Here is a 144,179-nt window from a genome sequence, read left to right as displayed (position 1 = left end):
ATTATCTAGCAATTTAGTAGCTTCACCCAAAGTAACTTCCATAAAAATACCACCCGCGACAGATTTCTAGAAACAAAATTCAATCCCGCATAAGATTTTTGTATAATCATCCAAAGATTTAAACCATGAGTAGGACAATTTTTTAGCATTAATTTCATTCTTTCCCAAGACTGTGCAACATGTTCATGCTCAAGTTGCTTTAAAATTCATGATCTGAGTTCTAAGTGAAATAATCGCGGGCGGAAAATACTTAGTAATAAAAGCATCTTTGCACTTATCCCAAGAATCGATACTATTGCGAGGCAAAGAAGAAATCCAAATTTTGCATGATCCCGCAAAGAGAACGAAAATAATTTCAACTTGACAATATCATTGTCCACATATTTTTTATTTTGCATACCGCATAATTCTACGAATGTGTTAAGATGAGAGGTGGCATCCTCATTAGGAATACTGGAAAATTGATTTTTCATAACAAGATTCAACAAAGCGGCATTAATATCACAAGACTCCGCACTAGTGGCGGGAGGAGAAATCGGAGTGCTAATAAAATCACTATTATTGGTATTGGAAAAATGACACAACTTGGTATTTTCTTGAGACATTGTGACTATGCAAACAAGAATGCAAACAAACAAATCTGACGAGAAAACGGCGATCGAAAAAGAGAGCGAATAAAATGGCTTTTTTTGTGAAGTGGGGGAGATGAAAACGAGAGGCAAATGGCAAATAATGTAAATTGCAAGGATATGAGATTTGTGATTAGGAACCTGATAGATGTTGATGATGTCTCCCCGAAAACGGCGCCAGAAATCCTTTCTTGATGGCTTGTGTCTACATCAGTTTTTCCCCGAAGAGGCAGGAATGATGCAGCACAGCTACGGTAGGTATTTCCCTCAGTTATGAGAACAAGGTTATCGAGCCAGTAGGAGAACCAAGCAACACTATGTAAACGGCACCTGCACACAAAGAACAAATACTTGCAACACGACGTGTAAGATGGGCTGTCAATCCCTCATGGGTAAAAGATAGATTGGTTTGTAGTAGTGGATAAATAGGTCTCGATAAAACACAAAATAAAATATTTAACAAACAAATGCAGGGTTATTAGAATAATAGATCTGAAAATAAAATTGGCAAGTAATAGATTGGAAAGCAAATATGATAAAGAATAGACCCCGGGGCCACAGATTTCACTAGTGGCTTCTCTCGAGAAAAATAGCAATACGGCGGGTAAACAAATTACTGTTAGGCAATTGATAGAACTTCAAATAATCATGACGATATCCAGGCAATGATCAATATATAGGCATCACGTCCAAGATTAATAGACCGACTCATGCCTGCATCTACTACTATTACTTCACACATCGACCGCTATCCAGCATGCATCCAGTGTATTAAGTTCATGGAGAAACGGAATAATGCAATAAGCACGATGACATGATGTAGACAAGATCTATTCATGTAGGAATAGACCCCATCTTGTTATTATTAATTGCAATGATCAATATGTATCTTGCTGCCCCTTCTGTCACTGGGAAAGAACACCGTACGACCAAACCGATCACAAAGCACCTCTCCCATGGCAAGAAAAATTGACCTAGTTGGCCTAACTAAACCAAAGATTTGAAGAATAAATATGAGGCTATAAATAATCATGCATATAAGAGATCAAAAGAAGACTCAAATAACTTTCATGGATAAAATAGATCTGATCATAAACTCAAAGTTCATCGGATCCCAACAAACACACCGCAAAAAGAGTTACATCAAATATATCTCCAAGAGACCATTGTATTGAGAATCAAAAGACAGAGAGGAAGCCATCTAGCTACTAACTACAGACCCGAAGGTCTACAATGAACTACTCACACATCATCGGAGAGGCACCGATGAGGATGATGAACCCCACTGTGATGGTGTCTAGATTGGTTTTGGTGGTTCTAGAACTTGCGGCGGCTGGAATTGTGTTTCGTCAACTCCCCTAGGTTCTTTGGATCTTCGGGGTATTTATAGAGCGAAGAGGCGGTGCGGGAGGCGGCCGAGGTGGGCACAACCCACCAGGGCGTCCCTAGGTGGGTTGTGCTCCCCTCGGAGCCCACCTCTGGTACTTATTTGGCCCAACAGGTGTCTTCTTTGCAGGAAAATTCTGCAAAAAGTTTTGTTGCATTTGGACTCCATTTGGTACTGGTTTCCTGCAAAGTAAAAAAACAAGCAAAAAACAGGAACTGACACTGGGCATTATGTCAATAGGTTAGTCCCCAAAAAATGATATAAAGTTGCTATAAAATGATTGTAAAACATCCAAGCATGATAATATAACAACATGGAACAAGCAAAAATTATAGATATGTTGGAGACGTATCAGCCATATTTTGACCCATTTTACTAACAATCTTTATCAGCTTCCTCACTTGATATTGGTTCATCAATATCTCATTGCCCCATACGCAAAAAGGGTGGAAGCGGATCTTTACCAATGACATATGTACCTAAAAGCACCAAGTTAATATTAGAAGCTAAACAGCAATTGCACAACAATGTAGTACAACACTCCCTCCGTCCCATTATATAATATCTTATAACATCCAATATACTCACATATTGGATGAATTAACATCTTATATTATGGGCCGGAGGGAATTTATTGCATTTTCACAAATTATTGCCTGATTAACTATAGTTAACTGCTGCTATATTGTTGTTGTTTTTATTGTTGCTGCTCTTCTACGTACATCTAGACATCATCAGAACATTAAGGTAACACTCTTCCTTGTTGCTATGTAGCCTAGGATTGCATATTTAGGCGTTCAGTATAGTTCATGTTGCTATGTAGCCTCAGATATATTAGATATGACCCTAGTTAACCTGCCGATAAATGGGTTAGAGATATATTCAGTTAAAAGTCTGTATCACCGATTAATCCCTTATCAGCCCCCAGCCTATATGGTACCAACTACCGACATCCTGAACAGTGAGTATATATAAGCCATGGGATGAAACTAACCTCGATGGAAAACAACAGTCCTTCCCAAAATTTTCATGTGTAAGTACATCGAGAGGCATGTTAAGCAGAACAGGCTAAACATCAACCAAATATATCTATGGCAGACAAAATAATCTCCAAATGCTAGCTTAAGTGTGCAGGTTTAAGCACGCTAGTTAAGCAAAACAAGTAGAAAGGTGTGTTAACTCCACAGTTCATACTTGCAGATATAGAACATCACGTTGTGAATAATTGCAATAAAAAAGGCATACTGCGAACAACCAAAGATAGCATTTGAAACTGGACATATGCTAACTACAAACAACCGAACAACCAAAAAACTGTAAAAGAGCCATATGCTAGCTATAACAGGCTTAACAGCAAGCAAATATATGCATTCCTATCGGTATGTTTAAAACAGGTATTGAGGAAAATGTACTGCACAGTAAATAGTTGCACAGTTCATACTTGCACATATAGAACATCACGTTGTGAATAACTGGAATAAACAAGGCATACTACGTACAACCAAAGATAGCATTTGACATATGCTAACTACAAACAACCGAACAACCAAAAAACAGTAAAAGAGCCATATGTTAGCTATAAGAGGCTTAACAACAAGCAAATATATGCATTCCTATCGGTATGTTTAAAACAGGTATTGATGAAAATGTACTGCACAGTAAATAGTTGCACATATAGATCATCACATTGTGAACAACTAAAATAAACAAGGCATACTGCATACAACCAAATATAGCAATTAGAACTGGACATATTCTCACTACACTACAAAAGGGACCCGACAAAACAAATCATGGGTTCCCCTGTGAAGAGGCACGACAAAACAAATCATGGGTTTCCTCACTTGTTACAGATGGGCTCGTTCCCGTGGGAAGAGCACGAACCCTGGGTGCGCTTCATGTTGTCGCAGATGGGCTCCTTCCCCCTGCAAGAGCATGGCTGTAGGGTGCCCTCCCTAATGTCGCAGATGGGCTCTTACCCCTTGGAAGAGCCGGAGAGGGTGCCCTCCTCGTGGCCGCCGTTGATGAGGTCTGACTTGGAAGCTGCGGATCCCAAGCCAGCGTGCAGAACTTGTCCTTCAGAAATGACAAAAGGGGCTCGATGGCTATGTAGGATGGCAAATTCTTGACAGCGAGCCAGAGGAGATCAGCGGCTAGGCCATGGATGAGATCGATGGCGGTTGAATCCGAGGGGTTGGGGTGGGCCACTTAACCTGTGTCATAGCCCACGTCAGGCAAGCGCTGTCAATGACCTCGATGTCATAGCTGGCATCCGTGACATACCCGCATACTTTAGCCCACTAATTGAGAGCCTGCGGCCAGTAATGGTAGCTTGCTTCCTCGGCGGCCACCTCCGCGACGTCGGCGAAGAGGTCATGATACACCTCTTTTCGGCGAGTCGTTCCTCGAGCTCCACGGGAAGCGTAGCTGGGCTTAGGCTACGACGCTCTGGAGTGGGGGACTGGGATCTGTGGGAAAGGGGGCATTTGGCACGCGTCATCTAAGAAACTCAGGGCGGCTAGGATATGGAGATCGATGGGTAAGCTGCACGGGAAAACCGGGAGATGTTGACAATGGAGGCCTTGCGGCGGTGATCTTGCTGGGGTTTCGAGCGAGGGAGGGGTTGCGTGTGTGTGTGTGTGTGCTCGCGCGCGCCCGAGGAATTTTTGGGGTGTGTTTGTGCAGGGGGTGTTTGAGGAAATGACGCGGTTACTGAAATTTTTACTACGCGGGAGTAAAATGCCAGGGCTATTGAAAATTTGGATGATGGTGCATTGCACATGGTCTCAAAATAACAATCGTGTGTTATGAAACAGAAAAACCCTCGAGCCGGGCAGATATTTTCGAGGGATGCAGGTGGCAGCGGGTAGATATTTTTGGGAGGGAAGCCTCGTGGAGCCCAATGTACTGTGCTGACGTGCGTGACAGGGGGCGTGGTACACGGTTAGTGTGACTGGACTGTGTCTGTTGCGTCATCTGACTTGTCTAATGTTCATAAATTGGGCGAAAATGATGCGAGAAAGGGTCAGAACATGAACACACATGCATGTGGGCCAAATATATGTATGAAAAGGGTGGTTCGATGTTCAAATATCAAATGCACAACTTCGATGTGGCACCTGTCTCAGAAAGCGAACGGTTTCGCTTGCCCCTTCCTTCGTGTCGGCGGGAGGGGAACCCTAAGCTATGAACGCATGCCCGCCCCCATGGAGGTTCACCTAGCAAAGTGCGAAGTAGCGCCCCCCCACATCACACACACACACACACACACACTTTCAGTCGGTGGGAGAGGGCATCTCACCAAGATGTATCGTAAAACGGACCAAGAAGAATCCACCTTGGTCGTACAACCTCTCTCTTGTTGTTGGTCAAAGTGATGGACGTCCATGCGACCCCAGAGATGGGCTAGCTTGCTAATAATCACGCAAGTAGCTATTGCCCGAAGACAACCACTGCCCGCATGTGGCCCAAACATATGTATGGAGTGTTGATGTTTGAATACACAATGGAACAACTTTGTTGTGGCACCCTGCTTTGGAACCAGAAATCCCCACATGAAGCGAGGTCAGTTGACGACGCATTGTATGTATGTCACACCACACTTCGAGCTGATGATGGGGATTTATGCATGCATGCGTAGTATGCGCTCAAACTTAGGTCTGAATCTCACAATGACCTACTACGATAACACGAACAAAAGGAAGAATCCACCATGCTAACCTATCTCGTTGTTGATCAAAGTGATCATAGATGTCCACGCTAGGCTTGTCGCCGATAACCACATGAGGGAGTGTACCGTTCGAAGACAACCACTGCATGCATATGTATGCATATATGGAGGTGATGCGTGCATGTTTGAATACCATGCACAACATTGATGTGGTGCGTGCGTTGAAAATCGTACAGTCCCCACACAGAGCGAGACCATTCATGACGTGTCGTCACTATTAGGGAAAAGCCTAGCGGTAGCGGGGGTCTAAGGGCTATCAGTAGCGTGGGGCACCGCGCTACTGATACGGCGCTATAGCTAAAGCTTAGCAGTATCGCATTACTACTATAGCTACTTAGCAGTAGCGCTCTCCATACCAGCGCTACTGCTAAGTGGCTTAGCAGTAGCGTTTTCCTGTTCAGCGCTAAAGAGCGCTACTACTATATTTTCACATATCTTTTTTTGCTGCGTATTTGCGATGTTTTTTTTACAGATTTTATACAGTATTCTAATCATATCATAAACTGGAAATATGCTCATCATATCATACACATAATAGTCTCATCATATCATCCAACATAAATCATGTCGTCACATCATAATCATGATATAGCTATACAAGTTACATGGCACGTCTCATCATACATAATGTAGTACTTCTTGATGCACCGGTTCGTGTCCCTCTCTCGCACTAGCGTGAACCTAAACAAACTACTTTCCGCTTTAGCTCTGCTATCGAACCCTCTCTGGTTGTCGCTCGGAAACCGGTACACCTAGACCTGACACTCCGGCCACTCATCGTATACTCCTGGCGTAGCACTTCTTTGCCATCGATGATCTATGTACCTGCATCGTCACATGAGTCGATAATATGCAACATATATAGTTGAGCAACAGAAAGGGACAGACTTGGAAAAAATAGAAGCAACACATCATAAGCATAAATAACATAGTTCATCGTACCCAAAATGCCCTAACTAGAGTGATCTTCGCTAGTTGAGCAGGATGGTTTAATTACATCACAAATAAAGTTTCGTCGTGCATAACTCAAAGTTTCGTAATAGATAAAGTATGGACTAAATGGACAGTTTGTCATATATCGTCAATCACTCCAACATGTCGTGCCATCCATCCAAGTCAGGGAGATAGTCCCCGAGTGCAGTGAAAGGCTTCAGGTCAAGACGCTAAGCCGATACGCATGTTCGGATGTCTTCCCGCGACATTTTCCCTTCTTCGTAGAACATCCCTATTTTATCGACGGCCTCCTTCACGATGATTTGGGCAAGTTCATGTTGGATGTGATAGAACTCAGCTCAAAGTCGATGATCCGGGATATCCCCTAGGTTCCTTGCCAATTGCAGAATATGGGCATCACCGGATCTAGGTGATATGCGAAGGTTCTGCTGATCCCGTCTGTACTCCAGCATGTGGTGGAGGAAATAGAATCCATCACTCAGAGTACCACTCGGTTGCTAGATGCAGCAGAAGTCAGTCTTATGGCCGAAGGCGGGTGATAATCCCCAAGTGCAAGGAATCATCATAGCAATTTCCAAAGGTGGAAGTGATAAGTATGGAGTGTCGAAACCACAAGGAGCTAATGGTAAGATCAATATTCTCTCAAGTCCTATCTACCACTGATACGACTGTACGTACACCGAACGTTTGCTTCCAACTAGAAACAAGAAATAAAACTATGTTGTGGGTATGCAGAGGATAACTTTGCATGATATCGGAGAACTAAAATATAAAAGTAGGTGTTGTTATCATAAAGTTAGAACATATTACTATATATTATAAATAGCGAGTGTGGAATAATGATAGGTCGGTGTGTGGAATTATCCTAGGCAATTGTTAACAAGATTGGTAGTCGTCATTGCAATTTCATATGAGGGAGAGGCATAAGTGAAAGCACAAGTGCTCCCTGGGTGATTTTGGTAATTAATGTCAACACATCTCTTGTTGGACTAATATTTTCATCTAGTATATTTCAGAAAGTTCAACAAAGGCGTGGCATGGACAAGAGGATGTGGAACCCCTTCAAGAAGCTAAGGACAAAGATTGGCAAAAGCTCAAGACTCTTGATTTCTATTTTAGTGATCCAAGATCACATTGAGTCCATAGGAAATCCAATACTATTAAAAGGGGATGAGGTGTTGCTTAATGGTCTACTTGCTTAAAGTGCTTAGTCATATGCTCCAAAGCCCTCAACCAGTTTCTCATTTCCACATATGTCCTGAACCAAAAGTCAAACTCGGCCCCACCGATTTGATATATCCGGCGCCACCGAGTTCACTTGTCATAACCACTGCCAGAAACCCTAATCAGTTCGGTCTCACCGATGGGATCTCGATCTCACCAAGATGGGCTTCCAAACTCGCTGTTACCTGTTGCAATTATTTCGGTCTCACCGAGATATGCAGTCGGTCCCACCGAGTTTGCTCGACCAACTATCTGTTTGCTTATTACCAAAATCGGTCTCACCGAGTTTGTGTAATCGGTCAAATCGAGTTTAGGTTTTACCCTAACCCTAGCACATCGGTCCCACCGAGTTGATCATATCGGTCCCACTGAAAATCCTAACGTTCACATTTTGAACCAGGTCGGTCTCACCGAGTTTTACTATTCGGTCCCACCGAGTTTGGTAAATTGTGTGTAATGGTTAGGTTTTCTGTGGAGGCTATAAATACCCCTCCACCCCCTTCTCCATTTGTGACAGAGCCGTTATAACGTGCCTACACTTCCACTACTCATTTTCTGAGAGAGAACCACCTACTCATGTGTTGAGACCAAGATATTCCAATCCTACCACAAGAATCTTGATCTCTAGCCTTCCCCAAGTTGCTTTCCACTCAAATCATCTTTCCACCATATCCAAATCTATGAGAGAGAATTGAGTGTTGGGGAGATTATCATTTGAAGCACAAGAGCAAGGAGTTCATCATCAACACACCATCTATTACCTTTTGGAGAGTGGTGTCTCCTAGATTGGTTAGGTGTCACTTGGGAGCCTCCGTCAAGATTGTGGTGTTGAACCAAGGAGTTTGTAAGGGCAAGGAGATCGCCTACTTCGTGTAGATCTACCCAAGTGAGGCAAGTCCTTCGTGGGCGATGGCCATGGTGGGATAGACAAGGTTGCTTCTTTGTGGACCCTTCGTGGATGGAGCCCTACGTGGACTCGCGCAACCATTACCCTTCGTGGGTTGAAGTCTCCATCAACGTGGATGTACAATAGCACCACATATCGGAACCATGCCAAAAATCTCCGTGTCTCCAATTGCATTTGCACACTCAAATCTCATCCCTTTACTTTCTTGCAACTTGCATGCTTTACTTTCTGCTGCTCATATACTCTTGTCATGCTTGCTTGAAATGTATTGTGAATGTTTGAATTTGTGCTAAAACTCCACCTTAACTTGAAGAACTTAAAAAATGCTGCTTTTCTTTATTGAGGGTCTAATCACTCCCCTCTAGACACCTCCTCTCGATCCTTCAATTGGTATCAGAGCATTGGTCGCCATTGCTTTGGTTTAATCACCTTTGGAGGAAGATGGATGAGTCTATGATGGGGAGTTTTAGACGTAGAGTGCCTATACTTGATGGAGAGTAATTTCATGCTTGGAAAAATGAGATGCTTGAGATTTTCAATGAATATCATTTGAACAAGTACATTACTAGCCCTTGTGCGCCCCTTGTTGACCCCTTGCATCCTACCCCCGATGAGTCACTTGACATGATCCGCAATCTTAGGACTATTAACCTTATCATTAGAGGATTGCCTAGAAATTTGATTGGTTGCTTGCCTACTCTTGATTGTGCTTACACTATATGCAGATTTCTTGAGGAACGTTTTCCAAACTATTCCTTGCAAAATCTAGATGTGATTCTTCAAAAGTCCATTGCTTTAAATAAAATGAATCCTAATGATCCTAAGTTTGGTGATTGTCTATTTGAGCTTCGTGGCCTTATGCGTGCCAAAGGAGATGTTGGAATCATTAGTAATATCATCTCGGAAATCATTAGAATTCATAAAGATGAACATTGCTATGGTCATACATCTAATGAATCACCCACTCTAGGTAATGATCAATCACAAGACGATGTTGAACATGGATACTATGATGAGGATGATGATAGTGACTTCGATCTCGATGAATCTATGAGACACTTTGGTCTTATGGCTAACCTTCACAACTACATGGCTGGAGGAAAGGAATGGGTTCTTGATAGTGGATGTACCGATCACATGACTGGAGACAAGGATATGTTTCGTGAGCTTGCTGAAAATGACGGCCCTCGAAAGTATGTCACTTTTGGTGATAACTCAAAGGGTAAGGTGGTTGGCCTAGGTAAGGTGGCCATCTCACATGACAGCTCCATCCAAAATGTTATGCTCGTTGAATCTCTTAGCTATAATTTACTTTCCGTATCTAGACAAGCTGACTTTGGATTCAATGTCCTATTTACTGAAGTAGATTGCCAAGTGTTTCAAAGAGATAATCATAATATGGTCTTTACCGGTATACGTAGAGGTGATCTGTACATTGTTGATTCCACTAATTGCTTAACCTAGAACTTGCTTAATTGCTAACTCTTCTAAAGGTTGGTTGTGGCATAGAAGGTTAGGTCATGTGGGCATGCGAAATCTTGATAAGCTTATTAAAGGTGATCATATCCTTGGAGTGAAAGATGTTATATTTGACAAGGATAGATTGTGCAATGCGTGTCAAGCAGGAAAACGGGTTGGAGGAAGCCACCCCGTGAAAAACATCATGACCACGAGAAGACCGCTCGAGTTGCTTCATATGGATCTTTTTGGTCCAAACACCAATAAAAGTCGCGATGGAAATTCATTTGGTTTAGTCATAGTTGATGATTTTTCAAGATTTAAGTGGGTGTTCTTTCTTGATGATAAATCTCAGGTCCAAAAGATCTTCAAGAAATTCGCTAGGAAGGCCCAAAATCAGTTTGAAGTGAAGATCAAGAAGGTCCGCAGCGACAATAGAACGGAGTTCAAGAATGCAAATGTGGACACCTGATGTCTGATAGGACTACATCGGTATTTCCCCAAAGAGGAAGGGATGATGCAGCACAGCAGCGGTAGGTATTTCCCTCAGTGATGAAACCAAGGTTATCGAACCAGTAGGAGAACCAAGCAACACAACGTAAACAACACCTGCACACAAATAACAACTACTCGCAACCCGACGTGTTAAAGGGGTTGTCAATCCCTTTCGGGTAACGGCGCCAGAAGTTGGCAAAATGGACGTGAGACAAATTGTAGTAGATTGATAGATCGAACGCTAAATAAAATAAATAATAATAAAATGCAGCAAGGTATTTTTGTATTTTTGGTTTAATAGATATGAAAATAAAAGGAAAGGAAAAGTAGATCGCAAAGGCAAATAATATGAGAAAGAAACCTGGGGGTCGTAGGTTTCACTAGTGGCTTCTCTAGAGAAAACTAGTAAACGGTGGGTAAACAAATTACTGTTGGGCAATTGATAGAACTTCAAATAATCATGACGATATCCAGGCAATGATCATTATATAGGCATCACGTCCAAGATTAGTAGACCGACTCCTACCTGCATCTACTACTATTACTCCACACATCAACCGCTATCCAGCATGCATCTAGTGTATTAAGTTCATGGAGAAACGGAGTAATGCAATAAGAACGATGACATGATGTAGACAAGATCTATCTATGTAGAGATAGACCCCATCATTTTATCCTTGGTACCAATGATACATACGTGTCGGTTCCCCTTCTGTCACAGGGATCAAGCACCGTAAGATTGAACCCACTACAAAGCACCTCTTCCCATTGCAAGATAAATAGATCAAGTTGGCCAAACAAAACCTAAATATCGGAGAAGAAATACGAGGCTGTAAGCAATCATGCATATAAGAGATCAAAGAAACTCAAATAATTTTCATGGATATAAAACGATAGATCTGATCATAAACTCAAAGTTCATCGGATCCCAACAAACACACCGCAAAAAGAGTTACATCATACGGATCTCCAAGAGACCATTGTATTGAGAATTTAGAGAGAGAGAGGAAGCCATCTAGATACTAACTACGGACCCGAAGGTCTACAAAGAACTACTCACGCATCATTGGAGAGGCACCAATGGAAGTGGTGAACCCCTCCGTGATGGTGTCTAGATTGGATCTGGTGGTTCTGCGGTGGCTAGAATTGATTTTAGTCGACTCCCCTAGGGTGTCTAGAATATTGGGGTATTTATAGAGCAAAGAGGCGGTTCGAGGGGCACCCGAGGTGGGCACAACCTACCAGGGCGCGCCTGGGCCTCCTGGCGCGTCCTGGTGGGTTGTGCTCCCCTCGGAGCACCCCCCTGCCACAGCCTTGGCCCATTGGGTGTCTTCTGGTCCATAAAAATTCTCCGTGAAGTTTCGTTGCATTTGGACTCCGTTTGGTATTGATTTCCTGCGATGTAAAAAACATGCAGAAAACGGCAACTGGCACTTGGCACTATGTCAATAGGTTAGTACCAAAAAATGATATAAAATGACTATAAAGTGATTATAAAACATCCAAGATTGATAATATAACAGCATGGAACAATAAAAAAATATAGATACGTTGGAGACGTATCAGCATCCCCAAGCTTAACTCCTACTCGTCCTCGAGTAGGTAAGTGATAAAAACAGAATTTTTGATGTGGAATGTTGCCTAACATGTCATATCATATTATTTTCTTTATGGCATGGACATTTGGACTTTTATGTGATTCAAAGCAATAGTCTAGTTTTGACATGATAACTTAAATACTCAAGCATATCAACAAGCAACTATGTCTTTCAAAATATCAACGCTAAAATAAGTTATCCCTAGCCCCATGCTCAATCATTGATCCATTCATGAAACATACTCGCATATTTACTACACCCAATACTCAAGTACGATCATATTGCCTCCTAGTTGGTGCTTTTATAAGAGAAGATGGAGATTCAAATTCAAAAAATAAAAATTGCATAAAGTAAAAGAAAGGCCCTTCGTAGAGGGAAGTAGGGATTTGTGGAGGTGCCAGAGCTCAAAGCAAAAAACTTAGAGATAAAAACATTTTGGGAGGTGTGTCTTTCTCACCAACGAAAATGACTTAGAGTTCCCAACACTTTCCATGCTAGATATATCATAGGCGGTTCCCAAATAGAAAATAAGTTATATTCCTTTTTCAACCATACTTTCACTTTCCATGGCTAGTTGTATCCACGGTTGCCCTCCATACCAACACTTTCCAAGGAATTTATTATTTGACAAGATAAAGAAAATTCATTTTTTTCATTTCGGGACTGGGCATCTCTTATACCTTTGCCTTACTCTCGTGCAATGACAAGTGAACAAACACTCATCGTGAGAATAACACATCTCGCATGGAAAATATTAGCCACCCCTCACCGCTCCGCGAGCAGTACGAACACACAAAAGAGAAGTTTATTTTGAAAATTAGAGATGGCACATAAAATTTTCTTCGAACGACAAAAGAGTGCCGCAAATAGGTAGATATAGTGGACTCATGTGGCAAAACTGGTTTAAGGGTTTTTGGATGCACAAGTAGTGATCATACTTAGTGCAAAATGAAGGCTAGCAAAAGATTGAGAAGCGACCAACCAAGAAACGAAAAATCTCATAAGCAAGCATTAAGCATAATTAACACCGAATAATGCACCACAAGTATGATGTAATTTCATTGCATGACTATTGACTTTCGTGCTTGCACAGGGAATCACAAACCTTAATACCAATATTCTTACTAAAGCATAATTACTCATCAACATAACTCACATATCGCATCATCATATCTCAAAACTATTACTAAGAATCAAGTTTATTTTTTCCAATGATCTTCATGAAAGTTTTTATTATATCCTTCTTGGATATCTATCACTTTGGAACTAATTTTCATGTGTTGCTTTTAATAAGCTCAAACAAAAATAAGTGAAGATCATGAGCATAATATTTCTTTCTCTCAAATTAATTTAAGTAAAGCAAGAGAGAATTTCTTGAAAATTTTACTAACTCTCAAATAAATCTAAGTGAAGCAAGAGAGTATTTCTTCAAAAATACTAAAGCACACCGTGCTAAAAAAGATATAAGTGAAGCACTAGAGCAAGTCCATAGCTCATAAAAATTTAAGTGAACCATAGAGAGCAATTTTAACAAGTCATGACATAATTTTGGCTCTCTCAAATAGGTGTATCCAGCAAGGGATCAAGACCAAAAACACAAAATAAAACAATCAAAGACTCATATCATACAAGAAGCTCCAAGCAAAACTCATAGTATGTGACAAATAAAAGTATAGCTTCGAGTAAAATACCGATGGTCGTTAGAAGAAAGAGGGGATGCCACTCGGGGCATCCCCAAGATTAGTTGCTTTCTCTCTTTTAGATAATAGCTTGGGATGCCAGGGCATCCCCAAGCTTAGGCTCTTCTTACTCCATATTCCTTCATCCATCGTAAGATAACCCAAAACTTGAAAACTTCAATCACACAAAACTCAACAAAACCTTCGTGAGATCCGTTAGTATAAGAAGATAAATCACCACTATAAGTACCGTTGCAACCTATTCATATTTTGTTTTTGCATTGTATCTACTGTATTCCAACTTTTCTATGGGAAAAACTCATCAAAGAAAACCATAGAGCCCTCAAAACAAGCACACAACGCAAAGAAAACAGAATCTGTCAAAAATAGAACAGTCTGTAGCAATCTAAATTGTTCGAATACTTCCGTAACTCCAAAAATTCTGAAAAATTAGGACGACCTGAGAAATTTGTATATTAATCTTGTGCAAAAAAAATTGGCATTTCATCACGCTTTGGTAAAAAATAAGAATTGTTTTCGTGAGCGAAAAAGTTTCTGTTTTTCAGCAAGATCAAACAACTATCACCCAAGAAGATCCTAAACGCTTTACTTGGAACAAACACTAACTAAAACACAAAAAACACAATCATAACGGTAGCATAATTGTGCAAACACTCAAGAACAGAAAGCAAAAAGCAAAAATAAAATTTATTCATTGGGTTGCCTCCCAACAAGCGCTATAGTTTTATGCCCTTAGCTAGGCATAAAGCAAGGATCTAAGTTTTGTCATCCTTGTCCTTTTGAAAGAAAATAGAAAATTTCCTATCAATGGAATTTAATTTTCTATTTTGTGAAAGCACATGGCCATTGATAGCAGAAGAAAGATTAAGCACCTTGCGAAAATTCGTATCTAAACTAGCCTTAATCTCTTTGATTATTTCATTTTGATGAAAGCACAAAAGGGTAGTTGATTCAACCTTATCCCCCTTTGGGTGCCCAAAGATGATTTTCATATTTTCATAAGTATCAATGGCATCCCCTCCAAAAAAACATTTTCAAATATAGAATCCAAAACTTGTTTGAAGGAAGAAGGTAAACCAACATAAAAACTTCTCAAGTATATCTCTATCTGATATTGGGGCACATAGCTAGCTCGAATTCTCAACAGCCTATCCCAAGCATCTTTCAAAGATTCATCAAGTAAATAACGAAAAATTCCGGGATCATCTTCATCAAAAAATTTAAGATTTTCCTTAACAACCCCGGTAAGTCCTTCCATAGCATCATTGTTATGAGCTTAGAGAGGACAGAGGGGCTATCCAAAGCACTAAAACTCGGGAGAAAACCCCTAGCCTTTTTAGGATCGGTCATGGCGACAGAGAAAATAACTGAAGTAGATGAGAAAATGGCGAGCGAAAGAGGGGCGAATAAAATGGCAATTTTTTTGTGAAGTGGGGGAGAGGAAAACGAGAGGCAAATGTAAAATAATGTAAATTGCGAGGAGATGAGATTTGTTATTAGGAACCTGGTACATGTTGAAGATCCTCCCCGGCAACGGTGCCAGAAATTGGTGCGTGGCCGGGAGACTATCTTGACTTGATCCTCCTCGGCAACAGTGCCAGAAATTCCTTTTGATGTCTGCTAGGACTACATCGGTATTTCCCCAAAGAGGAAGGGATGATGCAGCACAGCAGCAGTAGGTATTTCCCTAAGTGATGAAACCAAGGTTATCAAACAAGTAAGAGAACCAAGCAACACAACATAAACAGTACCTGCACACAAATAACAACTACTTGCAACCCGACGTGTTAAAGGGGTTGTCAATCCCTTTCGGGTAACGGCGCTAGAAGTTGGCAAAACGGACGTGAGATAAATTGTAGTAGATTGATAGGTCGAACGCCAAATAAAATAAATAATAATAAAACACAGCAAGGTATTTTTATATTTTTGGTTTAATAGATCTGAAAATAAAAGCAAAGGAAAAGTAGATCGCAAAGGCAAACAATATGAGAAAGAGACCCGGGGGTTGTAGGTTTCACTAGTGGCCTCTCTAGAGAAAAATAGCAAACAGTGGGTAAACATATTACTGTTGGGCAATTGATAGAACTTCAAATAATCATGACGATATCCAGGCAATGATCATTATATAGGCATCACGTCCAAGATTAGTAGACCGGCTCCTGCCTGCATCTTCTTTTCCTTTTATCTAAGGAACTTAGCTATAGCGCGGTCCTGCATAGAGCGCTACTGCTAAAGTAGCTATAGCGATGTGTGAGAGCAAGCGCTACTGCTATGCCTTTCTATTTATTTTTATTTTTCTTTTGTTTTTCTTTACATTTTCTTTTTTTCCATTTCTCATTTTTCTATTTATTTCATTTTCATTTACTTTTCTATTTATTTTATTTTTCTTAGCAGTAGCGCTCTACACCAGAAAAACGCTGCTACAAGGCACTTAACACTAGCGTTCTTTCCGCGGAATCATTGCTACTATTCTTAGCCTACTCGCAACAGTGTGGGAATTGTAGTAATAGCGCTTTTGCATGCAGACGCGCTACTGCTAGAACCATATATGTAGCGCCCTCTGTTGATGAACGCTACTACTAAGTAGCAGTAGCGCTTTGGTCTGACCAGCGCTACTGCTATACCTATGTGTATAAGGTTTTTCCTAGTAGTCTGCCCACTTCGACTCGATGGGTGGGACTCATGCGTACACATGCATGTGTGCTCAAACTATATCATGTCATCCCAGAGCGTGACCTATATATATATACCGTAATACAAACCAAAAAATAATCCCCTCCTAAGTCAAATTAACCTCTCTCATTGTCGAGCAAAGTTGTGATGGACCAAGCGGGCCCACAGATGGAAAGCATCGATATCGCTGATAACCGCGTGAGTGGATGCTAGAGGACAACTGCAATCGCTTTGCATGTGGCCAAACATATGTATGGAGAGGTGTGTGTGGTTGTGATGTTTGAATACCCAGAATGCACAACTTTGATGTGGCACATGCCTCAAAAACTGGAAAGTCCCAACACAGAGCGAGGTTCATGAAGCGTACTACATATGTTGGTCCCCTTCCCCCTCTTCGAGGCATACTATATGCTCCTACCGTAATACAAACCAAAAAGAATCCCCCTTGATGGTGAAATTAATTAACCTCTCCTGATGTAGGTCAAAGTGATGCATGCATGGTCGACGACCTCGCGGGCCCATGGATGGAAGCGTCACACGTGAGTGTCCAAGGATAACCACCATCTGCATGCATGTGGCCCAAAGAGGTGTTGTGTGATGTTTGAATAGCCAATGCACAACTTTGATTTGGCACGTGCCTTGGAAACCCTAAAGTCCCGACACTGAGTGAGGTGTGTTCACAGACACGTACGTAGTATATATGCTGGTCCCCTCCCACCTCTTCGAAGCGTACTATATACTTCCACCGTAACACGAGCAAAAAAGAATCAACCTTGCTGGTCAAATTAACCTCTCTATCGGCTGTTGGTCGAAGTGATGGACGACGACCTCGCGGGCCCACAGAAAGCGTCACACGCGAGTGAGTGTCGTGCAGGACAACCACCGACTGCATGTGGCCCAAACATGTATGTATAAAATGGTTGTGTAATGTTTTAAATAACGGATTCACGAGTTTCATGTGGGACCTGCCTCACAAAATGGCCAACCCACACGGTGGCTCATGACTCGTAGTGTACTGCCAGCCCCCCACCCAGACGCACACACACACACCACGCATCCACCATAACTACGATGCATGTTAAATTTTCCCACGGTGAACATATGTTACCAAAGGAGGGACATTTTAATTAAAAATAGAGATCATTAAGACGTGTTAGTACATTGATTGATTTTCTAGGGGTATAATGTGCAAAATCCAAATTTGAGCTACATGCACACGTGACAGTGCACCTGAATGGATTGGAAAAACACATGTGTCTCACTAGGTGCATGTTTACTCCTCGTGCAAGAAATTTCAAACATTTAGAATCTTGATTTTTAAAATCTAGTACATGATGTAATCTTTATCTTCTTACAAACAGGAGATTATTAATAATTGGGAACCAATATTGCAAACGGATTATTTGTTCGAACCATGGGCATTAGACCAACAATGGATACGTGTCATGCTTTGGTTAAGCAATAAAGCGGCAACATCAATCATCAAAATAGAAAAGCAATATACGTGCCGCCACGCGACCCGTGTGCCGTGCAAGCAAGCGTGAGTTGACGGGACGCATGCGAGCAGTTCGCCGCGCAGGCAGGCCGGGAGGCGTGCGTGCAGGTGTGTGAATTACGGGAGGCGTGCTCGCTGTGCAGTGTCATCGGGAGGCGTGCAAGTAGCTATGTGAAATGACGGTAGGCATGGCAGTAGTCCGGTGCGCAGGCTCCCCGAGAGGCGAGCCAGCAGTTTGACCGCCGCCCGCCTCTCTTCCACTACTCCATATTAATGGCGCGCCCGAGGGGCCGCACCCCCCATCCTTGCCACACACACAATCCTCTCTCTCCACCTGCATCCTCGATGCTGCCCTCAATCCTCAAAGTCGTTAGTGTAAAGGATGTCGCCGAAGCGCCCCATCGAAGGGAGTGGCGACGCCAGGATTGCTGAAGCACCGGATCACGGTGTGAAGATGGAGATAGAGGTTGTCGTCGCCGCCGGCGAGGTATCGCTGCACCTTGACATTTTCGACGGCGTCCTGCTTCCATAGCCGAGCCGGAGGTCCACACCGACTCCCGCGATGACTCCGGTGACGACTCGGGTGACTACTCCGGCAAAGACTCCGACGACGACGGAGAACCGGTTAGTCATCTATACCCATTTATGTGTCAAATACATCCTAGGGTTTCTCTGGTTACTCCCGCCTCCCCCTTTTTGGAATAGAAATCTTATGGTTATGTTCTCTCAATCCATGAAATCTAAGTAAGATTCGTTAGATCTGTGTAGTGTATTGATTGTTTGAATGGTACAAATGATAAGTGATTAGTTGTTTTATCTGTGCAAATGATTTCTGCTAATAATTCGACTAGGGTTAGTGTTCATGCTAATAATCCCTAGCCAGGTCTTGACAATTGATTTTGAATGACCTACATATATGTTTGTGCCATTTTTTTCAAGATTGGTCTATACATAGACGATTGTGCTTAAAAATTGAACCATAATCTCTGGATATGTCTAAAGAAATAGCCATAAGTTCCTAATCCTACTTTACGGCATGTAAAAATTGATTTGATGCCAAATTTTGGCAACTGAAAAATGTTCGCTAGACATTAGTTTGTATTCCAAATTTGACGCCACATATTTTTTACTATATTTATAGGTGCTATCTGACGATGTCGACAACGAGGATGAAGATGTCCAGAGGAGGTACAAGAAGCAAATCCTCAGGGAGCTTTATGCGGGAATGCATAACAGTCGTATTAGGACCTGGAACGGGGGCTTTCGATGCCCATTTTGCAACCAAAAGCTTCATGACGGGTATCAAAGTGTTCTGGCGCATGCAAGAGGATGAGCCGTTGGCTCCTTCAGACAGAAGTATTCTCGCAGGGTGGCGCACGCCACGTACTCTGAGTACCTGGAGAAGCTTCAGGATCGTGTCGGCAGATGAGATGAGATGTGGGATTGAACTATGTATGATTGAGTATGCTTAATGACGGTTGAACTATATACTTATGGTTGAACTATGCTTGCGTACTCTTATTATCTATGCCTAAGTATGTTTAATCTGTGTTTACTTATGTCTAAATGTGGGATATGGATACAATCAGTTCGGTTGATGGAATCTACCTCCATCCTAATTTATTGGCTCCTTTGTAATTTGTGTTAAATTTTGACCAAAGATTTAACTGACAAAATGTCGGTGCAGGTCAGAAAATTATATTATTGGATTCGTATTTGAACACGTTGTTCAATGATATAATTTTTTGTGACATGCATAAACATTTGTTAGTTAAATCTTTGGTCAAATTTTGGCACAAAGTACAAAGGGGACCAATAAACCAGGACGGAGGTAGTACGTCAATCACACACAGTTCCCAAACTGGAACCGTGTGCAATGAATTTCATTTGCCCAGTTACGTCAATCATACACGGTTGGTTCTGGCAAACCGTTGCCTTCGAAACTCTTTGTGGGAAAGAAAACCCTCACCACCCAATTCAAAAAAGAAAAAGAAAACCCTCACCATCCCCATGTCACAAAAACCCTCACCCCGCCCGCCACCCCCTCCTGTCCCCATTCACACCTGCACAAGCTCCTCCGTGACTCTGCATGGCACCGCCTATCACCGTGGCAACCACTTAGCTCTACGCCTATCACCGCCACTAGGCTACCAGCAAACCCCACCGCATTTTGCCACTTCCGCTTGCCGCCGCCTATCGCCATCGACTTTCTCGATGCTACTCGCGGTTGACCCAGCTCCGCCCGATTGGGGAATCCGCGGTATTGAGGGTTTTTTCTCATGGAGAACAAGGTAACTAATTTACTCAGATGTTCTCTAATTTCTTATCCTAGTTCATCTGCCTTCTTTAATCACCCGGCCGAAATCGCCGTGAATTCATTTTTATTCCAGCTGATTTTAGGGTTTTCTTTCATTCATATAGTGTACAGTGCGTGGACAGATCAGGACTTTGCGGCCTCAGCCAGGCATCCATGGAGTTCCATCTCACCGTACCAGATGACTTCAGGATGCCCATGGTATATTCAATCTCACCCTACATCCGTTGGCATGGCCTACTTTCCTGAACATATACTTTTTTCTCGAATATGCACGAGTGTGCATATCATATATTAAAGAAGAAAGGCAAAGAAAGCCTCCATGACAATTTACATGTAATGGACAGTGCGGCTTTTAGCCCGCATCCACTCCACTTACAAGCAAGTACCCTACTCCTCCCTGATACCCCACCTATACAATCTACCTAGAAAACCCTCCAACTCCCTCTTGATCAGCCCTGTCATAGCCCACACTTCCGCGATGAGCCTCTCGATCGATGGGGAATCGACATCAAAGACAATGGCATTACAATGCTTCCATAGCTCCCACATGACTAGTAGCAACACGGTATAAGTCCTTGGTGCGGGTAGCACTATCTGCATTTCTACTACACAGCCAGGCCCCAAGAGTGTCTTCCTGGTTCGGCGTCCAGTCAGTCCTGCCAAGAGCCTCTCCAACCACCGTCCATTCCATCCTGGCGAACACACACATGGGTAGGATGTGATTTATCGTTTCCTCTTCCTGATCACAAAACGGACACGCATCCTGGTGTGGCAAATCCCTCCTGGCTAACCGGTCCGAGGTCCAACATCGATTCTTGATTGCCAACCATGCAAAGAAGCGGCATTACAAAGGTGCCCGTGATTTCCAAGTCAGCTTCGATGTTGGCACCACCTCATGTCCCCAAACCGGCTCGCATACGCCGATCTCACGGAGAACTGACCATGTGTCTCCCAAGACCAGGAGACCGTGTCCTGCTCATTATCACATGACTCCCAAGCCTCCACCCTCATCCACAGCTCAAGGAACTGCTGCAGAGTAACCTCATCGATGTCCGACCCAACAGCTTCCGCCCATTCTCCACTAGCGGCGACCTGACCAACCATAGTGCCTCGTATGATCCTTGCTGAAATCCTCTTATACAAGTCCGGAGCCAGCTCCTGAACCCTCATGCCATCCAACCACCTGTCTTCCCAAAACAAGGTAGTCCTCCCATCCCTAGCCTCCACCCTACTTGCAGCCAGGAAGAGTTGCATGGACTCCTTAGGCACCTTTACAGTGAATTCACTCCACAGTCTACTACTATCCACCCGTTTCAGCCATGGACACTACGCCTGCATGGCCACATTTAACCAGTGTAAGTTAGGGATCCCAAGCCCTCCTACCCACTTAGGGACCACACCGACTCCCAGGCCACCACCCACTTAGCCCTCCTGAACATATACTATATATTGCTACATTTGTATAAAAGGTGCCACATGCAGCATATACGTCAAAGGGGATTCACTACAAAAAAAGACATATCCGTGACATTTTGGGCCGAATGAATTTTTTTTCTTCATGCTTATGACACTTCTATGATAATAATTGTGACAAAACCCAGTATCATCATAGATGTGGTGGGCTCCTACTTCTATGACAAAAAATCATGACAGAAAATGGGCTTTTCGTCCTGGGCGGGCCGGAGACGCACCTGCATGACATTTATTGGGCCGTCCATGAAGGAAAAAATCGTGGTAGAAGCGAGGGCAAGGAAAATTTCATGGAGTTCCCAGTTACGGTGGGTGGTCGGGGCCGAGCGATGCACGGAGGTTTGCGTGTTTCTCTCATACACGTACGTGCGTGTGTGCGAGGCGTTGCGCTCTAATTGAACTCGAGCGAGGCGTTGGGCTCTTACTGAACCCGAGCGATTGCACTAGCTACATAACTGAACCCGGATCGATCCCTTGCTGTTAACTGAACCCGAGTGATTGCTACTTCTGCTAACTGAAGCCGATCGAAGCTACCTCTTGATGAACAGTTCCTGGTGGGGGTTGGATGAACAGTTCCCGGTGGGGGTTGGATGAACAGGATCCCGTGGTAGTAGAGGCTGTTGCCGCTGGATGAACAGGACCCCGATCGAGGAGGCGAGGGTGGATGAACAGTATCCGGGGGAGGGACCCCGTGGAGGGTTGGTTGAACGGGACCCCGTGGAGGGCTGGTTGAAGAGGACCCAGTGGTGGGCTGGTTGAACAGTAGCCGATGGAGGCTGGATGAACAGGACCCCGTGGAAGGCTGGATCAACAGTAGCCGGTGGAGGCTGGATGAACAGGACCCCCTAGATGAACAATAGCTGGTGGAGGCTGGAGGAAGTCGACGATGGACGAACAGTAGCAGGTGGAGGCTAGAGGAGGTCGACGGTGGATGAACAGTAGCCCGTGGAGTCCCGTTTTGCGGTACACCACACCCCTCTTGATGAACAGGACCCCGTTTCGACCGTACGCAGTCAAACAGAAGGCCAGTTTCCTCCATTCTGCCGTAAGCCAGACCTTGTTTCAGTTGTTCCGTCCAAGCCAGTTGGCTCCCGATGAACACGACGTATTCCGTTGCCTCCCAATGAACACGACGCATTTCGTTGCCTCCCCATGAACACGACGCAGGTTCTCCGTTCTGACCTAGCCGGTTGGCTTCCGATGAACAGGACGTTGTTGCTGCCGTCCGTGGCCACTCCATGTACACGAGCCCTGGGCGTACGTATGCGCGAGTACGCGTTCGAGACCCCGCCCATATGTACGTACGTGGCCATATTTTTTGGCATCTGGCTATACGTACGTGTACACGATTTGGACTAGACTGCCTGAACTGCTACCGCTCCTTACTCGGCCACGGTTCATCGTGGCAGATAGACCGATCGACCAATATGTACACAGAAAACGCTACGTACGCTTCGACCGGGTGGGTCCCAGCTGTCATGGAGGATAAGGACACACTTCCTTGAGTGTGAAGATATAGCTAGTGGATCCCAGCTGTCAGGGGAAAGAATCATTTTTTCCCGTAATAAGGATGCACGTCCTTGCATGCGAAGATGTAGCTGGTGTGTCCCAGCTGTCAGGGGGAGAAAACATTATTTTTAGGGTAAAAAGGATGCAGTTGCATGCATGCGTCCATGGGCGTGGTGCGTCCCCATTATCAACCTCTCCACGTATAGTCATCTTCCGATGACTCTCATTTGTTGACCATGTTGACCACACCGTGCAGCGCGCACCAAGCCGGTGGACGACGACGAGGCCCCAGACTAGAATGCCCCCGAGATGGGGAAGGCGCGATAGTGGATTCGCAGGCGAAGAGGAGTGGGAAACTTGACTAGTTCGGGTGCGGGGTGGGCCTACACTCAGCAGAGAATAACAGGAGGTGCGGAGGAGTGGAGGGATGGCCTGGCCGTCGGTGGGGTAGCATTTCCCTGCGAGGCGCGCAAAATAGCGCCGCTGGAGGATGGAGCAGGCGGTCCCAGCCGCGCTGGGGGAAGAAGACGAGAGATTGAAGAAGAATGTCGGCCGTTGGATGTAAATCCAACGCCTTGCTTAGGCTTCGACCTCTGTATTTTTATTTTTTGCCAAAGTGCTTGGGCTTCGATCTACTGGCCCACATGTCAGCTAGTCCATTTGTTTTTAGTCCATTTGGTGGGCTGTGTGAAACAATGATGTAGCGCCTATGCAGCCTGTTTATATATTATGGTAGAATTTAAAGCCCATTTGCATTTTTCTCGAAATCCGCGGACTTGCTGGGCTGGGTGAAAATATCATGTTGGGCTGGACAGAGAATGTTATAAAAACATAAACACATGATTGCACGTCTATTACTGCACTGGTCAGTAAAATCTTTGCAAGCTTATGTACGCAATCACCAGGAGTTAACTTGCCAAGTTATATAAACAATTATTATTATTATTTTGTAAGAACTTTTGATTTACGAAATAAAATATCATTTTAATTTGATGAGTTAATAGGACCTGGGGTATTATTATATTTTAGGCTAGACGTGGGACAGTTGAGTTGGTTCTAGGGAAAAGTACTGGGAGAAAACTTAGATTACATCAAAAAAGAAAGTGGGAGAAAATTTAGATATAGGATTAATGAAAACGAAAATAAAGGAAGTGGGAAAGTCTATAAAATGGTTGGAAGAACGACAGGTTTAACGGAACCTTATGTTGTTTCTATTATATATATGTAATAAAATAAGATATAAATATATATACTATTATAGAAGGGAAAACATAGATTCAGTTTTGCATTCTTATAGAAAAATAGAACTGAGCCGTGCGTCGTCTTGAAAAAACAAACATAACTTGGGCTGCTGATGTTAATGACAAGCTAGGCTGGGAGGCCCAGAGGCCGCTTGATACTTGCTGGATCCAAAAAAAGTTGAGACATGTCGTGGGATGCGCATGTTAAACAACAAAACCTAGGCCATGGACCTGGTGGGCCCGGGACTATCAGCCTCTCAACGAACAGTCGTCTCCCGATTCCTCTTGTTTTGCTGACCATGTGGGGTATGACAGACGGTGGAGCCGCGGCGAGAGCACCAAGGCGGGGGACAACATCGAGACCTCGGATTGAACAACTGAAGCGGGGGAAAACGCGGGCGGAGGGGAGTACGAGGGTTAACTTGTTCGGGTGCAGGGTGGGTTGGTGGAGCTGCCTCCGCCGGACAATGTGTGGTAGTAGAGGGATGGCCTAGCCAACGCCATAGGCTATGATGGGGTCACCGATGCATGCGCGGCAGCGCCGCTAGCCGATGTATAGGAAGAGGACAAAATATTGAACAAAATAAAGAAATACAAATGGATAGGTGGTTGGTCCCAGATGTTTGTGTACGAGACCTACTGGGTCCACCTGACAAGGGGAATATGTTGGGAGGAAGGAGATTCAAAGCACGACAGCCCAATGAACTTGTTACATACATAAGCAAATAGCCACTAAAAAAAGCAAACAGGTTAATGGGTTCTTAGACAAAATATTTCAGACAAAACAGATAATTACAACACATAGGCTAATGCATGAAACACTCAGATGATAAAGGTGCTTAAACAGATAAAGTACATCATCTAGACCTTCCTGGCATGCTTGATCAAGACGCTGCGGCTGTCCGTGTACTTGTCGGTTATGGGAAGCAGACACGCCCTCATGTCCAAGATTCGCCTGTACATGTCTTAGCATGCGTATGCGTCCTGGGTCGCGTAGGTTATGTAGGCTAGATTCAGAGGTACCTCCCACATGTTCAGGTCCTTGCTATCGTTGTCTTCTTTCATGTTAGCATGGTAGGGGTCGATGATGGTCTCGGCGAGGTCAACCACGGAGTCCTTCTCCTGCCCGTTGCCGATGATCCTATATTGCTTCTAAATATCGACAAGCTTGTTACACCAGATGGCCGAATTGTTGCATTCTTCCTTCTCTCCAGCATAGCGAAGGTGCAGTCGACGCTGCCGATGAAAGGGGCGAATGCTCCAGAACCTCTGATGGCCCTACAGTAGTGGTAGACGAGAACCTCGTCCCACACGCATACCTAGGCAACGGCGATCCGCTGGTCCCTATCAGGAGACGAATGGATGGGCACAAGGTCCAGTCCGACGACCTTGTGCTTTCTCGTCCTGTAGGTACTGCTTGAACTCGGCGAGGCAGAGCTTCACCGAGTCCGGATCGTTGGTGTACATCACATTCAACTTGGTGCAGCCATGGGACTGAACATCAAACTCAAAGGTGAACTCCTTGCAGAAGTCCATATCCAGCACGCTCACCGCTCGGATCGCCATTGGAGTCTCTTCAAGTGAACGAGTGGGTAGGCGGCGGCAGCAGTTCGTTTTACAGCTCTTGGGGAACTGGATTCAACAGTAAACTGAGTGTGTAGAGGCCACAACAGTTACTACCCCTCCCTCGCCCGCTGCACGCCCGGTAGAACGTGCATCCTCGGCGCATTCAAACGCCTCCATTAAGAAACCTATTTCGGCCACACGTCGGTTCACGAGCGGGTCTGTATTGGTACTGTAAAAGTGTTAGTGGTCACTTTACTTAAATTTAATTAGCTTTAATTAAAATTTATTCTTTAAACAAGCAATGCATTGGCTCGTTCTATCAGTGCCACAGGATCAACATGCACAACAATTAGAATGATTATTCTCAGGACACACACGATCAACACATTTGTCGCACTTTCACACATATAATACTACCAAGTTTGAACTGTTTGTTATGGTTGCTGTCCTCTGCATCATCATGCCGTGTTTCCCAGCTTGCAAGATTCAAAACCAACAAATAAGATTCAAATAATAAGTACAACAAAGATGCCTACACATCTCGTTGATTCCCAGCTTGCAAGATTCGGAACCAACAAATAAGATTCAAATAATAAGTATAACAAAGATGCCTACACATCTCATTGATTCCCAGCTTGCAAGATTCAGAACCAACAAATAACATTCAAATAATAAGTACAACAAAGATGCCTACACATCTCATTGATTCCCAGCTTGCAAGATTCAGAACCAACCCTTTAGAGCCTTTTGATAAAGTGAATATCGGGATTAAATCCATCTTGGCTAGTCGTGTCATACAACCCAAGAACTTGGCGAATGCTCTTGACCATCACAACATCTGTAGTTGAGTATTCCTATTTGCACAGATAAGAAAGAGCATGATTAATAGTGGCACTAGTTGAAGTCAACCTGCAGCTCCACTCGATGATTCAATTCATGCGACTTTTTCTGCAGTTCACCTGAAATGAGGCAAAGATTGCATCATTCAACTAGCAAGAAGTACTTGCTCTCGTGAGCTGGCAGGTTCTTCTTTATTGGTTGCACCAAAATTGAGCAACATTAAGGTTGGCTGTCCTGCTCATGTAAGGTGCAACTATAATTTGCTTATCCTTTTGTGCAGTTCCACTAAAATAAAGTGCCATTGTGGTGACAGTGATGGCTCATCTTACAAAGGCTAATAAAATGTTGCACGAGATTACCGGCAGAATTTGACGGAGATTTTGGAAACTCCAATCACCATTTTGTGCAGTTCCACCAAAATTGAGGGATGTTGCCCATGTGACATTTTAGTTGAACTGCACAAGAGACTCATTCCAAAAAAAAGCGTTTTGTGCAGTTCACCAAAAGGTCACAATAGCAACAAGGTGAAATGGATATTCCTATCTACACAAAAAGATAGAAAGAGAACAGTTGCTGGCCAATAAAAAGATACGACATATACACGAAATGAAAAGAAGCATCTTGATTATGTTCATGGCAATCACGCAAGGACAGTAGAAATTTTAAAACGTCAGCAATGCTTCATGCTACCGGAAGCATTACGATCAACAATGACATTCGTCAAATATGGGATTACTTTAATAGTGACATTGCTTGTTTACCAGATACATTAGATCAACAACAGCTAAAGAATTGGTTTAAGGGCATGGGACCGTGGGGACACCAGGACACTCAACAGCGTAAAGAAGCAACTTACTTATCATACTGGGGAAAACAACAGGAGTACCATTTGTAACATAGTTTAATTGCATCATATCACTAGAGGCATTAGATTAACAATAACACTGGCTAGACATGTCCTTAAGGTAACAGTGTGATTGCTTCATTTTACATGTGCCCTTACATTAACAACAGCAAAAGGTTGGTATAAGGACATGCAACAGTGGACGCATCAACACAATGTACCTATAAGGAGGCATAAAGTGGTGATGCCGAGTTTGTTCATACTCTGTGATGGCAGCAAATCTAATCTTGGAGACCTTTTACTATGTGAGGGTAGCAAATCTAATCCTAGACATACTCTGTTGACTTGTCCACCAGCCATCACTTTCTATCCTTTTTTCAACCAATAATAGATATGTTCCCTATCCAGTTTGTACTGGCTTTTCCTTTTATTTCCCTTTTTAACCAAGAGTCCAGTTGGGTATCTAGTCTCTACTACTTTCCCCATGTTATTTCCTCTTTGAATCAAGTCCTAGATTCATGCTACGACTTTCCCCCTTTCTTCATTGTTTGAACCAAGTCCTAGATTCGACTGCATGAAGTAGCTTTACCTCCAATAATACTAAAACTTTAGGTGGCTTCGGAGGAGCTGGTGGAAGTAGAAAAAGATGCACATGCAGACACGTGGGGAGCTGGGGCAGTAGAGCAAGGCCGCTTTCGAAGAACTTATACCTGAGGGTCGTCGGGATGTCAGTGGCGGTAGGTCGGATCTGCGCACAATACACCAGGGAGGAAGAAGAGTCGGAGGACCTCCCGAGCCGGCGCTGTGTTGGAGAGAACGGCACGGGCAGAGGATCGGGACCTGCCGGCAGCTGTGGGTTTCCTCCCTCGCCGCCGATGACCACATGAACGATGCACCTAGTCCTCTACACACACCGGCCGAAGGGATCCGACCGGATCTGTGACCAGCGGTGAGCAGAGAGAAAATGTCGCTACCCTTGTCTTGTTTAGATCTGGAGAGGATGAGAGAATGAAGAGAGCAACCATAGTAAAGCAAGCGCCCAGGCCCCTTCCTATTTATATAGTGGAGTGATTATCTTTTTCTCTCCATAACAAGCGTTTCAATTTGTGTATGTGGCATTAAAGAAAAGAAACTCTCTATTTAAGGTGACTAACTGTACGACTCCTACTTACCAGTAGTAGTATTGTTCACTTGTGCCCCCCAGCCCTCCATTCATTGAACAACCCCACAGGTGAATAAACATATAGTACTAGTATTTATATAGAACGAACAAGCTCGAACTATTTTGGCTTTGAGATATCAATGGTACAGTTTGACCACATTGCATCAATGGACTCCGTACTTTGAAGTAACCTATACATATAAACACATGCACGGCTTACATACTGAATCGCTGGCTAGAGCTTGAACGGTATTTGTTTACATGTACCACATTTTTCTTTTGGTTTTCTGCTCCATGGCGCAATTCATCGATACAAAATTATACTATGAGTAGTTAAAAGTTCAGGGCGGGGCTTTTCCCGGGCAGTACGCGCGGCAGTTTTCGCGTAGGCGGTTTGACAGAGAGGCCAGGAGGGTGAGGGAGTGTCGGATTCAACTTACTGCTGGAAAGGTAGGGCTGTGCAATTTGACGGCGCGTTACTGCTGGAAAGGTGGGGTCTTGTGATATGACTACTCACTATAGTCATGAATTACTAGCGCTATGAGCGGGGTGATGCCCCCCTTCCGTTCCCCACTCTAATCTGGTGCATGACACGTCGACTCGGATGCTGGCACTCCCACATGTCGGCGAAGTACGTAAGAAGGAGCAAAGAATCATGCGGTATATATAGTGTATATAGTAGTACTAGTACTCATGTCAGAGGAGTGCAAACCAAGGCAGCCCAATGAACCAGCAGGCAATAGGCCATAGAAAACAATGTGGTGATATGGCCATAAAAAACAATGTGCTACAGTCCAGTCTGTAGAATGTACAGTACTACTCCTCTTCCTCCTCGTCTCGGTTCATCGCCATCATAGTTTCCCCATTCCTGTGTTTTCAGTATCCTGCGAATCAAAGAGGCCCTTAGACTGGTTTAAGCCGGGTCGTTTTTTATAAACGTGTTATGTCCAAAATTTAATGAAAGTGCTCCGATTTCTATGAAAATAATCCGGTTTGCATGTAGTAATTCATTTATTTATTTATTCTTCTGCAGGGGGTTTGCATGTAATTCGTGAGGTCTGAAATGTAAAGTACGCCGGCATGGTTGCATATGCTCCGAGTCGTGCATGCACTACGACCCAGATGCTCTATGTTCCACATGTCGGCGAAAGGGAGCATGTGGAAATAGCCTAGGAGTACATATAGGAGGATAAATGCGTGAAAAAATATGTACTATGAAGCATAGTTGTGGTTCGAAAAGGAGACCTAAAGTGATGGCAGGTATAGGTCGCACGCACCCAACTAGTGGTACTAGATGTACGATTACTTTTTCCCTAAAAAAAGAGGTACGAGTACTCAGTACTCCTATTCTATCAACATGAGTCCTATCTGATAACAGCGTCCGTGCTACAGGTAGCTCTTCTCCCTCGTTTCTCTCTTCTAATTCTAACTCACCGACACGCGGTGGGTGGGGTGGGGATTTGCCGATGGTCAGTTTGCTCAACTACGGCCCCACCTCACAGTGAAAATGTTACGACTAGAATAAAAATTCCATACACTAATAAAACATTAAGGCCACGAGGTGATGCAGTGCTGGTTACAGGAGGCAAGAAGAAAGATGCATCCATCGACGACGTCCACCTCCTCGACTCAGGGCGCCGGCCCACCAAACAGCGGCTAAGTAGCAGTGGCTTTCGTGGCCAGGTCGACATGCTTCTGAACAATCGCGTGCAAAGATTCCGGCCGATGGAAGAAGGCCAACGTCTTTCTATCCTCGCTGGCCTTGTAGTGGCCTATGTAGACGATTTCCTCGTAGACGTGGATGTGCAGGTCGACGGTTTCTTGCATGGCGAGGCGCTGCGCGGCGAGCACAGCCTCGAGGTGCACATTCTTCGTCGCGATCTCCGGCAGCTGCAGGACCACCAGTGCTTCAAAGGGTGTGTCACCTTGGAGGCCTATGAGGGTGGCAGGCAACGAGGAGCCTAGGCGCGCGGTCTAGAGCAGTATGGCAAGGTCGTCTGCGCGCTTCTTGACGGCGGTGAACTTGCGGATGGAGTCAACCATCATCTGGCACATGCGAGAGGTGAAGCCGGCGTCGATGAGGGCTATGACGCCGGCGGTCGCCAGCACCGTCTGGAAACACTGTGCGGTGCGGGGGTGCAGGCAGCGTCTTGGACGATCCGGCACAGCCGACTGTCGCTCGTGTCCGTCGACACCATGGGTGCTTGTGGCTTCTGGTCACTTGGTCTTGGTCTTGGATGGAGTGGGCAGTGTTGCGCGGAGACTAGGAGTAGATAGATTGGAGTGGTAGGGCGCCTTTATATGAGAGTCCAAATTGCGTTGCATTCACATCGTGCTGGCTCCATCCTGCTTCTCCAATTACTTACTCCTACCTCTACATGCTAATTGAATGCGGAGGCATCATTGACCGTTCAACATTTCGGGAACCGCTACCCTCTGCCTTGCTGGCATTCAAGTCGTATCAACGTAAATGCATGTTAAAAAGAGACTAGTCAGTAGTAGTATACTCAATATTGTGCACCGCGGCCAAGGCGGGGAGGAAAACGAGAGAACTACGTATTTATTTACGGTGTAGATTCACTCATTTTGCTCCGTATGTACTCATTTAGGGTGTAGTCACTTGTTGAAATCTCTATAAAGGAAAATACTCCCTCCGTTTTTATTTACTCTGCGTATTAGAGTTGACTGAGGTCAAATTTTCATAAAGTTTGACCAAGTTTATAAAAATCAATATAAACATTTATCATAACAAATATATATGATGTGAAAGTATATTCAATAATAAATCTAATTGTATTGATTTGTTATTGCTTATGTTAATTTTTTTATAAACTTGGTCAAAGTTTATAAAGCTTGACTTTTATCAAAGCTAGCTAATACTAGGACTAAATAAAAACAGAGGGAGTATTTAGGAACGGAGGGAGTAGTCCCTCCTTTTCGGTTTACAGGGCTATACTATTGAGAGCAAGTACAATAGTGGGCTTATAGCATGCTTACATTGCAATTTTGTCTCATGCAAGAGCCTGGCTATATGTGTGTTCCAAGGGTCCGCACCACGCCCCACCCCTACACAAAGCCTGCCACGCGAGCGTTCGCAACTGCCACGTTTGGGTTGTGCTTGGCTCTTCGCCTCTTCGAGAAGACGAACAATGATGCTACTACTTCTATAGTATCGAATCAACTGATGCATGTCCGTCCACCGCGTGCTTGAGGGATAGCTTGTTGTAGTAAGCAAAAACACGTCCTCGTCTGTGAGCGACCGCGCGCATGGGCGAGGGAGAGGGCGTGTATTAGTAAAATCAAGCTTCTCCTCGTTGTACAAGTTGACGCGACACATCATAGCACTGGCCCCGCATGCTTTCCTCTAAACTTGGCTAAAAGACCCATAGTGTACAATATATTTGCTGCAACCTCTAACATGTACCCCACCACAAATTAAAATATATATTCCTATCTTGTCCAGATGAGCGTGCAAACTACAATCACCAGGATGATAGCTAGGGCCAGAAGATTATTTTAATCAAAAAATGCTTCGAGACGGCCTCATAGCATGGAGCCGACTCCAACGATATTAAGCTTACGGGCATGGTACACGCTATCCTAGACTATGTCACTATACCTCCCCTACACATGAAACTGCCACACGAGCGTCTGGGTTGCACTTGGCTCTTCGCCTCTTCAGGAAGTCGAACAATGATGGTACTACTGCACTGGAGTACTACTAGTATGGTTCTGGCCATCTGACACCGAATGAACTGCTGCATGTCCACCGCGTGTGGGAGGGAGAGCGTGTAGCGAAAGCTTCTCCTAGTCTTGCGAGCCACCACACTCATGGGCGAGGGAGAGGGTGTTGTAATCAAACTTCTCCTTGTTGTACGAGTTGACGCGACACATCAAAGCAGTGCACTCGATATATTTCAATAATTTGCATTTACCGATGCATTAATTACAATGCATGCATGCATGCCGTGACTTTCCTTTTGATACTTGCATGTGTTGATTTAATGCACCTTGAAGTAGTAAGTATGTGACGGTAAAACTTTGTAGTGCCCCGGCCATAAAGCAAGAGATGGTTGTGCACGAGGAGGGCGAGATCATGCCGATGGAATAGGACCCGACGATGGAGCTCTCTATGGTCTCTATGGACCTCACCTTGCTCCATTGCCCCTTGTGCCTCCGCCCCTTGAAGCCTCCAGTGTATGAGGTTCGAATACACCTCATCCGTTTGGCTGATCGAGCAAGGTGCAGGTTTCTTGATTGGTGTGTTGTTCGATTGATTTGTGCAGTGCAAGGGAGTGCACCTAGCCTGCATGGACTGCCGCGGCGAGCACCACGGGAACCAGCGGCAGTGCCAGAAGTGCGAGCGCGGCGGCGGCTTCGACATGCGGAATACGGCGATGGACGTCGTCCTCTCCTCAGTGAGGGTGGAGTGCCCGCACGAAGGATGTAGGCTCTACGTCACTTACCACAAGCTCGCCAATCACCAGAGCGTGTGTCCGCTCGCGCCCTGCAAATGCCCCGTGCCCGTCTGCGGCTACGACGGCCCGCCGCTGGCACTCTCCCACCACATCAGCGCCATGCATCCCATGCCCGTGCATAGGATCCATAGGATCCATGTAGCGACCCAACCTCAAACGGTCAAGTCTCTGTGCTTCAGTGTCATCCCTGGATCGGTAATGCTGACACACACAGTACTCGAAGGATTTATATCAGAGTAGCAATATCACACTTATTACATCGAATGTCTCAAAAGAGAACTTATTACAGTAAATATGGCTTAAGGCCATCTATAACGATAACAACGGAAGACTTGGAAGATAAAGTGAGTCCATCAACTCCAACGGCATAGCTGAGTTGCACGGAAACGACCTAGCGAACCTTATTCCTCGTATGAAAACTCTGCAACATCATATGTCGCAGCCCGAAAACGAGTCAGCACACAGAATATGCTGGCAATGTAACACAGTAGAGCAATGAACAGATAAATGTTATCACTACATGCATATATGGCTGGTGGAGGCTCTATGGTTACAAGGTTTTTGCGAAAAGCCAATTTTCCCTACTTCAAAGGAATAAGTTTTATTTTAACTATCATGGTAGTTGAAACATCATTGAGAAGGCACCCCCATCTCAATCCCAATTAAAGTAATCATTAACCCAACAAATTAAATTAGAGTGATGAGATACAATAGGATAATCCAAGTACTAGATACTCAAGATGTCCATAACCGGGGACACGGCTAACCATGATTAGATTGTACACTCTGCAGAGGTTTGCGCACTTTTCCCCACAAGACTCGATCTCCTCCGTTGGATTTCTCGCACTACATGATGTTTGAGAACGGATGACCGAGACACAGTCTTTCAGAAGCATTAACTCTTTACTCCGGGTGGACAGTTACACCTACTTTCCCTCTACATCTGCTAGCCCACCACTGAAAGAGGTCACAGAACATACTCAACTATGCCAGAGCCCATAATGGCTTGTGGCTGCACACGGAAGTTTCTAGCATGAATAATCTCATGATCCCTTTGAGCCTGGGTGGCGGACCATAGGAGGATCACACGGTATATCCCCGGGATCTCCTAGGACAACACTGGTATATCCCCAGGTGCCCAAACGGGCAATCCACCCAGATGTGTATTAAAGTTGCCACCTTAAGTTGAACCATTAATTAACAATCTCACATCTGTCATGGATACACTCAAAACCCAATCCACGTCTACGAGCATAGCATAGCAATAATAGCATAACGTAGAAGTAACTCCCAAGGGTTTGATAATAAACAGGGCAATAGGTTCTACCTCATCAACTACTTCCCAAACCCACAAGTTAAACACATCCTAATCATGCAGTGTTTGAGGATTGGAACTAATGCATAAAAACTAGGTATGAAAGTGTATGATCAATGTGTTACTTGCCTTGCTAACGATCCGCAAAACCTAGGGACTCGTAGTAGCACGCTTCGCACTCCGGGAACTCTATCGCAAACAAACAATAGCATACATAAGCAATCAATCATAGATGCATGGGCAAAACTCAAATAAGAAGATCTAACCTGAAAGTTCAACTTAAGAACTCCGGTTTGCAAAAAGAATCAAATCAAACGGAGCAACGAAACTCAAACTGCGAAAGAAACAAGATCTATTTACTATTATGGACTAAGGTCAAATTTTACAGTACCAAAATCTTGTTCAAGTTGTTTAAACAGAAAGAGGGCTTCGAGACGAAGATCTAGGCGCTTGAATCGCCTGATCCCGATAAACTAGCGAAAAGTTATACTAGAAAGAAAATCGGATCAGAAATCACGATCGAAAAAATCGCGAAAAACCCAAGAAAAAGAAAATCCGACGAACAGACTAACGAACGAACGTTCGCTGTCTGCGATTCACGGGCGAAAACCGTTCGTTTAAACGAACATACGGACGAACGTTCGCTAAATAAATAAATCGACGGAAAAACCGATTTAACGAAATAAACCGGAAAAAATAAAAAAAACTGGGGGTTAACCGAAGAAAACCGACCGGTCAACGGCGGTCAACAGCGAGATCCGACGCGGCGGCGGCGGCTCCGGCGACGGCGGGCGGCGGGGCAGCGGCATGCGGCGGCGGCGCGCGAGGCGGCGGCTAGGGTTAGGGCACGGGGTGGGCTGGCGGCGGCGGTGGGCTGCGGGGGCAGGGGGCCGGCTTATAAGGGGGTCGGCTTATGTCGGTTACACTTTTTAAAAAAAAATTACGACGTGCAGAAAAAGAAAGAAAAGAAATACTAAACGGACTCTAAAAATTCCGAAATAAATTTTGTCCGTCCTCTAAAAATATGCCGGACAAGGTGAACATTTATTTGGGCCTATAATGCAATTTTGAAAAACGCATATTTTTCCTATGCAAATAAAATAGCAATAAAATCCCAAATAAAAATGTTTATTTGTTTTGAATATTTTTCCTCCAATATTTCATTATTTTTGGGGAAGTCATATTATCCCCTCTCATATATTTTAATATGAAATATTTTTGGAGAGAAAAACAATAAAACAAATGATCCTCGTTTTTTCGATATTTGATAAAATTCAAATATGAAAACGGTGAAATCCCCAACTCTCTCCGTGGGTCCTTGAGTTGCTTAGAATTTTGAGGATCGCAAAACAAATATGCAATAAAATATGATATGCAAGAATGATCTATTTATAACATTCCAGGGATGTTACAAACCTACCCCCCTTAAGATGAATCTCGCCCTCGAGATTCGGGTTGGCTAGAAAATAGGTGTGGGTGGTCTTTGCGAAGATCATCTTCTCGCTCCCAGGTGGCTTCATCCTCGGTATGGTGGCTCCACTGAACTTTGCAAAACTTGATAACCTTGCTGCGAGTGACTCGGCTGGCAAACTCGAGAATCTTGACCGGTTTCTCCTCATAGGTCAGATCACTGTCCAACTAAATCGCTTCCAGGGGCACTGTATCTTTCAGAGGAATATCGGCCATCTCTGCATGACACTTCTTCAACTGAGAAATGTGAAACACATCATGTACTCCTGACAGCCCTTTGGGTAATTCCAACTTGTAGGCAACCTCTCCCATACGTTCCAAAACTCGGTATGGTCCTACAAATCTCGGGGCTAACTTTCCCTTAACACCAAAACGTTTCACTCCTCGCAAGGGTGACCCTCGCAGATATGCTCTGTCTCCAATTTCAGAGTCTACCTCCTTGCATTTCAAATATGCATAACTCTTCTGCCTGGACTGAGCTACCTTCAGTCTGTCCCGAATCAACCTAACCTTCTCTTCAGACTCTTTGATCAAATCTGGTCCGAACAACTGTCGGTCTCCAACTTCATGCCACATCAACGGTGTTCTGCACTTTCGTCCATCCAGGGCTTCAAACGGTGCCATCTTCAAACTGGCCTGGTAGATATTGTTGTATGAGAACTCCGCGTAGGGAAAATTCTCATCCCAACTAGATCCATAATCTAGCGCACAAGCTCTCAACATATCCTCCAGAATCTGGTTTACTCTCTCGGTCTGTCCATCTATCTGCGGATGAAAGGTTGTACTAAACTCTAGCCTCGTACCCAAAGTTTGGTGCAACTGATGCCAAAACTTTGAAGTAAACTGTGTTCCTCTATCTGATACGATGGTCCTCGGAACTCCATGCAGACATATGATCCTGGTCATATATATCTTGGCCAACTTCGCACTGGTATACGTGGTCTTCACTGGAATAAAGTGAGCCACTTTGGTCAAGCGATCAACTACTACCCATATAGAATCATATCCTGATCGGGTCCTGGGTAGTCCGGTGATAAAATCCATGCCAAGCTTATCCCACTTCCATTCGGGTATCGGCATAGGTTGTAGCAATCCTGGTGGCTTCTGATGCTCTGCCTTCATTCTCTGACATACATCACAAACGGCTACATACTCTACAATATCCTTCTTCATACCAGTCCACCAGAAACGCTCCTTCAAATCCAAATACATCTTGGTGTTTCTGGGGTGAATCGAGTATGGTGAGTCATGAGCCTCTTGTAGTATCAACTTTCTGAGCTCCGCATTGTTGGGTACATACATACGATCTTCAAACCACAAGATGTCGTGCTCATCCTCACGAAAAGCTTTGGCCTTTCCTTCGCCCATTTTCTCCTTTATCTCTGCAATCTCCTTATCATCCTTCTGAGGTTCTCGAATCTTCTCCAATAGTGTTGACTGAACTGCCAATGTTGCAACAAAACCTTTAGGAACTATCTCCAATCGAAGCTCCCTGAGATCCTCGGCTAACTCCTTTGGCATCCCTCCGCTTACGAGGGTGTTCACATAACTCTTACGGCTCAAAGCGTCTGCTACGACATTGGCCTTACCTGGATGATAATGAAGCATCATGTCATAATCCTTTATAAGCTCCAACCATCTCCTCTGCTTGAGGTTTAGCTCCTTCTGGGTGAAAATGTACTTCAAACTTTTGTGGTCCGTGTACACATCACAGCGGTTACCGATCAGAAAATGTCTCCAGGTCTTGAGCGCATGCACCACAGCTGCTAACTCCAAATCATGCGTGGCATAATTCAATTCATGCGGTTTAAGTTGCCGTGAGGCATACGAAACAACTCTTCCATCTTGCATCAGTACTCCTCCAAATCCTAAGCGAGAGGCGTCGCAATACACTTGGAAATCCTTGCGTATATCCGGCAGAATCAGCGTTGGGGCTGTAGTCAAACGTTTCTTCAACTCCTGAAAACTTGCTTCACATTCATCAGTCCAATGGAACTTGGTGTCCTTCTTCAACAAGGCCATCATTGGCTTTGCAATCTTAGAGAAATTTTCAATAAATCTCCGATAATATCCCGCGAGTCCGAGAAAACTGCGGATCTCTCCAACTGAGGTGGGTGCCAACCACTCGGTGACTGACTGAACTTTGGTGGGATCCACTGCTATACCTTCTCCCGATATAACATGTCCAAGAAATCCAACTTCCTTCAACCAAAACTCCCATTTGTTGAACTTGGCATACACTGATGTTCCCTGAGCTTCTCGAGAACTAATCGCAAATGCTCCTTGTGCTCCTCTTCATTCTTCGAGTATACCAAGATATCATCTATGAACACCACGACAAACTTATCCAAAAACTCCATAAACACTTTGTTCATCATACTCATGAAATAGGCAGGGGCGTTAGTCAATCCAAATGACATAACCGTATACTCATACAGCCCGTACCTTGTAGTGAAAGCTGTCTTTGGTATATCCTTCTCTCGAACCTTCAGTTGGTGATATGCTGATCGCAGATCGATCTTCGAAAACACTTTAGCTCCTATCAACTGGTCAAACAAATCATTGATCATCAGCAGTGGGTACTTATTTTTGATTGTCACTTCGTTCAACGCACGATAATCAACAACCATCCTTAACGATCCATCCTTCTTCTCAACCAAGAGCACAGGGGCTCCCCATGGTGATGAACTTTGTCGCATGTAACCCTTCTCCAACAATTCCTTAATCTGCTTCTTAATCTCCTCTAGATCATTTGCGGGCATCCGGTATGGTCTCTTTGATATTGGCCCGGTGCCTGGCAATAGCTCTATCAAAAACTCGATGTCTCGATCTGGTGGCATGCCTGGTAACTCCTCTGGAAAAACATCCGGATAATCCTTCACTACAAGCACTTCCTCCTGAACAACTCCCATGAGAGAATTTACTTGGTTCCTCCTAGGCGCATGCCTAGATACATACTTGATCCTTTTTCCCTCCGGGGTGGTGAGCAAAATTGACTTACTCGCGCAATCGATGTTTCCCCCATACATCGATAGCCAATCCATGCCTAGAATCACATCCAATCCTTGTGACTCCAAAATTACCAGGTCTGAGGGGAAAACATGGCTTCCAATGGTTAATGGCATCTGAAAACATCCTTGTCTTGTCGTATACTCAGCTCCTGGCGAACTTACTAACATGGGTGTCCTAAGTACCTTAGTGGGCAACTTATACTTATCCACGAATCCCCTTGATATGTATGAATGCGATGCACCAGTATCGAAAAGAACAATTGCAGTAAAAGACTTAACCAAAAACTTACCGATGACTGCATCAGGCTGCTCCTCAACCTCCTCCACGTTCACGTGGTTCACTTGTCCCCTATTAAAAGGGTTGGGCTTCTTCCCAGCGCTTCCATTACCATTGTCGTTCTTCAATTCCGGACAATCGTTGGCGTAGTGCCCAGTCTTCCCGCACTTGAAACAAGTAATGTGACTTTGATCCTTCTTGGCGGGTGTGGCTGGGTTAGAGCGGTTCTGATTGTTGCCTGCTCCATTCCCGTTTCCATTCTTGAGACCACTGTGATTATGGGAACTTCCTCCATTGTGAGTGTGGCCTCCATGGTTATGAATAAGTCCTCCCGAGTTCGGGGTTAATCGGGGCTTCTGCTGAGCTCCTGAGTTGTACCTTCCTTGCCCATACTTCCTCTTGCGGCTCTCAATCTGCTGTTGCTTCCCTTCCATCATAAGGGCCTTGTCTACCAACTCCTGGTAGTTGGCAAATGTTGCCACCATCAACTTCATGCCCATCTCATCATTCAGCCCTTCCATAAACTTCTCATGTTTAGCGGCATCTGTGGCTACATCATCAGGGGCATAGCGAGATAACTTGCTAAACTCATCCACGTACTGGGCTACAGTACGGTTCCCCTGGCATAAGTTGCGAAACTCACACTTCTTCATGCTCATAGATCCAGTTGAGACATGGGCTGTGCGGAATGCTTGCTGAAACTGATCCCAAGTGATATTGGCTATAGGGAAAGTGGCTGTGTAATTCTCCCACCATGAGGCTGCTGGTCCATCCAACTGATGTGCGCCGAAATGCACCTTCTCTGCATCTGTGCAACCAGCGGTGGTCAACTCCCTTCCAATCTTGCGTAGCCAATCATCCGCAACTATCAGCTCGGCGCTACTGGAAAACACCGGCGGCTGCAAACTCAGGAAACGAGCTAAGTTGTCAACTGGTGGTGGTGGCGGAGGGTTGTTGTTGTTGTTGTTGCTGCTGCTGTTGCCTTTGTTCTGGACTAATATCTGCGTCAAGGCATTCTGTTGTTGGATCAACTGGGTGATCTCCGGTGGGAAGACAAATCCGGTGTCACGTCTCGGAGGCATCTGATGGGTTTAGAGGGGAGAGATTAGAATAGAAAAGGGGTCTAGTGAGAAAGCACTACCCATATGCACATGAGACAAGCACAAACATATCACACCAAATCAACAAGCAAGGGCATACAAACGGTCTAAAACTATCGTTAAAACTGCTCAAACTACTACTATATACATGGGGGAATACTACTAATCATATGGTGGTTGCTACCTCTTGAGCACTGCGTTGGATTTCCCCGAAGAGGAGAGGATGATGCAGCAAAGTAGCGTAAGTATTTCCCTCAGTTTTTAGAACCAAGGTATCAATCCAGTAGGAGACTACGCACAAGTCCCTCGCACCTACACAAATAACAAACTCCTCGCAACCAACGCGATAAAGGGGTTGTCAATCCCTTCACGGCCACTTGCAAAGATTAAAACTGATAGAGATGATAGATAATATTTTTGGTATAAGGAAGCAAGGTAAAATAAAAGGCAAAGTAAAAAAGCAAAGCAATAATAAAGTGATGATAGATTAATATGATGAGAATAGACCCGGGGGCCATAGGTTTCACTAGTGGCTTCTCTCAAGAGCATAAGTATTCTACGGTGGGTGAACAAATTACTGTTGAGCAATTGACAGAATTGAGCATAGTTATGAGAGTATCTAGGTATGATCATGTATATAGGCATCACGTCCGAAACAAGTAGACCGAAACGATTCTGCATCTACTACTATTACTCCACTCATCGACCGCTATCCAGCATGCATCTAGAGTATTAAGTTAAAACAGAGTAACGCCTTAAGCAAGATGACATGATGTAGAGGGATAAATTCATGCAATATGACAAAAAACCCCATCATGTTATCCTCGATGGCAACAATACAATACGTGCCTTGCTGCCCCTGCTGTCACTGGGAAAGGACACCGCAAGATTGAACCCAAAGCTAAGCACTTCTCCCATTGCAAGAAGAACCAATCTAGTTGGCCAAACCAAACTGATAAATTGAAGAGACTTGCAAAGATAACCAATCATACATAAAATATTTCAGAGAAGAATCAAATATTGTTCATAGATAGTCTTGATCATAAACCCACAATTCATCGGTCTCAACAAACACACCGCAAAAAGAAGATTACATCGAATAGATCTCCACAAGAGAGGGGGAGAACATTGTATTGAGATCCAAAAAGAGAGAAGAAGCCATCTAGCTACTAACTATGGACCCGAAGGTCTGAGGTAAACTACTCACACTTCATCGGAGGGGCTATGATGATGTAGAAGCCCTCCGTGATCAATTGCCCCCTCCGGCGGAGCTCCGGAAAAGGCCCCAAGATGGGATCTCGTGGATACAGAAAGTTGCAGCGGTGGAATTAGGGTTTTGGCTCCGTATCTGATCGTTCGGGGGTACGTAGGTATATATAGGAGGAAGAAGTACGTCGGAGGAGCTTCGTGGGTGTTGGGGAACGTAGCAGAAATTCAAGATTTTCTACGCATCACCAAGATCAATCTATGGAGTTTACTAGCAACGAGAGGGAAGGAGTGCATCTACATACCCTTGTAGATCGCGAGCTGAAGCGTTCAAGAGAACGGGGTTGATGGAGTCATACCCGTCGTGATCCAAATCACCGATGATCCTAGCGCCGAACGGACGGCACCTCCGCGTTCAACACACGTACGGAGCAGCGACGTCTCCTCCTTCTTGATCCAGCAAGGGGGGAGGAGAGGTTGATGGAGATCCAGCAGCATGACGGCGTGGTGGTGGAAGTAGCGGGATTCCAACAGGGCTTCGCCAAGCGTTGCGGGAGGAGGGAGATGTGTCACGGGAGGGAGAGGGAGGCGCCAGGGCTTAGGTCTTGCTGCCCTCCCTCCCCCCCCCCCCCCACTATATATAGGGCCAAGGGAGAGGGGGGCGCAGCCTTGGCCCTTCCTCCAAGGAAGGGTGCAGCCAGGGAGGAGTCCATCCTGCCCAAGGCACCTCGGAGGTGCCTTCCCCCTTTAGGACTCTCCCTTTCCCTTATCTCTTGGCGCATGGGCCTCTTGGGGCTGGTGCCCTTGGCCCATATAGGCCAAGGCGCACACCCCTACAGCCCATGTGGTCCCCCGGGGCTGGTGGACCCCCTTGGTGGACCCCCGGACCCCTTTCGGCACTCCCGGTACAATACCGATAATGCGTGAAACTTTTCCGGCGACCAAAATAAGACTTCCCATATATAAATCTTTACCTCCGGACCATTTCGGAACTCCTCGTGACGTCCGGGATCTCATCCGGGACTCCGAACAACTTTCGGGTTACCACATACTAATATCTCTACAACCCTAGCGTCACCGAACCTTAAGTGTGTAGACCCTACGGGTTCGGGAGACACGCAGACATGACCGAGACGACTCTCCGGTCAATAACCAACAGCGGGATCTGGATACCCATGTTGGCTCCCACATGCTCCTCGATGATCTCATCGGATGAACCACGATGTCGAGGATTCAATCAATCCCGTATACAATTCCCTTTGTCAATCGGTATGTTACTTGCCCGAGATTCGATCGTCGGTATCCCGATACCTTGTTCAATCTCGTTACCGGCAAGTCTCTTTACTCGTTCCGTAACACATCATCCCGTGATCAACTCCTTGGTCACATTGTGCACATTATGATGATGTCCTACCGAGTGGGCCCAGAGATACCTCTCCGTTTACACGGAGTGACAAATCCCAGTCTCGATTCGTGCCAACCCAACAGACACTTTCGGAGATACCTGTAGTGCACCTTTATAGCCACCCAGTTACGTTGTGACGTTTGGTACACCCAAAGCATTCCTACGGTATCCGGGAGTTGCACAATCTCATGGTTTAAGGAAATGATACTTGACATTAGAAAAGCTCTTAGCAAACGAACTACACGATCTTGTGCTAGGCTTAGGATTGGGTCTTGTCCATCACATCATTCTCCTAATGATGTGATCCCGTTATCAACGACATCCAATGTCCATGGTCAGGAAACCGTAACCATCTATTGATCAACGAGCTAGTCAACTAGAGGCTTACTAGGGACATGGTGTTGTCTATGTATCCACACATGTATCTGAGTTTCCTATCAATACAATTCTAGCATGGATAATAAACAATTATCATGAACAAGGCAATATAATAATAACCAATTTATTATTGCCTCTAGGGCATATTTCCAACAGTGGGGCCCACGAGACAGGGGGTGCGCCCTAGGGGGGCGCGCCCTCCACCCTCGTGGCCACCTCCTGGCTCCCTTGGCATAGGGTCCAAGTCTCCTAGATTGCTTTCGTTGAGAAAATCACGTTCCCGAAGGTTTCATTCCGTTTGGACTCCGTTTGATATTCCGTTTCATCGAAACACTGAAATAGGCAAAAAACAGCAATTCTGGGCTGGGCCTCCGGTTAATAGGTTAGTCCCAAAAGTAATATAAAAGTGAATAATAAAGCCCAATATGGTCCAAAACAGTAGATAATATAGCATGGAGCAATCAAAAATTATAGATACGTTGGAGACGTATCAGCCATCCCCAAGCTTAATTCCTGCTCGTCCTCGAGTAGGTAAATGATAAAAAAGAATTTTTGATGCGGAGTGCTACTTGGCATAATTTCAATGTAATTCTTCTTAATTGTGGTATGAATATTCAGATCCGTAAGATTCAAGACAAAAATTCATATTGACATAAAAATAATAATACTTCAAGCATACTAATAAAGCAATCATGTCTTCTAAAAAAAACATGGCCAAAGAAAGTTATCGCTACAAAATCATATAGTCTGGCTATGCTCTATCTTCACCACACAAAGTATTTAAATCATGCACAACCCCGATGACAAGCCAAGCAATTGTTTCATACTTTTAGAATTTTTCAAACTTTTTCAATCTTCACGCAATACATGAGCGTGAGCCATGGACATAGCACTATATGTGGAATAGAATGGTGGTTGTGGAGAAGACAAAAAGGGAGAAGATAGTCTCACATCAACTAGGCGTATCAACGGGCTATGGAGATGCCCATCAATAGATATCAATGTGAATGAGTAGGGATTGCCATGCAACGGATGCACTAGAGCTATAAGTATATGAAATCTCAACAAATGAAACTAAGTGGGTGTGCATCCAACTCGCTTGCTCACGAAGACCTAGGGCAATTTGAGGAAGCCCATCATTGGAATATACAAGCCAAGTTCTATAATGAAAAATTCCCACTAGTATATGAAAGTGACAAAACGAGAGACTCTCTATCATGAAGATCTTGGTGCTACTTTGAAGCACAAGTGTGGTAAAAGGATAGTAACATTGTCCCTTCTCTCTTATTCTCTCTTTTTTTTTCTTTGGGCCTTTTCTCTTTTTTTATGGCCTCTTTTTTTTCGTCCGGAGTCTCATCCCGACTTGTGCGGGAACCATAGTCTCCATCATCCTTTCCTCACTTGGGACAATGCTCTAAAAATGATGATCATCACACATTTATTTTTCTTACAACTCAACAATTACAACTCGATACTTAGAACAAAATATGACTCTATATGAATGCCTCCGGCGGTGTACCGGGATATGCAATGAATCAAGAGTGACATGTATGAAAGAATTATGAACGGTGGCTTTGCCACAAATACGATGTCAACTACATGATCATGCTAAGCAATATGACAATGATGGAGCGTGTCATAATAAACGGAATGGTGGAAAGTTGCATGGCAATATATCTCGGAATGGCTATGGAAATGCCATGATAGGAAGGTATGGTGGCTGTTTTGAGGAAGATATATGGTGGGTGTATGATACCGGCGAAAAGTGCGCGGTATTAGAGAGGCTAGCAATGGTGGAAGGATGGGAAAAAGTGCGTATAATCCATGGACTCAACATTAGTCATAAAGAACTCATATACTTATTGCAAAAATTTAGAATTCATCAAAAACCAAAGTATTACGCGCATGCTCCTAGGGGGATAGATTGGTAGGAAAAGACCATCGCTCGTCCCCGACCGCCACTCATAAGGAAGACAATCAATAAATAAATCATGCTCCGACTTCATCACACAACAGTTCACCATACGTGCATGCTACGGGAATCACAAACTTTAACACAAGTATTTCTCAAATTCACAACTACTCAACTAGCATAACTCTAATATCACCATCTTCATATCTCAAAACAATTATCAAAGATCAGACTTTTCTTAGTATTCAACGCACTCAAAAGAAAGATTCACAAATCTTGAATACCAAGCATATTAAGATTATTTAGGCAATTTACCATGCTATTTAAGACTCTCAAAATAATCTAAGTGAAGCATGAGAGATCAATAGTTTCTTTAAAACAAATCCACCACCGTGCTCTAAAAGATATAAGTGAAGCACTAGAGCAAAATCATATACGTCAAAAGATATAACTGAAGCACATAGAGTATTCTATCAAATTCCAATTCATGTATGGCTCTCTCAAAAGGTGTGTACAGCAAGGATGATTGTGGCAAACTAAAAATCAAAGACTCAAATCACACAAGACGCTCCAAGCAAAACACTTATCATGTTGGTGAATAAAAATATAGCTCCAAGTAAAGTTACCGATGGAAGTAGACGAAAGAGGGGATGCCTTCCGGGGCATCCCCAAGCTTTGACTTTTTGGTGTCCTTGGATTATCTTGGGGGTGCCATGGGCATCCCCAAGCTTAGGCTCTTGCCACTCCTCGTTCCATAATCCATCAAAAGATTTCACTCAAAACTTGAAAACTTCACAACACAAAACTCAACAGAAATCTCGTGAGCTCCGTTAGAGAAAGAAAACAAAAGACCACTTCAAGGTACTGTAATTAACTCATTCTTTATTTATATTGGTGTTAAACCAACTGTATTCCAACTTCTCTATGGATTATAAACTCTTTTACTAGCCATAGATTCATCAAAATAAGCAAACAACTCACGAAAAACAGAATCTGTCAAAAACAAAACAGTCTGTAGTAATCTGTAACTAACGCAAACTTCTGGAACCCAACAAATTAAGCCAAAATTGGAAGACCTAGATAATTTGTTTATTGATCAGCAGAAATTGGAATCAGTATTTTATCACGTTCTGGTGATTTTTAACAATTCGGGCACTGAGAGCAAAGTTTCTGGAAATTACAGCAAGATCAAATAACTCTTAATCCAAGAAGATCCTATAGGTTTAACTTGGCACAAACACTAATTTAAGCACAAAAACACAACTAACCAGAGACTAAACAAAATTTATTTTGACTAACATAAACAAAAAACAAAAAAAAAAATTTGGGTTGCCTCCCAACAAGCGCTATCGTTTAACGCCCCTAGCTAGGCATAAAGATACGGATAGATCTAGGTATTGCCATCTTTGGTAGGCAATCCATAAGTGGCTCTCATGATAGATTCATATGGTAATTTTATTTTCTTTCTAGGGAAGTGTTCCATGCCTTTCCTTAAGGGAAATTGGAATCTAATATTCCCTTCTTTCATATCAATTATCGCACCAATCGTTCTAAGAAACGGTCTACCAAGAATAATAGGACATGAAGGATTGCAATCAATATCAACAACAATAAAATCCACAGGAACATAATTCCTATTTGCAACAATAAGAACACCATAAATCCTTCCAATAGGTTTTTTAATAGTAGAATCCGCAAGGTGCAAATTTAGAGAGCAATCTTCAAATTCATAGAAACCTAGAATATCACATAAAGTTTTTGGAATCGTGCAAACACTAGCACCCAAATCACACAAAGCATGGAATTCATGATCTTTAATTTTTATTTTAATAGTAGGTTCCCACTCATCATAAAGTTTTCTAGGGAAAGAAACTTCTAATTCAAGTTTTTCTTCATAAGATTGCATCAAAGCATCAACGATATGTTTTGTAAAGGCTTTATTTTGACTATAAGCATGAGGAGAGTTTAGCACGGATTGCAACAAGGAAATACAATCAATCAAAGAACAACTCTCATAATTAAATTCCTTGAGATCCAAAATAGTGGGTTTAGCAACATCTAGGGTTTTACTTTTTTCAATCCCACTTTTATTAATTTCATCATCAAGATCTAAAAACTCCAAATTTTTCGAACGCCTTCTAGGTAAAGGTGGATCATATTCAGTCCCATCATTATCAAGATTCATATTGCAAAACAAAGATTTAATAGGGGACACATCAATAACTTTTAGATCTTCATCTTTATTTTCATAGGGATCGGAAGAACACGCTTTAATAAAGGCATCTTTTGAAGCACGCATCCTAGCGGTTCTTTCCTTGCACTCATCAATGGAAATTCTCATGGCTTTGAGAGACTCATTGATATCATGCTTAGGAGGAATAGATCTAAGCTTTAAAGAATCAACATCAAGAGAAATTCTATCAACGTTCCTAGCCAATTCATCAACTTTAAGCAATTTCTCTTCAAGCAAAGCATTAAAATTCTTTTGCGAATTCATAAACACTTTAACACTAGTCTCAAATTCAGAGGGCATCTTATTAAAATTTCCATAAGAGTTGTCGTAGGAATTACCATAATTATTAGAAGGATTACTAGGATAAGGCCTAGGATTAAAATTCCCTCTATACGCGTTGTTACCAAAATTATTCCTACCAACAAAATTCACATCCATAGATTCATTATTATTCTCAATCAAAGTAGACAAAGGCATATCATTAGGATCAGAAGAAACACTCTTAGTAGCAAATAATTTCATAAGTTCATCCATCTTTCCGCTCAAAACATTGATTTCTTCTATCGCATGCACTTTTTTATTAGTAGATCTTTCAGTGTGCCATTGAGAATAATTAACCATAATATTATCTAGGAGTTTAGTAGCATCTCCTAAAGTGATTTCCATAAAAGTGCCTCCCGCGGCCGAATCCAAAAGATTTCTAGATGCAAAATTCAATCCGGCATAAATTTTTTGTATAATCATCCACAAGTTCAAACCATGAGTAGGACAATTACGTATCATTAGTTTCATTCTCTCCCGAGCTTGTGCAACATGTTCATGATCAAGTTGCTTAAAATTCATAATATCGTTTCTAAGAGAGATGATCTTAGCGGGAGGAAATACTTAGAGATAAAAGCATCTTTGCACTTGTTCCAAGAATCAATACTATTTTTAGGCAAAGACAAAAACCAAGCTTTAGCACGATCTCTAAGCGAAAAAGGAAATAGCTTCAATTTAACAATATCATTATCAACATCTTTCTTCTTTTGCATACCACACAAATCAATGAAGCTATTTAGAAGAGTAGCGGCATCTTCACTAGGAAGGCCGGAAAATTGATCTTTCATAACAAGATTCAACAAAGCAGCATTGATTTCACAAAATTCAGTATTGGCAAGAGGAGCAATCGGAGTGCTAAGGAAATCATTATTGTTGGTATTGGTAAAGTCACACAATTTGGTAGTATCTTGAGCCATAGTGACAAGCAAGCAATCCAACACACAAGCAAACAAGAAGCAAGCGAGAAAAGGTAAACGGAAAGGAGAGGAGGAGGAAAAAGAGGGCGAATAAAACGGCAAGGGTGAAGTGGGGGAGAGGAAAACGAGAGGCAAATGGCAAATAATGTAATGCGGGAGATGAGATAGTGATGGGTACTTTATGTTGACTTTTTGCGTAGATCTCCCCGGCAACGGCGCCAGAAATTCTTCTTGCTACCTCTTGAGCACTGCGTTGGATTTCCCCGAAGAGGAGAGGATGATGCAGCAAAGTAGTGTAAGTATTTCCCTCAGTTTTTGAGAACCAAGGTATCAATCCAGTAGGAGACCACGCACAAGTCCCTCGCACCTACACAAATAACAAACTCCTCACAACCAACGCGATAAAGGGGTTGTCAATCCCTTCACGGCCACTTGCAAAGATTAAAACTGATAGAGATGATAGATAATATTTTTGGTATTTTTGGTATAAGGAAGCAAAGTAAAATAAAAGGCAAAGTAAAAAAGCAAAGCAATAATAAAGTGATGATAGATTAATATGATGAGAATAGACCCCGGGGCCATAGGTTTCACTAGTGGCTTCTCTCAAGAGCATAAGTATTCTACGGTGGGTGAACAAATTACTGTTGAGCAATTGACAGAATTGAGCATAGTTATGAGAGTATCTAGGTATGATCATGTATATAGGCATCATGTCCGAAACAAGTAGACCGAAACGATTTTGCATCTACTACTATTACTCCACTCATCGACCGCTATCCAACATGCATCTAGAGTATTAAGTTAAAAACAGAGTAACGCCTTAAGCATGATGACATGATGTAGAGGGACAAATTCATGCAATATAACAAAGACCCCATCTTGTTATCCTCGATGGCAACAATACAATACGTGCCTTGCTGCCCCTGCTGTCACTGGGAAAGGACACCGCAAGATTGAACCCAAAGCTGAGCACTTCTCCCATGGCAAGAAGAACCAATCTAGTTGGCCAAACCAAACTGATAAATCAAAGAGACTTGCAAAGATAACCAATCATACATAAAAGATTTCAGAGAAGAATCAAATATTGTTCATAGATAGTCTTGATCATAAACCCACAATTCATCGGTCTCAACAAACACACCGCAAAAAGAAGATTACATCGAATAGATCTCCACGAGAGAGAGGGAGAACATTGTATTGAGATCCAAAAAGAGAGAAGAAGCCATCTAGCTACTAACTATGGACCCGAAGGTCTGAGGTAAACTACTCACACTTCATCGGAGGGGCTATGATGATGTAGAAGCCCTCCGTGATTAATTGCCCCGTCTGGCGGAGCTCCGGAAAAGGCCCCAAGATGGGATCTCGTGGATACAGAAAGTTGCGGCGGTGGAATTAGGGTTTTGGCTCCGTATCTGATCGTTCGGGGGTACGTAGGTATATATAGGAGGAAGAAGTACGTCGGAGGAGCTCCGTCGGGCCCACGAGCACTACAAAAAAAAGACACATCCATGACATTTTGGGCCGAACAAAAAAAATTCTGTCATACATATGACACTTCTATGACGATAATTGTGACAAAACCCGGTATCATCATAGATGTGGTGGGCTCCTACTTCTATGACAAAAAATCATGACAGAAAATGGGCTTTTCGTCCTGAGCGGGCCGGAGACGCAGCTGCATGACATTCTTTGGGCCGTCCATGATGGAAAAAACCATGGTAGAAGCGAGGGGGAGGAAAATTTTGGGGAGTTCCCGGTTACGGTGGGAGGTCGGTGTAACACCCCGGATGTAACTTTCCATATTTGTAACTCCAACTCTTGCCATTTTCGGCTATGTGCTATGATATTCCCTCCATGGTTGGGTTCTTGTCTTTCGTTTTGCATTTTTGTTCATGTCATGCATTGATCATGTCATCATGTGCATTGCATTTGCATACGTGCTCGTCTCATGCATCCGAGCATTTTCCCCATTGTCCGTTTTGCAATCCGGCGCTCCCATCTCCTCCGGTGCACCCCTCTTGTTTTCTTTCGTGTGCGGGTGTCAAACGTTCTCGGAATGGACCGAGCCTTACCAAGTGGCCTTGGTATACCACCGGTAGATCACCTGTCAAGTTTCGTGCCATTTGGAGGTCGTTTGGTACTCCAACGGTTAACCGGGTAACCGTGAAGGCCTTTTGAGTGTTGCAGCCCAACCCTCCTCAAAACCAGCCCAAAACCCACCAAACTCTCTTCCATGCTGTAGGTCGTTCGATCACGATCGTGTCGGCGAAAACCGCACCTCATTTGGACTCTCCTAGCTACCTCTACCTATTTATAGATGACCCTCCCGAAAAAACGAACGCAGATGAAACCCTAACTTCGTCCCCTCCGCGCCGCGGGACAAAAATCGCCACTGACGGACACGTCCGACTCCACCGCCGCCGCCACGTGGCGCGCCACCGCTCTCCGCCGACGCAGACCCGCGAGCCCGCGCGGGGCCCTCCCGGGCCCGAGCGCCCGCGCGCCCGACGGCCTTCCCCTGCTCCCGTGCGCTGCCGCCTGCCCGCGCCGCCGCCGTGCAACCGCCGCCGCGCGCCGCCTCCCCGCCGCCACGCCTCCCCGCGCCGGCGCCGGCGCCGGCCACCGCCGCCTCGGGTCACCCCCTCGCCGGCCACTCCGACCGCCGGGCTTCCTCTCCTTCCTCTCCCGTCGGCCGGCGAGCTCCCTCGAGCCGGCCCCGATCTGGATCCGTTCGAGCACTATAGCAGGTTGACTTTCCCCGAGACCCTGAAAATCTTCCAAGTCTTTATTTTTTTTCCAGCATATACCCATGTTCATCATTGCATAACTCTCTGCATATAGCTCCGTTTCGTGCGTGTAATATGTCAAATTGTTCATCACGAGATGCTCTACATTTTGTTCCATTGCACCATGTTCATTAGAGGCCATCTTGATGCCCAAATCTCTGGTGCAAGAGTGCTAGTTGCTGTTATCTGCTGGTTCTTAGCCGAACTTGGAGATTTGTTATTTTTTGTATCATTTAATCTGTGCATCTTATGGGTATGAGCTCTACATGTGTTTTGTTATATGCCATGCCATCTTTCTAGTGGTGTATGCCATGTATTTTTGTGATCTCTGTGGTGACTAGCACAAGCATGCAAAGTAGACTCCGTAATGTTTCTGATTTCAGGGACTTAGTGATTTCTCTAAGTCCTTGTCTGCTGTTATTTTGTTGCCATGTAAACTTGAAGCTACAGAGAGATCCATGCTTATTTTGAGATACTTCATTAAGGATGTTTTGGACATATGGTTATGCTCTATTCATTCATACCCTTGTTTGAAATTATGGAGTAACCTAGCATGTCTAAATCGTGCTCTTCTTTTGCTATAAAATGTTCCTGGCAGAATGTTAACATGATATTTAATCTTTCCATGGTTGTTGCTAGTGATACAAGCATGCTATGATTTCTCTCTTGCCATGATTAGCTTCATAAACATGCCATCTTGCCGTGTGTATGCTTGTTTTGTCATGCATTGCTTTGTGGTGAGTGCATCAAGCTCACAAAGATGCCATCATAATGTTGTTTCTGCCATGCTCTGTTTTCTGCCAAGTCTGAAATCTGTTAACGAAACTTGCTATGTTTACATGAGTGCAATTGTATTTTATGATCATTTTTGGCTCATGGTCAGTAAGGGCCTTTTGTCATATGTATTTAGTAGAATACTACCATGCCTTGTTTTACCATGTTAAGTTCCTGTAGCATGTTGATTTCGTGCTCTGAACATTGCTACCTGATGCTGTTTATGCCTTGTCCAGTATTTTCACCAAGTCTGTGATGCTGATATCTTTTGCACTTTTACCACGCTTATTTGAACCTGTTATGGTGTGATCTAGCCGTAGCTCAGTGTTCATCTTTTGTCAAGCATTTCCTGTAGATCACTGCCATATGCTTTGTTACTATGTTGGGGTGCTGTAGCTTAGTTTCTTGATGTTATCTAAGTGCTATCATGCTGTTAATCTCAAATTCGTGTCATTCTTGTTTTGCTTGCCATTTGCAAACCGTGCATCCGTTTCCGGTGTTCTTTACATCGATTTCAAATGAAATCATCTCTTCTTTCCAGCGGCATACTTGGTTTGCCAAGTTGATGCCTTGTTCATCATTTTTCCTTCCGGAGCACGCATATGCATGCATATCACATCTCGCATATCATGGCATGTACTGCATCATGCTGCTTGCGCATTGCACCATGATTGATTGTGGTTCCATTGCTTGTGTTCTTGCTTTGGGCAGAGCCGGGAGACGAGTTCGTGAATGAGGAACCTGTTGAGTACGCGAACGAGGATCAAGCTTTCGACAACTCTGAGAACTTTGCAGGCAAGATGACCACCCCTCGAAATCACTTCTATCTTTGCTTTGCTAGTTGTTTGCTCTATTGCCATGCTGCGCTACCTATCACTTGCTATATCATGACTCCCATATTTCCATGTCAGCCTCTAACCATCCTTTCCTAGCAAACCGTTGTTTGGCTAAGTTACCGCTTTTGCTCAGCCCTTCTTATAGCGTTGCTAGTTGCAGGTGAAGATGAAGTTGGTTCCATGTTGGAACATGGATATTTTGGGATATCACAATATCTCTTATTTAATTAATGCATCTATATACTTGGTAAAGGGTGGAAGGCTCAGCCTTATGCCTGATGTTTTGTTCCACTCTTGCCACCCTAGTTTCCGTCATACCTGTGTTATGTTCCTTGATTTTTGCGTTCCTTACACGGTTGGGTGATTTATGGAACCCCCTTGACAGTTCGCTTTGGTTAAAACTCCTCCAGCAAGGCCCAACCTTGGTTTTACCATTTGCCACCTAAGCCTTTCCCTTGGGTTTTCGCGAGCCCGAGGGTCATCTTTATTTTAGCCCCCCCCCCCCCGGGCCAGTGCTCCTTCGAGTGTTGGTCCGAACCGGGCAGACTGTGGGGCCACCACGGGGCAACTCGAGGGCTGGTTTTACTCGTAGGCTGACCTATCCGATGTTGCCCTGAGAACGAGATATGTGCAGCTTCTATCGGGATTTGTCGGCACATCGGGCGGCTTTGCTGGTCTTGTTTTAACGTTGCCGAAAAGTCTTGTAGACCGGGATTCCGAGACTGATCGGGTCTTCCGGGAGAAGGAATATCCTTCGCTGACCGTGAGAGCTTATAATGGGCTAAGTTGGGACACCCCTGCAGGGTATTATTTTTCGAAAGCCGTGCCCGCAGTTATGAGGCAGATGGGAATTTGTTAATGTCCGGTTGTAGAGAACTTGTCACTTGACCCAGCTAAAATACATCAACTGTGTGTGTAGCCGTGATGGTCCCTTCTCGGTGGAGTCCGGGAAGTGAACACGGTTTGAGTTATGTATGACGTAAGTAGGAGTTCAGGACCACTTCTTGGTCATTACTAGATGACGACCGTTCCGTTGCTTCTCTTCTCGCTCTCTTTTGCGTATGTTAGCCACCATTTATGCTTTTTGCCTGCTGCAGCTCCACCTCACTACACCATCCTTTCCTATAAGCTTAAATAGTCTTGATCTCACGGGTGTGAGATTGCTGAGTCCTCGTGACTCACAGATTCTACCAAAACAGTTGCAGATGCCGGCGATGCCAGTGCAGATGATGGGATCGACCTCAAGTGGGAGTTCGATGAGGAACGTGGTGGTTACTATGTGTCTTTTCCTGATGATCAGTAGTGGAGCCCAGTTGGGACGATCGGGGATCTAGCATTTGGGGGTTATCTTATTTTCATTTGGATCTTGACCGTAGTCGGTCTATGTGTGTATTTTGGATGATGTATGAATTATATTTATGTATTGTGTGAAGTGGCGTTTGTAAGCCAACTCTTTATCCCATTCTTGTTCATTACATGGGATTGTGTGAAGATGACCCTTCTTGCGACAAAACCACAATGCGGTTATGCCTCTAAGTCGTGCCTCGACACGTGGGAGATATAGCCGCATCGTGGGCGTTTCAAGTTGGTATCAGAGCCAGGTGCTCAGCTCAAGTGTGAGGCTTCTAAGAAGAGAATCAGGGATGCAGTTCAGTCTTCTTCTTCTTCTCAAGTGGCTGCTAAACAACAGAAGTTCTACCTTCCTCCTCCTCCGTTTCGTCAGCCTTTCCAGCATAAGATCAAAGGTGGCCATGGATCTTCCCACCCACCCAACCCAGCTCATCAGAACAAGCCTCAGAATCAAGCTCCAAGGTCAAGTGCTCCTTATCATCGTCTGCTCTCGGAAGTGACTTGCAACAAGTGTCAGCAGAAAGGTCACTATGCTAACAAATGCTTCAACCAAAGGCGTCTTCCGCCTCCTCCTCCTGTGAGATCTTCCAGCAATGCAGTGGTCAAGCACAATTCCAAGTTTGCAAAAGTCAACATGATGAATGCAGCTCAGGCAGAAGATTCTTCAGATGTGATCATGGGTAACCTTCCAGTTAACTCTATTCCTGCAAAAGTCTTGTTTGATACTGGGGCATCGCATTGTTTCATGTCAAGACCTTTTTTGCCAAGCATGATTTCACTTCGGAATATTTGGATAGACCTCTAGCAATTGTTTCCCCGGGCAAGCACATGAGTTCTAGTTTGATGGTTCCGAATGTCGGTATCAAGATGGGCGACTATAAATTTCTGGCTAAACCAATGGTTCTTGGTGACTCGGATATTGATCTTATTCTCGGGATGGACTGGCTTTCTAATCACAAGGCTCTACTTGATTGTGCTGCCAGGGAAATTCAATTGACACACTCTTCTGAGGATGTGATTATTTATGCCGCTCGTGATGAAACCATTCGGTTATTTTCTCTCAATGAGAAGGGCGAATTGAATGCCATCTCTCAAATTCCAGTCGTTTGTGAGTATCAAGATGTCTTTCCAGAAGAGCTTCCGGGTATGCCTCCTCACCAGCCAGTTGAGTTCGTTATCGATCTTGAGCCTGGCACGGAACCCGTTTGCAAGCGTCCATACAAGCTTGGACCCAAGGAGCTGAAGGAATTGAAGAAACAGCTCGATGAACAAGAGCGTCTGGGTTTGATCAGACCGAGTTCATCTCCATGGGGTTGTGGTGTTCTTTTTGTAAAGAAGAAGGATGGCACGGACCGACTTTGTGTCGACTACCGTCCATTGAACAAGAAGACAATCAAGAACAAGTATCCACTTCCCAACATCAATGAGCTATTCGAGCAACTCAAAGGTGCTAAAGTATTCTCCAAGCTTGACCTTTGTATGGGTTATCATCAGATTCGCATTCGTGAAGAAGATATTCCCAAGATAGCATTCAGAACAAGTTTTGGTTCTTATGAATATACTGTCGTGTCTTTCGGCCTTGTCAATGCTCCTCCAACTTTCTCTCGAATGATGAACTTCATCTTCAACCCCTACACCAATGAATTCGTCCTGGTGTATCTCGATGATATCTTGGTCTTCTCCAAGAATAAGAAGGATCATGCCATACATTTGCGATTGGTGCTCGACAAGCTCAGAGAGTATCAATTCTATGCTAAGTTTTCAAAATGTGAGTTTTGGCTTGACGAAGTTCTTTTCCTTGGTCACATCATCTCTGCCAAGGGCATCGCTGTTAACCCAGAGAAGGTGTCTGCAATTGTGAATTGGGAACCTCCTCAGAATGTCAAGCAGCTTCGCAGTTTTCTTGGTCTTGCAAGCTATTGCCGAAGATTCGTTGAGAATTTCTCTAAGATTGCAAAGCCTCTTTCCAACCTCCTCCAGAAGCATGTGAAGTATGTCTGGTCTCCTGAGTGTGACGTTGATTTCAACACTCTCAAAGAGAAACTAGTCACAGCTCCTGTCCTAACTCCTCCTGACGAATCCAAGCCATTTGAAGTTTTCTGTGATGCTTCTCTTCAAGGTCTCGGTGCTGTGTTAATGCAAGAGAAGAAAGTTGTGGCCTATACCTCTCGTCAGTTGAAGCCCAATGAAAAGAACTACCCCACTCACGATCTTGAGTTGGCGGCAGTTGTCCATGCATTAAGAACGTGGAGACATCTCTTGTTGGGAAGACAAGTGGACATATTCACCGATCGCAAGAGTCTCAAGTATATCTTCACTCAGCCCAACCTCAACCTCAGGCAGACTCGATGGGTCGAAATGATTCAAGAGTACAACCCAAGCATTGAGTATACTCCAGGCAAGGCCAATGTAATTGCAGATGCTTTGAGCAGAAAGGCGTATTGCAATAGCTTAATTCTCAAGCCTTTCCAACAGGACCTCTGTGAAGCCTTCCGCAAGCTCAATCTTCAAATTGTTCCTCAAGGGTTTCTTGCCAACCTCATTGTCACTCTAATTTTGGAAGACCAAATTCGTGAGGCCCAACTCCTAGATGCCATGGTGAAAAAGGTGAAACGTGGTATCGAAAAGGGCATTTCCAAATATAAGTGCTTCCACATTGATGACAAAGATACTCTTTTCTTTGAAGATCGAATTGTGGTACCTAAAGGCGATCTGAGAAAAGTCATTATGAATGAGGCACACAATTCCCTTCTATCCATTCATCCTGGAAGTACGAAGATGTACCATGACCTCAAGCAGTCGTATTGGTGGACTCGAATGAAGCGAGAGATTGCTCAATTCGTGAATGAATGTGATGTCTGCCGAAGGGTGAAAGCAGAACACCAACGACCAGCTGGTCTCCTCCAACCTCTTGCTATTCCAGAATGGAAGTTTGATCATATCGAAATGGACTTCGTGACTGGATTTCCAAAGTCCAAGCGTGGAAATGATGCTATCTTCGTTGTCATTGACAAGCTTTCTAAGGTGGCTCATTTCCTTCCAATCAAAGAATCCATCACAGCAGCTCAGTTGGCAGAGCTATACACCTCCAGAATTGTCTCCTTGCACGGCATTCCACAATTGATTTCTTCAGATCGTGGAAGCATCTTCACCTCTAAGTTCTGGGACTCCTTCCAGAAGGCCATGGGCACAAATATTCGCTTCAGCACAGCTTTCCATCCTCAAACTAGTGGCCAAGTCGAGCGAGTCAATCAAATTCTTGAAGATATGCTCAGGGCTTGTGTCATTTCTTTTGGCATGAAATGGGAAGATTGTCTTCCATATGCTGAATTCTCCTACAACAACAGCTTCCAAGCGAGTTCGGGCAAGGCCCCATTCGAAATTCTCTATGGCAGAAAGTGTCGTACTCCTCTCAATTGGTCCGAGACAGGTGAACGCCAACTTCTTGGCAACGACTTGATCACGGAGGCCGAAGAAATGTGCAAGGTCATTCGTGAGAATCTCAAAGCCGCGCAATCGCGCCAGAAGAGCTATTATGATGACAAGCACCGTGATGTGGCTTTTGAAATCGGAGACCATGTCTACCTCCGCGTCTCTCCAATGACACTCGTCGCTTTGGTATCAAAGGGAAGCTTGCCCCTAGATACGTGGGTCCCTTCAAGATCATTGGCAAAAGAGGCGACCTCGCCTATCAACTTGAACTTCCCTCAAACTTTGCGAATGTGCATGATGTCTTTCACGTGTCACAGCTTCGCAAGTGCTTCAAGACGCCTGAGCGCACCATCAGCTTTGAAGAGATTGACCTCCAAGAAGATCTCTCCTACCATAAGCACCCCGTTGCTATTCTTGAAGAAACTGAGCGCAAGACTCGCAACAAGTCAATCAAATTCCTGAAAGTGAAGTGGTCACACCATTCCGACCGAGAAGCCACCTGGGAACGCGAGGACCACCTCCGTTCCGAATATCCGGAGTTCTTTCAGTCCTAGATCTTGGGACGAGATCCTCTTGTAGTGGTGGAGTGTTATAACACCCCGGATGTAACTTTCCATATTTGTAACTCCAACTCTTGCCATTTTCGGCTATGTGCTATGATATTCCCTCCGTGGTTGGGTTCTTGTCTTTCGTTTTGCATTTTTGTTCATGTCATGCATTTCATATCATATCATCATGTGCATTGCATTTGCATACGTGTTCGTCTCATGCATCTGAGCATTTTCCCCGTTGTCCGTTTTGCAATCCGGCGCTCCCATCTCCTCCGGTGCACCCCTCTTGTTTTCTTTCGTGTGCGGGTGTCAAACGTTCTCGGAATAGACCGAGCCTTGCCAAGTGGCCTTGGTATACCACCGGTAGACCACCTGTCAAGTTTCGTGCCATTTGGAGGTCGTTTGGTACTCCAACGGTTAACCGGGTAACCGTGAAGGCCTTTTGAGTGTTGCAGCCCAACCCTCCTCAAAACCAGCCCAAAACCCACCAAACTCTCTTCCATGTTGTAGGTCGTTCGATCACGAACGTGTGGGCGAAAACCGCACCTCATTTGGACTCTCCTAACTCCCTCTACCTATTTATAGATGACCCTCCCGAAAAAACGAACGCAGATGAAACCCTAACTTCGTCCCCTCCGCGCCGCCGGACAAAAAGCGCCACCGACGGACACGTCCGACTCCACCGCCGCCGCCACGTGGCGCGCCACCGCTCGCCGCCGACGCCGGCCCGCAAGCCCTTGCGGGGCCCTCCCGGGCCCGAGCGCCCGCGCGCCCGACGGCCTTCCCCTGCTCCCGTGCGCCGCCGCCTGCCCGCGCCGCCGCCGTGCGACCACCGCCGCGCGCCGCCTCCCCGCGCCGGCGCCGGCCACCGCCGCCTCGGGTCACCCCCTCGCCGGCCACTCCGACCGCCGGGCTTCCTCTCCTTCCTCTCCCGTCGGCCGGCGAGCTCCCTCGAGCCAGCCCCAATCTGGATCCGTTCGAGCACTATAGCAGGTTGACTTTTCCCGAGACCCTGAAAATCTTCTACGTCTTTATTTTTTTAGCATATACCCATGTTCATCATTGCATAACTCTCTGCATATAGCTCCGTTTCGTGCGTGTAATATGTCAAATTGTTCATCACGAGATGCTCTACATTTTGTTCCATTGCACCATGTTCATTAGAGGCCATCTTGAGGCGCAAATCTCTGGTGCAAGAGTGCTAGTTGCTGTTATCTGCTAGTTTTAGCAGAACTTGGAGATTTGTTATTTTTTGTATCATTTAATCTGTGCATCTTATGGGTATGAGCTCTACATTTGTTTTGATATATGCCATGCCATCTTTCTAGTGGTGTATGCCATGTATTTTTGTGATCTCTGTGGTGACTAGCACAAGCATGCAAAGTAGACTCCGTAATGTTTCTGATTTCAGGGACTTTGATTTCTCTAAGTCCTTGTCTGCTGTTATTTTGTTGCCATGTAAACTTGAAGCTACAGAGAGATCCATGCTTATTTTGAGATACTTCAGTAAGGATGTTTTGGACATATGGTTATGCTCTATCCATTCATACCCTTGTTTGAAATTATGGAGTACCCTAGCATGTCTAAATTTTGATCTTCTTTTGCTATAAAATGTTCCTGGCAGAATGTTAACATGATATTCAATCTTTCCATGGTTGTTGCTAGTGATCCAAGCATGCTATGATTTCTCTCTTGCCATGATTAGCTTCATAAACATGCCATCTTGCCGTATGTATGCTTGTTTTGTCATGCATTGATTTGTGGTGAGTGCATCAAGCTCACAAAGATGCCATCATAACGTTGTTTCTGCCATGCTCTGTTTTCTGCTAAGTCTGAAATCCATTAACGAAACTTGCTATGTTTACATGAGTGCAATTGTATTTTCTGGTCCTTTTGGCTCATGTTCAGTAAGGGATTTTGTCATATGCATTTAGCAGAATACTACCATGCCTTGTTTTACCATGTTAAGTTCCTGTAGCATGTTGATTTCGTGCTCTGAACATTGCTACCTGATGCTGTTTATGCCTTGTCCAGTATTTTCACAAAGTCTGTGATGCTGATATCTTTTGCACTTTTATCACGCTTATTTGAACCTGTTATTTTGTGATCTAGCCATAGCTCAGTGTTCATCTTTTGTCAAGCATTTCCTGTATATCACTGCCATATGCTTGGTTACTATATTGGGGTGCTGTAGCTTAGTTTCTTGATGTTATCTAAGTGCTATCATGCTGTTAATCTCAGATTCGTGTCATTCTTGTTTTGCTTGCCATTTGCAAACCGTGCATCTGTTTCCGGTGATCTTTATATCGATTTCAACTTAAATCATCTCTTCTTTCCAGCGGCATACTTGGTTTGCCAAGTTGATGCCTTGTTCATCATTTTTCCTTCCGGAGCACGCATATGCATGCATATCACATCTCGCATATCATGCCATGTACTGCATCATGCTGCTTGCGCATTGCACCATGATTGATTGTGGTTCCATTGCTTGTGTTCTTGCTTTGGGTAGAGCCGGGAGACGAGTTCGTGAATGAGGAACCTGTTGAGTACGCGAACGAGGATCAAGCTTTCGACAACTCTGAGAACTTTGCAGGCAAGATGACCATACCCTCGAAATCACTTCTATCTTTGCTTTGCTAGTTGTTCGCTCTATTGCCATGCTTGCGCTACCTACCACTTGCTTATCATGCCTCCCATATTGCCATGTCAGCCTCTAACCATCCTTTCCTAGCAAACCGTTGTTTGGCTAAGTTACCGCTTTGCTCAGCCCTTCTTATAGCGTTGCTAGTTGCAGGTGAAGATGAAGTTGGTTCCATGTTGGAACATGGATATTTTGGGATATCACAATATCTCTTATTTAATTAATGCATCTATATACTTGGTAAAGGGTGGAAGGCTCGGCCTTATGCCTGGTGTTTTGTTCCACTCTTGCCACCCTAGTTTCCGTCATACCGGTGTTAAGTTCCTTGATTTTTGCGTTCCTTACACGGTTGGGTGATTTATGGGACCCCCTTGACAGTTCGCTTTGGTTAAAACTCCTCCAGCAAGGCCCAACCTTGGTTTTACCATTTGCCACCTAAGCCTTTCCCTTGGGTTTTCGCGGGCCCGAGGGTCATCTTTATTTTAGCCCCCCCGGGCCAGTGCTCCTTCGAGTGTTGGTCCGAACCGGGCAGACTGCGGGGCCACCACGGGGCAACTCGAGGGATGGTTTTACTCGTAGGCTGACCTATCCGATGTTGCCCTGAGAACGAGATATGTGCAGCTCCTATCGGGATTTGTCGGCACATCGGGCGGCTTTGCTGGTCTTGTTTTAACGTTGCCGAAAAGTGTTGTAGACCGGGATTCCGAGACTGATCGGGTCTTCCCGGGAGAAGGAATATCCTTCGCTGACCGTGAGAGCTTATAATGGGCTAAGTTGGGACACCCCTGCAGGGTATTATCTTTCGAAAGCCGTGCCCGCAGTTATGAGGCAGATGGGAATTTTTTAATGTCCGGTTGTAGAGAACTTGTCACTTGACCCAGCTAAAATACATCAACTGTGTGTGTAGCCGTGATGGTCCCTTCTCGGCGGAGTCCGGGAAGTGAACACGGTTTGAGTTATGTATGACGTAAGTAGGAGTTCAGGATCACTTCTTGGTCATTACTAGATGACGACCGTTCCGTTGCTTCTCTTCTCGCTCTCTTTTGCGTATGTTAGCCACCATTTATGCTTTTTGCCTGCTGCAGCTCCACCTCATTACACCATCCTTTCCTATAAGCTTAAATAGTCTTGATCTCGCGGGTGTGAGATTGCTGAGTCCTCGTGACTCACAGATTCTACCAAAACAGTTGCAGATGCCGATGATGCCAGTGCAGATGATGGGATCGACCTCAAGTGGGAGTTCGATGAGGAACGTGGTCGTTACTATGTGTCTTTTCCTGATGATCAGTAGTGGAGCCCAGTTGGGACGATCGGGGATCTAGCATTTGGGGTTATCTTATTTTCATTTGGATCTTGACCGTAGTCGGTCTATGTGTGTTTTTTTGGATGATGTATGAAATTTATTTATGTATTGTGTGAAGTGGCGATTGTAAGCCAACTCTCTTTATCCCATTCTTGTTCATTACATGGGATTGTGTGAAGATGACCCTTCTTGCGACAATACCTACAATGCGGTTATGCCTCTAAGTCGTGCCTCGACACGTGGGAGATATAGCCGCATCGTGGGTGTTACAGTCGGGGGCCGAGCGATGCACGTTTCTCTCGTACACGTACGCGCGTGTGTGTGAGGCGTTGGCTCTAACTGAACCCGAGCAAGGCGTTGGGCTCTAACTGAACCCGAGCGATTGCACTGCAGGCTACGCGTTACTGAACCCGAGCGATCGATCGATGGCTGTTAACTGAACTCGATCGAGTGATTCCTTCGCTACTGCTGCTAACTGAAGCCGATCGATGGGAAGAACAGTGAGCGTTGCGGGGGGGTTTGGATGAACAGTGAGCGGTGGCGTTGCCTCTGGATGAACAGGACCCCGTGGTGTGGTGGAGGGCTGGATGAACAGTAGACGGTGGAGGGGTGCCCGTGGAGGGGTGGATGAACAGGACCCCGTGGTGTGGAGGGCTGGATGAACAGTAGACGGTGGAGGGGTGCCCGTGGAGGGGTGGTTGAACAGGACCCCGTGGTGTGGAGGGCTGGATGAACAGTAGACGTTCATGATGTATCATACTTTTGACGTTCTCAAACCTTTTCAACTTTCACGCAATACATGAGCGTGAGCCATGAACATAGCACTATAGGTGGAATAGAATATGATGGTGGGGGTTATGTGGAGAAGACAAAAAAAAAAGAAAGTCTCACATCAACTAGGCGTATCAACGGGCTATGGAGATGCCCATTAATAGATATCAATGTGAGGAGTAGGGATTGCCATGCAACGGATGCACTAGAGCTATAAGTATATGAAAGCTCAAACTGAAACTAAGTGGGTGTGCATCCAACTTGCTTGCTCATGAAGACCTAGGGCATTTGAGGAAGCCCATCGTTGGAATATACAAGCCAAGTTCTATAATGAAAATTCCCACTAGTATATGAAAGTGATAACTCAAGAGACTCTCTATATGAAGAACATGGTGCTACTTGGAAGCACAAGTGTGGTAAAAGGATAGTAACATTGCCCCTTCTCTCTTTTTCTCTCATTTTTTTATTTTCTCTTTTTTTATTTTTTTTTTATTTTTTTGGTGGGCTTCTTTGGCCTCTTTTTTTTATTTGGGCTTCTTTGGCCTCTTTTATTTTGATAACCTCACATGGGACAATGCTCTAATAATGATGATCATCACACTTTTATTTACTTACAACTCGATATTACAACTCGATATCTAGAACAAAGATATGACTCTATATGAATGCCTCCGGCGGTGTACCGGGATGTGCAATGATCTAGCGTAGCAATGACATCAAAAAACGGACAAGCCATGAAAACATCATGCTAGCTATCTTACGATCATGCAAAGCAATATGAAAATAAATGCTCAAGTCATGTATATGATGATGATGAAAGTTGCATGGCAATATATCTCGGAATGGCTATGGAAATGCCATGATAGGTAGGTATGGTGGCTGTTTTGAGGAAGATATAATGAGGCTTATGTGTGATAGAGCGTACCGTATCACGGGGTTTGGATGCACTGGCGAAGTTTGCACCAACTCTCGAGGTGAGAAAGGGCAATGCATGGTACCGAAGAGGCTAGCAATGATGGAAGGGTGAGAGTGCGTATAATCCATGGACTCAACATTAGTCATAAAGAACTCACATACTTATTGCAAAAATCTATTAGTCATCGAAACAAAGTACTACGCGCATGCTCCTAGGGGGATAGATTGGTAGGAAAAAACCATCGCTCGTCCCCGACTGCCACTCATAAGGAAGACAATCAATAAACACCTCATGCTCCGACTTCGTTACATAACGGTTCACCATACGTGCATGCTACGGGGCTTGCAAACCTCAACACAAGTATTTCTCAATTTCATAATTACTCGACTAACATGACTCTAATATCACCACCTTTGTATCGCAAAACTATTGCAAGGAATCAAACATATCATATTCAGCGATCTACAAGTTTATGTAGGATTTTATGACTAACCATGTGAATGACCAGTTCCTATCATCTCTCTAAATAGATATAAGTGAAGCAAGAGAGTTTAATTCTTTCTACAAAAGATATGCCCACGCTCTAACAAATATAAGTGAAGCAAAAGAGCATTCTACAAATGGCGGTTGTCTATGTAAAGAGAAACAGGCAATCCAAACTTCAAATGATATAAGTGAAGCACATGAAGCATTCTATAAAGCCAAGGACCATCTCATACCAGCATGGTGCATAAAATAAAAATAAAAACCTAAATGCAAAAGACGCTCCAAGACTTGCACATATCGCATGAACGAAACGAATCTGAAAACATACCGATACTTGTTGAAGAAAGAGGGGATGCCTCCCCAGCATCCCCAAGCTTAGACGCTTGAGTCTCCTTGAATATTTACTTGGGGTGCCTCGGTCATCCCCAAGCTTGAGCTCTTGCCTCTCTTCCTTCTTCTCACATCGAAACCTTCTCAATCATCGAACACTTCATCTACACAAAACTTCAACAGAAAACTCGGTAAGATCCGTTAGTATAATAAAGCAAATTACTACTCTAAGTGCTGTTGCAAACCAATTCATATTTTGTTTTTGCATTGTGTCTACTGTAACATAACTTTTTCATGGCTTAATCCACTGATATAAATTGATAGATTCATCAAAACAAGCAAACTATGCATCAAAAACAGAATCTGTCTAAAACAGAACAGTCTGTAATAATCTGAACATTCACCATACTTCTGGTACTTGAAAAATTCTGCCAAAATTAGGAAAAATAAACAATTTGTACCGAAAGACAGTGCAAAAAGAATCAGAACAATTTGACGTTCCAGCAAAAAATTAAATTCGCGCACTACAGCCAAAGTTTCTGTCCTGCACCGTACCAACCAACAAGCATTGTAAACATCCTAAAGGCAATCCTTGGCACATTATTTTTATAATACAATGGAATTGTACAAGGGGATAATTATTTTTGTTGAAAAGTTTCTATAATCGAGATTTACAAAGTTTCCGTGAGCATGAACAAAGTTCAAGGCTAGCTCCCACTTCAACAATGCTCGTCTTTCTCACTTTCGCTTTTCTTTTTGAAAAAGTTTGGGTTCCCCTCTTTATTTTTGTTGTTTTTAAACTATATGAAAGCACTCAACAGAAATAAATGACTCTCTAAAACTTCCGGGTTGTCTCCCTGGCAGCGCTTTCTTTAAAGCCATTAAGCTAGGCATATAGTGCTCAAGTAGTGAATCCACCCGGATCCCAACGTATATCAAAGCCAATTTTAATTAACAATGATTTGTAATTTAGTAGGGAGCACAAAGCAACATATATCAAGTAATGACGAAGTCTAACTCTCTTCCTATGCATCGGCATGTCATAAAAGAACAATTCATGCACACCTTGTAAAGGCCAATGCATAGTATAAACAGTTTCTTGCAATTTTTTCGTGTGGGAAACATAGAGAGGTGGAGATATAGTTCCTCTCTCATAATAATTGCAAGTAGGAGCAGCAAGCACATGCATATTATATTCATCAAAATCATCATGTGCAACGGTAAAAGGCAACCCATCAATATAATCCTTAATAAGTGCAAACTTCTCCGATATAGTGTAGTCGGGAGAATTCAAAAAGATAATAGGACTATCATGCGTGGGTGCAATAGCAAAAATTTCATTCATAACATAAGGAACTATAGCAAGTTCATCTCCATAAGCATAATTCATATTGGCATCTTGGCCACAAGCATAGCAAGCATCATCAAAAAGGGATATTTCAAAAGAATTCAAGGGATCATAGCAATCATCCTTCGGTAAGCACGAAGGGAAATTAAACAATGTATGAGTTGGAGGGTTACTCTCATTAGAAGGTGGGCACGGGTAGCTAATCCGCTCTTCATCCTTTTGTTCTTCGCTCTCCTCCTCATCTTTTTCATCCAATGAGCTCACAGTTTCATCAATTTCTTCTTCCATAGACTCCTGCAAAATATTAGTCTCTTCTGGACAGCGGAGTAGACCTCAATATATGGTTCAACATAGGGATTAGAAAGCATAATTATCATAGCAATATTTAAGTATGGCAAAATTTTCAGATTTGTGAAAAGTAGCATCATATTTTTCAATCAAAGAAGCAATTTCATAAGCACCCTTAAAAGCAACAAATTGTTCAATTTGTTGAACATCATAGTAATTGTAAACACCCTTAGCATACGAAGATACGATTCCATTATCACTAAACTCACGTTGATAGGGAAGGTGTTTCTTAGGGTTTTCAGAACAACAAGTAAAATCATAAATTTCACATAAATTCCAAGCATAGCATTGCAAACGATGAATTTGATCCAATAAAAGTTTCCCTTTTTGAGATATACGGTGTCGCACATAACAAGCATGCTCATCTAAAGATTTTCCCTCAACCAAGCTAGTTGGGGTTTCAGCACGAGCACATAGGGATCGAAGATGATCCAAGTAATAAGCTTCAGGAGTGTGATAGATTTTGAGTGGTTCTTCAACCATTGGTTCAGTAGGTACAACTAATTTTTTTGGTATTTTGCGTTTCCTACCCATAACTAAAGATAGAAAACAACTAAGAACAGCAAATAAAAATTACTTAGTGATAAAGCAAACAAGCACACACGAGAATATTCACCCCACGCTATGACTCCCCGGCAACGGCGCCAGAAAAAGGGTCTTGATAACCCGCAAGTATACGGGATAGTTGTAGCCTCTTTTGATAAGTAAGAGTGTCGAACCCAACGAGGAGCTAAAGGTAGAACAAATATTCCCTCAAGTTCTATCGACCACCGATACAACTCTACGCACGCTTGACGTTTGCTTTACCGGAAACAAGTATGAAACTAGAAGTACTTTGTAGGTGTTTTTGGGTAAGCTTGCAAGAAAGTAAAGAGCGAGTAAATAAAGACTAGGGGCTGCTGTAAGTAAGGAAGCAATAAAGTAAATATAGCGAGTGTGGAAAAGTGGTGGTAGGAATTGTCCCTAAGCAATTGACTACTTTACTAGACCGATAGCAAGTATTATGTGGGAGAGGCCACTGCTAGCATGTCATCCCTGACTTGGAATTCTATGCACTTATGATTGGAACTATTAGCAAGCATCCGCAACTACGAACGTTCATTAAGGTAAAACCCAACCATAGCATTAAGATATATTGGTCCCCCTTCAATCCCGTATGCATCAATTTCTATGCTAGGTTGAAGCTTCTGTCACTCTTGCCCTCCAATACATAGTCCTATCAACATAAAACTAACCCTATGGTGTGATCCACGCGCACGCTCATATGATGGGCACCAAAGGACAGCAACATAACCACAAGCAAATTAAATCAATCATAGCAATTCATCAACCACTGAATAGGACAACGAAAATCTACTCAGACATCATAGGATGGCAACACATCATTGGATAATAATATGAAGCATAAAGCACCATGTTCAAGTAGAGGGTACAGCGGGTTGAGGGAGAGTGGACCGCTGTAGATAGAGGGGGGGAAGGAGATGGAGATGTTGGTGAAGATGGCGGAGGTGTTGGTGAAGATCGCGGTGATGATGATGGCCCCCGGCGACGTTCCGGCGCTACCGGAAGCGAGGGGGAGAGAGCCCCCCTCCTTCTTCTTCTTCCTTGACCTTCTCCCTAGATGGGAGAAGGGTTTCCCCTCTGGTCCATGGCCTCCATGGCGTGGGAGGGGCGAGAGCCCCTCCGAGATTGGATCTGCCTCTCTGTCTCTCTCTGTTTCTGCGTTCCCAGATTCTGGCCCTTCACCGTTTCTTAAATATCCGGAGATCCGTAACTCCGATTGGGGTGAATCTTTCGCTCAGATCTTCCTTATAAAATTATCTTTCTTGCGGCAAAAGAAGAGCATCAACCGCCTTACGGGTGGACCACGAGGGTCAGGGGCGCGCCTGGGGGGTAGGGCGCGCCCCCCTACCTCGTGCCCACCTTGGACTCCGTTTCGCGTGGATTTTTCTTCCATAATTCTCCATATATTTGAAAAATATTCTCCGTCCGTTTTTATCCCGTTTGGACTCCGTTTGATATGGATATTCTGCGAAACCAAAAACATGCAACAGACAGGAACTGGCACTGGGCACTGGATCAATATGTTAGTCCCAAAAATGGTATAAAAAGTTGCCAAAAAGTATATGGAAGTTGTAGAATATTGGCATGGAACAATCAAAAATTATAGATACGACGGAGACGTATCAGCAGCAGAGCCGGCCGCGGGGAGGAGGGAGCAGGCAGTCCCGCCGGCGCGTGTTTGAGCGGCTGGAGCAGGAAGAGCAGAGATTGAAGAAGCACGACGGCCGTTGGATGGCCATCCAACAGTCACTGCTTGTGCGTCAACCTTTTTTTTAGGAAAGCCTCAAATCTGTGGGAAACAGCGTACAGCCCATCTGCCATTATTTCTAATAATATACAGCCCATTTGCTAATTATTAAGGTTTTTTTTGGAGCCCATATTCTTTTTGTTAGCATCACAGCCCATATTGTGGCCACGGTTAAAAAAATTATACGTAATTTTGCATATTTCGGTGCGGTCCGAACTGTTTTTAATCCCAAAATTTCGACTCACATTCAAACTGATTTTAAAAATAAATGTATATCAATATAAAATCCAACAAATTCTCCACGCATAAAATTAATGTAATTTCAAGTCTCGAAATGAAAAAAAGATATTTGAAACTAATTGCCGGTTTGATGTGTTTTAAAAATGTACAGCCCATTTCTCATTACTGATGGGCCATTTTCTCGGCCAGCCGAATGAAAGCTCTCCTCGTCTTGAAAGATTTGCAGCCCAACAGGCCTGACAAAGTGACTTACTTGGCAAATCACAAAAAAACTGGGCTGTGGCCGTGGACCCAGCTGTCATCCTCTCCATGTACAGTACTCTTCCGATGGAATGTCGTTGACCACGTTGACCACGCCGCGCCGAGAGCACCAAGGCGGTGGACGACGGCGAGGCCTGGGAAGGGGACGACGTGGAGCCAGGGAAGACGCGGCAGTGGATGCCCACGCGGAGAGGAGTACGAGGGTTCACTGGTTCGGCTGCGGTGTGAGGCTGCCGTCGCCATAGGGCCTGGCTAGCGGTGGGAGTAGTAGGGGGAGATGAGGCCTCATCGGCAGCACAGCCGGCCACTGGAGGCAGGAGCAGGCGGTCTCCCCGGCGCTGGTTTGGGCGGCTGGTGCAAGAAGAGCAGCGATTGAAGAAGCAGCAGGACCGTTCGATTCAAATCCAACGGTTACTGCTGCTAGAATCGTTGGTTGACTAAGTTGACAAGCCCTGCGTACGCGTCAACTTAGTAGGCCCATAGGTCAGCCTCCCAACCGATGTGCCCCAGATGTCAGTGGGAGGAATCATTTTTTTCGCGTCGTAAGGAGGCAGTTGATTGCGTGCGGCCAGGCCAGCGGAGGGAGTAGGGTGGGCCGGGGAAGCCTGTGCGGCATCACAGCGGGCCACAAGAGGAGGGAGCAGGCAGTCCCGCCGGCGCTAGTTTAGGCGGCTGGAGCAGGAAGATCAGAGATTAAAGAAGCACGTCGGCCGTTGGATGGACATCCAACACTAACTGCTGCTATAATCGTGTGTTCACTGACAAAGCCTTACGTAAACAAGTCAGCCTCGAAATCCGTGGCGTGTACAACCCATTTGCTATTATTTTTATAATTTTTACTCATTTTCTAATTCATATGGAATTTATTGCAGCCCGTTTTCCATTTTTAGAATTGCTGGCCATTTTCTGGTCAGTACCAGGGTCAAAAAAATTAACTAAATATGTGGGAAATTTTGAAAATTCGCAACTTTTTGCTGGGGAACGAAATATTCTTAATCCAAAAATTAATAGCCATAGTAAAACAAATTTAAAAATAAATTAGTACTATGTCATGTTAAATCCAATGAAATACGTATAAGATATCAGTGAAGAACAAAAACAAAAAAAGAAACTTATATCCCATTTGCTATAAATTTTTTGGAATTTTCAACCCCTTTTGATATTACTTTTAACAGACATTGACCATACTCTTAAGCCAGGCCGGAATGCATCGCTCCTCGTCTTGAAAGATTTGCAGCCCAGTAATTCGGAGAAAACAAATAGGCCTAGCTTGGGTATTCTTCAAAAAGAAATACTGGGCTACCTATTTTCCCAAAGAACTGGTGCATGAGCATTTAGCTTTATTTATTTATTTATTTACTTATTTATGTTTAGGGGACCATGAGCATGTACCTGGGCCGGATTCATGTGAGAGCCTCCCTTCTAGTTAATTATGGGCTTCTCTATTGGGCCTTCATCAGTGGGCTGCATGTTATCAACAAGTGGAAAATGTGTTCCGAGTTTCAAAAAAATGTGTTCCGTACGATAAATAGTATGCGCTACGTACGGTACGGGGCACTAAAGGATTGAACCGTGCAACGACTTCCAAAACAGTGTGTTTGTCGTTCTAACAACACATTTATTCAACCAACAGACGAAATATACTACTGATTGTACATTGAAAACAGCAGCAGCAGCAACCAGGGCTGGGGGTGCAATAGAAGCAGTAAGCAGGCCAGAAGAGTGAAGATGCAGCTCTCTCTTCCAAACCAAACATCAGCCATCATTACAAAAGGGCTACCAAAAAAGAACAAGTGTATGCATCAAACTAAATAAAGATCCTACTACACCAAGTGTGCGCATCTAACTAACTGTCTCAGTTAGACATTACTATTTATTAAGCTGCAGTGGAGTCGCAGATGGAGAGGAGTGGGAAACTTCACTGGTTCGGGTGCGCGGCAGCATAGCCGCGGTGCCATCCACGGGAGACAAGAGCAAGAACAAAGGTTGAAGAAGGAGCACGGCTGTTGGATTAACATCCAACGGTCCAGCTGCTAGAATCATTTGTTGATTAAGTTGACAAAGCCGTGCGTACATGTCCGCTTAGTAGGCCCACAAGTCAGTCACCAAATCTGACGGGTCCCAGCTGTCAACGGGATGAATAATTTTTTTCGCAAAACAAGGAGGCACTTCCTTCCATGCGAAGATACAGCCGGTGGGTCCCAGCTGTCAGGTGGAGGAAACATTTTTTCAGCTTAATAAGGAGGAACTTTCCTTGCGTGCGACCATGGACCTCGTGGGTCCCAGCCGTCAGGCTCTCCACGTAAAGTCCTCTTCCGATGACTCTCGTTTGTTGACCACGCCGCACCGAACGCAGCGAGGCGGTGGACGACGGCGAGGCCCCGGACGGGAACGACTCGGAGATGGGAAAACGCGGCAGTGGAGTCGCAGATTGAGAGGAGGAGAAGGGTTATAACTTGTTCTGTTGCGGCGTGGGGCTGTAGTCTGTGAAGAATAACAGGAGGTGTCAAGGGGTGGAGGGATAGCCTGGCCGGCGGTGGGGTAGCGCTTCGCAGCAATGCATGCTAAGTAGAGCCGCTAGCCGCCGGAGGCCGGACCAGGCGGTCCCGGCGACGCTGGAGGAAGAAGACGAGAGATTGAAGGTGCATGCCGGCCGTTGGATATAAATCCAATGGTTGTGGATGACACAATCATTTGTTTACCAAGTTGACAACGCCCTGCGTAGGCTTTGACCTATTGGCCCACATGTCAGCCTGCAAAAATGTGGCATATATTTAACCCATGTTTTCTAGAATGTACAGTCCATTTGATGGGCTGGGTGAACAAATAATTTCGCGTCAATCAGGCCCATTTATATTTTCTAAGAAATCCCAGCCCATTTGCACTTCCCACGTATTAGGTGGGCTTGTTATATATACGTATAATGTTATGTTAGAAGGAGCAATTAATATCAAAGAATAAACCGGAGAGGCACATTAAATATATATATATATAATTAAGAAATTAGCGAGTTATTGCTCAAAATAAAAATCAGCGCGTTATTATTAAATTGGTCCTTAAAATCTTCGCAATCACCAGGATTTTCCTTGCGTGTGAGTCAAAAACAACCAGGTTTTCCTTGCCTGTCAGTCAAAAACAACCAGGATTTTCCTTGCCAACTTCCGTTAAACATTTACTTTTATAAGTTGGGATGTTTTTATAATGTATATATAAGTCTCTATAAAATATACGATAATAGTAATAATATAAATATATATAATGTGGTTAGAAGGCAAAACATAAATTGGACACAGCATTACTTTTATAAGAGACCTGCGTTTTATACCCCACAGTAGGCATACTAACAAGTTCACACACAAATACAACAGAAAAGGTAAACATTCATATCAAACTCAGGTTCACAGGACACGTTCATATCCATAGCCAACATTCACAATCAACAACTCAAAAGATTCATATAAACACAAGCTCAGCATATCTATGCATCCAAATGATTGATAGATCACACGACAATATTCATACATAATTACAAAAAGATTCAGATATACACATGTTCAGTATGTTTATGCATCCAAATGATTGAGATCACAGCCAATATGATCCATGGACGAACTTTAATTACCTAGGGTACAGACTGGTAAATGGTGTTCAATCGGAGGTACTTCTTGCTAAAATTAGTTCTTGTACGAGTAAACTTTCGAGTACATAAGAGGCAGCACAGACAATCTGAACTTTGCTTGTAGGTTTATCCTCAAATAGTGGCCTCGTGCCAAGGGAGGTGTCACGACCGGATTTTGGGATATAAATTCCCAGAAAAACGGCCTGTGTGCTCACCAGCCCCAGGATTACTGTTAGCTGATGAGGCACCAACTTGATACAAGAATATCCAAGCAAGCACAAAAGTATGTAGTACAAGACCATTTAGGCCTAGGAGTACAACAATCGGTTTCTAATGGTTGAGGGCGGAAGCGGTTGGGTACATCTGCGTCTATGGGACTCCATTTCCCACAAGAACAGCTGACCAGGATAACGCCTATCTTCGCGAGGCTGCAAACGTCAACACGTAGGCTCCGAGGTTGTCACCGCGTGGCTCGCCTCCGAGCGAGAAATCTGGCCAAGACAATAGCCAGGGACAAGCCAGTGAGTACGTTTGAATGTACTCGCAAACATTAGGAACACGGGTATAATATATCAAACATGCTCCGAGTTAAGCTAGATAAAACACACATCTACCACGAAATATATGAAAGGTCATGATGCACACATATGGTTAAATTATACCAAAATAAAATACTGGGTGCCAAGCGAGTGTCTGAATGACTCCTCGAGCGGAAAATGCAGAAATAATAATACTGGTGCCAAACGAGTGTCTGAATGACTCCTCGAGCGGAAAATGCAGAAATAATAATACTGGTGCCAAACGAGTGTCTGAATGACTCCTCGAGCGGAAAATGCAGAAATAAAAATAATGCCGCAGTCGGACGTCTGAGCGACACCACATAAAGGGCTTATAAGAAAAATAATTACAGTGAATATCCAAGAGGTAGGACCATCCCAGGGATACTCAATAATATACATAATATAAATGGTTAGTCCAAAATATAATAAAGATCACAATCCATACGTGTCATAGTCATAAACAAAATTTAGTACAGTCGTTTCTCCATCCGAAAAACCGATAATTTAGTCAGGCCGTATCTCCATCCGAATACCGTTACAGAGTTCTAGATGAATCGTTCTCCATCCGAACACCGTTACAAGACTCAACTCAGACTGTGGTTTCTACTCAAGAAGATGACTATCTGACAGGATGTATCCTCTGCAGAGGGAGTACCATTTTCCACGAGTAACGGGTTTACTTAGTCCCTCTGGACTAATTCCGTCTACGGTCTTTTGATTGAAAACACGCCCAACCTGCACACACCAGCTTAACTCACCAGTGCCTGGAATCACCCACGACACCTGCCAAGCAAAACTCTAAGTGGGGAGGCTACAACCTCGACGTAGCATGGGATCACAAAATTTATACCGCGCGCAAACTGGGGGAAGCTATCCCCTTCGGCTACAACCGAAACACCCATGCCCCCGGACCGAATGACAGGCTTTAATCCGTGGCCACTGGACCTTCATCACGGCCTCTCTGTACGGTGTGTGCTTTGGACAGGGGTTGACAACCTACTGAACCATACCCTGTCCCTGCAGGGACAAGTGGTGGTACCGACAAAGAAGGAAGCTATTGATCAAGACTTGGTCTACCACCGACTCAGGTGGTCCACGCACCCACCAAACACATCACCACTAGTGAAATAAATCATCACTCCTTGAGCCTCACCAAGCTATGCCGGGCATACTCGTCTCGACGAGGGATTAGGGACGAGCTCGTGTCTACCCAAGACCATGACTCTCCCGGCTTCCTACCGGTGTGCAAGAGAAACTCACGAGGATGACCCAAATCACTAGTGTATCCACCTGCTGACCACAAAACAACTCCAAAGTGCACTTATGCACGAGACTATATCGGCACATAAACTATCACACACTCCAAGTCAAAAGGTGTTGTGATCACATCCAAACACCACAACAGAATATTATGCCAGAGTTCAGAAATGCTTGCCTTCAAAAGTATGCAAAGGATGCACTTATTGGAAGCTTTCCTTTCCCTCCAAAAATCCTATTTTGCAAAATACACAAATACAAATATTTCAAACACAGTACCAAAACTTGTCTCAAATATTTTTGAAATAAATCTTAAAATAAACTAGATAAAATTTGAGAGAGGTAGGAAAAAGAATCAACTCATTTGGAGTTTTATTTTAAAAGTTATAGCCAGTCAAAGTTTGGTCAACTCTGTTTTTAAAATAAAACCAGAAAAAGGAAAACGCTTCGAGGGAAATACGCTTACGCAACAGGGAAAACGCATTCGGGGTTTTGCGCCTTCACTTAACCAGAGAGAGGGCGGACGTGCGGGTCACTGACAGTGGGTCCAGAGGGCCCACTAGTCAGGTTTGACTGGTCTCCCTCTCCCTCCTTTCTCTGTACCCGAACGGTGGCGAGGCTCCGGCGGTCGCCGGCGACGAACGGCGGCTCCTCGAGGGCATCCAAGGGCGGGGATGGAACGGCCGGACCGAGGCGGTCCTCTGGGTGGTCGTTGGGTCGGCGGAGGTGGAAGGAATCGTCGGCGGCGAGCTCCGCGGCGGAGGAAAGCTACGGTGGTGAAGTGACTTTCGTGCTCTGGTGGTCTCCGATCGAGCTTGGGCAGCTGGGCAGCTCCGCAAGGCTACGGGGAGGATCTTGGTGGCGCTGGATTGGCGAATGGGTGGCCGGTTGCGACGAATCGCGCCGGGGCTTAGCGGCGGCCGAGCTGGCCGGAGTTGGGGAGGGCGGTCCTCTCCGGTCAATCTACTGCTAGGGGAGCTCTATGGGGTGGTTCTGAGGTCGCGTGAGTGCTCGGAGGGGCTCGGGGACCCTTTATATAGCGTGGCGAGGCTGGACCGTGGCGGTAGAAGATAGGATCGCCGGCGACAGCCGTTGCTGTAGTTGCAGGGCATCTTGGCGGCGACGAACGCGTTCCGACGAGTGGGAGGATAAGCACGGCCTGTGCTCTGAGGCAGCTGTTGTGCGCTGGTGGCTTGGGCGGCCAGCGGTGCAGCAGGACGCCAGAGGGATCGTGGAGCAGGGGGGCGGCTAGTGTGCGGCTCAGCGATGCAGAGGGAGCCAGGGTCGGGTCGCGTCGAGCGCGGCAGTGCGGCGTGTCGGCGTAGTGCACGCGCGTGCAAAACGTGCGCTCTGGGCGCGCCCAGAGCACGCACGGCACCTGCTCGACGAAATGCCAGCGCGCTCTAGAGCTCGAGGGTGGAGCTGGCACTGCACAGGATGGAGGTAGGGGTAGCAAGGCATTCAGTGGACAAGGTGGATAGGTCAGGGGTTCAAGTCCACCATGCAAACCAGATAGCTTGCCAAAAATGACTGTGCACACCAGGTGTTCGACAGAATGCCAGATGCACTTAGGCAACTCTTGGAGTGGCCAAAATCTCCAGATCAGTGTCTCTCTAGATGCAGGAGATGATGGCAAGGTTAGTTTGGCAAAGACAGAAAGTTGATAGTGCAAGTTTTGCAAAACACCAGTTTTGGACAGAAAGAAAAAGGGTTTAGAACATGCACTTCAAAACCTCCAATGAGCCCAATCTCCTGGACTTAAGAGTTTGGTAGGGAGGGCTACAAGTAGGAGAAAGCTCAGGGTTATTAGGGCAAAGAAAAACATGGTTGCAGTACAAATCACCAAATTGGACCAGAATGCAAAAGAGGCTGATCCACTCAAATTTTCCAAGGGACATCACTGGGTTTTTGCTTGAAGATGAATGGTATGCATCCACTGACATCTCCAAACACTTGGAAGAATTTTCAGAAGAATATTTAAATGGGTTGCAGTGCAAAAGTGCCTACTGGACCAGATTGGAAAAGTTGGTGTAGAGCTCAAAATCTCCAATGGCCAAGAGGTATTTCTGCATGAAAGTGATGTGGAAACATCACATGACATCTCCAAATTTTGGTGGAAATTTTGAAAGCATTTATCAAATGGTTGCAGTGCAAAGCAGGCTCCAAATGCAAAAGAAATCATTTTAAAGGAATAAAGCTTTGAGTAAAATAAGCTTTGCAAATTTGGATCCACTGATGAGGAATTGTTTTATAAAAGAGAGTAAACAAATCCAACAATACCTTTGAAGGTTTTTCCTACTTGAGGTAAAAATCCAGGGTCACAAAAGGTAAAACTTGACAATAATGGAAAAGTTTTATTCCCTGGCAACATTTTAATAAATAAAACAAGGCCAAAATTTTGGGGTGTCACAGGAGGTTTGAGCAACTTGGCCACTACTTTCATCCAACCAGTTTACTGGCTCATCTTGGTCCTGTATCGCGCCAAAATTCTACATTGCAGACGAGAAAGGAGGCGGTTGAGAAAATGAACCACCCAAAGTTTTTGTGCAGTTCAACTGAAATGGAGCATCCTTGGCGTGCAGACTGATTAAGTGCCAGATGAATGTCTTATCAACATCGATGCTTGTCTGAGTGAACTTTGGAGTACATAGCAGCAGCATAAGTACCTGTCCATCTGATCATTTTGTGCAGTTCTACTGAAATCACCCGATGTAATGATTTGCCTGCGAGTTCAGGCTCCAAATTACTCCTTTATGAAATCGGCAAACAATAGCACAATACCAAATTACCAATACATATGACAGGCACAATAATCAGGATAAAGACCAGTACCAACCTGTGTGAGGTAGCATATCAATTACTATTGTCTTTGACTGGAAGCCGAGATAAGCCAAGCGACTGACAGCAAAGGAAGAAAGCATGCGGAGTTTAGCGACTGACAGGAAAGGACGGAAGCTGTCGAGGCAATGAAGCACCCAAAGTTTTTGTGCAGTTCCACCAAAATCGATCATCCCTGTTGGCACATATATTGAGAGAGTGAGATTACTGTAATAGTGGGACTAGTTTATGAAACATACACTAACAAATAGAAGCACCCTCATTATCTTAATGGGTAAAGTTAGCAACATAGTAGTCTTGCTTAAAGAGAGGTATTAGTTTATTTAATCAGTGCCAATTAGCTCAACTCAACACTCAAAGCATTGTCATTTATCATAGGTTGCAAAACTTTAACGTGCAAAGATAAAGGAGTTTCTCATGACAGTAGCACGATACAAATAGAGATGACAGCAAACTAATATGGATGAAGGCCTTAGGCCCGTACCAACCTAAGAAAAAAAGCTTATTCATGTAGTCCCATAAGAGATGATAAAGCACTCACTGGAATCACACAATAGTATATATTTTTGTGCACTTCAAATGTATGGTTGAAATCACTCTTGTTTACCAGTGCTGAGATTATATCAAAAGATTATCAAGAACTTCCAGCAGAGTTAAAGCACTGGCTGGGATACAGTTCATTGTATTGTCTTGTGTAGTTCCATTTAATGTATGATTGGCACAACATGATCCCTGTTTGCACAAGTAGGAACAAGGTGAAACCTTCATTAGCTTAGTGAGAAAGGATAGGAAGACATTAGCATATTACTCAACCAGTAGCATCAAATTCATGATGAACAATACGCAAAACATTGCCTCATTGAACCAATGGCAATAAATTGACATGCAAAACAATAGCACTATTATGTCATGACACTAATAATATTCCCTCCCTGCTCCACCACATGATTCACCTCCATAGACAAACATACACACGTACATGATTCAGCATAGGGTCCTACTAAAGATTTGTTTAACTCCAACAGGAAAATTAGGCAGTAATAAATTAGTGGTACTTAAGTACTCCTAATTAATTAAGTGAGACAGCAGAAGTGGAAGGGCTCCCTGGAGGATCGTCTCACATGTAAGGTAGTCGTTGCCGGAGCCCTTGAATGGCCTCGACTGAGGCCTCTGGCTTCAGCAAGATCGCCTTGGCACTGTTTATTCTTCTTCTTCCTCTTCATGCTCTGTTTCTCTTTCTCCTCACCAGTTGGTGAAACCAAGTACATGATTGGCCTTCTAATTCAGAATTGGTTTTGTCAGTGAGGGAGTACAAGTGTGCTAGTAAAAAACAGCATTATTTTCTCATGGCAGTCGGAAAATAGAGATGAACACATGCATTAAATATCATTCTTACCTAAAGGAAGGTTATGGCGCCAATATGGATGATGAGGATTGGAACACAGATCTCCCTTTGTGCAGTTCCACCAAAATGAACCAACTGTTCCATTCTGACATTCCAGTTAAACAGCGCAAAAGTCACTTCTTTTAAGAAGAGTTTTGTGCAGTGCACCAAAAGCTCCAACCTAAGGAGCTCCATGTCTGATAGAAGAGAGCACCTGGTGACCCTAAACAATATCTTCCTCTTGCAAAAGCTCCAACCTAAGGAGCTCCATGAGGGAAGTGTACAATGGAGTTGTGTAGAGGACTGCCTCTCTCACAACAGAAGCAAGCTGTTAAGTGCAAGATTCTCCCAAGAAATTGCACATCTCGTAGTTTTGTTTATCCTGAATGGAATGGAGTTCAGCATCAAGTTGGTAGAAGGCAATATCATCTATAGAAATCACGGGAGGCCAAGCGCGTTGCAATCTTGATTAGTTGAGTATTCCTATTTGCACAGCACAAACAAGAAGAAGATCCACTCAGATGAGGCCTGCCTGGAGTACCATGATTCAATTCATGCTCCTTTTTCTGCAGTTCACCTGAAATGAAGCAAAGATTGCATCATTCAGCTAGCAAGAAGTACTTGCTCTCGTGAGCTGGCTGGTTCTTCTTTAGTAGTTGCACTAAAATTGAGGAACATTAAGGTTGGCTGTCCGGCTCATGTAAGGTGCAACTATAATTTTGTTTAGTTCCACTAAAATAAAGTGCCATTGTGGTGACAGTGACAGCTCATCTTGCAAAGGCTAATAAAATGTTGCACGAGATTACCAGTAGAACTTGACAGAGATTTTGGAAACTCCAATCACCATTTTGTGCAGTTCCACCAAAATTGAGAGATGTTGCCCACGTGACATTTTAGTTGAACTGCACAAGACACGCATTCCAAAAAAAGTGTTTTGTGCAGTTCACCAAAAGGTCACAATAGCAACAAGGTGAAATGGATATCCCTATCTGCACAAAAAGATAGAAAGTAAACAGTTGCTGGTCAACAAGAATATACGAAACATACACGAAATGAAAAGAAGCATCTTAATTATGTTCATGGCAATCACGCAAGGACAGTAGAAATTTTAAAACGTCAGCAATGCTTCATGTTACCGGAAGCATTACGACAGTGGGTGCACCAGCAGTCCAGCACCATGTACGTAAACAGGGACTGGGATCAGGTGACATGCAGCTACGGTGACATGCACGGTGACATGCAGCCCAAATTCAAATTTAAACATTGCGAAAAAATCTGAAAAAAATCATGCATGTTCACAGCACATATTAAGATAACCCCTTAAAAATTTTAGATCAAAATTCGAAACATACATCGAGAAATAAAAAAGAGAAAATCAGATGTGAATAGTCTACATAGAACCATTCGGGAACTATTCATGACAGATTTCTTTTTTTTGTTTCTCGATGTATGTTTCGAATTTTGATCTGAAATTTTTAGGGGTTATCTTAGTATGTGCTGTGAACATGCATGATTTTTTTCAGGTTTTTTCGCAATGTTTAAATTCGAATTTGAACCGCATGTCACCGTGCATGTCACCGTAGCGCATGTCACTTGATCCCAGTCCCGTAAACAGGGGCATAAAGTGGTGATTCATAGTTTGTTGCCCCGAGAAACAAACATCCAAGAAACATATCTGGGTTGGTCCTATTTTTGTTCACTCTAGCCACCTACTCCTATGTGTGGATAGCAAATCTAGTCCTGGTCATACCACTGTGTACAGCGTTACCCCTATATTTCCCTTTTCGACCAAGAGACCGGTTGGATGACCAATCTGTACTACTTTCACCCCCTTTCCTTCCTGTTTGTACCAAGTGCGATGTACATACTAAATTCCCCCACCCCCACTTTATTTCTTGTTTGAACCAAGTACTCCCTCCGTCCGGAATTACTTGTCATCAAAATGGATGTGTCTAGAACTAAAATACATCTAGATACATCCATTTCGATGACAAGTATTTTCGGACGGAGGGAGTACAAGATTCGACTCCATGAAGTACCTTTACCTCTAACAATAGAAGAAAAAAATATGTGACGTTGGACCATCCGATCGAGAGGGGCTGAGAGGTAGAAAATGATGCACATGCAGCGACGTAGCGAGCTGGGGAAGTAGAGCTAAGGCGGTTTCGAACAAAGATATACCTGAAGGTCGTCGGGATGTGAATAGGTGGGCGGTGGGAGGCCGGATCCGCCCACAGGCAACGACGAAGGGATCGAAGGACCTCCCGCGCCGGCGCTCGGCCAGAGATAACGGTGCGGCCGGCAGTGGGTCTCCTCCCTCGCTGTCGACGACGGCCTAAACGCTGCCCCTCCTCCCCTTCACCGGCGGAGGGGGATACGTCCGGATCTGTAACCAGCGGTGAGGATAGAAAGCCAGTGTTTTTTGAAGGGAGAAAGATAGTGTTACTACCCCTATCTTGTTTAGATCTGGAGAGGATGAGAGTGTGTGAATAGAGCAACCCTAGCAAGCAAGCGCGGAGGCTCCGGCCTATATATACGTAGTGAGCAACCCTAGCAAGCAACCCCTATCTTCGTCAACTCGTACAAGACCGAGAAATTTGATTACTACGACGCCCTCTCCCTCGCGGACTGAGCTCCGGTGCCTTAACTGCACCTGCCTTTGGCTGCATGACAGGAGGGCCAACCACCTGTTGGGCCCACCTGTCTTCTCGAAGAGGCGAAGAGCCAAGCGCAACCCGAACATGGCAGTTGCGAACGCTCGCGTGGTGCAGTTCCTTGGAGTACTAGCCAGGCTCTTGCATAGGTCCACGCGCTTAGCACCGTTTCCTCCTGGGGTCACCAATGTTTATTTGCTAATTAATAGCATTTCATGCAATGAACTAGCCATTGCAAGTCATTAAAAGCATGCACACCTCTCATCTAGTATTGGTTGATATGTCAAGAAACAAGAAACAAGGTAGAAGTTAATGCACCGCGCCTAAGTGTTTTGGGACTAGTATTTGGTTTTCGTAAGATGACTTACACACCTAGACGGAGGGAGTAGTATAGCCCTGTAAACCGGAAAGGAGTACTTGCCTTTCTAGAGATTTCAACAAGTGACTAGACTACACTGTGTGCAGTACTCCCTCCCTTCCGGTTTATAGGGCTCAAATCTCAAATCTCATGAACCAAGGCATTTTGCGATTGGAGGAATGTATCTCGTACTTTACAAAACTACCCTAATTAAACTCATGCATTAATTACGTAGTTCTCTCGTTTTCCTCTCCGCCTTGGTCGCGGTGCACAATATTGAGCACTCCTATATGACTAGCCGCTCTATCTACATGCGGGACATTTCAAAACATCCGGGCCCGCGTGCCATCCACCAAATCACAGCGAGGCGCTACAGTCGAGACTCACCTGTCACCCCTGTGTGGCCGTCATGACCCGTCATATCACAAAACCCACACCTTTACCAGCAGTGGTAAGGTGGCCTCCAAGTTGGACTGGACGAAGCAACCATCATTTCACTGGAACGCTCGTTCAAGCCCTTTCTTCCCTTTCTTGAAGAAAACCTCACACCAGGCTACTCACTTCTGCCATTTTTCTTCTGTACCGACGAAGGAAAGGTGGGCGAATCAGTTATGCTGCTATATTTTCATTCCAAGAATCTTGTTTTTGCGAAGCACCGACCGATTCTCACATCCTATTCTTTTCTCGTTTTCATTGTGATTGTGGTTTCCTTTCGATTGCTTTTTGTTTGTTAGTTCATTGATGGATCCTGGAGCACTAGGCAAAGAGTTGCCGGCGGACAACCCACTGGAGACAGCGATCTCCAGGAAGCGAGCACCGACCAACGAGTTGACCATGTTGGCGGGCCAACCCATGGAGACGAAGAACTCCAAGAAACAAGCACTGGCCCAAGAGTTGAGGACGTTGGCGGACGAACCCCTCAAAGAAAGTTGGAAGAACAGCAAGGGCCCCACCGTGCCTACCCCAGGAACTCTGATTGCCACCTATGTGAGACTCAAGACCGAGTTTGAGGAGATAGTCGCCATTGAGAAGTAGTGTTCCCCTAGCAAGGTGATGGCCCCCATCGAGGACGAGGAGATGGCCCCCGGAGGGATGAGATCCCCTGGTGAGCTGCACAAGGTAAAAAATAATGGCTTATTACCATAGTTGTGGTTTTTGATTATTTGCAATGTGCTTGCTAATATGTTAGGGTTGTGCAGGTGTCGGTGGATGTCCTTGATGATTCCGATGTCGTGGCCCGTCCTGTTGGCATCGCCCCGGAGATCGATTCCGATGCCGCTGTCCATCCTGTGGACATCGCCCCAGAGATCGATTCCGATGTCGCGGTCAGTCCTGCGGACATCGCCCCAGAAATCGATTCCCATGCCGCTGCCCGTGTTGTGGTCATTGCCCGAGAGATCAATGACAAGAAATAGTTGGTCGCGCTAATCCTTCAGGGTAGTTTGCATTGCCCTATGTTTAATTACCAGAATGATGTGTGTTATCAAACCATCTTAGGGCTAGTTCACTGTCTTGTGTGGGCGGATCTTGCTACTTTTGTTTGATAGTGAATCATGCGAACCCTCTCCGAGTTATGGAAACATATGTATCCTCACTAGCTTTTGATGTAATATATGGCATGATTAGATGTAAGTTTGAACTATTTATCATATCAGCAGGGCTTGTTTGATGATTCTTGGTGTTAGTAGGCTAGCTACTGTGCGAGCTATAGTACTTGCAAAACACTCACCGAAGAGAAACGTTGGGGCTGATGAGCTCGTGGTACGCTTGTACTTATCCCTCGTCGATTGACCAATAGCCCTAGCTCCTAAAATTGTAGGCTTAGCGATCGATGACCTAGCAGGCTAGTTTGGCCTAGTGGGTTTCAGTGATATGACGTGCAACACAAAATCATAGCAGTGCAGAGACATACTCCCTCCGTTCCAAAATAGATGACCTAGGCGGGCTAGTTTGGCCTAGTGGGTTTCAGTGATATGACGTGGTACAGTGCCGTCCAGTCTTCGCGTGTGGTAGCAGTATTGCGGGTACAGTAAGTTTTCTTGAAGAAGCGGAATTCAACGAAGTCATGATGGTTCCTTCGTCCGAACAACTTACAGTGGGAAAGGTTGGGCCTACGATACAACCGGGGTAGACCAGGATAATTTTGTGCATGGCAGGTGGACCAGGATGGTCGACGTCCCACATGTCGGCGAATGAAAGTATTCTTTCCGATATAGAGGACGAGCAACGAGTATTCATTGCTTATTTTTGATGAAAGCTATTGTCTCCACTGTTACGACGGAGGAGTGTGAAACACGGCAGCCTAGTGAACTTGGCATGTGCACCACTCCATCCTTCCTCATGTAATGCCCAGGTTACAGCTTTTTCTCACTTTCTCTCTATCTATTTCCTCTCAAATGTTTTTTACCTTTCTTTTTTTAAGACACAATTGTTTTTTATGCCTTTTTTAGAATTAATTTTTTATACCTAGGAGCACGTGTAGAGACGGGCTCTTGCAGAGCCCACTCCTTGACTTTGTCAATGCCTCTCTCTCCTCCACATAAGGAGTACTACTTGCTATGCATGCATGCGGCGGGCAGCTGGCGTCTTGAGGGGCCAGGGCGGTGAGAGCTGGCTCCGGAAGCGGTCCGGACTCTAGCATAATTTTGGTTTTTATAGTATTCTTTCTCCATTAACAGGTAGGCCCGCGTAGATAGATAAAGAACACGAGCTGATGAGGCGCATGCGGACTGTTTGACTGGTCAACCAGACAAATACGGAGCTATACGCTGAGCCAGTGACCGTATAATCACCATATCTCGTATACAATGATCAAAGTGAGCTATCAAGACAAGTTCGATGACCGCCAATGCATTTTACTCGGTAATAAATGACCAGGATTGAAGGGGAATCCAAATTTGCTTCGTCTTCTGTCCTTGAGCTCTTGAAAAACCAATGCACTATACGGTTGTCCGGCCACTCCACCCCAAAGCTCTCACCAAGCGTCGTTCATGCCACCTCGCCGCACACTAACCAGTAAGGCAGCGATGGCATCCCGCCGCGCCGAGTTCCTCGCCGCCCACGACCGCACACAAAACGGTAGGGAAGCGATGGCATCCCGCCGTGCCGAGTTCATCGCCGCTCGCGACCTCACAACTATGTGGGAGGAATTTGAAGATGCCAAGGCCAAATGGGCGGTAGAGCAAGAGGCGGCCAAAGCAGCACAGAGGGAGCGGAAAAGTCAGAAAGCACTCAAGAAAAGAGAGGCCCGCCGCCGCAAGAAAGAAAAGGACGCACGCGCTGCTGCGGAGAGGTCGGCAGTGATCCAAGCACGGTGGGGTGTCGCCGACAAAGCCGGGAAGGAGAACGACGGCGTTTGGCCAGCATGTGAGAAGTAGTAGTACTAGTAGTTAGTGTGTGTGTGTGTGTGTGTGTGTGTGTGTGTGTGTGTGTGTGTGTGTGTGTGTGTGTGTGTGTGTGTGTGTGTGTCTGAGTACGAGCATGTACCAGTACTACTAGTTACTACTGTAGTTTTTAGAGCAAATTACCAGTACATTAGCCTAGACTAAATGGAAAAATTCCTATCCTAAGCATCAAATGGCATCTCTTTCTCTATAGAAATTGAGATGCATGTCATCTCACTTCCTATGATTTTCATATTCCTATCCTATGAACGAAAGGAGGCCTCTGTTGTAGTAACTACTGTAGCTAGTAGTACTGCTGGTACAGTAGTTTTCTTCAAGAAGCGGAATTCAACGAAGTCATGATGGTTCCTTCGTCCAAGCAACTTCAAAGTGGGAAGTGGGCCTGTGATTTGACGGCTCATTAGTCATTGTTACTGCGGCGCGACGACCTGGGTGACTCCCTTGGAGTTCTGCGTGCATGGCAAGTGGACCAGGATGGTCGACGTCCCACATGTTGGCGAACGGAAGTATTCTTTCCAATATCGAGGAGCAAGGAAACCGCGTGGTATAGTATCACTGCTGATTGGTTCGCAAAAAAATAGTATCGCTGCCGATTTATAATTATTTTTTATTTCTGATGAATGCTAGCGTTTCAACTCTTACGACGAAGGGTGCCAAACACGGCACGTGCTGGATGTCCCACACGTCAGCGAAAGGAGTGGGACATGAACAACGTGGTAGAGCCCAGCGTAAAAAAACAGCATGGTAGAGCGTCTCCACTTCTTCCACTTCTGGGTCGGAGACCACACGTAGTAGTACTTAGTGGTATGAACGATACAAAGTGCGACCTGGAGACAAAGACACGTCTAGTTGGAAGGTCTCGGGGCATACACGTAAACAAATATAAAAGTTAATATGTGCCTCCAACTAATATAGTAGTAGTAGAGTACTTAGGCACGTACTCCATAACATCACCGTGCATTGCACGTACAACATTTAGTGGTAGTACGTAGTAAGAGACAAATGCCGCCCAAGAGTTCCCTTCTCGACCTACTTTTGGTGTTTGGTAGAGTGTATGGAGGGTGCATGAGTCCACACTAGTTTAGCACAAATACACTAGAAGCATGCATGAAGAGAGCATGCATGAAGAGGGGTGTTGAGTTGAGCATGCATGAAGAGGGAACAACTATGCTGAGACGAGAACGCAACCAAACACACCCTATATGCCACGCATGTTCATACCATTTGTGCCTTTCTACTTCACTTACTGCGCTACATTACTCAGGTTCGTACGTCCACTCCTAGGTACATGTTCGTCTCGTACGTCCAGTCCCACGTGTTCTTCATATAGATGGAACGATCCTTGCATAACACGTGCACCTTGATGCTACATGTCTCGCGTGTTGGCAAAAGGATGAACAAAGCTCACGTAAAAAAAATAGAGTGGAAGAACATAGATTCCGGACGACCGAGAAGGAGCAAGGAACCTCGTGGTGGAGCGTCTGCACTCATAATATTTAATATTATTCAACGATATAAAATTAACCAATCATCTCCACAGTGGACTGGAAGAGTACGAAACACGGCAGCCCAGTGTAGTTACATCATACTAGTACATGGCTAACCCACACTATCACCATATTTCTTGGCTTCCGTGCGACACCTATCTCTAGTAATCCAGCAGCCTGTATCGCTTCTCCCTCCTCGTCTCTATCAAAGTGCGGCGGGCTGGCGTTTCTGCCGTCTATTGAGGTTGGTTAACTATCACATGTTAGCGACATGCCAAGAGCATTCTAAAAAAATTCCTTTCATGTTCCGTTTTTAAAAAGAAAAAATCCTTTCACGTACGAATTTGCCAGTATGCTTTGAGCAACTTGCATGTCCTATACTGCTCCTGTTTGATACTCTAACTTAGCTAGAGGTTAGACTAACTCATGACTAACCCTGAACTAACTGTAGCCAAAGAGGTGTTTGGGTGACAGGGTTAGATTGACAATAAATGCACTTCCTGGAGAGAGAAAAGTGATTTTTCAGTGGTCCCAATGAGAACTATCTCCAGTTAGCACCTCTTGGGTGGGATAGTTTTTTTTGGTGGGTTCGGTGCAACTTGCTCCAATTTAAACCCTCATGCTTGGATAGTTTAGGGCTATTTGAGCCCCAACTAGCTCAAACTAACTCTAACCCATGGATCCAAACAGGGCCTATGGCCAGTCTCGACGCGGAGCAGTCGCGTGCACCGGGAAGCGGCGCTCTCTCGGCCGTCGCGCCACTTCAAAGCCGGCGCCAGTGAGAGGTCGCCTCCGCTCTGGCCGAGCATTAATGTGGCACTAACGCTCCAGGGCGACGCTGATCGTTTCACGCGGGAAGCGCGCGCTGGCAAGGGAGTATAGGTTTTGAACCGTTTCAGGTGTAGTACTGGTAGTTTGCAAAACTACTCAATTATTGCACTCAGTTTCCAAGGAAATTGTGGTAAAAAAACATTACTCCATAGCCCGCTTCCCTTCTACTTCCTCTTCCACCGCCCGCGCACGTCCGCGGGAAGCGACCGGTCAACCCTTATATAGGAGTGCTAGCACAAAAAGATGCATGCATGACCACTAAAATTTCCATATTAAAGCGCCGCTCCGGCGGGAGTATGGCGTATGTTGTTACCTTCGGCCGGCCCATGGCTACCGGGCGACGGCGAATAGAGAAGAGGCGGTGGGAGGGGAATGAATGCAGCTACTGTTTGGGTTCACCTTCCGGCTTAAATAAATGCGCAGCATCACGTGTACCCGCGGGTGCACAAATTGTAACATACGTGTCTGCTTAAGTGGGTGTCACGTAACTGGTGTGTGTGAGAGAGATTCTGAGAGACAGAGTGTGTGTGTGCGACTCTACTCTTTGGACATGTACTCAACCTTTTGCATCGGGATATAAGTATAATGGTATTTACTTTAGCTAGTGATTTACGTGGCCATGTTAACGTGGTTGTGTCAAAAAAATGTCACTTCCTGCTCGTGATTTGCGTTATATAATTACAAGCAAGATTCACGTGCATTGCATGGAACATCAATATGCATTTTTTACAGAACACCTGTTGTGATTGACCCATGCAGGAGTAATCCCATGTGTAAAAACTAATGATATCTCGAGAATTTTATCGGAAAACTGGTATCTCGAGAATGTCATCGAAAAAATGAAAGATGAGAGATAAGGCTAGGAGGAGTGGAGCGTGGTGGTGACTGGTGGTCGGAATGGGCGGAGGCATGGGGATGGACAGCGCCGGCAGGCGGCAGCGGCCACCATGCATGCTAGATTGTTCCAGAGACTTATTCCTTTTTTAATTGCTGAGAATGAGGTTGCGGGAGATAATGAAGTGGAGAGAGGTGCGGGTATCTTTTGTAAAATTATCATAGTTTGCTTTCTATCCTCAGATATAGATCATACGGTCTGTATTACAAGATGGCGGGCACACCATCACCACCAACTCATTTTTTTATAAGGGTATAGATGATATGTTTGCTGACTACTAAAGTAAAGTGGAATTTGTCCATGTTATGCAAGTAAATAAAGGTGATTGTTCATCATACGGGTAAGGTTGGATGAAGGGTGGTAGGAACAAATGCTCCGCCTAGAGCATGTGTGTGTGAGATGGAGTCTTAGTGTGTGTGTGGGGGGGTGTGTGTGTGTGAGAGAGAGAGAGAGAGAGATGGAGTCTTAGTTTGTGTGTGTTTGAGAGAGAGGGAGAGAGATGGAGTCTTAGTGTGTGTGTGGGGGGGCGTGCGTGCTTGCGTGTGTGTGTGTTTGTGTGTGTGTGAGAGAGAGAGATGGAGTCTTCGTGTGTGTGTGTGTTGGGGGGTGCGTGTGTATGTGTGTGTGTGTCGCGGGGTCCTCTGTGGCGGATGTAATTTAAATGTCCATGGCTTTCATCATAGAGAGGTGATGTGTATGGCAGAGGCCACCAACGATGGGGTGCGAGAGAGAAAATGCCCGTAGAGAGGGAAGAGAAGGTGTGTGCGCGTGAGAGGAGTCGACTTCGAGAGAACGTGTTTGTTCGAGAGACACCGAGGAAGACTACTATATATCGATGGTGCATGTAGGCGGGAATTAAACTAAGGGATGGTCTTATTGGTTTCAGGGATATAGGGGAAGAGTGAGAGGCGGGGGGCTAGCTAGAAGGAGATTGTTAAGCGTGAGTGTGTGTTTTACCTATCCAGGCGGAAGTTATGTGCACAAAAGAGGAGAACGATTCGATGTGGCGTTAGGATTGAGGGTAATTAACTACGTATGGAGACATAGAGACCTTGAACGTGCATGTGTGAGAGGTATACATGTATACGTGGGATGTGTGTGTGTGTGCGCGCGCATGATCGAGATAAAAGAAAGAAGACATAAGTCATAAGATCAACGACATGGGAGAGACGGATCGGTATGACAATATGCATGCATGTGAGAATGCATGGAAGAAGTCCCGACAATTGAGCATGTGTTTTTGTCTTTAAGAGATGGTGGCGTGGGCTGGAGCATGCATCTATGGCGAGCAGAGGGAGTGAGGCGCAACGATTGTGCAAAAGAGACCAACCTATAAATGCATATGTATGGAGAGACATATATAGTGTGGGTGATAGGAAGCAAGACTCCGTGCGAGAAAGAAATGTTGACAGAGAAACTACAGATAGATACAGAGATGGAGATGCTAGCTAGAGGGACATCCGCTAGTTCGGGTGTTGGAGATGACCGTCGGGTGGTTCAAAGGGTGAAGTTATATATGTGTGTGAGAGGGCACTTGACTGCATGTAGAGAGAAACATATGTAGTGTGCGTGATAGGAATCAAGAGTGAGGGCGAGAAAGAAGGTTGATGGAGAAACAGATAAATAGAAAGATAAAGATGCTAGCTAGTGTGCGTTAGAGATAGGAGTATAGTGGATCAGAATGCTGGGTTATGTGTGTGGGTGTGAGAGAGATAGAGAGAGGGTGCGTGTGAGTCACATACAAACAGATATCAGAGAGAAATGAGATCCTGAGAGACGGAGTTTTGTGTCTGCGAGAGAGAAAGATATTTCACAACGAGAGTGATAGCTAGAGAGACATATGAGGGAACACAAGATATCTCTAGGGAGAGAGGGTGTGTGTGAGCGACATACAGGAGAACAATGGAGAAATATGAGACCCCGGGAGACAGAGTTTGTGTTTGTGTGTGAGAAAGAGATATTGAAGAGGAAGAGTCGTAGGTTCTCATATCTAAGGAGCGAAAGACATCTCTGTATGAGGGGTGTGCGAGTGGCACACATGGGAATAGTAGAGAGAAATGAGACCCCGGGAGACAAAGTTTTGTGTTTGTGTGAGAGAAAGAGATTCCACATGGAGAATCATAGTTAGAGACACATAGCAGGGAGCGAGATATACTTAGAGAGAGATAGAGTGATGAAGGTCGAGGGAGAGATTACCGTCAGTGTGTTACGAAGATAAAAGATCATTGTCGACATACAGGTAGCACGAGAGATACCTGAGAGACGATGGACGCGTATATGTCTAGAGAGATAGTCCTATATAAGCATGAGTGATAGCTATATGAGACGAATATCTGGATTAAAGGGGATTCAAATATTTAAACTGGAGATCACGACATCGATAATATCATAACGCAAATTGGTGTATCAAACATGCATATTCATTTGAATTTGGGCACACGTGTAATGTTATATAGTTTATCAATATTGGTGATCCATAGATTCTTCAATTACAAACAATGCATGGTTTATATGCAATTAATGTCTAAACGGGATTACACTATATGTTGCGTGTGTGAAACACATTATACATGTTTGAGAAGTAAAAAAACCCGCATGAAACACACATTAATTGGAGACAGTTAGCGAGGAATGCATACATTGGATTTCAACATAAAGTGGTTTCAAATATTTGAAAATCCAAATTGATGGATACAACCTTATGAATCTGAGATCATGCCATTTGTAAACCATATTTATGTATAAATGGTGTTGTGCTTTTGAAAGTATATATAAAAAAATGATGTATATAGAATGTAATTCCAATTGAAAATGGATCCCGCCCGGAAAAAAAATAGAATACAAACGGGATTCGAATTGAGTTGGCACGGTAAACGTGCACTCTGCAAAATTTGAATGAAGCGGGGAAAGTTGCAATAACCGCCCGAAACCAAAATCTGCGAGATGGAAATCACTACTGCCTATCCCTGCCACGCAAAGCCTATATGCTGGATTTCTATAGGTTTCGATAGGAGTAGGTTTGTAATTTCACCCAAACGTGACGTAACCGCCTCTCACCCGGATTCATACACGGTGGGCGCCAAAACACAGTGTGTCCTCGGCCGAAATCGACTCCCTCCCCGATTCATATTCATGCACGGTGGGCGCCAAAAACAAACTCTAGTCGGCAAATATTCGGTGTATGCGAGATTACCGTCCTATCCCCAACCGACTAGTGTTGCTGTGATGTAGTAGAAATTTGAAACGGGGGCTAAGTTTGTAAATTTCCTCGCATTTGAGACAAGCGCGCCCTGAATACATGGTTCCCCCTTCCTCTCTACCTCCCTTTTCCCCATTCGTACTCCGTGGGCGCCAAAACACCCTCTCCACCCCACCCTCCTCCGTCCGCCGCCGTCCGCCACCCCATCCACCGCCGTCCTCCTCCACCATGCCGGAGCTGATACCCCGACGCCGCCGTCCATTACAAGAGATCGACCTCTCTCATCCACGGCTTCGGACCGGGATGCTTGCATACCGTCCTCTTGCTTCATCCCCGCCGTCGTCCACCTTGTCGGCGCCGCTCCTACGACCGTCTCGTCCACCGCGCCCCGCCGCCACCGTCTACCCTCCTAGATCTGCTTCCATGCCGCCGACAGCCATCGCTACCGCAGCACCGTCAAATTCTCAGCAGATGCGTACACGGCGCCGCACCAGAGGCGGTACTCTTTCGTATCTGCTCAACTTATTTATCGCAGCAAGAAAATAGATCGCCACTGCTTTACTCTGATTTCTTGTCTTGGTTGCGAAGTTGCCTTTGTCCGGTTTGCACCTTCAGATCCTCCATGGCACGCTCAACACCATACTTGCAATGCTCATGGTTTTCCCCTTTTATATTCCACACTAGTTAAATCACAGTAGACTAAATTTCAAAATTGGGTCAGTCGATTTTCAGAGCTCGTTGGAGTTCGCCGGTGCGATCGAAGGGGCTCGGGTGGGGACGGTGGTTGTGGGGGCGGTGGTGGGCCTCGTCGAACGAAGAAAACTCGACGCGGGTGGGGGCGGGGGTGGGGGTGGGGGTGGCGGAGGAACGCAGGCGGTGGGGCCAGTGGTTCGGCCGGCGGCCCGTGCGGTGTTCTGTATGGGAAGCACAGTATGTTCCTTGTCAGGAAGAGGAGCAGGGACATCTGCAGTCAACAGCTGATAGAGCTGGCCTGTACGTGATCGATAGGCTTTCAATTACTAGCGGCAATACAACACCGTAATTTCCAGCCAGTTCCACTTTCCCGATTTATATATCCTGGTTATGGTGTAATGTTATGTACACTATGATCTGCCTAGTTGCTGTGTGCTCTTGTTATCATGGTTTGGCAATAAATTCTCTATACAGTATATTATGAACCTATCATCTCCAGCTATCCTTACTTCTGGAGCCTATTTTTTGTGTACTTGTGCCAGATTATATAAATGCACGCACCATATTACAGCACAAATGAGCTCTCTCATCAGAATCCAGTGATAGCACACAAGTGTTTACAGGGGCGCCCCTATATTAGAAACTCATCTGCATTACAAAGATAATCTCACAACTATTTATGTTTTCATGGTTCTCAGATATCATACGCAATTACAGTGAATATCAGAATCCGCGCATCAGAAGAATATTGTGGAACACTGCAATGACTTACAAAATTGGCACCAAGCCATTGAGTGCCATTCTAGAAGCAATGAAACTCGTACGCTCCCCACCTGTTGATTCTTGTTCAGAATATCATCCTAATGACTATTCTAACCTCGAGGAGTCAAAGGCAGATTGCCTGTCCTGTTCACCCATCAAGGTGCCTGTTCTAATTTGGCAAGGTTTTATTGATTGTGCGTATCTTGCATATGTTGTCTTGCATTTCTTCTACTTTGTTGCACCGCCATCTGCTTAGTTTACTCATCATATATGTCGAGATGCCATGCCCATCCATTATCAATACATATTCCATCTGTCATCATACCATGTTTTTCCACTCAAATGCTGTTCTTATGCATCAGACATCAAAAAGGAAGAGGGTGATTGCCGAACCTGAAGGAGCACCAGCAAAGTCCTTGAAAAACGTGGTGGTGCCGGAGAAATCAGACAGCACCCCACTTATATTGGCTGTACAACCAGTGACACAAAACGTAGGACCGACTCCAGCAGACTGTACCCATACTTCACTGGCCACACCACTAGCCCCACCACACAGGACCTGCACTCCAGCAAAAGGTATACCAATTTCATTTGCCATAGCACCAGCTGTACCACAGAAAAATCCCACTCCAGCAAAAAGTACAGCAAGTCCACCGGCCGAAGACCTATCCCAACTGCAAAGACGGCCAATTCCTGCAAATTGGAACCCCATTCCATTTATTCCTAGTTTAAAAGACAATGCTTTCAATGTTGTTAGGGACTACGTGCATATATTCCCATCATGGGAAGATTATTGTGAAGACAAACACCATTTTCACCTCTTCCTGTCCAACTTACGTGTAAGTGCTATATTCATGGTTATTATTTTCCTGTTTTCTGCTGATTGAACACATCAATGATTTACATTACATTGTTGTAACTAGGCGAGGGTCAATCTGGATAGTCATGACGAGCAAAGCTTGCTTGTGCTTTTCAAGGAAGCATTGCAGCAGTATCGGTGTTACCTGAGGAAATCACACTTTGATCGCAAGTCTATAAACAAATTTCCAGTGAAGTCTCCTGTGCTAAATTTAGAAGACATTGAATGGAAAAACCTTGTTATGCACTGGTCTCGTTCCCAAGATGTGGTACTGTCTATGAAATCACATGACAATTTGAACTTCTACTTTTCCGCATGTGCCTTACGGATCTTTTTTGCAGGAAATCTGCTCGAAGAAGAATTCCGGTTTGACAAGAACGACAGGATATCGCAAATATGCTGCCCGCTGCTTTGCTCTTGTTAGTACCTATTGTCCTGTATCACTGTACTTGCATACATACCTGGTTCATTATGTGACAGCAGTATGCATGATAGCTTGCTTATCAATTGTTCGCTCCAAATTATCTGATCTGTATGAATGGTTACATTAGTGTAGAATATATCCAATGCCAATGTTTTTTTAGCTCTGCATTGTTCTTGTAAGTACATGCTGTCCTTTATGAGTGTACTTATAATGACAGGTAGGTGTTCATGTACCATCACTCTGCAGCTTATTTTCCTTTGCCATCCATTTTCTACACATCAGATCTATATTTACTCTTACCATAAGGTTGGTACTGAAGAAGTTTAGCTGTGCATTGCTCTTGGCTGTACCTTTTGCCTATATCGCTGCACTTACATTTATAGCTACTTGGTTATGTAGCATCACTCTTCATCTTATCTTAAATATTCTCCATTTTTTCGTATATTATCACATCTATATTTACTCTTAACAAAATGTAGAATAAAGGCAATGCTTTTGAAGAAGATTTTGTGGTAAACTTCTTGATGCCCCCCCATCAGCATGGACAAGGCCTTTATAGAGCCTGTCTTCACCAATAATGTAAGTTTGTCCATCTCAAGACTTCAAACTTTGTTGTATATATTTGGTTAGGCATGACTGCAATAGCTGTTTATTTTTGGTGTTTGCATCATATTGCTTGTTTAAAGTTTATTATATGTAGTTCATAAACAAAAGTTTGTCCTTTCTCAATTTAAGTTTTCAATTGTACAACCAAGTTCCTTCTTCATACCATGTAAATTAAACTATACAGAGCAAGTGATCTTCTTTTGCACTGCATGTATGCTTCTGTTCTTGATCCGTAATCCAGTGGTGTGGTGAACCTACCCACTACAGCACAATGTCATATTCTGCAATGTCTTAACTATGAACAATGTCATATCATTCTACTATTATTTAAACCGTCTCTTTATTTGCCAATCTGAAATGGTATAAATTGACAGCACACTAACCATTGATACTTATGAGTTCTTAATCTGTAATCCAGTGGTGTCGTGAAGCTGCCAACTCCTTCACAATGTCATTTCCTGCCACGTCTTGACCTAAACAATACCATATTGTGTTAATGCAAATTTAAACTGTGTCACTTTATTCGTCAGTAAGAAATGTGATGAATTGTCAGCATTGATACCTTTATGTGCAAAACCTGTCATCTGTCTGCTTGTTTATCTTTCAGAGTGAGGAAGATATAAGTGTTGAACAAGCGCAGTCTCATCATCTTGCTCAGCTGCTTGCGCTGCAGCTCCCCAGCAGGGCTAACCTTTCTTGAACTCTATTGAAGTGCTGTCGGTTTTGTATATTATTTTGTCGGCGTGTTTATTTGCACTGGTGGTGATCTTTGATGCCCAGTGTATGTAATCTGCTGTCTGCTTGTGCTTTATTATCATAGTGGCGAACTTTGATGCCCAGTGGATGTAATATGCCGTAATTTCTTTATTGTATAGTCTAGGTTTTTTCTTATTCATGATGCTGCAGTTATTTTACTGTATATATATCCTGTCTTCGCAGTAAACCGGCCAAACCATAAAATTACGGTACATAATCGGGCCGTCATGCAATCACGATGTAGGTTGGGCCTGAAACGTGCCGATCAGCTCACGGGTCAGCAGCAGCCCAAAATGAACCCCGGCCCATGATTGTGCGAATCAAATCACGGGCTTTTAACAGGCCGAAAAATTGTCTCGGTCCTTGTTTTAGTAGGCCGGATGCAAACCGGGCCATAGTTAGGCCCAACTATATGACGGGCTTTTAACAGGCTGAAATTAATATAGGGCCGAAATGTTAAACGGGCCCTTAACAGCCCAAAACTAATATCAGGCCGAATTACTAAGTGGGCCTTTAGCAAGTGGGCCCAACATCATAGTCTCCAGTTGACGGGCCGAATCTGATATGGGCCATAATTGAGCCCAAAGCCTCTTAAAGGGTCGGACCTGATCTGGGCCGTAATTTGGCCCAGAACGTGGTAGGCCTTTAACGGGCCAGATCTCATATGGGCCACTATTAGGCCCGGAGCGTGGCAGGCCATTAATGGACCGGATCAAATATGGGCCGGCATTTGGCCCAAAACATGGCAGGCAGTTAATGGGCCGGCCTACTAGGGTCCTCAAAATCTTGTTGGCCTACAGCTGGGCCGGCCCATTAATGTCGGCGAAATCTCATGGGCCTTTAGCTGGGCCGGCCATTATGATCCGCAAGAATCTTGTGGGCCTTTACCTGGGCCGGCCCATTACGGCACACAAAAATCTTGTGGGCCTTTACCTGGGCCGGCCCATTATGACCCGCAAAATCTTGTCGGCCTTTAGCTGGGCCGGCCCATTATGGTCCCCCAAATCTCGTGGGCCTTTAGCCGGGCCGGCCCATTATGGTTCGCAAAATCTTGTGGGCCTACAGCTGGGCCGGCCCATTAATGTCGGCGAAATCTCGTGGGCCTTTAGCTGGGCCGGCCCATTATGATCCGCAAGAATTTTGTGGGCCTTTACCTGGGCCGGCCCATTATGGCACACAAAAATCTTGTGGGCCTTTACCTGGGCCAGCCCATTATGGCCCGCGAAATCTTGTGGGCCTTTAGCTGGGCCAGCCCATTATGGTCCGCAAAATCTCGTGGGCCTTTAGCCGGGCCGGCCCATTATGGTCCGCAAAATCTTGTGGGCCTTTAGTTGGGCCGGCCCATTTAAACTTGTTGGGTCGTGCCACGTGTCGACGTATCATAGGCGCCTATCTGACACACTGACGAGCTGACACGTGTTTCGTCCGGCCAATAAGAATTTTACACGTGGAAATTTCCCATTGGTCGGGGCTGTTAACGGGTTATCGGATCCAAAACCTGACCCGATAGCTTAACGCCGTTCCGTTACGGTGGATGCCACATGTCGGTCACCCTTGACGAAAGCACTTCTGTGACGCGCGATTTATCGTCATGGAAGTGGACACTTCCGTGATGATAATTTTGGTAATGTCATGGAACACTTCTACGACAGCACAGGTATGACTATCTTGATTCTGTCATAAATTCGTCATGGATGTACATGCATGACAAAAAAAACGACCTACTGTGACAAACACGTATCATCACGGAAGTGTATTTTTTTGTAGTGGAGACAGGGGCGCGCCCTAGGGGGGCGCCCTCCACCCTCGTGGCCACCTCCTGGCTGCCTTGGCGTAGGGTCCAAGTCTCCTGGATTGCTTTCGTTGAGAAAATCACGTTCCCGAAGGTTTAATTCCGTTTGGACTCCGTTTGATATTCCGTTTCTTTGAAACATTGAAATAGGCAAAAAACAGCAATTCTGGGCTGGGCCTCCGGTTAATAGGTTAGTCCCAAAAGTAATATAAAAGTGAATAATAAAGCCCAATATGGTCCAAAACAGTAGATAATATAGCATGGAGCAATCAAAAATTATAGATACGTTGGAGACGTATCAGTGGTCATCTAGAAATTTTGATCGGTGGAAGACTCCATGATGTCTGCTCCAGCTTCGTCTTCAAAGTCATCATCACTGTCGTCAGGGTCGGAGTCGGTGTCGTCGATGATGATGTAGTTCTCCGGGCAAGTGGAATCGTCGTCCTCTCCTCCTGGCGCGGGGTCTCCCATGAATACTCTGATCTTCTTTATCAGGTCATCATTCTTCTCCAATAGTGTTGCAATTTCCTCTTCATATCCATCGCGGGTAGACTTGAGTTCTTCTTCCAGCTCGGTGATCCTTGTCTTTGCCTTCTTCAAATCCATCATGTCTGCACACATCTGATTCTCCTGGCGTCAAATGTGCTTGTTTAACTCCTGGATGAAAGCTGCAATGGACGTGTCCTTCCTGCTGCTGATCATCTCCCATTGCTCGTCTCGGTGCCCACATATTTGGTAGATAGTGTCCTTGAGATCCTTGTTGTAGACTTCGCCAATGCGTCCCATGGCGATGTGGGCTGCCATGCTCTTTCCTAGACTCCAGGTTGGTGCATCAAAGGAAAACTCTATGGGTTCTGTGACTGGCATAAATGTCCTTCCTGGAACTTGAACTTGAATCATCCAGCGCTCCTCTTCTGGTAAAGTGGCGTTGTAGGTCCCGGTGAAGCTTGGTATTCCGATGTTCAGGTACCTAGTGACCTCCTTCAGGTGTCGTCCAAAGGGTGTGTCTTCATCCGGTTGTGCAAACTTTTTCCTCGAATCCTCCATCCTAAAGAGTAGAAAATGGACAAGAGTCAAAAATGAGTAGAGAAGAGTGACCTATGGCTTATCTTAGTGGTCGTGTCCTACACTCAGCGTGTGCTATGATACCATCTTGTAGCGACCCGACCTCAAACGGTCAAGTCTCTGTGCATCAGTGTCATCCCTGGATCGGTAATGCTGACACACACAGTACTTGAAGGATTTATAACAGAGTAGCAATCACACACTTATTACATCGAATGTCTCAAAAGAGAACTTATTACAGTAAATATGGCTTAAGGCCATCTAATACGATAACACCGGAAGACTTGGAAGATAAAGTGAGTCCATCAACTCCAACGGCATAGCTGAGCTGCACGGCAATGACCTAGCGAACCTTACTCCTCGTCTGAAAAGTCTGCAACATCATACGTTGCAGCCCGAAAATGGGTCAGCACATGGAATATGCTGGCAATGTAACACAGTAGAGCAATGAACAGATAAATGCTATCACTACATGCATATATGGCTGGTGGAGGCTCTATGGTTACAAGGTTTTTGCGAAAAGCCAATTTTTCCCTACTTCAAAGGAATAAGTTTTATTTTAACTATCATGGTAGTTGAAACATCATTGAGAAGGCACCCCCATCTCAATCCCAATTAAAGTAATCATTAACCCAACAAATTAAATTAGAGTGATGAGATAAATAGGATAATCCAAGTACTAGATACTCAAGATGTCCATAACCGGGGACACGGCTAACCATGATTAGATTGTACACTCTGCAGAGGTTTGCGCACTTTTCCCCACAAGACTCGATCTCCTCCGTTGGATTTCTCGCACTACATGATATTTGAGAACGGATGACCGAGACACAGTCTTTCAGAAGCATTAACTCTTTACTCCGGGTGGACAGTTACACCTACTTTCCCTCTACATCTGCTAGCCCACCACAGAAAGAGGTCACACAACATACTCAACTATGCCAGAGCCCATAATGGCTTGTGGCTGCACACGGAAGTTTCTAGCATGAATAATCTCACGATCCCTTTGAGCCTGGGTGGCGGACCGTAGGAGGATCACACGGTATATCCCCGGGATCTCCTAAGACAACATTGGTATATCCCCAGGTGCCAAACAAGCAATCCACCCAGATGTGTATTAAAGTTGCCACCTTAAGTTGAACCATTAATTAAGAATCTCACATCTGTCATGGATACACTCAAAACCCAATCCACGTCTACGAGCATAGCATAGCAATAATAGCATAACGTAGAAGTAACTCCCAAGGGTTTGATAATAAACAGGGCAATAGGTTCTACCTCATCAACTACTTCCCAAACCCACAAGTTAAACACATCCTAATCATGCAATGTTTGAGGATTGGAACTAATGCATAAAAACTGGGTATGAAAGCGTATGATCAATGTGTTACTTGCCTTGCTGACGATCCGCAAAACCTAGGGACTCGTAGTAGCACGCTTCGCACTCTGGGAACTCTATCGCAAACAAACAATAGCATACATAAGCAATCAATCATAGATGCACGGGTATAACTCAAATAAGAAGATCTAACCAGAAAGTTCAACTTAAGAACTCCGGTTTGCAAAAAGAATCAAATCAAACAGAGCAACGAAACTCAAACTGCGAAAGAAACAAGATCCATTTACTATTCTGGACTAACGTCAAATTTTACAGTACCAAAATCTAGTTCAAGTTGTTTAAACAGAAAGAGGGCTTCGAGACGAATATCAAGGCGCTTGAATCGCCTGATTCCGATAAACGAGCGAAAAGTTATACTAGAAAGAAAATCGGATCAGAAATCACGATCGAAAATAATCGCGAAAAACTCGAGAAAAAGAAAAACTAACGAACAGACTAACGAACGAACGTTCGCTGTCTGCGGCTAACTGGCAAAAACCGTTCGTTTAAACGAACGTACGGACGAACGTCCGCTAAATAAATAAATCGACGGAAAAACCGATCTAACGAAATAAACCGGAAAATAAAATAAAAAACCGGGGGTTAACCGAAGAAAACCGACCGGTCAACGGCGGTCAACGGCGAGATCCGACGCGGCGGCGGTGGCGGCTCTTGCGAAGGCGGGCGGCGGGGCGGCGGCTCGGTGGCGGCAGGCGGCGCGGGCAGCGGCGACGGCGGCGCGCGAGGCGGCGGCTCGGGCTGGCGGCGGCTAGGGTTAGGGCGCGGGGTGGGCTGGCGGCGGTGGTGGGCTGCGGGGGCAGGGCGGCTTATAAGGGGGCCTGAGGAGTCCGGGCCGGATACGGCCCGTAGGTCGGTTACACTTTTTTTTAAAAAACATAATAATTTCGACGTGCAGAAAAAGAAAGAAAAGAAATACGAAACGGATTCGAAAAATCTGAATATAAATTTTCGCCATCCTCTAAAAATATGCCGGACAAGGTGAACATTTATTTGGGCCTATAATGCAATTTTGAAAAACGCATATTTTTCCTATGCAAATAAAATAGCAATAAAATCCCAAATAAAAATGTTTATTTGTTTTTAATATTTTTCCTCCAATATTTCATTATTTTTGGGGAAGTCATATTATCCCCTCTCATATATTTTAATATGAAATATTTTCAGAGAGAAAAACAATAAAACAAATGATCCTCGTTTTTTCGATATTTGATAAAATTCAAATATGAAAACGGTGAAATCTCCAACTCTCTCTGTGGGTCCTTGAGTTGCTTAGAATTTCGAGGATCGCAAAAAAAAATGCAATAATGATCTATTTATAACATTCCAAATTGAATATTTGGGATGTTACAATCCAGTATGGCAAGGTGCTCCAGCTGCAAGTGCCAGTGTCGGAACCACGGCTCCAAGTGCCTGTCCTCGTTTCTCTTGGTCGGCGACGTGCTCGACATCAGAGCGCCTATCGCCATGTCGGCCGTCTGCATCAGAGCGGGGTCGTCCCCACTGCCGCACTACGCGGCCAAGCTGTGGGCGAATGGCCCGCTGGAGGAGCCCAAAGGCAGGACCGACACCGTCAAGGTGGAAATCGAGGTGACAAGCACCAAGGATCTCGGTGACGTTGTCGTGCATGAGCTGACCTTCTTCACAGTTACGCCCAAGCTGCTAGCCGGGGCTGGGTTGTCGAGGACGGTATCCCTCCACATTCAGATTGACAAGCTCACCTGCTAAACGATTCTACAGTGCCTTATGTTTATCTTAGTAATATATTAATATAGGGGTTAGCTTGGTCTACTTTAGCTTAAGAGATGGTGGGTTTTGGTGGCGATGCAGCAACTACTTCGACATCAGATCAGCAGTTAAAGTAATATCCAATTGTCGAATGGATATTTTGTGTCTGTTGGATATAAAGATCCTTTGGGTAAGAAGTATAAGCAGCTTATATGCTTGTTTGTTCAGGAAGTGTTGCATACTTGTGCGAGTTGACGCGACACATGAAAGTAGTACTCTTACTAGTAGTACTCCCTTCGATCCTAATTTCTCTGCGCATAAGTCGGGGCGCAGATACCAAGGAGGGCCTGGTTGTGTCTATACTTGGACAACTCACCCGACTGCGCAGTAGGAAGACGAAGCTTGTGTCGTGTTGGTGTCGTGTGCGGCCTGCGCATTAACCAAAACATCGCCCCTCCAGCTTAGCCTCCGTGTTTTAAACTTCTCAATCTCAAGGCCAAGGAGCAACAGGAACCTATGATAGAGCCAATCGGATGGTTGAGAACACTACAATCCGTAGCTACAGATGTATGTGAGAGAGTACGAGTGTGTGCGTGCACCTCTTCTCTTCGTGTATAACGTACTAAACTCAGAGTACAAGTGTATGTGGGTGGCATCGACCTAGGAGCTAGATATGGTGCGTGCGAGAAGTCCCGAGAGACTAGGTGTGTGCGTGGGAAAGAGGGAGAGAGATGATATGTGTCGATGTAATGCGTGTGAAAAAAAGACTAGTCTATAGCTCGCCACGAGGCTATTCCTGTCGAACGCCCCAATAACCGTAAGATATGTATCCGACGGTGCCAGTTATTGCACGTACACAGCAGTAGAAAAAGAAGTACCATGGCATATTACAAAACTGCTACACCACGGCCGAGAACACGAGCCCACGTTACGCCATCCGGGAATAGTGCTGCACTTTGAAACTAGAACCGTCAATAAATTTTGAGCTTGTGTCTCGTCACATTCCAAATTACTACCATGCTATATTTAATTGCAAACCTGTTCAAACCAATCACAACCTAAACGGATTCCCACTTAGGAGCGTATTAGTACTCGGTTATAAATACTACTATGCCAAGATGACTGCACATTCCTCCTCAACTCCTCATCCACAAAAACAAACAAGTCATTCAACATCGTTCCCTTGCGTGTTCCATGGCCAGCGTGAGTTCTGGGTCGAGAGGTTACTACCAGGGAGAGACGAGCATGGAAGCAGAAGCACGAGAGATGTCCCGCCTCGCCGCGAAAGCAGCCGGCATGTCCCGCCGCGTGACAGTAGCAGCACAGAGGCCCCGCCGCGCCACCGAAGCAGCACGGAGGTCCCGCCGCGCCATCGATGCTGCAGACTAGTCCGGCCGCGTTGCGGAAGCAGCAGAGATGTACCGCCGCGCCGCGAATGCAGCAGAGATGTCCTCCCGCGCCGCGGCGGCCTGGGAAAATGTCTCACGGGCAGGCGACGACTCTTACAAGCGCATGCATGCGATTGTCCATAGCCAGATGGATCAGATCTCCGGCTGGGCAAGGTTGCAGGATGACATGAAAGCCTTGTTTGAACATGATACTGGCGTCATCCCATAACTAAGGGAGGGCAATGCAAAGCTCCGGGCCGAGCGCGACCTACTGAGGGCGAAGATCGCCGGAAGGGCAAAGCAGGCAGAGGAGACCGCTGCCTTGTTGAAGAGGACGGGCGTCATCGTTAAGAAACTTATGGACGAGAGTGCCATGCTCCGCATCGAGCGTGAAAGGCTGGTGAAGGAATCCGTGTGTCAGGACCCCGATTCCAAGTCACATCGATCTAGCCTGTAACACCTCATATCACTTTGCGGCCTCACGCACGGTATTCCCACGGGTGTCGCCTTACCATGGCCCGGGACCGTTTGCGCCTTTTGGCTCACGTATATGATAGTGCTGCTAGCATCCATCTGACAGAGAACCCGGGCCGACATGACTAGTCGTGAACCCAAAGTGGCACTAACTTACGGGGACAGGCATACATGAATCATCATCGAGCATGTCGGTCAGCAGCATGTGAATCCGGGCTGTAGCACTGGGCTAACAGGACTCCGGTGAACCCGGGCTGTAGTAGGCTAGGCAGGACTCCGGATGTCACCGCGTGACATTTCCCCGAAGGGACAGACACAGGAACGAAGTGAATCACATGCCGGCCAGTCAAGTGTTCTGGAGCAATAGTGCTGGGCTAGCAGGACTCCGGTGAACCGGGCTGTAGCGGACTACTATGGCTCATGGAAGCACAAGACTACATTTCCCCATAAGAGAGGCTACCAAGGATAAACAACTAGGTTGTCGGATCCCACACATACCAAGCATTTCAATCATACACACAATATGCTCGATATGTGTAAATACAACATGGCATCACAACATAACTCTACGACTCAAGTATTTATTCATTAGGCTCCGAGGAGCGAGATATTACAAGCATGGGTCTCATGACCCAACATTCAGAGCATACAAGTCAAAGCACATGTGGAAGCTTAACATGTCTGAGTACAGACATCTACAAATGAAAAAGGCTGAGAAGCCTGACTATCTACCAGATCCTGCCGAGGGCACAAGATCGTAGCTGAGGTATCAAGCTAAACGTCGAAGTCCACGCAGAACTACTATCGAGACTGACGTCTCTCTGCAAAAACATAAAATAGGCAAACATGAGTACAAATGTACCGAGCAAGACTTACATCAGAACTATCTACACATGCATCGGTATCAACAAAGGGGGTGGTGGAGTTTGACTACAGCAAGCCAGCTTTGACTCAGTGGCTAACCTGAACTACGACTGCAAGCAACTCTTTTGAGATGGCGCACACGAGTCCACATATTCACCATATCAATACACCACTATGGATCCGCTCCCGTCTCCCTACGAGAAGGCCATCCATAGCACTCACGCTTATCTTGCGAGTTTTAGAGTATCCACTTTCACTTGTCTATGAACTGTTATAGGCAACCCAGAAGTCCATTACCGCGGACACGGCTATTCGAATAGATCATATTAACCCTGCAGGGGTGTACTTCTTCACACACGCTCTCACCACTTATCGCCGTTTACACGACATGTACTCGGCAACCTTCAAGCGGAAGCCCGGCGAGGGTGTCAGCCACGACCTGACTAACCACACAAGTCTCTAGTCCAGGTTTATCGCCTATTCGGGTTCCATCCGCGAGGAGATCCGGCCGGAGTTTCGCTCACAGCCCCAAACGATGTGTGCAGGGTTCCCGAGACACCAAACGGGCGCCCGGTACACCGTGCCACGTGCCTACCACAACACAGCCCACCCCTCGGGTCAGCGCTGTGCATGGCCCCCAGCATACTACAAACACCAGAAACTACTTGCAACTCCTGGATAGAGGACAAGGCAGTTAATAAGTCGAGAGGGTCCATTGGTTTCGGGCCCAACGTGTGGTAGTAACTGTTTCATGGATCACAAACACAAAACTCAGTTCCTGAGGACGGCTTTAATGAGACAACCCACCATGTACTCCTACATGGCCTCTCACCGCTACCTTTACCAAATCGTGTTCACGCACTTAGCTCTCAACAGTAAGACATGTTCACACACCTCCGATTCATCCCCGATGCATCAGACCTGACACAACTCTAAGCAATAGTAGGCACGACAAACAAGCATGAATGAGTAGGCACATCAGGGCTCAAACAACTCCTACTCATGCTAGTGGGTTTCATCTATTTACTGTGGCAATGACAGATCATGCAGAGGAAAGGGGTTCAGCTACCGCAGCATGTAACAGTTGAATCGTTGTTGTCCTAATGCAGTAAAAGAGAGCAGGGGCAAGAGAGTGGGATTGTATCGGAATAAACAAGGGGGTTTTGCTTGCCTGGCACTTCTAAAGATATTATAGCTCTTCATCGGTGTCATCGATCTCATCGTCGAAACCACGTCTATCGAGTGGGGAAAAATACCGACAACAGAGAAAGAAACACAATCAATGCAATGCACAATATGATGCATGATCATGACATGTCAATATGTTGTGTTTTGAGCTAATGCAACTAGCAACATGCTAAATGGAGTTCGTTTGAACCCTAGGTTCAAATTCAAACTCCATATGTGAGGGTTTTAAATGCCATTTATATGATTTGGCCTAAACAGCAGCCATAAGTTGTTCTAACATGCATGAAAATGGTACATATGGATTGATTGGATTTTTCTGATCATTTTTCATATATAATTTATTTCATTTGGAGTTACGGTTTAATTTCTATGAATTTTAGAAGTTTTGGGCATTTTCTGGAATTTCCTGTATAAGAATAAATCCAGAAAAGAGTTACTGCGTCAGCACTACGTCACTGTGACGTCAGCAATCAACAGGCGCGGTCCAGGTCAAACCTGACCAGTGGGTCCCGTCTGTCAGTGTCAGTTAAACTAACTAAGTTTAGTTAGCGTTAATCTAATACTAACTTAGCTTAATTAGTGGCCCGGGGCCCACACGTCAGTGACCCAGCGAGTCAAACTGGGCCCACCCAGTCAATGGTCAGCGGTCAACTCGCCGGTGTCTCGTCTCCGGTGAGGCCAGACGCGGCGGAGAGCTTCGGAAATCGCCCACGGGCGATGGTTTTGAGCGTGGGGAGCCTCTACGAAGAGCTGCTACTCGCGCGCAGCCGATGGAGCAGACGGCGGGAGCTGGGGTGGTCGGAGCTCGTCGGAAACGAGCTCGGGGCGGTGGCCGGAGTTCGGCCATTGGTGGTTTGCTGCTACAGCGAGCTAGCGGGGAAACGGACGCACTGGCGAGGTGCTATGGGGTGCGGTCAGAGTGTTAGGCACCCGCGCGTGACCAAATGGTCACCGGAGTGACGCCGGCGTCTAGCTCGGCGGCGGCGCATTCGGACGTCCACGGAGCAGCGACTACCGCGCACCAAGGAGGAAACAGAGAGCGGGGTTAGATGGAGAGGCTCACAGCGAGTCCGGTGGCGCCGGAGTTAGCTCGGGGGAGAGGCTGGTGCGGTCGGAACGATGAGGGGGATCTCCGGCGTCCGACGGCAAGGATGAGGATGATGGCGTCGCTTCGGGCGTCTCGTGGGGGCGTGCTTCGTCTTGGGGCTCCGTGGCGTCGAGGCGGAGCCTCTGGACAGCACGGAGAGGCGAGGGAGAGGCGATGGCCGCGGTTGTGCTCGTCAGCGGCGACGATAGCGCTCGGTGGTTTGCGTGCGAGAAAGCCAGAGGAGGAGAGGAGCTCGGGGAGAGGCTGAGAGGGCCTGGGGGCGCGTGGCGTCTCCAGGGCGACGTCAGGGAGGCGACAGCAAGCAGGAGGTGGCCAAGCGCAATGTCGGCGCTCGCCACCGAGCTGCTTCGTGCGCTCGCATGGGGAAGAAGATAGGCATGCCCCTGGTGGGCTGGGCCAGCCAGCTGGGCCGTCCAAGCGGGCTGCACAGGAGGTAAGCCCAGGTAGGTATCCTCTCTCTCTGCTTTTTCTATTTTAGTTTCTGTTTTCTATTTTTCTGCAACTGTTGGGCTTTATTAAAAATACTAAAACGTTTCCAGAAATCCTGAAAATAATTGTGGGCTCTGTTGGGATTATTCCTAACAGCCCTCACTTAAATCCAGAATTATTTGGGCATTTAAAATATTTATTAGCATTTATATGCCCAAATGCAAATACTATATGATTTAATTCAGAGCCCAAATATGTCATGGAAAAATGTGCATCACCTCTGGTTACTGTTTCTAGCATTTTCCAAAAATGATGAACATTTTTTGAAAGCCATTTGGATTTACTGAAAATATTTTAGTTGGACCTAGTGAATTCCTTTGATGCTAGGGTTTAGGCAATCCCCAATTCAAATTAATTTGAATTTAACATGATGCATGGATGCTCACAGATGCAACTAACTACTAGCAATTCTAGGGCTGTGACACCGTGGATGCTGCCAAGCAGCGTATTAAGGACATGAAACTGATGAAAGAGATCATCGCCGCTCGCCGCGAGAACTAGTCTCCGCTACCTGCAGCGCATTAAGAAAGTAGAGATCAGCGAGCCAGATCATTGTATGCATCTTCCTTCTTCTTTTGCCCTTGTGTATTTTGGGCGTAGCCGCATGTGGCTTTTTTAATTATCTTCCTAAATATGTAAGACAATTATTATCCATTGTCGTCGTCCTTATATATTCATCAGTCTTGCTATAAGTCGCAGTAGATGCTATATAGGTCCGTCGGATCTTACATCAAGATCCGTGCAAAAATTTCTTTTCAGATTTTCTTTTTTCTCTCTTAAATCTCCCACGCCATTGAATAGGGGCTCAGACGCCATTAATGGAGACATTGGGAGAGATGTGGGCGGCAGATGGAGATCAAAGGGCTCTCCTCCTGATAAGCACGCGCAGGGGTCTGATCGCACGCCTCCCGTACTCAAATAGCTACCCTACACGGCGCCTCCTAGCTAATGAAAAAGGGGACACATGGCGGCACGTAAATGGTAAGTAGAACGCCCACGGTTTCAATAATACTTGTGTTTCCGATTGTAACGTGACAACACTTGTTCAAAAATGACGTTGTTGATTGTTAATGTTTGCACCTTCGCAAATCAAACAGCAAAATTACCACAACATGTTGGTGCCATGTCATGACACCAAGCCAAGTTTCATGGTTTTCATGCGTGTTTTGGATTTACAGGAATTAAAAAACCAAGTTTCTCAATGTTTTCGGCCGAGCTACGACGCCCAGATGTTTGAATTTCATTCCCATTTCTTGCATGGGACCTAGAAATTTACCCGAGGACACACATGTGATTTTTCAACCAACTTTGGTGCGCTGGAGCATGTGCTTGTAGTTCAAATTGGAATTATGCACACTAAATGACCAGAAACTCAATTAATGTATAAAAAGGCCAAACGAACCCGGAATAATTCCAAAATTTAACACGACACTCATATAGTTCTATGTTGCCTCCGTAAATAAAATCAAGGCGGGGCAGCGTATGTCGTTTCGCACACAAAGGTGGCATGTTCCCTCTCAAAACCACGAGCCTTGTTGAGAGAAGCTCCGGCTTGCAAGAAGCTTATACCAAAAAATTTACCACGGCATGTTAGTACCATGACATGACACCATGGCAAGTTTCATGATTTTCAGGTGTGTTTTGGATTTACAAGAATTTTAAAACCAAGTTTCTCAATGTTCTCGGTCGAGCCACGACGCCCAAATGTTTGGATTGCATTCTCATTTCTTGCATGGGACCTAGAAATTCACCTGAGGACACACATATTATTTTTCAACCAACTTTGGTGCACTGGAGCATGTGCTTGTAGTTCAAAATTGAATTATGCACATTAAATGACCAGAAACTCAATTAATGTATAAAAAAGGCCAAACGGACCCGGACTAATACCAAAATTTAACACGGCCCTCATATAGTTCTATGTTGTCTCTGTAAAGAAAATCAAGGGGGGGCAGCGTATATCGCTTCGCACACAAAGGTGACACGTTCCCTCTCAGAACCACGAGCCTTCTTGAGAGAAGCTCCGGTTTGCAAGAAGCTTATACCAAAACTTGTTCCAATTCGGCCAAGTTTTTTACCACAGCATGTTAGTGCCATGACATGACACCATGCCAAGGTTCATGATTTCCAGGCGAGTTTTGGATTTACAGGAATTTAAGAACCAAGTTTCTCAATGTTCTCGGTGATTCACGACGCCCACATGTTTGAATTTCATTCCCATTTCTTGCATGGGACCTAGAAATTCACCCATGGACACACATGTGATTTTTCAACCAACTTTGGTGCACCGGAGCATGTGCTTGCAGTTCAAATTTGAATTATGCACATTAAATGTCCAGAAACTCAATTAATGTATAAAAAGGCCAAATGAACCCGGAATAATTCCAAAATTTAACAAAATGTAAACTTAATTAATATATTCTCTATGTGGGGCATTTAATAAATGTCGATTATATATGTTTTCTACCCTATTCAAATTTGGTAGATATGACAGGTTGATGCCGTCACATAATCTATTATTGGCACTATAGGGGATGTTGATTCCTGTCTACCATATCCTAAAGGTTAAAACAGGTACATAATCATATTCTTTGTTTTGCACAGTGCACTACCAACCCCTATACGATGATGCACATTAAAGTGCTGATACGAGTTTTATGTAAACCAGTGGCTTAAAGTTGATTTTCATATTGTTTGAAATTGTGTTAATAAAGATTTTTTTTAAGAATATTGTTTGCTGATGTTGTCGGATGTGTGTATGAAAGATACTTTTTTCCTCCCATTGCAACGCGCAGGCATGTTTTGCTAGTGTATAAAAATGGCCAAACGAACCTGGAATAATTCCAAAATTTAACAGGGCACTCATATAGTTCTATGTTGCCTATGTAAAGAAAATCAAGGGGGAGGCAGCGTTTATCATTTCGCACACAAAGGTGACACATTCCCTCTTGGAACCATGAGGCTGGTTGAGAGAATCTCCGGTTTGCAAGAAGCTTATACCAAAACTTGTCCCAATTCGGCCAAAAATTATACATATGAAAACATGGTTTAGATTATCCCGAACATCTTGCTACCTAGACCAATGTACTCTAATTTTAATTCAACATAAAATGGATACGAATATTTGAATTGGAGATCGTATGGTACATGTAGTTCATAGTGAAATATGATTACTGCTATATGCATGTTTTCTGTTATCAAGATAATATTTAAATGATGGTATAACTTGACAACAATCATATTCAAATAAGGAAAATTGATTCAAATTTAGTCCATATGGTAGACGACAATATATATGTTCATAGGGTGGAGTAAAATGTTCATATAAGATGGAAGATCAAAATGTAGGACTACATCCATTATAAACCGCATGGTCACCTAACGATATATTCGAGTTCAACATAACGTGGATTCAAAAATTGAAATTCGAGATCCTGGCATTTGTAATCATATAAAAAGGGACATGAATCTTTCTTGTGGTGGGAATTGATTTGTTTTTTGTTGGTGTTGAGGGAAGTGCGAATTGATTTGGTACTGTATAGGGTAATCTTGTTCTCCTAATTTTTTTTACATTTTTCTTGTAGTTTTTTCAATGACATTTATAGCAATATAGTAAAAGGGGACATGACTCTCTTGTGTCTTGTATGAATTGTTTTTTTGTACACGTTAAGTTTATTCTGTCAAACATGGAATCCGTGCCTTGTTATCCCGAAATTTTCAAGCTCGAGTACCTTTTGTCTCTTCTGCTGTGAAACTCCCGCCTCTTCAACCCGCGCCGCGCCTTGTTATCCCAAAAATTCGATGCGCGCGAAAACTCCCTTCTCATCCGAAATCGGTCCCGCAGCCCAGACACGCGAAATCCCCCATCTACCCCTCAGCCGGAAATGCCGCCTCAATGTCGCGTGGTCAAAACCGGTGGGGGTACGTTGGTAACTTACCCTACATTTCGACAAGCGCATCCCTAAGCCATGGCTCCCCCTACCTTCCCCTTCGTCCCCCCATTTGTACACCGAGGCTGCCAAAACCCGCGAAACCCCCACGCTCCTCCGTCGGCCTCCAGATCGCCGCCCAGCAGTAGAATCTTCCTCGACGACATTGTCCACCGCAACAGCTCGCCGTCCCTCATCCACCGCACCGGATGAGGATCCGTCGTCGATCTCGTCGTCCCGCCGGATCAGCCGCCCTGTCCTCCACCTCCAAGGAGCTGCCCCAATGTTTGCCTCGTCTATCGCACCACCTCCATCCCCACAGCGTTGTCTTGACATGCCCCACCGGAACCGCAACACCCTCACCAATTCCTTCGATGAAATCGAAGCCTACTCGGCGCCACCATGGAGGTTCTGCACTCATTGCTGCATTTTATCTTTTATTCGATCTCATGGGGTTGCCGGTGCTCGATACCGAGCAGCCATGACGGGTCTCCATCGATGGCGCCGTCGCCGGCCAGTTCATCCATGGCGTCTCTCCCCCATGTCGTTGCTTCCTCGGCAGCGACTTCCACACCGGCACTAGCTGCTGCTGCTCCGGCTCTCGCTCGTGATGCGGCTCTGTTTTTGTTGTCCATCGCACTGCTGCACTGCTCTTGCTTTCGTTCATGCTGCCGCTCTGCTCTGCTATTGTTGTTGGTCGCGTTGCTGCTCCACTCTTGCTCTCGTTCGTGCTACTACTTTGCTCTTGCTCTCGCTCGCACTGCTTCTGCTGCTGCTGCATGACCTCCAGCGGCTACAGGAGTTGCTGCTTTAGCACTCGCTCGCGGTGCTGCTGCACGAGTTGCTCTCTGCTAGTGCGTTCCCTACTCGAGCGGCTACTGATTTAGATCACTACTTCTCTGCTACTAGTGCTCGAACGTCGTAAACTTCTATTGCAATGCTCTACTACTAGTTCAATCAGTTTCGACAGTAACTTCAGTTTCGACTGTAAAGTTCTGTTTCTTCAGTTAAGTTCAGAGTGAACAGTATTTACAGCATCTGTCGGAGCGGCCGTGGCACGACTGATGCATTTTACAACTAGCACTTTTTGGTGATGTATTTTACATCATCTATTGCAGATGATATTAGAGTCCCACTTCAGATTAACATTGTCTGTCTTGTCCTGCTTCAGCCTCGCCGTCGTACACCTCACCGGAGCTGCTCCAACGACGGAACCGTCCATCACAGCGGAAGAGTACCCTCGGCGCCGTTTCCAGAGGCCTCAGATCTTCTTCCCCGCCTCCGACAGTCACACCAGCATCACCATCCTCCACGTCCAACCCAATGATGCTGAGGTCGGCAAGGCTATGCCAAAGAGGTTATACACTCGTCGCATCACTTTGTTACTCTACATTCATGTCGATCCCTCAGGGATCCTTTGGTTCAAAGCAGTTGCAAATCTAGAAATAAATGAATCGTGGTCACAAAGTTAACAGGGAGAAAACTAAATGCTCTTTCGAACCACAATTTTAATCGGTTTAGCAAGATAGCCATTATATGATACTAATGTGGACCAAATCTAAGCTCACAAAATACTTCGAGGGCAGGCTTCAGCCTGTTGAAGACTGCCGCCACTGGTTCAAAGAAAAAGTGGAGAAAAACATAGGAATTGGAAACTTTACTATGGTACTACTATTCATGCATTTGGTTAGAAGGAATGGAGCAAAGCAAAATTGGACGATGTTTTTCCTTTGGTGTCTCTTTCAAATAAAAACATAGGAATTTTAATATCCACTTGGACGTCCTTTCCAAATTAATATGCATAAAGAACAAGACTAATTGCATTATTGGCATAATAAGATTCTTTGTTTTCAATTTCACGTGGTTTGACTTTAATTTGACCGTTTTTCTCCATTCCTGTGTTCTTCCAATTCATGTGAACCAAACACCCAGGTTGACAGAAATCCTATGTTTGCAAATACTCTGTTTTGCACGTGCATTCCTATCCTATTCCTATGTTTTCCCTGTCCCTGCGTTTATAGAATCCTCCAATCCTAAGGAACCCTTACATATTTACTTTATTTTTAGATAGGTGTCAAATAAAACTCTTTGTGTTATGTCCTGCTCCTGTCGTGCCGTCATCCACCCCACCTGAGGTGCGCCATCGACGGCGTTCACTGCAGTAGAGATTCCCCCTACAGACTTTCTATCGCCGCCTCAGATCTTCTTCCCCATTGCCGACAGCCACGCCAACTGCATTACCATCATCGACCGAGCAGAAGAACCTGAGGACTACACAGTTCCGGAAGAGAGGTCGCACTCTTTCGTGTCTGCTTACGTCATACATCGGTTTTTATTACCTTCTACTTTATCGTCCTGTTCACCTCTTAGACTCTGAGTCAGGTCCTAATGTTCAAACTTGAGTTCTAAAATGCATGTGGGGCACATATCGAGGCAGCAACGAATAGTATATGTGTACTATCTGGTTCATCTGGGGTCTTCTATGTGGTTCATGTTGGGTGGGCAACAAACGGTAGATGATCCATCGTCTATAATCTACCTGTTATCATTAGTTTTGGATATATCCACTCGTTTTCTACCATCAGTCTTGATTTCTGCATGCACCCCTTAGGCCTTACATAATCTAACTGTGTTTTTTTATTATTCATGTCAGTTATTGTACACAATCGTACTGAACATGTAGAGAAAAAGAGAAGACCGTCGCATGGGAATATAATGTCATGCAGACGCCACCCCATGGTGGGCGAAGTGGGCCCCTCTCCCGCCATTCCAGATTGTATTCCAGAGGAAGATAACTGTTTAGAGGGGGATTTGGAGGGAGCCGACCATGATAATCCCCAAGTGCAGGGAATCATCGTAGCAATTTCCAAAGGTGGAAGTGATAAGTATGGAGTGTCAAACCCACAAGGAGCTAAAGGTAAGATCAATATTCTCTCAAGCCCTATCTGCCACTGATACGACTCTACGTATACCGAACGTTTGCTTCCAACTAGAAACGAGAAATAAAACTACGTTGTGGGTATGAAGAGGCTTTGCATGCTATCGGAGAGCTAAAATATAAAAGTAGGTGCTGTTATAATAAAGTTAGAATATATTACTAAATATTATAAATAGCGAGTGTGGAATAATGGTGGATCGGTGTGCGGAATTGTCCTAGGCAATTGTTAACAAGACCGATAGTCGTCATTGCAATTTCATACGAGGGAGAGGCATAAGCTAACATACTTTCTCTACTTGGATCATATGCACTTATGATTGGAACTCTAGCAAGCATCCGCAACTACTAAAGATCATTAAGGTAAAACCCAACCATAGCATTAAAGCATCAAGTCCCCTTTTATCCCATACGCAACAACTCCCTTACTCGGGTTTAAGCTTCTGTCACTCTAGAAACCCGCTATAAGAAAATCATGAACGTATTGCAACACCCTACAGTGGGAATCCCTCACGCTTGCGCGACATGGAGGGCACCATAGGACATCACCAAAATAAAACATACAACTCGTACAATCTAGATCATCAATCAACCCAAGGACAAAAGATATCTACTCAAAACATCATAGGATGGCAACATATCATTGGATCATAATATGTGGCATAAAGCACCATGTTCAAGTAGGGATTACAGCGGGGTGTAGAGAGTGGACCGCGTAAAAGAGATGAGGATGGTGGTGATGTTGATGAAGACGATCACCGCGGCGATGATTCCCCTCTCGATGGCACTCTGGTGCCACCAAGAGAGAGGAGGAGAGGTTCTCCCCCTTGTGCTTCCTCCTCCATGGCCTCCCCCTAGATGGGGAAAGGTTCTCCCTCTGGTCCTTGGCCTTCATGGCGATGATGGCCTCTCCGGGATACTCCTCCATGGCCATCGGTGATGATGGCCCCCTCCGGCAGGGTGCCGGAGAGGGCCTAGATTGATTTCTCATGGCTACAGAGGCTTGCAGCGGCGGAACTTCCGATCTAGGTTTCTTTCTGGAAGTTTGGGTATATATAGAAGAGTTTGGCGTTGATTTCACGTCAGGGGGATCTCCGGGCTGTCCACGAGGCAGGGGGGCGCGCCTAGGGGGGTGGGCGCGCCCCCCACCCTCGTGGCCAGCCCGAGACTCTTCTGGCCCAACTCTTTGACTCCTTGGCCTTCTTCTGGTCCAAAAACAAGCTCCGTCAAGTTTTAGCTCAAGCGGACTCCGTTTGGTTTTCCTCTTCTGCGATACTAAGGAGAAAACAGAAAACTGGCACTGGGCTCTAGGTTAATAGGTTAGTCCCAAAAATCATATAAAATAGCATATAAACGCATATAAAACACCCAAGGTTGATAATATAATAGCATGAAGACTTCATAAATTATAGATACGTTGGAGACATATCAGCATCCCCAAGCTTAATTCCTGCTCGCCCTCGAGTAGGTAAATGATAAAAGAAATAATTTATGAAGTGTGAATGCTAGCAAGTGCACAAGTTTGATCAATGATAATTTCAATCACTTTTTCTAGCATCAATACATGTCATAACAATAGCTCATCTCGTAAAACTTTTCATGATCAAGTAACAAGCTATTCACATGTTAAAGTATATATCATAAACTTTCTTGAAAACAACAAACCGCGCTCTTAGTCATCAAACAATTACAATTCATCTTATTTTCAGGAAGAGTCTATGTCAGAGCTTTGATTTAGCAAAATCCACATACTCAACTATCATTTAATCTTTCATAATTGCTAACACTCACGTCATATTTATGGGTTCAAAGTTTTAATCGGACACAGAGAAAGATAGGGGCTTATAGTTTCGCCTCCCAACCTTTTACCTCAAGGGTAATGTCAACAATAATAATTCATGATGCCTTACATCCAATTAGATATATATATATATATATATATATATATATTAGGATCTTTCCAACACCCTGTGCTTGCCAAAGGATAAAAATAAAAAGGAAAGGTGAAGATCACCTTGACTCTTGCATAAAGTAAAGTAAAAGATAGGCCCTTTGCAGAGGGAAGCAGAGGTTTCCATGCGCTTTCATGGTTGGATGCACGAAATCTTAATGCGAAAGAACGTCACTTTATATTGCCCCTTGTAATGGACCTTTATTATGCAGTCCGTCGCTTTTATTACTTCCAACCACAAGATCGTACAAAGCTTATTTTCTCCACACTAATAAGTCATACATATTTAGAGAGCAATTTTTATTGCTTGCACCGATGACAACTTACTTGAAGGATCTTACTCAATCCATAGGTAGGTATGGTGGACTCTCATGGCAAAACTAGGTTTTAAAGGAGTTTAGAAGCACAAGTAGTATCTCTACTTAGTGCAAGGAATTGGCTAGCATGAGGGGGAAAGGCAAGCTCAACATGTTGGAAGATCCATAACAATATACTTTATCTCGGATATAAGAAAACATAACCCATTATGTTGTCTTCCTTGTCCAACCTCAACCTTTTATCATGTCATATTTTAATGAGTGCTCACAATTATAAAAGATGTCCAAGATAGTATATTTATATTTGAAATCCCTCTTCCTTCAATATTCTTTCATGAATTGTTCAAGTGACCAATACTACGTTTGCTAACTTTCAATAAGTTCACTATCTATACTCATTATGTGTGAAGTTGTTACTCCCCATGTTATAAGCATATGAAACATATATAATTTCAGATTTATGATATTCAATTCATTCAACCATCTACTCATAGGATATAGATGAAGCACGTGATTAGATGACAAACTACTCCAAAAAGATATGAGTGAAGAACACTGAGTAGTAAAATAATTAAATAGCCATGGAGGATTCTTTTTCATTCAAGATTTCAGATCCAATGATTTTATTCAAACAGCAAGTAAAATTGAAAACACGCTCCAAGCAAAACACATATCATGTGACAAATAAAAATATAGCTCCGAGTAAGGTGTACCGATAGTTTTGAAGACGAGAGAGGGGATGCCTTCCGGGGCATCCCCAAGCTTAAGCGCTTGAGTCTTCCTTGAATATTACCTTGGGGTGCCTTGGGAATCCCCAAGCTTAGGGTTTTTCCACTCCTTATTCTCCTCATATCGATATCTCACCCAAAACTTGAAAACTTCAATCACACAAAACTTAAAGGAACTTCGTGAGATAGGTTAGTATGATAAAGAGTAAACCATTCACTTTGGTACTGTCAAAGACAAGGTTCATAATTGTTCTCACACAATGCCTACTGTACCATATCATTTCTACAATTTATATTGAGAAATGTAAGCCATAGAAACTACAAAACAAGCAAACTATGCAATGAAAACAGAATCTGTCAGAAACAGAACAGTCTGTAATGATCTGAACAATAACCATACTTCTGCTACCGCAAAAATTATGAAATAAATTGGTGGACGTGAGTAATTTGTCTATTAATCTTCTTCAAAAAGAATCAACTCAAAATCACTCTTCTGTAAAAAAAATGATAGCCAATCTCGTCAGTGCAAAGTTTCTGTTTTTTACAGCAAGATCACATTAACTTTCACCCAAGTCTTTCCAAAGGTCTTACTTGGCGCTTTATTGAAACAAAAGCTATAAAACATGATTACTACAGTAGCTTAATCATATAAACACACAAAAACAGTAAGGGTAAATATTGGGTTGTCTCCCAACAAGCGCTTTTCTTTAATGCCTTTTAGCTAGGCATGATGATTTCAATGATGCTCACATAAAAGATAAGAATTGAAACATAAAGAGAGCATCATGAAAAATATGACTAGCACATTTGAATCTAACCACTTCCTATGCCTAGGGATTTTGTGAGCACACATCTTATGGGAACAAGAATCAACTAGCATAGGAAGGCAAAACAAGTATAACTTCAAAACTTTAAGCACATGGAGAGGAAGCTTGATATTATTGCAACTCCTACAAGCATGCATTCCTCCCGCATAATAATTTTCAGTAGCATAATGAATAGGAACTTTGTTCTCATAATCAATTGGAACCTCTTCCGAAATAGTGGAATCATTACTAGCTAAAGTTGACACTCTTCCAAATCCACTTTCATAAATATCACACTAAGATTCAACACCCTCCAAAATAGTGGGATCACTAATTCCTAAAGTTGACACTCTTCCGAACCCACTTTAAATGATAGGATTATTCATCCTCCAAAAGATATAAGTGAAGTTCATGGATCATTCTACAATTAAGATAGACTAACCAATATCCAAGCTCAAAATATATAAGTGAAGCACACGAAGCATTCTATAAAACCATACTCAAAAGATTTAAGTGAAGCACAAAGAGCAATTCTATAAGATCATACTTTAAGGATATAAGTGAAGCACATGAAGTATTCTATAAATCAATGAAATGCTATCTCATACTAGCATGGTTCCTAAAGGAAAAAGAAAAACACAAAGGACACAAATCATGTGAACAAAACAAAAACCGAGGTATACCGATAATTGTTGAAGAAGAAAAATGGGATGCCAACCGGGGCATCCCCAAGCTTAGATGCTTGAGTATCCTTGGAATATTTACTTGGGGTGCCTTGGGCATCCCCAAGCTTGAACTCTTGCCTCTCTTTATTCTTCTCATATTGTTAGCTCCTTGATCTCTGAACACTTCATCCACACAAAACTTTAACAAAAACATGTGAGATCCGTTAGTATAACAAAGCAAATCACTACTATAAGTACTGTTGTAAACCAATTCATATTTTGTTTTTGCATTATAGCTAATGTAATATAACTTTTCCATGGCTTAATCCACTGATAGAATTCGATAGTTTCATCCAAACAAGCAAGTAATGCATCAAAAACAGAATCTGTCTTAAACAGGACAGTCTGTAGTAATCTGGAAGTTTAGCAAACTTCTGTAACTCCTAAAATTATGAAATAAATTTTACAATTTGAAAAATTTGTACAAAAGTAATGTGCAAAACGTTTCAGACCCATTTGACCTTCCAGTAAAAAATGTAAATTCATGCACTACAGCCAAAGTTTCTGTTTTTGTTCTGCACCTAGTAAACAAGCAATCTAATCATCCTAAAACCAAAGCTTGGCACATTATTTTTATAATACAATGGATATATACAAGGGGATAATTATTTACAGAGAAACTTCCATGAAAAATTCTACATTGTTTCCGTGAGCATGAACACAAGTGCTCAAGGTCGACCCTCACTTCTTCAATGCATAACTTTCCAATCACTTTTCTTTTTGAAAAACCATTTAGGCATGAGAGGCAAGTAATAATTTTTTTGTATTTTCATTCTATTAAAAAAAATGTATGTTTCACCCACAACTAAACAGAAACAAAAAGTAAAACAAAATCTACTTAGTGAAGAAAGCAAACAAGCACACATGAGAATATCAACCCCACGCTATTGCTCCCCGGCAACGGCGCCAGAAAATAGCTTGATAATCCCCAAGTGCAGGGAATCATCGTAGAAATTTCCAAAGGTGGAAGTGATAAGTATTGAGTGTCTAACCCACAAGGAGCTAAAGGTAAGATCAATATTCTCTCAAGCCCTATCTGCCACTGATACGACTCTACGTATACCGAACGTTTGCTTCCAACTAGAAAAGAGAAATAAAACTACGTTGTGGGTATGAAGAGGCTTTGCATGCTATCGGAGAGCTAAAATATAAAAGTAGGTGCTGTTATAATAAAGTTAGAATATATTACTAAATATTATAAATAGCGTGGAATAATGGTGGATCGGTGTGCGGAATTGTCCTAGGCAATTGTTAACAAGACCGATAGTCGTCATTGCAATTTCATATGAGGGAGAGGCATAAGCTAACATACTTTCTCTACTTGGATCATATGCACTTATGATTGGAACTCTAGCAAGCATCCGCAACTACTAAAGATCATTAAGGTAAAACCCAACCATAGCATTAAAGCATCAAGTCCCCTTTTATCCCATACGCAACAACTCCCTTACTCGGGTTTAAGCTTCTGTCACTCTAGAAACCCACTAGAAGCGAATCATGAACGTATTGCAACACCCTACAGCGGGAATCCCTCACTCTTGCGCGACACGGAGGGCACCATAGGACATCACCAAAATAAAACATACAACTCGTACCAATCTAGATCATCAATCAACCCAAGGACAAAAGATATCTACTCAAAACATCATAGGATGGCAACATATCATTGGATCATAATATGTGGCATAAAGCACCATGTTCAAGTAGGGATTACAGTGGGGTGCAGAGAGTGGACCGCATAAAAGAGATGAGGATGGTGATGATGGTGGTGATGTTGATGAAGACGATCACCGCGGTGATGATTCCCCTCTTGATGGCACTCCGGTGCCACCAAGAGAGAGGAGGAGAGGTTCTTCCCCTTGTGCTTCCTCCTCCATGGCCTCCCCCTAGATGGGGAAAGGTTCTCCCTCCGGTCCTTGGCCTTCATGGCAATGATGGCCTCTCCGGGATACTCCTCCATGGCCACCGGTGATGATGGCCTCCTCCGGCAGGGTGCTGGAGAGGGCCTAGATTGATTTCTCGTGGCTACAGAGGCTTGCGGCGGCGGAACTTCCGATCTAGGTTTCTTTCTGGAAGTTTGGGTATATATAGAAGAGTTTGGCGTTGATTTCACGTCAGGGGGGGTCTCCGGGTTGTCCACGAGGCAGGGGGGCGCGCCCGGGGGGGTGGGCGTGCCCCCACCCTCGTGGGTAGCCCGAGACTCTTTTGGCCCAACTCTTTGACTCCTTGACCTTCTTCTGGTCCAAAAACAAGCTCCGTCAAGTTTCAGCTCAATTGGACTCTGTTTGGTTTTCCTCTTCTGCGATACTCTAAAACAAGGAGAAAACAGAAACTGGCACTGGGCTCTAGGTTAATAGGTTAGTCCCAAAAATCATATAAAATAGCATATAAACGCATATAAAGCACCCAAGGTTGATAATATAATAGCATGAAGACTTCATAAATTATAGATACGTTGGAGACGTATCATACCACTCCTATTTACCCCCTGAGGTGTTTGCTCTAACCTGGCATGCTGATGTTGGTCATATCATGCATATGGTGCCTCGCATTGCTTACATTATACATCTTATATGTCATCAGCTTAGTTTAGATTTGCTTTGTGTGAATGCCACATGTTTGGTTTCTATATCATACTCCCACTGTTCCTAAATATTTGTCTTTTTAGATATTTCAACAAGTGACTACATACGGAGCAAAATGAGTGAATCTACACTCTAAAATATGTCTATATACATCCGTATGTGGTAGTCCATTTGAAATCTCTAAAAAGACAAATATTTAGGAACGGAGGGAGTATATGGGAATTATGCAATGCCATCTTCTTTAGCCAGGCATCATATACGTGAATCATGCAATGCCATCCTGTTTAGCCAGTCATCGTATATGTGAATTGTATCGTGCTATATTTTTTTCATAATTTATTACATTTGTCAACAATGTTTATACATTCATCTACTCTTCATGTGCATCAGCCATTTGAGTCGGTCATGGGAAAATCTGGAGTGAAAACAAGGTCTTCTGAGCAGTCAATGCTACCTATCGATGCAGATTTCTTGCTGGTTACAGATAGCTCCTCGGAGGAAGATTCAGAGACAGATGACCAGTCGTATCCCCCCCCCCCCGAGGTGCATGCTCTAACTTGGTAGGGTTATATTGCTGATATCATGCATATGGTGTCTTGCATTGCCATGCCATCTGCTTGGATTAGACATGCTTTGTGTGAATGCCTCCTGTTTGCTTTCTATATCAGATATGTGAATTATGCAATGCCATGTTTTTCAGCCAGTTATCATATATGTGAATTATGCACCGCCATGTAGCCAGGCGTCATATATGTGAATTATCTCATGCCATCCTTTTTTAGTTATGTATTCCATCTGTCGACAATCTGTGTATATTGAACTACTCTTCATGTGTATCAGCCATTTGAGCCGGTTATGGAAAAATCAGGAGTGAAAACAAGGTCTTCAGAGCATGCAATGGTACCTGTTGAAGCATATATCTCGATGGTTACACGTAGCTCCACAGAGGAGGATTCAGAGACAGATGACTAGTCTTATATCCCACCTGAGGTGTATGCTCTAATTTGCAGTGTTTATATTTCTCATATCATGCATATGGTGTCTTGCATTGCTTAGTTTAGACATCATATGCACAATATTCAATTCCATCTACTTAGTTTAGAGATCATACATGCGAGTGCCAGCTGCATAGTACATGAATCAATTATGTCAATTATATCATGCCATCATGTATACTTGGACAACATGTATGTGAATTATTTCATCCCAACCTATTTTAGAAAGACATCATATAGTTTTGTCATGTCATCCTGTTTAGATACTCATCATATGTTGAATTATGCCATTATATCCTGTTAAGTTATCCATCATATATCTGAAACTGTGTCATGCTATCCTGTTTAGTTAGGCATCATATATGTGAAATTGTGTCATGCTGTCATGTTTGGTTAGACAACATATATGTGAATTACCACATCTGTCTATCATACAATGTCTGTACGTTCAATTTCTTTTCTTGTTTATCAGCCATTTGAATTGGAGGGGGTGATGGCAGTATCTAAGGGAGCAAAAACCCGTTCTTCACAAAAGACGGTGCTACCCGTTGATGCAGATAGAACCATGGTTGTACTGGCCCGCGAACTAGCCCCACCACACATAATCGAGACTCTTCAGATTGCACACTTACACCATTGGACAGAGAACCAGCTACAATCCATCTAACCCCAACCCCAACGGATAGTAACCCACTTCTAGTTGACACAGCACCATGTACACCATAGAGTACCCCCACACGAGCAGTTTGTAAAGCAACTGCAGTGCCCAAAGCACGAAGACCATCACAGCGAACCCAAACTCCACATTTAAAGCAGAAGAGCAACTGTTCTCGGGTCAGATTCCGTAGCTATGGTCCACACTCCTTTGTTGTTGCATCACTGTATTTACTCATACCAACTACTTTCGAATTTGAAGGATCCAATTGGAACTCCAATGGCGCAACAGGTATGTTTTAAACCTATTTCTTTAACTGGATTGTTGTTCTAACTTCTTGCTCTGTGTTGATTTCACTTTCAGTTGTATAAACAATTATGTTCTCATGTGATGCACATTACAAGTGTTGCCAGTGTTGTGTAGTTTCTCACACTTATATTCTGTCTATGTTGTTGTGTCTTAAAAATATATGATTAGAAGTGTGTCTCTATCTTGATTTGGCAACACAAACTAGAATGATGTGGACAATACAGTAACCATAGTACATAGATATATGTTTGTTTCATGTTGTTATCCTGTCCACCTTACTACTGAACCGGTTTACCAAAATGAGTTTCGTATACTACATGCTAAACCTGTGATGTGTCTACTTGTTTCTCTTGTAGAATGCGAACAAAATATTGGAGAAGAGCACCCCAGTATGCAATGGTAGATAAAGTAATGCAGATAAGGTTCAAGATAGTGAGACAACCCTGTTGGTCTCCAAGAAAGGTGATAAAAACAATCTTGTAGACAGTGAGACAATCCCACAGTCTTGCGTTGATGTAGTGTTCGAGTTACTGGCCAGTACCGCTGGCACAAGTTCTTCGAACTCGCTGCCGGAATCACTTCGGCTTCTTTAGTCTCAGCTGCAAGCTGAAAGGCATCAGTCAGCTGTGCTGCGGCAAGAAGCTGAAGGACTGAGGAAGTCCCTGCAGAATTCAGATGCATACTTTCTGGTGCAACAGTAAGCGCTGGAGGATTTAAGCGTCAAACAAGAGAAATTTGGTAAGCTTGCTAAGCATCTTGCAAGCATTATGGGTACCCAGGATATTGTTTCTTGAGCTCTTCTAAAGTGGTTTCAGTTCTGGACTTGTTTTGTTGCGGCGTTTATTTGCACTAGTCGCCAACTTTGACAACCAGTGTATGTGATATGCTGCTTTGTTCCCTATATTTGCACTGGTGGAGAACTTTGATGCCCAGTGGATGTAATATGTGTAATAGCCGTGATAGCCTAGCATAAGTTGCTTGCTTATTTATTTCCTTGTTGTCTTGTTATTTGTTTGCTTGTAGTCAGTGCAGTTTTTTTGTGCGGTTTGCTAGTGGCCGCAATAACCTATTTTTTAATACTAGGCCACAATAACCATGGGCTACATATTTACTGTAGTGACCCTGGGCCTCCTACGGGTCATAGAAACAATGGTCCTTCTACGGGTCGTAGAAACAATGGGCCTTCAACGGGGCGTAGCATCAATGGGCCTTCTATGGGCCGTATGATCGATTGGCCAAACATGGGCCAATAACGGACCGCATTATGGGCCGTAAACGGGCTAGAGTTGGAATCGTCCGTTCATGGGCCGACCATAACGGTCCATCGTTAATCGACTATATTTGATGACGCTATGAAAATGGCCCAATGGATTAACGGGACACAAACGGGCCGACTATAACCACGGGCTGAATTTGGCCCACAAGCAGAAAAGGCCAGTAACGGGCCGTAAGTAACCGAATGCGGGAAATGAGCCCAAGAATAAATGGGCCCTGAGAAGGCCGAAAGATAACACAGGCTGGAAACGGCCCAATGGAATAACGGGTCGTTAATGGGTATAAAGCGATACACTGTTCATTATGGGCCAGTTTCACCACGGGTCATTAATGGGCCAAGAGTTACAAAGGGCCTCATATGGGCCGAAAGACGTCATGGGCCATACATGGGCTGGAAGTTACAACGAGCTGGAATCATATTGGACGGCCCAGATGATGCTACTGGGCATAATTCGGATAGGCCATAACGGGTCGTGAGTTAGCAGGTTGTAAATGGGCTATATGCGAACAGGCCGTTAATAGGATTTCTGTGGGCTGGCCCGCTACCTTTTGACCAAGTCAAACGGGGCGGACTTTTCACAGGAATGGGCCTTTGTTGGGCCGTGCCATGTGTCGACGTATCATAGTCGCCTTCAGTCCAATGAGTGGATGACATCTGTCCCAATGGTGAGCCGACACGTGGTTCCTGTGGCCATTGAGAATTTTACACGTGGAAAATCCCCATTGGTCCGGGCTGTTAACGGGTTATCGGATCCAAATTGGAACTCAATAGCTTAACGGCGACCCGTTACGGTGGATGCCACGTGCCGGTTACCTTGACGAACGCAATTCTATGATGCACGATTTATCGTCAAGGAAGTGGACACTTCCGTGATGATAATTTTGCTAATGTCATGGAACACTTCTACGGCAGCACATGTATGACTATCTTGATTCTGTCATAAAATCGTCATGGATGTACATGCATGACAGAAAATGTGACCTACTGTGACAAACACGTATCATCACAGAAGTGTATTTTTTGTAGTGATTTTTCCTCTTCTTTCTATATTAGGCAAATTAATGACGTATTGTTCTTTCGATTACTCTCGTATTTCCATGACATCATGGTTACACTATAGGCATGTAGTAGTGTTCAAAACTGCTTGTAGGCACTAACACATTTTCTTCTTTTGCAAATAACATTAGGCCCGGTGGTGGATAATGTGATACAATATAACAATCACATCGAATGCCTAGATTTGCATCTCTCAGAAATTATTTTGAACTCCTACCGAGCGACCTTACCGGAGATTATATTCGCCAGGTTCTTTGTTGTTAGAGCAAGGGTGCTGAAGGTAATGAGGTTTGCCCTAGATTTATTTCGCAAAAATGAATGGTTTGTGATGACCCACAAGTGTAGGGGATCTATCATAGTCCTTTAAAAGTAAGGGTGTCGAACTCAATGAGGAGCAGAAGGAAATAACAAGCGGTTTTCAGCAAGGTATTTTCTGCCAGCACTGAAATTATCAATAACAGATAGTTTTGTGATAAGATAATTCGTAACGGGTACCAAGTAACAAGTGTAACAAAGATGTAGCAAGGTGGCCCAATCCTTTTTATAGAAAAGGATAAGCCTGGACGAACTCTTATATAAAGCAAAGCGCTCACGAGGACACATGGGAATTATTGTCAAGTTAGTTTTCATCATGCTCATATGATTCGCGTTCGTTACTTTCATAATTTGATATGTGGGTGGACCGGTGCTTGGGTGCTGTCCTTACTTGGACAAGCCTCCCACTTATGATTAACCCCTCTCGCAAGCATCCGCAACTACGAAAGAAGAATTAAGATAAATCTAACCATAGCATGAAACATGTGGATCCAAATCAGCCCCTTACGAAGCAACGCATAAACTATGGTTTAAGCTTCTGTCACTCTAGCAACCCATCATCTACTTATTACTTCCCAATGCCTTCCCCTAGGCCTAAATCATGGTGAAGTGTCATGTAGTCGACGTTCACATAACACCACTAGAGGAAAGACAACATACATCTCATCAAAATATCGAATGAATACCAAATTCACATGATTACCAAGACTTCTCCCATGTCCTTAGGAACAAACGTAACTACTCACAAAGCATGCTCATGTTCAAGATCAGAGGGATATTAATTATCATTAAGGATCTGAAAATGTGATCTTCCACCAAATAAACCAACTAGCATCAACTACAAGGAGTAATCAACACAACTAGCAACCCACATGTACCAATCTGAGGTTTTGGGACAATGATTGAATACAAGAGATGAACCAGGGTTTGAGAGGAGATGGTGCTGGTGAATATGTTGATGGAAATTGACCCTCCCTCGATGGGAGGATCGTCGGTGATGATGATGGCTTCGATTTCCCCCTCCCCGAGGGAAGTTTCCCCGGCCGAATAGCTCCGGCGGAGCCCTAGATCGCTTCTGCCCAGGTTCCACCTCGAGACGGCGGCGCTTCATCCCGAAAGCTTCTTCTTTATTTATTTTCCAGGTAAAAACCCTTCGTATAGCAGAGGATGGGCACCAGAGACCTGGAAGGGGGCCCACAAGCCCTGGGGGGTAGGGCGCGCCCCCAGGCTTGTGGCCACCTGGTGGGTCCCTTCTAGTAGTTTCTTAGCCAATTAATTTTTATATATTCCAAAATAATTCTCCGTAAATTTTCAGGACTTTTGAAGTTGTGCAGAATAGGTCTCTTAGATTTTCTCCTCTCCGGTCCAGTATTCCAGTTGCCTGCATTCTCCCTCTTCATGTAAATCTTGTAAAATAAGAGAGAAAAGGCATAAGTATTGTACCATGATGTATAATAACATCCCATAATGCAATAAATATTAATACAAATGCATGATGCAAAATGGACGTATCAACTTCCCCAGGCTTAGACCTTGCTTGTCCTCAAGCGAAAGCCAAAATCGATAATCATGACCCACATGTTTAGAGATAGAGGTGTCGATAAAATAAAATACGGACATGAGGGCATCATGATCATCTTTAGAACAGCAACATATATTGTCATATAATTTCTTATGCTAAAGTAACAATTCATTCACAAGGTAAAGTATGAATCAAAAACTTTATTAAAAACCAACAAACTATGATCTTGGTCATTGAAATAATTGCAATTTATCATAACATCGGAAAGAGACAATGTAAGAGCTTTTATTTTGCGAGTTCACATACTCAACCATCATTTAATCTTTCATAATTGCTAACACTCACACGATACTTATGAGTTCAAAGTTTCAATCAAACACATAGGAAGATAGGGGCTTATAGTTTCGCCTCCCAACCATTTACCTCAAGGGTAACATCAACAATAATAGTTTATGAACACCTACATCCGAATGGATATATCTTTCTGGATCTTCCCCAACATATAGTGCTTGCCAAAAAGAGAAAATATAAAAAGGAAAGGTGAAGATCACCATGACTCTTGTATAAAGGTAGAAGGTAAAAGTAAAAGATAGGCCATCGTAGAGGGAAGCAGAGGTTGTCATGCGCTTTTATGGTTGGATGCACAAAATCTTAATGCAAAAGAACATCACTTTATGTTGCCGCTTGTCATAAAGAACTTTATTATGTAGTCTGTTGCTTTTATTTCTTCTATATCACAAGTTCGTATAAAGCTTATTTTCCTCACACTAAAAGATCATACATATTTAGAGAGCAATTTTTATTGCTTGCACCGATGACAACTTACTTGAAGGATCTTACTCAATTGATAGGTAGGTATGGTGGACTCTCATGGCAAAACCGGGTTAAGGGATTTTGGATGCACAAGTAGTATCTCTACTTGGTGTAGAAGATTTGGCTAGCAAAGGACGAGAAGCAAGCTCAACATGTTGGAGGATCCATGACAATATAACTTCTATTTGGATATAAGGAAACATAACCCATTATGTTGTCTTCCTTGTCCAACATCAACCTTTTAGCATATAATATTTTAATGAGTGCTCACAATCACTAAAGATGTCCAAGATAGTGTATTTATATGTGAGACCTCTCTTTCTTTATTACTTCCTATTAATTGCAACAATGACCAAAACTATGTTTGTCAACTACCAACAAATTTTGTGCGACATACTTCTTATATGTGAAGTCATCACTTCCCATAAGATTATTATATAATATTTTTATTTCTTTTGTCTCTATTTTTTCTTAAGATCATAGCAAGAAAGCAAAGCCCTCAACTCAAAGCTAATCTTTATTATATAACTCTCGGACTCAAAGCTATAAGGAACACAAAGCAAAACTCAAAGCTAAATCATACTAAAAACTTTATTCTACTACACCAAGATATAACCAAAAGGATCGAACTAAAGAAAAATGATAAAAGTAAATATGTGATGGTGATATGATACCGGGGCACCTCCCCCAAGCTTGGCACAAGCCAAGAGGAGAGTGCCCATACCCATGCACTCAAGTTTCTTTCTTCGGAGGTGGTGATGATGGAGTTGCATTCTTCTTCTCCAGCTTGTGTCTGAGGCTAAAATTTTCCTCCCCTAGATCATCGTTCTCAAGCTCAAGCTTCAATATACTTTTGCCGCCTTACTTTCCATCACAAAACAGGATGGGATAGATGGACCTTAGGAAGGCTTGACTTCTTGAAATTCCACGTGCATATCTCCAGGTTGAGATAGTGGATCTTCATCTCCATCAAAGTTGTCATCCCTTGTTTTCTCCATGTCGAAGTCTTCCTCCTCTTCTGTGTTCCAAACATAATGATCAACCTCCCCATAGAACTTTGGGTTTGCAATATAATCAGTGAAATAGCTCTCTCCTTCTGAATCTTGGGATGACATATTTTCAGATCTAACAGGAAACAGCTCGAAACAAGAACAGAGGATTTCACCGCGATACGATGGTCAAAACCTTTAGGAGATTATATAATAAATTTTTATCGTGCAAAACAAGTATTCTAGGAGAAAAAGGAGTCCGGAGGGCACACGAGGTATCCACAAGCCTGGGAGGTGCGCTTTGGGGGGTAGGGCGCGCCCCCACGGCTTGTCGCCTCCTCGTGCACTTTTCGGGCTACTTTTTATTTTCCTAATTTTTTAAATATTTCAAAACGGAGTAAAATTGCTTTTGAGAAAGTTTTGGATCCGGTTTACTTACCGTATCACATACCTATAGCCATTTAGAGCTCTCGGGCCTTCTGGAAAGTTTCCCTTATGTACTCCTCCAGTGTTATGGTACTAATAATATTGGTTTCAACATTCATGGGAGTACCTGAGATATATCGCTTGATTCTTTGCCCGTTCACCACCTTTGGGTTGGTACCCTCGGCATTGTTGATTTTGATGGCACCGGAACGATCAATTTCCTCGATAATGTAAGGCCCTTCCCATTTAGAGAGAAGTTTACTCGCAAAAAATCTTAAACGAGAATTGTATAGCAAGACATGGTCACCTACATTAAATTCACACTTTTGTATGCTTTTGTCATGCCATCTTTTAAAGCTTTCTTTATAGGCTTGGGTTATCCATTCATCAAGTGAGCTAATGTAAAATAACCTCTTCTCACCGGCAAGTTTGAAGTCATAGTTGAGCTCTTTAATTGCCCAATAAGCTTTATGTTCTAGTTCAAGAGGTAAGTGACATGCTTTTGCATATACCATTTTATATGGAGACATACCTGTAGGATTCTTATAAGCAGTTTGATACGTCAATTTTGCATCATGCTTTTATGTTGATATTTATTGCATTATGGGCTGTTATTACACATTATGGTACAATACTTATGCTTTTCTCTCTCTTATTTTACAAGGTTTACATGAAGAGGGAGAATACCGGCAGCTGGAATTCTGGACCAGAAAGGAGTAAATATGAGAGACCTATTCTGCACAACTCCAAAAGTCCTAAAATTTTACGGAGAATTATTTTGGAATATATAAACAATACTGGGCGAAGAAATACCAGAGGGGGCCCACTAGGTGGCCACAAGCCTAGGGGCGCACCCTACCCACCTGGGCGCGCCCCCAGGGCTTGTGGCCTCCCTGGCAGGTCCCCGGTGCCCATCTTCTGCTATATGGAGGCTTTTGACCTAGAAAAAAATCAAGAAAGAGCTTTTGGGATGAAGCGCCACCGTCTCGAGGTGGAACCTGGGCAGAAGCAATCTAGGGCTCCGGCGGAGCTGTTCTGCCGGGGAAACTTCCCTCCCTGAGGGGGAAATTGAAGCCATCGTCATCACCAACGATCCTCTCATCGAGAGGGGGTCAATCTCCATCAAAATCTTCACCAGCACCATCTCCTCTCAAACCCTAGTTCATCTCTTGTATCCAATCTTTGTCTCAAAACCTCAGATTGGTACCTGTGGGTTGCTAGTAGTGTTGATTACTCTGTGTAGTTGATGCTAGTTGGTTTATTTGGTGGAAGATCATATGTTCAGATCCTTCATGATAATTAATACCCCTCTGATCCTGAACATGAATATGCTCAGTGAGTAGTTACGTTTGTTCCTGAGGACATGGGAGAAGTCTTGTTATAGGTAATCATGTGAATTTGGTATTCATTCGATATTTTAATGAGATGTATGTTTTCTTTCCTCTAGTGGTGTTATGTGAACGTCGACTACATGACACTCACCATGATTTGGGCCTACGGGAAGGCATTGGGAAGTATTAAGTATATGATGGGTTGCTAGAGTGACAGAAGCTTAAACCCTAGTTTATGCGTTGCTTTGTAAGGGGATTATTTGGATCCACATGTTTCATGCTATGGTTAGATTTATCTTAATTCATCTTTCATAGTTGTGGATGCTTGCGATAGGGGTTAATTGTAAGTGGGAGGCTTGTCCAAGTAAGGACAACACCCAAGCACGGTCCACCCACATATGAAATTATCAAAGTAACGAACGCAAATCATATGAGCATGATGAAAACTAACTTGACAGCAATTCCCATGTGTCCTCGGGAGTGCTTTGCTTTATATAAGAGTTCATCCAGGCTTATCCGTTGCTATAAAAAGGATTGGGCCACCTTGCTGCACCTTTGCTACACTTGTTACTTGTTACCTCTTACGAATTATCTTATTACAAAACTATCCTTTACCGATAATTTCAGTGCTTGCAAAGAATACCTTACTGAAAACCGCTTGTCATTTCCTTCTGCTCCTCGTTGGGTTCGACACTCCTACTTATCGAAAGGACTACGATAGATCCCCTATACTCGTGGGTCATCACACTTCCATAAGCCCATAATGCATGATCAAGTTTCTTAGACCAATTCTTTCTAGATCTATTAACACTCTTTTGCAAGATCAATTTTATTTCTCTATTACTTAATTCTACTTGACCACTAGACTAAGGATGATAAGGAGATGCAATTCTATGGTTAACATCATACTTGGCAAGCAATTTACGGAAGGCACCATGAATAAAGTGTGAACCACCATCGGTCATTAAATATCTAGGGACTCCAAACCTCGGAAAAATAAATTCTTTAAGCATTTTAATAGAGGTGTTATGATCAGCACTACTAGTTGGAATAGCTTCTACCCACTTAGTAACATAATCAACAGCAACCAAATTATGTGTATACCCATTGGAGGAAGGAAAAGGTCCCATATAATCAAATCCCCAAACATCAAATGGTTCAATAACAAGTGAATAATCCATAGGCATTTCCTAACGTCTACTAATATTACCAATTCTTTGAAATTCATCACAAGACAAGACAAACTTACGAGCATCCTTGAAAAGAGTAGGCCAATAAAAACCATATTGTAATACCTTGTGTGCAGTTCTATCTCCAGCATGGTGTCCTCCGTAGGCCTTGGAGTGACACTTGCGTAGGATCTATTCATGTTCATGCTCAGGTACACAATGTCTAATAACACCATCTACTCCTTTTCACAAAGGTGTGGGTCATCCCAAAAGTAATGTCTTAAATCATAGAAAACTTTTTCTTTTGTTGGTATGTGAAACTAGGTGGTATAAATTTAGCAACGATATAATCAACATAGTCTGCATACCATGGAGTACTACGAGAAGCATTAAAAACAGCTAACTATTCATCAGGAAAGCTGTCATCAATAGGTAGTGGGTTATCAAGAATATTTTCCAACCTAGACAAGTTGTCAGCTACGGGGTTCTCAGCTCCCTTTCTATCAATAATATGTAAAATCAAATTCTTGTAGCAAGAGGACCCACCTAATGAGTCTAGGTTTAGCATCTTTCTTTTCCATAAGATATTTAATAGCGGCATTATCAGTGTGAATAGTAACTTTCGAATCAACAATATAAGATCTGAACTTGTCACAAGCAAATACAACTGCTAAAAATTCTTTTTCCAGTAGTAGCATAATTTCTTTGAGCATTGTCTAGATTTTTACTAGCATAATGGATAACATTTAACTTCTTATCAACTCTTTGTCCTAGAACAACACCAACAACATAATCACTAGCATCACACATAATTTCAAAGGGCATGTTCCAATCAGGTGGTTGAACAATAGGTGCAAAAATTAAGGCTTTCTTAACTATTTCAAATGCTTCTACACAATCATCATCAAAAACAAATGGAACATCTTTTTGCAAGAGATTAGTAGGAGGCCTAGAAATTTTAGAGAAGTCTTTAATGAATCTCCTATAAAAACCAACATGACCAGGGAAGCTTCTTATACCTTTGATATGTTTAGGACACGACGTTTTTTCAATAGCATCAACTTTAGCTTTATCAACTTCAATACCCCTTTCGGAGATTTTATGCCCCAAGACAATACCTTCATTAACCATAAAGTGGCACTTCTCCCAATTCAAGACAAGATTAGTTTCTTCACATCTCTGCAAAACTCGATCAAGGTTTCTTAAGCAATCATCAAAAGAAGTTCCGTATACGGAAAAATCATCCATGAAAACCTCAACAATCTTTTCAAAAGTCAGAGAATATAGCAGTCATACATCTTTGAAAAGTAGCGGGTGCATTGCATAAACCAAAAGGCATACGTCTATAAGCAAAGGTACCAAAAGGGCATGTAAAAATAGTTTTTTCTTGATCATCTGGTGACACATGTATTTGGGAAAAAATAGAATAACCATGTAGAAAGCAAAAATGTGTACGTTTTGATAGTCTTTCTAGCATTTGATCAATGAAAGGTAGAGGATAATGATCTTTCCTAGTAGCTTTGTTCAATTTTATAAAATCAATTACCATTCTATAACCTATAACAATTCTTTGCGGAATCGATTCATTTTTACCATTAGGAACAACAGTAATACCTCCTTTCTTAGGGACACAATGAACAGGACTTACCCATCTACTATCAGCAATAGGATAAATTATACCTACTTCCAGAAGCTTTAGTATTTCATTCCTTATCACTTCTTTCATCTTTGGATTCAACCATCGCTGGTGATCAATGACTGGTTTAGCATTAGGTTCCATATTAATTTTGTGCTAACATAGAGTGGGACTAATGCCCTTAAGATCATCAAGAGTATATCCAATAGCGGCACGGTGCTTCCTTAGAGTTTTCAATAATTTCTTTTCTTCATGCTCTGAAAGGTTAGCACTAATAATTATCTTCTTCCTGTTGAGATAAGAGTATTTCAAAGTATTAGGTAATTGTTTAAGCTCAAACACAGGATCACTCTTGGGTGGTAGAGGATATCCACGAGTCTCAACAGGAAAATTATGTTTCAAAACAGGCATGTGTTTAAAGAATATCTCATCTATTTCGTTTCTTTCATTCATGAACATGTCATTTTCATGGTCTAGCAAATATTGTTCTAAAGGATCAGTAGGAAGCAGGACAATAGAAGCAAGACCAATAATTCCACATTTACTAGGCAATTCTTTATCATTGGATTGTCTATGAAAATTGGAGAAATTAAACTCATGATACACATCCTTGAAACTTACACTAACAATTTCTTTCTCAAATCTATTTTAGCATTAACAGTGTTCAAAAAAGGTCTACCAAAAATAGTGGGACAAAAATCATCTTGTGGGGAACCAAGAACTAGAAAATAAGTAGGGTATTTTACTTTCCCACACAAGACTTCAACATCTTTATCAATCCCAATTGATGAGATAGTATCCCTATTACCAAGCTTAATAGTAACATCAATATCTTCTATTTCAGCAGGTGCAATATCATTCATAATTTCTTGATATAAAGTAAAAGGAATTGCACTCACACTAGCACCCAAATCACATAAGCCATGATAACAGTGATCTCCTATCTTAAGAGAGACAACAGGCATGTCAGCAATAGGTCTATGTTTATCTTTGTCATCGGGTTTAGCAATTCTAGTAGCTTCATCATAGAAAGAAATAACATGCCCATCAATATTATCGACCAGGAGATCTTTGAACATAGCAATACTAGATTCCACTTTAATTTGTTCAGGGGGTGTAGGTGTTATAGTATAACTCTTATGGACTACAGCTGAAGCTTTAGCATGTTCTTTTATCCTAACAGGAAAAGGTGGTTTCTCAATATAAGATGTGGGAATAACAGGATCAACATTATAAGTAATGGTTTCTTCTTCAGCTTTAATGGGTTCTAGTATATTACTTCAATGGGAGGATGATACTTAAACCACTTCTCCTTAGGAGATCAACATGAGTAGCAAATGATTCACAGAAAGAAGCTATTATCTTAGAGTCAAGTCAATATTTAGTGCTAAATTCATGAAAGACATCGGTATCCATAAAAGATTTAACACAATCAAACTCAAGGTTTATACCTAACTCCTTACCTTCGTCGAGCTCCCAATCTTCAGAGTTCCATTTAATTCTTTCCAAGAGATCCCATTTCAATTCAATAGTCTTCTTCATAAAAGAACCAGTACAAGAAGTATCGAGCATGGACGAGAAAGTCGAGCATAAAAATTCTGAATAATAATTTCTCTTGAGAGCTCATGATTGGGGCATGAATATAACATTGACTTAAGCCTCCCCCAAGCTTGAGCTATAATTTATCCTTCACGAGGCCAAAAATTATATATATAATTCCGATCACGATGAACCATATGCATAGGATAAAACTTCTAATGAAATTCCAATTTCAATCGGTTGTAATTCCAAGCTCCAATATCATCATAGCCTAAACCATGTTAAAGCCTTCCCTTCAAAGATAAAGGGAAGATCTTCTTCTTGACTTCATCCTCGGGCAAACCTGCAATCTAAAATAATCCACAAACTTCATCCACATAGAATAGATGTAAATCAGAATGTAGTTGTCGGGACCCCGATTCCAAGTCACATCGATCTAGCCGGTAACACCTCATATCAGATTGCGGCCTCACGCACGGTATTCCCACGGGTGTCGCCTTACCATGGCCCGGGACCGTTTGCGTCTTTTAGCTCACGTATATGATAGTGTCGCTAGCATCCATATGACAGAGAACCCGGGCCGACATGACTAGTCGTGAACCCAAAGTGGCACTAACTTACGGGGACAGGCATACATGAATCAACATCGAACGCGTCGGTCAGCAGCGTGCGAATCCGGGCTGTAGCACTGGGCTAACAGGACTCCGGGAACCCGGGCTGTAGCAGGCTAGGCAGGACTCCGGATGTCACCGCGTGACATTTCCCCGAAGGGACAGACACAGGAACGAAGTGAATCACATGCCGGCCAGTCAAGTGTTCCGGAGCAGTAGTGCTGGGCTAGCAGGACTCCGGTGAACCGGGCTGTAGCGGACTACTATGGCTCATGGAAGCACAAGACTACATTTCCCCATAAGAGAGGCTACCAAGGATAAACAACTAGGTTGTCGGATCCCACACATACCAAGCATTTCAATCATACACACAATATGCTCGATATGTGCAAATACAACATGGCATCACAACAAGACTCTGCGACTCAGAGTATTTATTCATTAGGCTCCAAAGAGCCAGATATTACAAACATGGGTCTCATGACCCAACATTCAGAGCATACAAGTCAAAGCACATGCGGAAGCTTAACATGTCTGAGTACAGACATCTATAAATGAAAAGGCTGAGAAGCCTGACTATCTACCAGATCCTGCCGAGGGCACAAGATCGTAGCTGAGGTAACAAGCTAAACGTCGAAGTCCACACGGAACTACTAGCGAGACTGACGTCTCTCTGCAAAACATAAAATAGGCAAACGTGAGTACAATTGTACCCAGCAAGACTTACATCAGAACTATCTACATATGCATCGGTATCAACAAAGGGGGTGGTGGAGTTTAACTGCAGCAAGCCAGCTTTGACTCGGTGGCTATCCTAAACTATGACTGCAAGTAACTCTTTTGAGGTGGCGCACACGAGTCCACATATTCACCATATCAATACACCACTATGGATCCGCTCCCGTCTCCCTACGAGAACGCCATCCATAGCACTCACGCTTATCTTGCGCATTTTAGAGTATCCACTTTCACTTGTCTATGAACTGTACAGGCAACCCAGAAGTCCTTTACCGTGGACACGGCTATTCGAATAGATCATATTAACCCTGCAGGGGTGTACTTCGTCACACACGCTCTCGCCACTTACCACCATGTACACCTCGTGTACCTCGGCAACCTTCAAGCGGAAGCCTGGCGAGGGAGTCGGCCACGACCTGACTAACCACACAAGTCTCTCGTCCAGGTTTATCCCCTATTCGGGTTCCATCCGCAAGGAGATCCGGCCGGGGTGTCGCTCACGGCCCCAAACGATGTGTGCAGGGTTCCCGAGCCCACCATCCGGGTGCCACTCGGTACACCAGGCCACGTGTGCCTAGTCTGTCCCAAGCCCACCTGTACCGGGTGCCACTTGGTAGACTACTAACACTACCTACAAACACCAGAGACTAGTTGCAACTCCTGGACAGAGATCGAGGCGGTTAATAAGCCGAGAGGGGTCGAGTTACCGGAACCCAATGTGTGGTAGTAACTGTTCATGGATCACAAACACAGAACTCAGTTCCTGAGGACGGTTTCAATGAGACAACCCACCATGTACTCCTACATGGCCTCTCACCGCTACCTTTACCAAATCGTGTTCACACACTTAGCTCTCACACCGTAGGACATGTTCACAACTTTCCAATTCATTCCCGATGAATCAGACCTGACACAACTCTAAGCAATAGCAGGCATGACAAACAAGCATGAATGAGTAGGCACATCAGGGCTCAAACAACTCCTACTCATGCTAGTGGGTTTCATCTATTTACTGTGACAATGACAGGTCATGCAGAGGAAAGGGGTTCAACTACCGCAACAAGTAACAGTTGAAGCGTTGTTGTCCTAATGCAGTAAAAGAGAGCAGGAGCGAGAGAGTGGGATTGTATCGGAATGAACAAGGGGGCTTGCTTGCCTGGCACTTCTGAAGATAGCATTGAGTCTTCATTAGTGTCAACGATCACAACGCCGGAACATCGTCTACCGGGGGGGACAAATACCGGCAACAGAGAAGAAATCAATCAATGCAATGCACAATATGATGCATGATCATGACGTGGCAATATGCTGTGAATTGACCTAATGCAGCTAGCAACAAGTGCAAGGGAGTCCATTTGAACCAAAGGTTCAAATGCAAACTCTAGTTTGAGCATTTAAAATGCCATTTGAATGTTTTCACTTATACAGCAGGTATAAGTTGGTTTTTCATGCATGAAAGTAGCATAAATGGATAGATTGGATTTTTCTGATAATTTTTCATATATAAATTATTTGATTTGGAGCTACGGTTGAATTTCTATGGGTTTTTGAAGTTTTAAACATTTTCTGGAATTTTCAGATTTATTACTAAATAAGAAAATCCCAGCAAATGTATTTATGACGTCAGCAGTGTGTCATAGCGACGTCAGCAGTCAACCATGGTCAAACCTGACGGTGGGACCCGCATGTCATTGAGACAGTGTTGAACTCCGGTTAACCCCGCGTTGACTCAGCTTTGACCCGTCGTGGGGCCCGGTGTCAGTGACACTGGGTTAAACTAACCACGGGGTTAGTGGCTAACCTAATCTGCCACGTCACCTAGCCGGCGTTTAGCCGCCGGTGCTAATCAGGACGCGGCGGCGCTCCTTGTCTGGCCATCTCCGGCGATGAGAGCTCGCGTGGCTGGGCGCGTTGGAACCGGAGCAAGGAGGCGCGTAGGGTGGTGGCCTCAGGCGATGCTAGGGTGGCCGGGAACGTCGACGGCGTCGAGTTCCGCAGCGGCGCAGCTGCGGCTTGCACGGGTGCGAGGGCCACGGTGCACGAGCGGGCGACCTAAGGCGCGCTACGGGTTCCTGGAGAAACCCGGAGCACGACTCCATGCTTGGGTTGGTCGGGCGGGGCAGCTAGCAGCGGCGAGCTTCGCGGCGGCGGCAGCGAGTGCTCGGCCATGGCGGGGATGCGGTTAGAGAGCGGGAACAGAGGGGGTGAGCACGGGGGAAGGTGTAGGAGCTCACAAAGATGCGGTAGAGAAGGTCAACGTGCTCGGGGAAGCGTCGGAGGCGACGGATTGACGACGGCGATCTCGGGCGCCCGTCGGTGTAGATGATGATGATGGCGTCACTGCAGTGCTTCCCGGCTTGCTTGGCTCGGTAGAGGTGACGAGGACGACGTCACGGAGCTCATGGGCACGTCGGAGGGGCGAGGGGGTGGCTGTGGCTACGGTGGTGCTCGTCGGCGGCGACGGCTGCGCTCGGCGCGGGTGAGAGGAAGGGGGCAGAGGGGAGAGAGCCACGGGGAGAGTGAGAGAGGGCCAGAGGGGTTGCGTGGCGCCCTTAGCCAGCTCCAGGCGGTCGGCGGCAAGCAGGAGGTGGCGAGCTACGGGCACGCGCGCGTCGGGCACGCGCTCCGCGTCCGATTGGCGCGAGGTGGAAGACGACTGGCACTTGCCAGGTGGGCTGGGCCGGCTGGAGGAGCTGGGCCAGGTAAGTGGCCCAGGTAGGTTTCCTTTCTCTCTCTTTTTTTATTTGTTTCTGTTTTCTAATATTCTGTAGTCTTTAGGGCTTTATTAAAAATACTTAGACACTTCCAAAAATCATGAAACTACTCATGATCACTGTTGGGAATATATCCTACAGTAAACATTTTAGTTTATGATTATTTGAGCATTTAAAATATTTAATAGCATTTAAATGCCCAAATGCAAATAGAGTATGATTTAATCCAGAGCCCAAATATGTCATGGAAAAATGTGCAGCACCTCTGTTTATTGTTTCCAACATTTTCCAGAAATGATGAACATTTTTGAAAGCCATTTGGAAACACTAAGAATATTTTAGTTGAGCCTAGTGAATTCCTTTGATGCTAGGGTTTATGCAATCCCCATTTCAATTTTCTGCAAAATTCAAACATGATGCACACCTGAAGCTAGCCTAGTGCAATACGAGAAGCTAGGGATGTGACAACTCACCCCCACTAAAACAAGAATCTCGTCCCGAGATTCAAGCGTAGGGTAAGGTGAAAGGGGAACGCAACTAACATAATCTTCACGATCCAATTGTTCTCCTCGAAGGTGTTGATTCATTGCATCATCTTGATCTTGACATCTTTTCTTTCGAGAGCTTCATCCAACTATGATGACGGAAGAGAGGGAAACTCTACAGGATTGATCTTCTTGAAGATCGAGCTATACAAGATCAACTCATGGAGTGAGACGTTGGAACAACTCTTGAGTTGAGACAGTGGATGGAAAGAAAACAGATGACAAAGGTTTCAAGTAGCGAGGAGAAATCGACATGACTCCATAACGGGGCACCTTAGGAAAGGTGACTCGTGGAATTCTTCCCTTAAGTGGCAAAAAGAATTACTTTTGATACAAAGATCATTGAAACTCTTTATACCAGCGTAAGGCAATTTACAATGATCGTTTGAAAGAATTCAAAAGAATGGCACACTCAATTTGGAAAGGAAGCTATGGTTATAGAACAACTCGGCAAATGGAAGGCACATTCCAGTTGATACCAAGGATATAACCTAGTGACTGAGCGTGCTTTCAAGAACTTGAGCATTTCCATGTTCATCAAGGTTTTACCAACATCCGTGCCGAGGATCCTGGCAACACATCATACTACCATAATGAACGGTGATGGAGGATGCAGGTGCAAAGGAGGACAACACTTTCTCAGATTTCACCTTAGCGAAGCCAAGGGAGCAAAATCTGGATGATCGACCGAGAGACATTTAGCACTCCGCTTCTAATGTTCTCCTTGATGTACTGGTTACTACGGTCATGCTTAAAAGCATCAACATGGCCATCAAGTAAAGGTCTGACTTCGGGAGCACAAAGGATCCATAAGGAACACTTCTAGAATAAGTCACACGAAATCCTCATGGAGAAGATGGTTAAATAGCTCAATCAAGATACTACAATGATAGATCTTCCGGCTAGGTGTGTCGGCCAGAACATCAACCCTGTCGGGACCTACATCATAATCTTGGAAAAGTTCCAACCATCATATCTGCCCGAGATTCAGATCTGGTTGGTGTCGGGATATTCCAGACTCATCCAGTCTAGAGAGAAAAATGAAAGTTTGCAACACAAATTGACGAGATGACGTTGCGAGATTCTCGGGAGATGAACTACGATAGCAAGCTCCAAAACATGAGCTGGTTCTGCTACACACCTGTGAACACACTGTCCTAGACAAGCACGATCACATGGTAGTCCTATAATAAAACACTACCGAGTTCTGGTTGGGAACCATCATCGAGGATAACGGAATCTTGTACAAATCCGTCTGGTACCTTCAGGACTAGCACTTAAAACTTATTATCCTTGAACAAATCATTCAGTGGCTTGGTGTGCTAGGAACACATATAGAATGAAGGTTGCAAGTCTCCAGACCACAGAACACTTCGCACATATGCATGACTGACTTGGGATGATTCCAAAGGGAGCAAAACAAGCTTTCTCGAATCCACGGCGGCAGCTTACATCAAAAGCACGTGAATTAGAGGAAGTCACTACTTTCATCCAAACATATACTTCATGAGCTAGCACGAAGAAAATGCTTTCAAAAAGTTTCCAACACTAGCTGGGTGTTGAATACGAGTCATGGAGAAGGTAGCAGTGTTGCTGATGGGCTCAACAACAATTCATCCAGGTTTCCATGGAGATGGAATTCCATAATTATGTGAACAAGTGATAGCGTTGGTCAGACCCAAAGATGTAATGGTGTATGCTCGAGGAATCAACCACGAGTAAGACAACATTACGAACATCGTTGGTTCTGATTTGATTTGATATGAACCCATACTCAAATCAAAGTTTGTTTAAGATGTTAGGTCCATTAATTGATCACGAGGACCAATCAATGAAGAAATCATCTTTCTACAACAAACACACACACAAGAGATATCCTTTGGAAAGAACTAAGTCAGGCAAGCTTTTATCTTCCAACTCTCCAAGTTGTTGTTTAGCTTAACCAACTAGCTCAAGGTATCCAACACAGATTCTTGGAGAAAGAGTGGTTTATAGGAAAACCATTTGATCACGAGCTCAACATAGCGGTCAGGTGACAACCTGGTGATACTTCTGAGAAGATATTCGGAAAATCACGAACCACCGATATGTTACTAAGCTCGAGAATAATCTTGCTTTTCAGGGCAAGATGATATGATCAACTGAGCAAGGGTTTGACAAAATCCTAACTCATTGATTGAAGAGTGCACCAAAAATAAGGACTAGGTAGCACGATCAATCTTAGGATGATGATTCAATAACCAGCACGCTAAGAATGAGAGTATTGCCATTAACTACCAAGCAACGAGTTGCTCAGAGTATTGATTTCACACATCACGGTTCACTTGTCGGTATTCCGGTTGTGACAACACGGGACCGAGGAATGAATAATGATGGCGAGAAGTATCACTGCGTCAAGAATTCATGAGAGGTGGTGCAATTCTCATGACACTCTTGGCATAAAGATGGTAACACTCCAAGGTAGAGCAGAGCAAAAAGCTGGATTGGCATCTTGGTCTGCAGAATACAATTGCTTTGACCCGATCCTAGATATGGATGAGGTTCTGGAGTTAGTTTCTCCTAGTCATTCTGAAATAGAACGGCTTGACAGACCACAAGAATAATAGGCATCGATAACACGATCGCACACATACCCTTGACTATCAATTGATAGATGAAGGTCGGAATACAGCTAAAGAGGGACAACCCAAAAGAACATATGATTTCCTGAGTTGCGGATGCATGGATTAGTATGTCGAACAAGTTCACCATATTTCTTCCGGATAATCCATGCAGTGGAGGAAGGACTGGCAGAGTCACAATATGAATGGAGTACTCCTCAAGAGCGCCCTGGTTGTGATCTTTTGGTTAAAAGAACTTCTGCCATAATGGTTCATGGTATTGGAAGAATGAGATACCACGGACCTCGAAGACTATCACAAAGGTTACTAATATCCTAAAGGAACTAGCAACACTATCAACACGAGGTAAGTAGAGTGAATCTTGGGTTCAAGAACCCAGAAATAGAATACCTACTACTAAATGGCATCACGGGATGCTTTCGAGAATAATGGCCAGAATCATCACACCGGGAACACAAAACATGGCTAGATTACTAGGCGACTCCCTAAAACACCTAGGGTCATAATAATAGCTCCAACATATATACCGAGGCAATAGAGTGCCTCAACGCACCGATAGTGTGCTTAATCTGGCCCAAAGGGACGCAAAAACAGAGGGAAAGGATTTTGCAAATGCATCAGATTGTTTAGAAGCCTGGGATGACTCGGATAGCATAACGGCTGTAAATGCTTAGAAAGGATTTGAGACATTCACAAGGATTTGCATAGTCACTTAACAACATCATATCAAGGTTCTGGGATGAACTGTCAACTCATGGAAGTAGTAGAAACTGAACTGAGGCTTGAAACCAACAATCCGACGAGTCTACGGATTAGTAACACGTGATCCTGATAGAAAGATGAGAAGCCTAGTTCTTAATCCCCGCAGAAGAGAAGAGGGTGACTCAGATCAGAAGGGCATAAGGTAAAGGAGTAAAAAGAGCCTTACGTTCCCTTCCACAATCAATTCCCTTATATAA

The 144,179-nt window shown here is 44.2% G+C and overlaps 1 pseudogene; it reads left to right on the top strand.

Moving 5' to 3' along the window:
* The first annotated feature begins 31,183 nt into the window (after window positions 1–31,183).
* Window positions 31,184–102,473, top strand: LOC141029156 (uncharacterized; annotated as a pseudogene).
* Window positions 102,474–144,179: the final 41,706 nt, after the last annotated feature.

This window comes from Aegilops tauschii, chromosome 1, assembly GCF_002575655.3.
Source record: "Aegilops tauschii subsp. strangulata cultivar AL8/78 chromosome 1, Aet v6.0, whole genome shotgun sequence".
Lineage (NCBI taxonomy): Eukaryota > Viridiplantae > Streptophyta > Magnoliopsida > Poales > Poaceae > Aegilops > Aegilops tauschii.
This window is presented reverse-complemented; position numbering and strand designations above follow the sequence as displayed.